Genomic DNA, 124,692 nt, shown 5'->3' with positions numbered 1-124,692 from the left:
AAAGACACCATATGATAATGTTAAGTACACCGTGAAAACTGTACAGAGCAGTTTTCTTTGAAGAAAAAAAACATGAATTTTGTCCTAAACAAACACCAGTGTAGGATGTCAAACAAAATACAAACACTGCAAAACACACTAAAATGAAATGTAAAGTAGGCTGTTAGAAACACTATACAGCAGGTTTCTTTGAATTAAGTGATCATGAATTTTGTCCAATATTAACGCCATAGTATGCCAAACAAAACAACACACTGCAAGATGAAATAATATAAAGTAGGCTGTGAAAAACTCTGTACGGTAGTTTTTGGAAAAAGTGATAATGAGTTTTGTCCAGAGTAAATACCATGGTATAGTATTTCAAACAAATAAATGTACACTGCAAAAGATTAACGTACAGTGCAAAAAACACTGCAATACAAATGCACAGTGCAAGATTAAATAAGGTAAAGTAGGCTGTGAAAAACACTGTAGAGCAGTTTTCTTTGGAAAAAAGTGATAATGAACTTTGTTCAAAATAAACGCCATAGTATACTATTTCAAACAAAATGCATATTGCCAAAGATTAATGTACAGTGCAAAAAACAGTGCAAGATAAATGCACACTGCAAAATTAAATGTAAAGTCGGCTGTTAACACTACAGAGCACTTTTCTTTGAAACAAAAAAAATCATGAATTTTGTCCAACACCATAGTATGTCGAAATGCCATTTTTCCGACATGCCATATGATGAAATGTATAGTAGACCGTGAAAAAGTTATGATGTCGGGTTGGCTCAGGAAATGACCGTCTGTCTTTGAATGCAACACAATTTGCTTTTTTACAGCTGTTCCAAGCAACTACAAACCAAGATGGCAACTACACAGGAAACAATACAGTGACTACTAGTGGCTGGAAACTATAACAAGAAACACCAAATAATTCCTACTTGCAGTAGGTGACACTTAACTGCTATAAAACAAACCAATTTACTATAACCACAAGGTTTGAGTGAATACTACAAATAAAGAATACTCTGAACGATGCTCTGTACAAGAGCGGAAACTACGACCAAACTAACCAACTCAAATTCTCTGTGATGCACAGGACGATTCAGTGGAGGGAGCCAGCGTGCAGGGCCAGGTGGTGGTGGGGGGGTAACAGACAACAGGTGAATGGGTGAGACGCCCAAGGGTGTGCGTCTTTACATGTGTGATTTTATGAGAAATGTGCTTTCACATCATGGAGGCTTTTTTAATGCCTTATTTTTCTTTTAATGGAAAGCTCTTTGATTTTATATCTGTGAAAAGTGCTATATAAATAAACTTTACTTACGACAGCCTGGAGAGATTTCCCTTCTTACCAAAGTGGAGACCAGAATCAGGTGTAGAGGACTCTACTAGGAGCAGGTGGAACCAAAACTAGAAGAGACAACAGTGAAGATTAGTACAAAATGTTGGTTCAGACAAACTTGCTTAATGACAACTTGGGCTCCTACCTGATGTGTCACGATCTGGCGCTTGAGTTGAGAGGCGCCTGGTTTTACCGAGGCAGGGTGTGCTTGATTAGACCATCTCCACCTGCTCCTAGTTCTGGCTGAGGATTGCTAATGAGGCACACCTGTCGTCGCTTCTGCACTGCTGAGCCACCCTGAGAGAGAGGCATTATGTAGGCCTTGCAGCAGCTAGCCTGACAAAACCACTATAGAGCAGGTTTCTTTGAAAAAAAATATTGATCATGAATTTTGGACAAAATAAACACCATAGTGTATTATACCGAACAAAAATACAAACACACTGCAAGATGAACTAACGTAAAGTAGGCAGTGAAAAACACTATAGAGCAGTTTTCTTTGTAAAGAAAAATGATTATGAACTTTGTACAAAATAAACACCATAGTATGGTTCGAACAAAAATACAAACAGTGCAAGACAAATGCGCACACTGCAACACATTTGCACACTGGAAAATACAAACACTGCAAGAGGAACTAACAAAGTAGGCAGTGAAAAACAATATAGAGCACTTTTCTTTGGGAAAAAAAAGGATCATGAATTTTGTCCAAAATAACCATAGTATGTTGAACAAAAGTACAAATGCACACTACAAGATGCAGATGCACACTGCAAAACACAAACCACAAAATGAAATAATGTAAAGTAGGCTGTGATAAACACTATAGAGTAAAAAAAAAAAAAGATCATGAATTTTGTCCAAAATAAATGCCATAGTATAATATGTCGAACAAAAATACAGACGCACGCTGCAAAATGAAATGTAAAGTAGGCTGTTAAACACTACAGAGCAGTTTTCTTTGAAACAAAAAAAAAGTCCAAAATTAACACGTTAGTATGTCAAAATAATGCCATTTTACCAACATGTCATGAAGACACACCATATGATAATGTAAAGTACACCGTGAAAAACACTATAGAGCAGATTTCTTTGGTTAAAAAAAAAAAAAAAGATCATGAATTTTGTCCAAAATAAATGCCATAGAACAGATACAAGCGCACACTGCAAGATACAAGCGCACACTGCAAGATACAAGCGCACACTGCAAGATACAAGCGCACACTGCAAGATACAAGCGCACACTGCAAGATACAAGCGCACACTGCAAGATACAAGCGCACACTGCAAGATACAAGCGCACACTGCAAGATACAAGCGCACACTGCAAGATACAAGCGCACACTGCAAGATACAAGCGCACACTGCAAGATACAAGCGCACACTGCAAGATACAAGCGCACACTGCAAGATACAAGCGCACACTGCAAGATACAAGCGCACACTGCAAGATACAAGCGCACACTGCAAGATACAAGCGCACACTGCAAAATGAAATGTACAGAAGGCTGTGAAAAACACTATAAAGTAGTTTTCTTTGGTGAAAAAAGGGATCATGAATGTTGTCCAAAATAAATGGCATTGTACAGTATGTCAAACAAAAATACACATGCACACTGCAAGATACAAACCCACACTGCAAGACGAAATAATGTAAATTACACTGAGAAACACCATAGAGCAGTTTTCTTTGAAAGAAAGGATCATGAATTTTGTCATAAATGAACACCATAGTATGTCAACGATACAAATGCACACTGCAAGATGAAATGCTGTGAAGTAGGCTGTTAAACACTAGCAGTTTTCTTTGAAAAAAAAATCAAGTCTTGAATTTTGTCAAATACACTATAGTTTGTTGAACAAAAATACAAACACTGCAAAATACAAACACACACTGCAAGACAAACTCAGTGCAAGATAAAAGTACACTGAAAGATAAACGCGCACTGTAAAATGAAATGTAAAGTAGGCTGTTGAAAACAGCAGTTTCCTTTGAAACAAAAAAAAATCAAATATTGTTCAAAATTAACACCATAGTATGTTGAAATAATGCCATTTTTCCCAGCATGCCATAAAGACACTGTATGATAATGTAAAGTACACCGTGAAAAACTGTACAGAGCAATTTTCTTTGAAAAAACATGAATTTTGTCCTAAACAAACACCAGTGTAGTTTGTCAAATACAAACACTGCAAGATAAAACAAACATGCTGCAAAACACACTAAAATGAAATAATGTAAAGTAGGCTGTTAGAAACACTATACAGCAGGTTTCTTTGAAATAAGTGATCATGAATTTTGTCCAATATTAACGCCATAGTATAGTATGCCGAACAAAAATACAAACACACTGCAAGATGAAATAATATAAAGTAGGCTGTGAAAAACTCTGTACGGTAGTTTTTTGGAGAAAGTGATGAGTTTTGTCCAGAGTAAATACCATGGTATATCATGGTATATCGTATTTCAAACAAATTAATGTACACTGCAAAAGATTAATGTACAGTGCAAAAAACACACTGCAATACAAATGCACAGTGCAAGATTAAATAAGGTAAAGTACGCTGTGAAAAACACTGTAGAGCAGTTTTCTTTGGAAAAAAGTGATAATGAACTTTGTTCAAAATAAACGCCATAGTATTTCGAACAAATAAATGTATACTGCCAGAGATTAATGTACAGTGCAAAAAACACACTGTAAAATTAAATGTAAAGTCGGCTGTTGACACTATAGAGCACTTTTTTTGAAACAAAAAAATCATGAATTTTGTCCAACATTAACACCATAGTATGTCAAAATGCCATTTTTCTGACATCCCATATGATGAAATAAGGTATTATAGACCGTGAAAAAGTTACGATGTCGGGTTGGCTCAGGAAATAACAGACAGTCTTTGAATGCAACACAATTTGCTTTTATACAGCGGTTCCAAGAAACTACAAACCAAGATGGCAACTACACAGGAAACTGAAGACAATGGGCTCCAAACACTCACAGCAACAACAAAGAAATAACACCAAATTCCTACTCACAGTAGGAGACACTAAGGCGCTATAAAACGGAACCAATTTACTATAACCACAAGGTTCGAGGGAATAGTACGATAAAGAATACTCTGAACGATGCTCTGTACAAGAGCGGAAACGATGGCCAACTAACTCAAAATCTCTCAGTGATGCTCAGGACAGTTCACAGTGGTGGAAGCCGGAGTGCAGGGCCAGGGGGGGGGGGTAACAGACACAACAGGTGAATGGAGGAGACGCCCAAGGGTGTGTGTGTTTTCTTGTGATTTTATGTGGGTGACTTTGAGAAACGTCATTGTACATCATGGAGGCTTATTATAATATCTTATTTTTCTTTGAATGTAAAGCACTGTGATTTGTATATCTGTGAAAAGTGCTATATAAATAAACTACTTACGGCGGCCTGGAGAGATTTCCCTTCTCGCTGAAGCAGAGACCAGAATCAGGTGTAGAGGACTCTACTAGGAGCAGGTGGAACCAAAACTAGAAGAGACGAGAACAGTGAAGATTAGTACAGAATGTTGGTTCAGACAAACTTGCTTAATGAAAACTCAGGCTCCTACCTGATGTGTCACGATCTGGCGCTTGAGATGTGAGGCGTCTGGTTATACTGAGGCAGGGTGTGCTTGATTAGATGATCTCCACCTGCTCCTAGTTCCAGCTGAGGATTGCTGATAAGGCACACCTGTTGTCGTTTCTGCACTGCTGAGCCACCCAGGGGGGGAGGCACCATCTAGGCCTTGCAGCAGCTAGCCTGACAAAAACATTATAGAGCAGGTTTCTTTGAAAAAACAATGATCAGGAATTTTGGACAAAATAAACACCATAGTGTATTATATCGAACAAAAAATACAAACACACTGCAAGATGAACTAACGTAAAGTAGGCTGTTAAAAACACTACAGAGCAGTTTTCTTTGAAACAAAAAAGTCCAAAAATAACACCTTACTATGTCGAAATAATGCCATTTTTTCCAACATGCCATGATAATGTGAAGTACACCGTGAAAGACACTATAGAGCAGATTTCTTTGGTTAAAAAAAAAAAACATGAATTTTGTCCAAAATGAACGCCATAGTATGTCGAACAAAAATACAAATGCACACTGCAAGATACAAACACACCGCAAAATACAGATGTACACTACAAGATGAATGTACAGTAGGCTGTGAAAAACACTATAGAGCAGTTTTCTTTGAAACAAAAAATTTTGTCCAAAATAAACACCTTAGTACAGTATAGAATCAACCAATCATACTCAAATACTGTAAAACAGTCAAGATGCGACAAAATAAAGCAAAATGACCAGGAAACTCACCAAATCCTCAATCTGAGGCAAAATGACAAAAATAAAGCAATAGCACTGAAAAATACTGTAAAAAAAAAAGTCAAGATGACAAAATGAAGCAATCAGCATAGAAAGACAAAAAAAAAAAACCCACTAGGAAACTCAAAATCTTCAATCTGAGACAACAAAAATAATCAACCAATCATACTCACAAATGTAAAAAAGTCAAGATGTGACACAAAATGAAGCAAACTGACCAGGAAACTCAAAATCCTCAGAAAACAAAAGTCAACCAATCATACTCAAAATAACGTGAAACAGTCAATATGTAACAAAATGAAGCAACAATCAGCATAAAAAGATGCAAAAATCACCAGGAAACTAAATCCTCAATCTGAGACAACAAAATGACAAAAGACAACCAATCATACTCACAAATAATGTAAAACAGTCAAGAGGTGTCTAACCCAGGTTTAAATTGAGACTTTTTCTGGCCCAAAATGGCCATGGATGTAGAACACAAAATCAAGACCTGTGGTCGTTGTGCCCGAAGGAAGGCGTTGCCCAATAAATCTGCTCCACTGGTTAACATCATCCCTTCGTGTCCTCTCGAACTGCTGTGTATCGATTTCCTGAGCCTCAAGCCTGACTCAAGGAACACCAGAGACATACTTGTTCTAGCAGATCACTTTACCAAGTTTGCCATGGCCATTCCAAACCCAAACCAAAAAGCAAGAACTGTGGTAAAGTGTTTATCGGACAATTTTGTCATTTACTACGGCATCCCTGAGAGAATCCATACTGACCAGGGTCCGGATTTTGAGTCAAGGCTAATTAAAGAGCTGTGTGAGGTGCAGGTATTCAAAAGAGCCGTACGACACCATACCACCCAAGAGGCAATCCAGTGGAACAATTTAATCACACTGTTTAGCATGTGTGGAACACTGGAGGAAAAACAAATCAAAATGGAAAGACTATGTGAAGCCATTAGTTCATGCATATAACTGCACCAAGAACGAGGTTACCGGTTATGCCCCGTATGAACTAATGTTTGGACGATCGCCTCGTCTTCCTGTTGACCTTGCTTTTGGTCTCCCACTGCAGGAAAACAAGCACAGAATCTATTCACAGTATGTGCAAGATTTAAAGTCACACCTTGAAGAGAGCTTCAAGATTGCTTAAAAGAACACTCAAATGTGCTGAACGAATTAAAAGACGCTTCGACCAGCGAATCATATCATCAGCATTGGAAGTGGGAGACAAAGTGCTTGTGAGGAATGTACACCTCAGAGGAAAACAAACTCTCGGATAAATGTGACAGATGTCTTTGTTGTGATCAGCAGAGCTGGAGATCTCCCAGTTTACAAAGTAAAGCCTGAGTGCAAAGATGGACCTGTACGCACTCTCCATAGAGACCTCCTCCTTCCATCCGGCTTTCTTCCGGCCAGTGAGAATAGTGATGTGCCCTGTGGATAGTCTCCTGTAACTCGACCACGCACTCGTCTTAATCCTGATCACGATGTCCACACCGACTCACCTGCTGCTGAAGAGTCTGAGGACATGGTGTGTGTCTCTCCCCCCCCCCCCCAAGTCTTGACTTACCTGCCATTTGCTTCACTGTGGAGAAAACACGTCCAGTTCCGGCTGTCTGTAAGAAGTGAACCTGACAAAATCCATTCTCCAACTCCCTGTTCCATCAGTTCTGCCCCTCTTGACAAACTTGAGCCGGAGACTAGCAACAATGAGTCAGAGTCAAGTGTGGAGGAAAATGAAGAGGTTCAAGGAAATGAATCAAACAACTTACCTGTAAACTCACATGAGCCCGTAAACATACCTACCGTAGTTTCGATGGATGAAGACTTACCTGAAGATCCAGTTCAGTCTGAGCCTGACTTGGTTAACTCAGTCACCACTGCCAGGGATGTAGTTAACAGTGGTGTTACTCAGACGCTCAACTCGTTAGAGAGCACCACCTAAACGACTAGATTACAACACCCCTGGTAACCCGCTTATATCTGTAGTTCAGACATTGCTCCAAAATGTGTCCGATATCCTAAGTGTTTCCACCTCTCCCGAATCTATTGTGCCGTCTATTCATGTTTAAGTTTAGAATGCAACGGGACGTGCCTGGTTTAAGGTGGGGAGGATGTAAACCAGGTTTAAAATAGGACTACATTAAAATATACAAAGATCCTATTAAAATAAAATGTATATATAAATAAATATGTAGACGTCGTCCTAGTCATGTGACCAGGAAACTCACCAAGTCCTCAATCTGAGACAACAAAATGACTTCAACCAAAAAAAAAAAAAATGATGTCATGTAAAACAGCCAAGATGTGACACAAAATTAAGCAATAATGAGCACTGAAAGCTGCAAAATCACCAGAAAACTCACTAAACCCTCAATCTTGGACAACAAAATGACAAAACTCAAGCAATAATACGGAAATAATATAAAACAGTCAAGATGTGACAAAATGAAGCAAAAATCAGCATAAAAAGATGCAAAATCGCCAGGAAACTCACTAAATCCTCAATCTGAGACAAATGACAAAACCCAACCAATCATACTCACAAATAATGCAACACTCAAGATGTGATAAACAATGAAGCAAAATGACCAGGAAACTCAAGAAATCCTCACAGACAACAAAATGACAAAACAAATGATCAACCAATCATACTCACAAATAATGTAAAAGTCAAGATGTGACAAAAAAAATGAATCAACAATCAGCATTAAAAAAAATGCAAAATCACCAGGAAACTCACTAAATTCTTAATCTGTGGCAAGTTCTGCATGTGTTTCGACACAGCTTTGCTCAAACTTGTAAAAAGCCTGTTTGGCCATGAGGCTCACAAACGGACAACTCAGTCTTGTTTCTTTGTTTTTTGCTGCTTTTGGTTTAAAGGTGGAATGAAAGTTGACAGGTTGATAACCTTCAATATGAATTGGGGAAAAAAAGACACATTAGTATTTTAAAACATCATGTGTTCTTTATATCAAAGAAATTTAATTTACACATTTACTAAATAAATTTAAATTGACTTTCAACTTAATCTTGAGTGTGAACCAAATTCATTACATTAAATCTCAATTTCTTCATACAAAACAAACATTTCAAGTTCTCTTAATTAGTCCTACCAGTTGCGTCCTCACGGTCCAAACAGCAGCCGTGTCTTACTTCATATGACGACCAGGATCAAAGGAAGACTGACTGATCACCAAACATTTTAAGGCCTGCTGGAGGAGACGGTGCCCAGGTAAATTGTGTCCCTGTGGAAGCACTGGTTGTCGTTTTTTAGTTCCACTCCTGTGCTGATGTTGCCCCTTCAGGCCTGGAGTGTGTTTTACATCCACCAGTTGGTGTGTTTGGGGACGCTCTCCCTTTTGACTTCACAGTCTCAGACACCAAAATGAGAAAAATCAACCAATCATACTCACAAATAATGTAAAACAGTTAAGATGTGACACAAAATGAAGAAAAAATCAGCATAACAAGAAGCAAAATGTTATGGTCCCACTCCAGCTCCTGTCCATACCTCTGTTTCTCTCTGTCTGCCTTCACTCTGTTGGCTGATTGCTGTTATAGGCGTCAGCTGCAGCAATCAGCTCAACTCCACTCACCTGCTCCCCTCCTCTGCCATCTAAGCTCTGCTCTTCCCCTCAGTCTCTGCTGGATCATTGTTTGACAGACCCACATGCTGTCCCAGACTCCGTCCCCTACAAACCCAATCCTCTCTGGACTACATCAGTTTTTTGGACCTTTCTGCTTCCCCCCTTTTTGTGGATTTCCCCCTTGTACTCAGTAGTTTTGGATGGACCTCAGCCTGGTTTCTCTTTCATTATTAGTTCCCCTGAGTGTGAGTACTTCCCCGTAGCTCGTTTGTGTTCAACTGTTTGGTTTTTGCTCTGCCTCCTCTGTCTAGTTCTTAGTTTTTATTTTGGTGATAAAACCCCATTTCCTTTAACTCTTGTTTGCCTGTCTATTGTGTCTGCACTTGGATTCAACCACCCCCCACCGTAACACAAAATCACCAGGAAACTCTCAAAATCGTCAATCTGAGACAACAAAATGAAAAATCAACCAATCACACTGTGGTGCTCTTGTGCTGCTCATCCGTCATGTCGCTGAATTTACACTATAATAATAATAATAGTATCGTTGCCGCCTGTTCATTCAACATTACACACGCAGTATTGATTTAATGACTGTTTTCTTTCATTTCACGTGTCTGTATTTAAAATAACTCATATTAAAACATGACTCCAGTGAAACAACTTTGAAAGAAGTCAAAAATCATACTGCTTTACTGCTATATCCTGCATGCTATATTAAATTACCAAAATGAGACAGTAAATGACCACAAAGAGACACAACATTACCACACAGACATAAAATCAACAAAAACGAGACACTGAACAAACACAGAGACACAAAATGACAAGAAAGAGAAGCAAAATTAAAGCTGCAAGCAGCGATGGACGGGTCCTCGCATCCACGCTGGTCGGTGAATACACGCACGTCCACCAGGTGGCGCTGTAACTGAGAGTGTATGTTGGCCTCTGAATTGCATCTGGACCAGAGTCTGATCATACATGTAAAATTTTAGCCAGACTGGAGCATGTTCAGAGCAGTTATAGAGCATTTCCTGTCTATCCACCAGGTGGCGCTGCGACTGAGAGTGTATTTCAAACAGTGGATGTGATTAGGGTTGGACTCTGATCAGTCATGTAAAGTTTAAGGCTGAATGGAACATGTACAGGCTACTTATAAAGCATTTCCTGTCCATCCAACAGGTGGCGCCACAACTGAAAGGGTATGTTGGCCTATGGAATTGATCAGGATTGCAGTGTGATTACACATGTAAAGTTTGAGGCAGATTGGAGTATTCAGAAGACAGTTACACAGCAGCTGTTGGTTCATGGTGAAGCATCAAAACTCTGATGGTCGCCATGGCCACACCATTTGGCTTCTGGTTAAACTTTTGATAACTTTTCATCATCAAGTCCTGCTGTGTGGACTGACAAAATTTCAGGTCTCCTGGAATTATCCCCAAGGAGGTATTCACTCTCAAAAATGAGAAAAATCATCAAAAAATCTCACAATTAATCCAAGATGGCGTACTTCCTGTTGGGTTTAGGGCATGGCTCCAAGAGGCTTTTTTTGTGTGTCCTGATATGCTCTATAGGCCTCCCAAATTTTATGGATGTAGTTGAAACGTGCTGGAGGGGCTGTTTGTTTAAAAGTCTGCAGGGGGCGCTATAGCATGTGCAGTGCTGAGATACATACGGTGTCGTTCCTTGGGTCGATGGTTATGTGTGTGGTAATTTTAGTGAGCATTGGAGTATTCCTAACAGCACTTTGTTTTGCATGGCGATATTTGGTTGCTACGGCAACAGCGTTAGTGTCTACAGATACTGACCGTACCCCTAGTCTGTGGCCTACGGATACGGCACTTTCCCTTCTCATAAATATTAATGAGCTGTACATAACTATTCATGAGCCGGCTGATGAACGCGCTTCGTGATTGGCTGGTAATCCGACGGACATGAATATTAATGAGCCGGCTACGCTGATGAAGGCGCTTCCTGATTCGAGGTGAATCTGCGTGCGGAGCCTGTCATGTCAGTCATCTTTGTGTATTAACAGTGCATTAAAGTCCATTCATTCCATATCAAGTTCCAATAAAGTTACAAGAAATATTTTACAATCGGTGTGCTGGGGTCATCGTTGTGTAGCGATATTGCCTTATTAAACGTTAATTTAATAAGTCTGCACTCGTTGATAGTTTATTAATCGGGGCACCACCCAGTCTATTTACTGGGAAATTATTAATCAATCTTAATAAAAATATTATTAATGGATTGAATATTTTGATTAGTTAATCAGTCTAATATCTGAATGTCGAGAATCCTCGAAAAACATTGACCCCAGTCAACACATATAAACGCAAAAGAGACTGTAATTGTGGTTTAAATGAAAGATATTTATTGACTAAAACTAATAACAAAACAGTGATTAATACAATAATAAGTATAATGGATGTGTGTGTGTGTGTGTGTGTGTGTGTGTGTGTGTGTGTGTGTGTGTGTGTGTGTGTGATGATAGATGGGTGTGTGTGTGTTAATTATTCAGATTTGCATTTCTAACTAGGATTATGGACTGAGTAATCAGACCGCTGAAGGTATGACGAGATGATTAATAATTTGGAAAATGAACGACTGATAGGTGACTAAACGAAGTTATTAAAAGAAAGATTTCAGGAGCTATTTAAGGAAGATTTCAAGCTATTTTGAGACGTCAACCCAATAATTCAGATCACACCAATGCGTTTGCTGGCTTGCTTTGTTGGAGAACGGGTCACTCACGAGGTCCGGCTGGGACTGCGTTGCCTTGAACGGACCTGACTATACGGGTCGGCTGATGCTCCGGCCGTGAAGTCTGTCGCTATGGCAACGTCTTGGCGTCCTGCCGTCTGGTAGCTGTTGATGCTTTTGAGCGCCTCTGGTTCGGTTTGGGCCAGCTGGGTGGATCTCAGCAGATGGTGGGAAGAACGCAGGAGCCGTTCTTCCTTCTCGGGGGTTGACTTGACCGAAAAAATAGCTTGATAGCAAAACAAAACCGCAGGCTCTTGGTCTGTCTTGGTCAGCAGTTTTGGCTGGCGAACAGATGAATAGAGAGCCGCTAAAAAAACGGGATCGAATTAGTTCTTGATTAAAAAAATAATTGTCGTCAAACAAAAATGGACTTGATTTGTTTAAATAGTGAGCGAAGATATCTATTCTTTGATTTAAAAGAAAAATGATTAAGAGTCGTGGTTAGCAAAGGCCAGCTCTGCTACCAGGATAATCTTAGAATAAAGAGGACAAAAGATAGTGAAAGGCGCCAAAGAAAACAAAAGAGTCGCTCGGACGGAGTTTCGGTAAGCTAGTTAGGAAGAAGAGCCAAAGGCGTGAGAGCTAAAGAGGTGTAAAGAGGGTAAGAGAGGGGTAAGAGAGCGAGCCACGTAAAATGGCTGGTTTTAAGGACTTTCTCTGAGAAGGGGCGTGGAAGTGTCGGCTGAGCGCCGCGTCCTTTGAATCTGGAGGAACCTCCCACCTTTGGGATCACAGGGGAGAGATGAAACCGGATCAAATAATGATTAAAAATATTAAAACGCGCAAAAAGAACGATCTGTTTACTCCTCCATGGTCCTTACAATATATTTTAAACAATCAAAGATAAAATAAGCTGATTATACAAGCTAGTCTAAGAATATGTGAGTTCTAGTTTCTATTTTATATGTTCGTGTGCATTCTAGTGGTTATTATATGTATCACAGGAAAGACATGGTAACATACGTTCATACAAAGCAGAATAAAACAGTTTTCACTTCTTTGAAACCTGAATAAAGCGAAGTTTTATAACTAATACACTGTAAATCTCGATAATGTCATGGCATTCCGACGTCAATAGGGGGCAGTGTTGAACTGTGGAAGAAATGGGTCCGGCAGACAATAAACTTTTCAGAATTAATATCTCAGGACAGAAACATGCTAGAGACGTCGGAGTTGGACTAACATGTATAACAACTTATCATTTCAACTTTAATATCTTCAAAATCACAAAATAAATTTCAGAAGCAGGATTTTAGAAAGAGTGTCCTTCTGAGCAACAAACAGGCTGAGTGTCTTTTTGCAGAGGTGAGAAGCAGGTCATTAGAATATTTATGACCCTGCTTATCTGATGGCAGACCGGGAGAGCAGCAGAGGTCCAGCTGCGAGGACACTTAGTTCATCAAAGCAGTTCTGTCGGTGTGGACCACAAACATTTGAATGGTAATCAAATTTAAAGGTGTTGACAGTACTCTGAAAAAAAGGGTCTGTATGTGAAGTTAGAAATACATGAAAGCATACATGTCCCAATTCAATACAGGAATAGTGGCAGCTTGCAAAAAGGAGTCTCTTAAGCAATGTCAGAGGTCACCATAAGCATGAATTTAGGGTGTCCTGGGGGATAGTAGAGATGTCTCTGAAATGATGCAGGTCTCTCTCTGGTCATAAAAAAGCACTTTGGGCTGTTTACTTAGGTCTTTGGGAGAGAGAGTTTCGTTGTTATCTAAGTAGGAAATCTGCTGTGGAATGTTGAATCACTTAAAAACTGGATGTCTTACTACAGTTGTCTGTGGAAAAGTCCAACATCATTATCTGACTTTTTCACGGACAGCGATTTGGGGGTTGAAATCAGCACTACTATTAAAAATAGCAAAACTTTTTATTCACGTGACCCTGTTCTAATAAAGCACAAACAGCAAACAAAACAAATGGCGGAACTAACAGCCAGCAAACTACAAGTATTTTTTTACCTTCAAAAGTAGCGACAGACTATCACATATTAACAACCTAAACAAAACCCTGACGTATTTTCTACGTCTGTCAACACAGACACTGTCACAGTCACTTTAATGTTAGCGGACTCTGTTGAATGGCTAAGTTACATAACCACAAACAAATCTCACAATATCACAGTAAATCGAGTTTGTGGGTTTTTTTAATTCATGCCGAATTAAAGAGCTGCTCCTCACCATTCACGAGTGTTTGTTTCATATTCGACATCCTTAATTTTATCTTGTAAATTAGCGTCCGAAATTAAATGGGAACATTTGCAATGGAGTTCGTCAGCCGCTTCCACCACTGAACGCGGTAAACTAATTAATAGGAACTGGACTTCAAACAATTTAGACACGGCGTCTAAATGTGTAAAAACTACATTGTCTAAAGTGTGAGAGGAGACGGTGTATTTTTGGTTAAATTATACAATGTTCGCCGTCAAAGTCATTCATATAAACTGCCTGTAATGTGCAGCAATAACCGGCGCCAGCTCTTCAGTGACCTTAACGGGTCCATACCTCTAGTACAGATGCTACAGGTACGGGTCCGTACCTCTAGCATCAACCTTGCATGGAATGTCACACCCTTCACAGTGTGGGATTGTCAAGAGGTGAAGACTCGACTGACAAATTTCCAGCATGATATCACCAAGTTTGGGGCCATTGTACCTGAAAATATAAGGCCTTAAATTTAATATTACCAACAGGTGGCGCTATGACCTTTGCAGAATTTATGAGTGTGGATGTGTTCAGACTGGACCTGGTGTCCATCATGTGAAGTTTGGGCCAGATAGGATCTTGTTCAGCTGAGATATTAATCATTAAATGTTCATGGCGAAACATCGCAAAGAGACACAAAATTACCACACAGACACAAAATCTACACAAAGAGACACAAAATGACCACAAAGGCACAGAATGACAACAAAACAACAACACAACTAACCACAAATTCACACTAAATGTCCACAAAGAGACAGAAAATGGTCAAAGTGAGATACAAAATGACCACAGAGACACAAAATTACTGCAGAGATACAAAAAATACTCTGTGGTTGTTTTGTGTCTCTTTGTGGTTGCTTTGCATCTCTTTGTGGTCTTCGTGTCAAACTGTGTGTCCTGTTTTAATAGCTCAGGTTTTTCTACCAGACCAGTCCATGTTTTATTTCCAGTCTAACTCCTGGTTCCATATTTTTTCCTCCACGCTGTAAACAAAACGTTTGTTTCAGAAAATACGCTGAAGTCCTGAAATGTGCTCTAATGACGATCCAAATCTGACTGGAATTTTTTTGTTGCTTTGTTTCCTAGTTTCAGATAAATTCACTGCCAACATGCTGTGACCTCTGACCTCTTCATCATCCAACTAACAAGTCCGGACTCTCTGGGATTCAATCTGGAAAAAATCATGTTATTGATCCACCAGTTCACAGACAGATCCAACTTTTTTTTGCCAGTGCTTTGCATACTCTGTTATGACCTGGCTAATAGAACAGATTGTAGTTTGATTTTGATGTTCTTGCAAAGTTTACAATAGTTTCCTTGCAATAAAGCTAGCCATAAAAGCATCCAGTGTAAGGTGATGTTGGTTAAATTATAACCAACTGGAGCCTGATTTGCATCCAGAATCATGATGTCTCCGTGTGAACCAGGTGCTGCTGATCTGATCTGAACTGACCTGTGGAGCTGCAGTTCCTCCGATCAGCCACTGGGTGTCTCTGTAGCTCCACTCAGGTAGAAAGCTGTGAGCTTACAGCAGCAGCAGCAGCATCAGTGTCTGATGAAGATACGACAGCAGATCAATCCTGTCTAACATCTTACTTCTGTTTCCTCTCACCTGAATCTTCCAACAAACCCCTCGACCTACGTTTCTCCATCTGATGAGCAGAGTCCGTTCAAAAAGTTCACATTTATGTCAAAAATATTCATTCAAAGGAGAAGAAAGCAACATGAAAGTCAAATGAACTGCACCTGTGTGGAGTGTGTGCAGGTGGTTTGATCCCATCAGGTGTGTCGGAGTAGAAAGTACCACCTGCTCAGGTCAGAGGGGGGAACACAGATACAAAAGCTTAAAATTAAACCTTAATTTATTCAGTGATGACTTCACAGTTTGTCACGAGTGCATCTACATTAGTATAATATTTAATGTAGATGAGTTTTACTGCTCCAATCACAGAATGACAGCTGTGAAGACTGTAAGACAGTGGTGAGGTGTGCTGTAGGAGTAACAGAGGAGTTCAAGGTGGAGGTGGGAGTACATCAGGGATCAGCTCTGAGCCCCTTCTTGTTTGCTATGGTGATGGACAGGATGACAGACGAGGTTAGACAGGAGTCTCCATGGACTATGATGTTTGCAGATGACATTGTGATCTGTAGTGAGAGCAGGGAACAGGTGGAGGAGAAGCTAGAGGCGTGTAGGTTTGCCCTGGAAAGGAGAGGAATGAAGGTTAGCCGCAGCAAGACGGAGTATCTGTGTGTGGATGAGAGGGACCCAAGTGGAAGAGTGAGGCTACAGGGAGAAGAGATCAAGAAGGTGGAGGATTAGGACGAACCCTCTAACCCTACGTCAACAGTCCAGAGCAATGGAGTGTGGAAAAGAGGTGAAGAAGCGTGTACAGGCAGGCTGGAACGGCTGGAGAAAAGTGTCAGGTGTGATGTGTGATAGAAGAGTTTCAGCTAAGGGTTTACAAAACTGTGATGAGACCAGCCATGTTGTTTGGTCTGGAGACAGTGTCCCTGAGGAAAAGACAGGAGGAAGAGCTGGAGGTAGCAGAACTGAAGATGCTGAGGTTAGGGTTAGGGTTAGATCCTGATCCTGGATCCAGGAATGAGTACATCAGAGCGACAGCACATGTTAGAGGCTTTGGAGATAAAGTCAGAGAGGCCAGACTGAGATGGTTCAGACATGTCCAGAGGAGAGAGAGTGAATATATTGGTAGAAGGATGCTGAGTTTAGGCAGTCTGTGACCCTCTAGGCCAAAGAGGAGGTTTATGGATGTGGTTAAAGAGGACATGAAGGTAGTTGGTGTGAGAGAAGAGGATGCAGAAGACAGGGTTAGATGGAGGCAATTGATTCGCTGTGGTGACCCTTGAAGGGAATAGCCGAAAGGAAAAGAAGACTACATATAAAATACATTAGCACAAAATCAATACTATATGGAAAGTAGCACAAGCTATGGTGAACAGGGCTAACCATAAATACATAGAGAAGACTAGGTACGCCAGCGCACTGTAGCAGCCGGCTAAGCGACGTGCCTATGTGGCGGCCATCTTGGAGGGAGCAAAGTTCCCATTCAAAGCAATGCATGTACATTGAAAACAAATCATAATTTGCGCATTTCTCAACTGATTTTTGTGTGGTTTACTTTATCATTGTCAATGTCAAAACACATATTGATAGAGAATATTTGATCTACACCGAAACAAGGCAACAACACCGAAAAAGGCTTCCTACAAATGTAGCCTGCAATTTTAGTTCTCATTCTTTAGGTCCAGAGGCCAGGGAATCTTTTTAGTTCAGCCATTACATATATAAATGTAAACACTTTGATATGTAGAAAACGTTTTGAGATCAAAAGATTAAATTGCAAATGTAATCTATTTATTTATTAATATTAATTTATTATTATTTATTTACATATCTCTCTCGGCTGTTATATACATATAACAGGGAACTAGACTAGAACAGGATAGAGTTTATTTACATTTACAATAAACACAATTACAATAAACAACAGAATTATTAATATTCAATATTATTTATTTATTTATCTCTCTCTCTAGGCTGTTTTACAGCAAACCCCTCTGTCCTCAGAGCTGCTTCCCACTTCTTCCTCAACTCATAGTCTTTGGGAAACCTACATGGAGTAAAGTAGACAGAGAAGTATGTACCCACACATGCACAGGGAGAACATGCAAACTCCATGCAGAAAGATCCCAGGCCCAGGCCGGGATTTGAACCAGGGATCTTCTTGCTGCAAGGCGAAAGTGCTAACCAGTACTACACTGTGCAGCCCCCGTCTGCTCATGCAAAACGAAAAATGATTAATGAATATTTAATCGTGACATAATCAAAATTAATCCACAGCAACCCTGTGATCATTGGTGAACATGATATCAATTGTTTGACAGCACTAGCATGAATGCGTAACATATGAAATGTACAACATATGTTACCGGTTGTGTTTTTTATGTCAGTTTAATTTTTCAAGCTCTTTTAAATAATTTTATTGACATTTATTTTACGTCTTTTAACGTATCAGAATTTTGATGTATCAGAATATTTCTAAAAACAAACACGACAAAAAAACCAGACGTCTGTCTCTGTTTTGATCAACAACAACAACAACGATACAACAACAATAACCCTAACCCCAGCCAACTGATGTTAGTGTTTGGATCGGCTGCGTTGACAAACAAAAAGAAATACGAACCAATTAGCATTTAACGGTCAAATGAATCGGAAGCAAACTTCTGAAATGTTCCAGTAAAATCAAAAAAAGAAAAAGGGCATTTTGGAATAAAAAAAATCCATGAAATACAAATGAATGCCTCAAAAAATATAGTTTATTTCACAGATTTGGATTTGACGTATACATTTGACTAACCAATTCTAACTGCTAACCGGTTGTACCAAGAAGCTCTTATACTGTTGTTGGTTTTGCACTGAATCTGGTCCGTACAAACAGTGTATTTTTGGCAGAACAGCATGATTTTTCCATCAGCACAGCAGGTTCTCAGTTAAAGGACGGTATGAATGAGGAAAATCTGACAATTCGTCCTGTTTTCACAGGTGCATAATTGGTGTAATTATGGAGATAGTAAGAGGCACATCAGAGGGTTCATACTAGTGTTCAAAACATGCAAACATTACTGCATTCTGTCCAATCGAGTCATCACAACTAACACGAGTTTGTGCCTGACACGCAGGGTCTATTTATACACAATAAATTGATGTGTGTGGAACACAAACATCAGTTGGGATGCTCATCAGAGATTATGTACAGGTTGGTTACGTGATCTCTGTTACTGACCCTCCCTGTCCGCTGGGTCATTAATATCTTCAGCACTGAGAAAGCTTCGGTGTTGGTCTTTGTGTCCACCTCCAGTATAAAGTCGTATCTGTCCATCAGAGAGTTCAGCTCCTCCTCCTGTCCTGTTGGCAGCGATGCAGACTTTAGGCGTAGTGCCACCCGCTGGGACAAACCTGCCACTGCTGCTGGGATTACTGGAGGATAATTCTGTTCAGGAAGGACGACTGTGACGTAAGGAAACAGCTTCTCTACCGTGGAAACAAAGTACTCCTGAAGAAAGAGAGGAGAAGAAGACAGTGTAGAGCAGGGTTAGTAGGGTGTCAACCAGTGGCGGCTTGTTAATGGGGCGCTGGGCGTCACCCCCATCAAGATTTTGTGATAAAGGTATTCTCCCGCCTGTGTTATGCTAAACACAGCTGGATAGCTGGATGTGAAGTTAGCAATGCTCTGTATTGCTTTCCCTGCTTGCTTTTTCAAAGTGTTGGCACTGAAGTTCTGTGGACAACAACGGGGGTCAGAGACCTGAAACATCTCTCTGAAAAATGCAAACGGCATGAAGGTAGCCGTAGCCACCTTGACAACAGCATGAAGCTACAGTTTTTTGGCCGTGTTAGCATTGCTGAACAACTAGATGAGGGCTACAGAGTTGGCATTAGAAGGCACAATGAAGAGGTGACAAAAAATCGTCACATACTGTCCAGGATAATAGACTGTGTGAAATTTTGTGGGGCCTCTGAGTTGGCTTTACGTGGCCATGATGAGAGTGAGAGCTCTGTTAACCCTGGGATATTTCGTGGGTTGGTGGATTTTGTTGCCTCTCTGGATGGAGCTTTGAAAGAGCACCTTGAAACTGCCACTGTTTTTAAGGGTACTTCAAAAACGAGCTCCTGGACTGTATGTTGTCTGTTGCAAGGGAGTAAATAATTAAAGAAGCCCAAAAGAGTGTTTTTGTGTCAATCCAGGCAGATGAGACAACAGATATTTCAACACAGTCACAACTTGTGCGTGTACTACGCTACATTGATGACAAACAGTGTGCAGGAAAGATTTTTTGAATTCATTCCTCTGCAGTCAGCTACGTCTGAGTCCATTGCTGCTGCATTAACAGAGCGTCTTGCTGCCATCAGTCCTGAGGATCAGAAAAGGAAGCTAATCTGCCAGGCGTATGATGGAGTCACTGCAGGTGTTCAGAGGAAAATCAAAGATGTGTACCCAAATGCCCACTATATCCAACTCAACCTGATCATGCAGCAGGCCACCGCTCACATTTCCAAGGTGAGAATTTTTTTTCTGACCTGAGTGGATTTGCCAGCTTTTTTTCCAGATCAGCCAAGCGTACAGCTGTTCTTGATCAAATGGTGGCCCACAGACTGCCAACATCCAGCAATGTCAGATGGAACTTTCACAGCCGAGCCATCAACACTGTGTTTGAGCACAGAGAGGATCTCATTCAGGGTTTGGAGAACATATGAGACTCTGGTGACTTTGATGCCAGTACCATCAGAGAGGCAGGAGCCGTGGCCATGCTGCTGGAACATCAGGACTTTTAAGTTCTTTCTGGAACTTTTTCGCCACATCATGCCACATGTGGACCTCCTCTATGCCAAGCTCCAGAAGAAGAACATAGATGCAGTCCACATAAAAGTGAGCATCCAGCAGTTTGAACAGGACATGGAAAACATCAGGTAATAAGTATTCCTGTCAGTAATATGATCATCACATTTTTCAACATGATCTCTTTTCCCCTTTTTGGTTATTATTATGACTTCTCAGAAGTGGCAGTCCGACAGCAAAGAGGCGTCGGGCACTCAGTTCAGAGGAGAGAGAGAAGAAGAGGTGAGTTTATGTTGTAGAAATCTCATAGTCTATTGGAGGTTGTAATGTTTGTTAGAGGAGAAATGTGTTGGCATTTAAATATGTCATTGTCATGTTGCAGAGATCATCTAATCACAATCTGTTTAAAATCACATCACAATTGCAGTAGTCAATAATAGCAAGATATTTTTCCAAAAGCATGCAGCAACAGAGGGTAACAGTGTCAACAAAAGTATATTAATTTTATATACATATTCTCTCTCTCTATATATATATATATATCTTCTCTCTGTAGATCTGCAACACCATTCTGAGACACACCAAGGAGCGCTTCTCCTTCACCGTCCATCTCGTCTGTGCAACCTTGTTGCAGGGGGACAGGTTTGAAGAACATCACGGGTCATTTCCTGAAGAGGCACTGAAACGCACTTTGAAGGCCTACCCGATGCTGAATGGAAGCAAGCTGAAGACAGAACTCGGTCTGATCTACAGCAAAGTAGAGTTCAGAGCCTGCTGTGGTGCACTGGACCTATTCCAGCTGTTCATGGAGAACAATCTTGAAGTTGTCTTTTCAGAAACTGTCAATCTTTTAAGGATCCTGATCACCACACCCATGACCACAGCTGAAGCAGAGATTACAGTTTTCACTCTTTTCAACCTTGAAAAGAGTGAAAACTTTTCTCAGAAACACCATGACCCAGGAAAGGCTGAATGCCTTGGCCATGCTCTCCATGGAAAAGAGACTTGTTTGTGAAATGACAGATTTCAATCAGAAAGTCATTGATAAATTTGTTGGCCTGAAGGAGAGAAAAGCAAAATGTACGTTCAAGTAATTGTTTTGTTGCGTTGTAATGCCCGTCTGCTGCTGCGCCCCCCCAAAATATTTTATCACCAGCCGCCACTGGTGTCAACATGCGGCCCGTGGGCCTAAAGCGGCCCTCCAGAGGGTCCGATCCGGCCCTCAAAGTGACGTTAACAGAGATGTCTTTGATATTAACCGCAGCAGTGGGTTAGTTTGGTAAAACTAAACAAGTACAACTAAACAACGGCTAAATCTGAGATTGTTCCGTTTGTCTACTTTTTAATTCTTGCTTTTGTCGGGGTGACTAACCCTTTTTTGTCTCGCAATTGCCATTTATCCATTTGTTTGTCGCTTTTGTCAAATTATTTTGTGCCCCTTTTTTTGGGAATATTTTGTTGTGTTTTTGTCATTTTTCTCTCTAATTGTTGTTGTTGTTTTTTGTCGTTTGTTTCTCCTTTTTGTTTACTTGTCTCGTTTCTGTTGTTTGTCTATTTTGTTGTCGTCTTGTTTCTCGCTTTAGTTTTTTGTCTCAATTGTGTCATTTGTGTCATTTTTGTCTGTTTTTTGTCGTTTATCCATTTTTTTGTCCTTTAACTTTTTTTGTCACTGTTTTGTGTCGTTCATCTTTTTGTCTGATTTGTCGTTTGTCATTCTGTGTTTCCTTTTTGTCTCACTTGTGTTTTTGTCTTTGTCATTTCATGTTTTGCTTTGTTCATTGTCATTTTTTGTCTTGTTTGCATCCATCATTAGGGTTGAGACAAATGAGACAAATTTTGTCTCATAGGGTTAGGGCTTCACTTTTTCTTGTCATTTTGTGATTTTTTTTTCTCGTTTTTGTCTCGTCTGACTTCAGTCATACATCATACAGTGCATTACTGCGTCTGTCAGCTCCAGATAGCTGAGGTAAAATGGTCTGAAGATGCTTGAACCTTTGAACAAATGCATTTCTCAAGCGACTCGTTCAGAGACTATCCCAGTGGAGAGTTAATGGTTAGTAGTCTAACCTTGGTGTCGTCGTCGCCACTCTGTAAACCGTCCATGCTGATCCACACTGGCCTGTAGAGATCTTCTGAGCTGTAAGACGACTGCAGCTGCTGGAGAGAAGCTTCCAGAAGCTGATGGCTTTGGATCTGCAGGTAAATACCCCAGCGGGCCTCAGCGTTCTGCCCCAGCAGCTCGAGGACGTCCTGTAATGGACGTCAGGCCAGGCCTCATTAATGTACAAGTTTAAAGTCAACAAACACGAGAGAAACATTTGATCTGAACTGAGTATTTGGATCTAACAGATGTAGTTTCAACATAAAGCATTACTGTGCTGGAACTGGAAGTTCCACTTTTTTGTTTCACATTTCCATAACGGCCAGTGTATTTTTAGATGAAGAACCTTCATTAGAGTCCCTGGTTACTCAAAGGCTCCTGCTTAAGCACATATTCAGATTAACAGATACCACAATCTATGATATCTGTTGTTCCAGGTGGCCTCTGTCATCAACACCTTACTGCTCATGTAAACTACATACCTGCAGTGTGAGCAACTCTGAGCTCCTTCCAAAACTTTCCACCACTACAGGAACTCCAGGTCTGCTGCTGTCAGAAGATAAATGAACGACCAACATCCCACCATCTCCACCTGGACCCACACAGATGTTAGAGACAGGAAATGATTAAAGAGCTGGAAGGTTCAGATACCTTCCAACCAAAAGATGAACCAAAAGATGTGCTATTATTTTCTTCATCGGTAGTCGCTCCTGGTGTGGACTGCGTGACATTTGATTTATATCAATGATGACTTTTATTCAGAGTCTGTCAATTTCTGTGGTTTGCTAAACATAGTTTGTATTTTAAAGCCACACTGTGTCATCGTGATATCAAGTAAATGACATTACTTTGTCACCATCTTCTGGTAACAAGTAATGTCATTTACTTGGTCACCTTCACCATCAACATTTGGTATATGAGACTTGAATTATTGTGTGAGAAGTTGTGCTGTTTTTACACGTTGTTTACTTGTTTCACCAGAGAGCTGAGGCAGCAGAGAGGCCCGATCAGTGACTGTAAACCAGCGCACTTCCAGGCTGCTGCTGCGATGTTTCTCTGTGCCGGCTTCTCTCAGGAAGTTGTTGTCCGAGTTGCGAGTCGGATGAAGGAAATCCATCAGGTCTCCTCCAGGATAGAACCTCCTCGGATCGCTTTGCCTTGCTGTAAACAGGGTTAGGGTTAGTGAATAAAAACGATGATCTCAAAAATGATAACCCTAAATCTGTTTTCTTTACATTCCACCGATAAATCAGTTTTACTGCAGATGATTTTAACTATGGTTGTACCCTTCTGCTCTTTCATTCTACATTAGTGAAAGTACTGCTTTTGTTATATAATTACTTCATCTACTATTAGTAAATACAAAAGGTATATATTTATATTATTGCTGATATTCTTCATCCAAACTTCAGCTACGCATAAAAAATGCAGACGACAGGCTGCTGTCTAACCTCCAGTCTAACTTCCAGCATGACGTTTTAAACTCCTCTTCCACTACAGTTTCTTTCGACAAAAGGTTCCAAGTCAGCAAATGCCCTCTTCAAAGTACTAAATCAAATTATACAGGAACCACCATTAGCGATCGGAAGCAGCCGGACTGCGTTTCCTGCAGTCTTCACACATTGGAGTTCCTTCTAAAATGAACTCCAATGATCCAATGATCTAGCTAAAGCATGGGATGGTTTGGTTTGACACACCACTGACGACACACCCTACAGCAGTCCACAAATAAACGGCACACCCTACACACACACACAGCAAATTACTGTTGGTTCCAGCACAACAATGAGAAAACAGCAAAGCAAAGGGTATAACGGTGGATGTCAATGAAACTGGCATTTATCTACTGCTTCTTTTCTGGTAAACAGATTTACTGTCAATTCAACAGCACAATTAGAGCTAAACTTTGTGGTTTAGAGCTAACAGTTAGCTAGAGCTAACCCTAACGTTTCAATCCACACAGGAATCGCTGTATTCAGGCATCCAGAGCTGCTGATGGGTTTTTCGGAGTTTTTCTACTGTTTTTCTGTTTGTGGAGGCAGATGTGGACTGGCTCTTTCCTTACTTGCAGCTTCTTTAAACTCCGACAGCGTCGGCTCGTATATGTCGTAGTAAACTCTGGCAGGGTTGGAGTTGTCGCGGACAAACAGCAGGTCGCTGATGTTGGGATGGATTGAACCTTGCCACAAGGTGAGACTGAACCTAGAAACAAAATCCCAACATCATCAAAACAGTCAAATACATACAGGCACGCACGCACACACTATGTTTTTCTATCATTGTGGGGACATACCATTGACTCCCATTCATATCTAACCCCTAACCCAACACCAAAACAATGGCTAACCCTAAAGAAACGTTTTTGCACTTTTACTTTTTTCAGTAACAACAACATGGCCAAGAAAACACTGTTTAAACTTGTGGGGACCAAAATGAGGTCCCCACAAGTGACATTGTTTTCGGTTTTACTACAGTTGTGGGGACATTTGGTCCCCACAAGTAAAGCCAGCACCTGACCACACACAGACACACAAATATACATCAAAGTCCTGCCGTGAGAACTATCTGAACAAAAAACTTGGAAAGATTAACCAGCAAACTAACAGCAGACTAACAGCTGATTTTCATTCATTTCCATCACACATCACAGGTGTCTGTTACCGTGGCGACTGGCTGAGCAGCCAGCTCAGATGCTGCCAGCCGGCACGAACCAACAGAGCATGAACCGGAAACGTCACCTAAAGAGAAAAACACATCCTGAAGTTTCATTGAATATCGCAGACTATTGTCACATATTGAGGTCAAACTTATTGCTAATAAGTTTGACCTCTGTCCGTCCTACCTATCTTAGCAGTCAGATCAAATAAATTATGCACAGCGAAACATCTTCTGAGGAGGAAAGGTTACTTTACCGCTTGTGGAGGCCTTAAAAATATGTAGATTTAAACATCAACAGCACGTAGAAAAACACTGATTTGTGTCTGCTTTGCCGCTAACCTTCTGGGGACAGTCCTTAACCAAACCGTACATGTCTTCCACCATGGCTCTGGTGTAGGAGGAGGTGAACAGTGGAGGAGCGTAGGACACCTGTCAGAAACAAACTCACAGGTAAAATCACAACCAAAAGAGAGGTGGGTTGAGCTGCTCTCCTGCATTTAACGCAAAATCGTACTCGAGTAAGAGTAACGTTAGTAGAAGTAAAAAGCAGTCATTCAAAAAAGTATTTGGTGAAAAGACTACTCAAGTACTGAGCGACTGTTTGATTGTAATGTCCGATTTGATCTGAGTGTGGATCTGTGATGTGTTTCTGATGTGATAAGACAGACAAAAGACCAGATCAAGAAACACAAATTTCCAAATCTCAGCTTTTGAAACAAATAGTAATTTGTTTATCATCTTAACATTTGTGTGCTTGAACAGTGAAAACTACTTCCAGATCTACTGTATTTCACTTCCTTCCAAATGGCACAATAGATAGAAAATAACATTACAACTGGGGGCTGGACCCCAAAATCCGAATATTCGGACCCCTGTCTGAGTTTGTGCCGCTACAACGCCACAGTTCGTATGAAGTCATGTGACCGCAAGGCGACGTCTGGTGAAATGGAGTCACATGATTACTGTTGCTGGTGAAACACATCGTGTGGTAGATCCACTGGGGGCATCTCTCTGTCAAAATAAAGCAGCTCTAATGTGGTAAATAAAAAAATTACGAGTCGAGTGTAGCCCAGCGTAACGGAGTAAGAGTTGTGTTTCTTCTTCACAAATCAGTGAAATCACAATAAAGAGTATGGCAGAGAAGCAGAAAACGTTCATCTAACAGAAGTACATTTTTTTCCAAAAGTAACTCAAGTAATGTCATTTTATTAGTAGTAGTAATATAACTCGTTACTACCCACCTCTGCTGTTGACTATTCACTGTAAAATGCTTGTTGCCTCGATGAAAAACTGCGTTGTGCTCACTAGTTAGGCTAAACATATAGCCTAATGTACACATATATAGTTAAGGTTGGGCTAGCGGTTACATAAAGTTTAGTCTCTTCAGTCGTTGTGTGTAGCCATCAGGAGTGAAAATGTGCGCTCTTGTACCCTACGTGCAAGAGCCCCGCTTTTTCCGCTTTACCTCTCCCATTTTGTTGTGTTCAGAGAGATTGTGCAGTTGTCATTTGTGTGTTTTAATGTCATATAAATCTCACATTGAAAAGGACTACAGTCAGATGTGAAAAAGAAGCAAAGCGATGACGCAGAGACACAAAACAACCACAAGGAGACTCAAAATAATCACAAAGAGATTCAAACGACCAGAAAGAGACACAGAATGACTTCAGAGATGCTAAAGGACTAAAAACGTGCAAAGCACTTTCTGGTCCTCATATGGTCTTTTGATTTCTGTAGGATTCCCAGTTTGTGAGACGGATGTTTTTGCACGTTTTTAGTCATTTAGCATCTCTGAAGTCATTTTGTGTCTCCTTCTGGTCATTTGCATCTCTTTGTGGCTAATGCGTGTGGGCTAATTTTCATCCGTTGTCCCACACACAAACACACAAGAAATAAAGGGATACAGACGTATAAAAAACGATAGCCAAACAATACAGTAATACTGACTGGGTTAAGCCTGTCCTAAAGTGCTAGTGCTACTAACCCTAGCAGTCAATCGTGCTAGTCTCTGCCTGTCAATCGGCCACGTCTTGGATCTTTCTCTGATAGCTGGAGATACAGGACTGCCTCCAGGCTGAACCAATTGGACAGGTACAGGTAACCCTGTACCTGTCCAGGGTTAGGATTTTCAAAGTTTTAATTCTGTCTCCCCTGGTTGCTGTCCTTGTACTGGTATAACCAGTATACCAGTATACCCTACTTGCTTTGATATAGATCTCAACACAAGGCAGCAGCAGGCTTTTCTGTCTGACCCACAATCCTCTGCACGCACACACACAGACACGTCACGTGTTGTGCTGCGTGAGACAGAGGACAGACTGCTGCGACGGTCGTTAATATGCCCCAGGAGTAATTATGACGTATGTAATGGTACGTACGTTGGAAGAGCTGCAGTACGAAATGAAAGTAAAAAAGGAATCTGGAACGCAACTGCGACACGAGTTGCGTTCCAGATTCCTTTATTAACTTTCCCTCTAACCCTTGAAAACGCAGGATGCCGGCCGAGTGAAACTCTACGGCTCCCACCAGGCACAAAGATACTGTAGATAGACCCGAGCAGTGAAACCCTGGCACTGGTTTAGGGTTAGCCTAACCCTACCCTACCCTACCCTGTCTGTGATTATACATAACACAGGACTTCCGGAGATCCTGTCTCTTCATACTAAGCTGTTTATATCTCTTCATGCTCTCCGCCAGCTTCTGTTGTGTTTGGGTGTCATCGTTGGATCGCGCACACAGAAAAGCAAAACCAGCTCAAAAGTCCTGCAAAGACCCCAATTCAATCACAACTCTCTACTGGTGTAGGGTTATGGTTAAGGATGGTGTTTATGATGAGCTATCTGTCTGAGATCTGAGATTCATACCATCCATCCTGGAGACAAAGTCGCATCTGGAAACTTCTCCTGAACCAACTGAAGGAATCTGAAAATTGAGGAAAGAACAAAAGCAAAAGAGGAACAGCAATTTTTAACCCTCCACCTCATTCAGCCAAACAGGCCTGTTTAAACTCCTGCTGCAGGCTTTCCTACCTGGTTCCATTGACTGTAGGCATGAAGCCCGGTGTGTTGGGGCCGATCAGGATGTCTGCGTTCAGCCAAACAGGCCTGTTTAATCCTTGGCTGCTGTTCTTCCGACTGAGCAGGTCCAGAGACAAACCCACTGATTCCAGAGCCTTAAAGTCCAACTTCATGGCTGCAGAGAGAAAAAAACATTTAACCCTAACTGGGTTAACCAGGCCTAATCTGTCATCTACACCAACCCAATCTGCACCTTTTCTGGAGGCCAGCACGGCGTCCAACCACTCGTCTAGAGTGTTGTCGCTGTGGACAGCGGGAGGATGAGCCATGATGGGGACCGGCTCCTCGCTGGACGTCCCATAACCCCTCAGAGTGACATCAGCCTCCAGGATCATGACATCACCTGGGAGATGAGAGAGAGGAGGTTTGTCACATTACATAATAATGATGATGATGATATCAGACATTTTCCATGGTTTTCTCGATGATAAACAACAACAACAACAACAACAGACATCAGTTCTTCCATCAGTAGCTATGGCAAAGTTGGTTTTGTTTCTGGCAGAACAAAATCAGCTTTTAGGATTCCATGTTTTCTTTTCTGTCTGTTTCAGTCCCATGATCCACACTGGAGTTAGTACTGATCCAGAACCATTGTTTCTGATGTCTCTTCATGCTCTCCACCAGCTACTGATCACAGCAGCCCATTCCTATGGCACTAGTTCTAACTATTCTGCTTTGTTTTTGGGGCTTGTGGTTCTCCGTTTAGCGTTTGATGATTTTCCACAGGTTTTCAGTTGGATTTAGATCTGGTGACTGAGCAGCCAAGGCATGCTTCCAATGTTCTGGTTAGACTGGTTACACTGATCTGGTTCATTGGTCCTGTTCCACCCAGACTGAAATTACCCCAGATGGTCACTGTGTCAGATTCAACTGCCGTATCAGTTGAGTCATCTGCATTTAAAGTCCTGTTCATTGTAGTCTTCAGGCCTAGACCTGCACACACAGAGATACGCCACGTGTATCACACACACACTACCACTGAAGGTAGCAGGCATTAAAATGAACAAGAAATTGAAGAAAACAATGGAAGGGTGGTGTAATCATTTTTTTCCACAACTAACCTGTTGTGGGTTAACAACTACACTGTGTGCATGTACTCAGTGATAAACAGAGACCAGAGGTAAATCTTTCGACCTCTGGTCCCTAGTGTGTGTGTTTTTACTTGCGAGGGCTTCGTTCATCTCCTCCTTGCTGTTGGCTCTGTGGTACCAGGAAGCAAAAAGGCCGTCCGGTTTGCTGATTTCGCCTGCCTGCACCAGGAAGTCCAGCATGTCTCCTCCAGGTGGGAATGAGGGAAGAGGAGCTGGAGAACCTGATTGGATGGCGGGACAAAGACAGCTCATATAATATGAGCTAATATTATTAAAACATGTGACTTAACATTGTTTATAAACATTATTGATAAACTTGTATTTATAATCATTCTGTAATCTGGCGCAGGTAATAAAATATATTGACCTATCAATATAAATCAATATACAGATCAATACCAGAATAAATGGTAAATAGGATTCCATATTTTATGCTGGTCATAGGTAGTTAGTCTAACCCTAAGCAATACAAATCAAAGCAATTGGTCAGAAGAATAAACTTCTGTAATCTACTGCTTTGTTTCCCCCGAGTTTCTGGAGCTCTTTCACATCTCCTAGCATCTTGGCATTGGATCCGTCTTGTTCTTTTATTCAAACGAGTTAGTCCAATTGGCATTATTGCACTAGTCCATGTTGCTGTGACTTTTTTTGTTTGTTTGTTTTTGGAGAAATGTCCCCATTTTTTGTGTGTTACAAGTTCAATTGTGTATACGCCAGTCCCTCTTGTTGTTTCTCTGCTTTCTAGTGACGAATGCCGGCTAATGCTGCTAGAGCCTCAGCCTTTTCTCTTTCTTGGTGACGTGTGACCAATACAGTGCCGTGAAAAAGTATTTGCCCCCTTCTCGAATCTTTACTTTGTCTAATCCTTACCAAGGGTTACATTTAAGTGAGGGAAATATCTATGGCATTGTTCTGGAAAATTAAAATATTAGACAAAGATCACCGACATAAACACAGAATGCAGTTTTTAAATGATGATTTCATATTTGAAGGGAAAAAAAGCTATCCAAAAGAATGGGGATTACTGTGCAATTACTGTGCGGAAAAAGCAACTGCCCCCCTTGTTAAAGTAACTTTGGCTAATCACATTTTTTGTAAAGCGAGTTCAATTTGACCAAAAACACACCCAAACCTGATGACCTCCCGACCCGTTCAATCAAGAAATTGCTTAAATAGAGCCCGTCTGGCAAAAGGAAGTCAGCCAAAAGATCTGAAAAAGCCGTAACAAAATGACAAAGATAACCAACATTATTAGAGATTATTAGAGACCATTATTGACATCTGTCAGTCTGGAAAGGGTTCCAAAGCCATTTCTAAAGCTTCAGGACTCCAGAGAACCACAGTGAGAGACATGAGACATGAGAGATAACATGGAACAGTGGTCAGCCACTCACTCCTGAGAGAGTGTGTGGCCGGTATACCAAAAGCGAGCACAGCGATAACTCATCCAGGAGGTCACAAAGGAACCTAGGAGAACATCTAAAGAACTGCAGGCTGAGGGTCACTGTTCATGAGACACGCCACATTAGACCGTGACTGGACAAATATGGATCTATGGCAGAGTTCCAAGGCCAAAACCACTGCTAAACAAACAAACGGAAACAAACGGTAGATCTACCACATATTTTCAAGAGTTGGAGCCAGTTGAAGTAAATGTAGTGACATCACTGTGGTGACATCACTGAATATCTGGGTCTTTCTTCGCTCTTGTAATTTGCAGACGGTCCCTGGAGTTCACCCACAGCCACCAGTGATATTTCTGTAGCAGCTACTTCTGATTACGACGGGAAAGAGGCACTGTCGTTTATATAAATAAATACTTTAAATACGTAATGAATTACAATACTACAAACCCTAACCCTCCAGTCTGTGAAATAAATAAATCACCTTACCGTAACTCTTCTCACCTGACAGAGGGTTTAAAGATCCTTTGATGTCTTCCAGGTTATCTGCAGCTGTCATTTCTTTTCCCTCTCTACTATTTTTCTTACTTATTTTTCTTTTCTTTTTCTTCGTAGTGGGGGACGGAGGCAGGCTGTAGGGTTAGGGTTCTAGCTTGCTCCGTCCCCCATCCAGCGGGGTTAACACCGGCTAGCCGTCCGTCCCCTGTGTTTGCTGCTGCTGCGGCTAGCTGGACGTTAGCTCCAGGTTAGCTCGGCGGCTAGGAGAAGGAAGCAGCTTCACATACACTCATGAGAACGTGGTTTCTGGAGCTAGCCACGGTCTCGTGCAGACACAGTTTGAACACAGCCGCCCGCACTTGCCCTGCTGCAGAAGGTTGCCATAGACAATTTCTGATAATCCACTCAGGAGGACTACATCTCCAGATTATGAGCCGCAGCCAGCGACTCGTCCGTCTGCTAGTTTTCCCGAATTCATCCTCTGTCCAGCTCGGTCAGAAGACCCTAACCCCGGTCTCCCCATGGATATGGGTCTCCCCCCTAATGCCGGTGTTAGATCAACTGGTGATAGCAGGGTTTCTGAGACAGACGTTTCGTAGGCGTGGCTTTTCAGGACCCCTTACCTACCTACTGACCAGGAAATAAACAATGGGACAACTTCGATTTCTGCTGTTCTATACATTTCGGTCTTGACAAAATAACTGGAAATAAGAGGCGTTCTCATTTTAAAATTCATGCGCTCTCAGGCTACATGAAGGAAAAATACGTCACACCCCGGTTGGAACATAGACTGTGGAACCAGTGGAGCTGCGATCTCTGTTTACTGTTAAAACCTGCAGCAGACAGGAGACCAGCACACGGTGTGCACGTTATTTAACAAGAAGTTCACCAAGCCGGGTGATAACATAATGCCAAAGTGTTGCAGTATAATATTAATATATTGATGCAGTATTGGCAGGTTTCGATCACGTTGTAGCTACACTGTCTTATTTAAATAACAGTAACGTGAAAATTTTACTTAAACAGCCCAGCAGTATTGGAATTGAAATGCAGCAATTTAGCAAAATTCACAGGACATTCACGTTCAAACCAGCAGCAGCAGCAGAACTTTGTTGTGTCATACTACTCTAAACTGACACCGATTCCTTTCAGTATGTCATATGCACTGGGATGTTAGCGCAGGTGACTCAACAGGAGATCTATAAACTCGATGCAGTGGCCCGGGTTCAACTCCAGCTCACGGCTTTCTGGTGCAGGTTTTCTCCCTACTTTTCCGTCAAATAAAGCTAATAAAAAGGGGAAGAAACATTTATTCACAGCTATAAGTACATATAAGTGTAAAGGTGTTCAGTGAAGAGGCAGTTTTAGTCTGAGAGGGAATCTGCAGATGGAACTTAGCAATTCAGCAAGATGATCTTATTTGGTCTGTTCTTATTCATTCATTCATATTTTATTGCTTCACGTCTTCTTGAGTTGTGAGATCTTTTTTGAAACAGCAGCTAGCTATATAGTTCAAGGGTGTGCTCGTTAGAGCTCGTTGTAGAATAAATATCCTCGTCTCTATTATTGTTCTAGGTCTTTAGAAATAAAAAAAAAACTTTAATTTTGTGTTCTGTAAAGTCAGTCCATTTAATTTACAATGCACTGATTCCATAGAACACAATGTTAATTAACTTGCAATGCCCCAGTAAAATAAATAAATCCTGAATATCGGGGGGGAAACAGATGAAGCATATGGACGTTCTGAAGGGTGGAATGTGAAATCTCTGGTTAGAATGTGGTCAGATGGTTTATATGATGTCATTGTTTTACTTAAAATCTGTTTAAAAGTAGAACAACTCAGGTCAAACTGGTTTATCGCAGTAAGCTTTGAAAACGGTATTAGAACTTCTCTTGCTATTTTTGTCTGACTGAGGCCACAGACTGTCACCAGTTAATCTGATGTAGAACAGGCATCGGTACAGTCACCTATGCTATGTGTTGCCGTTGTAACCATGGTAACAGCTGCCTCGCTCACTGAATGTCACCAGTTGATCGGATCACCAGTTAATCTTAAACACCGGCTAATGCTGCTGGAGCCTCATATGCCATGCTCATGCCTCAGAGTGGGGCACGAAAAAGAGGAACTAATTAGCTGAACTATGGTTTTAACGTCGGCTTGTTTTTCGCGGCGCACAACAATACTAAAATACAATTTTCAATACTAAAATACAATTTTCAATACTAAAATACAATTTGCAATACTAAAATACAAGTTTCTACATTGTAGATTAATACTGAAGACGTGTAAACTATAAAAGAACACATATGGAATTATGTTGTAAACATAAAAGTGTTGTTCTTCGGTATTAATCTGCAATGTACAAACTTGTATTTTAGTATTGAAAATTGCATACTAGTTGTTTACTAGTTTTAATTGTATAATAGTAAACGTTGCCGAGATAAATATCTGTGGATATCAGGCCTGTTTTTATAGGACCACGTGTGGGCATTGGTATGTGACAATCCCTCATAAACAGGGACAGATGGGTTTACAGTTTTATTATTTTTATGCATACAAATAACTGTTATTTTTTTGCATACAAAATCGCCAAGTGCAAGAAGTCGCATACATTAACTAAGGATCTCATACTCGGTTAACAACTACATGCTTGTTGACGCCATGTCAAGAGCAGTAGTGGGGAGTATGAGATCCTAATAACTAATGACATCCTAGCTAATAACTATACTACTAGTTATAGTAGTACAGTAGCTCCCCACTGGGCAGCTTTATGACAAACGTTTGGTTTTGTTTGACTGTCCAACACAATGTTCCAGAATTCCTCATGCAGGGTTAGCTTGTTAAAGGTTGTCAAGTCAAAGGAGGTTCAACCACAACTTGAAAGTGCATTTTCTTCCCATCTGCACTGTGAATGTTTAATGGCTACTTTACACAACACTGTAATAATTACTTTTATTACCTATGTGCCGAATGTGATGCGCTATCAGATTAAAATTGATTTGTGTTATCTCATGAGCTTTGACCACTGCAATTAACCATGTGATAATGTGCAGATTACAGGAGCATGTGCTAAATATAGGCAGATACTGAAAGGTGTATTCAGTACGACTCTCCATACTGAATAAACCTTTTGGTATCTGCTGACAGTTTTCAGTATCTGCTGACAGAGGGATAGAGTTACAAGTTTCACATGATTCACATGGTAGACTGGCTGGATATTCTGCTGCAAATGGGTTTTGTTAGGGTTAATCGCCGTTAAATTATAATGTTCTGTCTGCTGGACAAACGGACTGATTCACCTCACTTTGGGCTTTACAGTTCTCGAAAAAGTGTGAAATTAATTTATTTGGGAAAGATAAATGTGCTGCTTGAAATCCTGCCTAGAATGAGAGGAACCTTAGGTGATATAAACCCCTTAAACCAAGGGCTATTTTGACTTTTACCTGACAAATTCAGTTCCAGCTCCACAACTGCAAGGTCAAAATAAATTACCTTGATTTCAATGGATCTGAGAGACTCAGTAAGTCTAGCCATCTAATAGGCACAATCAATCAATAGGCTGAGTAATCTCTGAAAAAAACCAGTACAAACCCTTTGGGTTTTTACTTCCACCTGCTCAAAATTACAGAGTAAACAGACTAATAAAGTCTAGAGTTAGACTTTATGAGTCTATACAGATTTCTGTTGCATCAAATCTAACATGCCAGTGATGCTTTGATTTTCTGCCAGTTGCAGTCTTGAAAAGACAGCGGCAATCTGCACACGGTTGCATTTCACTGACACATCCTGATCCACCAGGATCAGGATGTGGTTAGGGTTAGCCTTCTTTTGCTTTATTTGATTGAAGCAACAGAGTAATCTGTTTGATTAGGGCTAAATTCAGTCAGCAACAGCTCCAGCGTATCACGTGATTCACTGTTTGCTTCGTATTTTGTACATGGATTACATAGAATGTCCTCCAATTCTGGAATGACCCTTAATTTACAAGACGTCTTCGTGTCTCCATCAGCTACAAATAAACCAGCGTCCCCCATAACAAGAAGTCAGTAAACACTGATGATATTGAAAAGACGACAGATTAACCCTAACCCTGACGGTATCTTTAAGTACTAGTGCAAAGTAGTACACCCTAACCCTGCACAATGTAGTATTAAATGCATTTACATCTATGTAATGTAACACTAATATTTATATAAAACCCTAATATTTATATAAAACATGATGGAAGTCTTCCCCAGTGAACTGGTCGTCCTATCGTGTAAAGTACCTTTCCTTGTGGTGAGCACCACGCTGACGGTGATTATAACAATAAGAATGATAATTCCAACAGCCACGGCAATCAGGATCAGCTGCAGTTTGGTTAGACAGCCCAGACAGAGGTCTTCTTCTTCTTTGTCTCTGCTGTTCCTTTCCTCTCTGCGAGTGTCCTTGTCTTTTGCCATCTTCTTCTATCTTGTCTTTCTGCTGGATTCAGAACTCACACAGCAGCTGGGAGACAAATGTGTCTCTGTTATATGACTCTTATCTAAAGAGCAGAGACCACTGATAAGACGCACGTGCTCTCCTCAGTCTCATTTTTTTCAATGGGGAATGCTTCAGTTGCCGCTCCTTGACCGCTCCAGAAGAAGAATAAAGCACCGGTTGGAGTCCAGAGTGTCTTCAGTGTGCTTTTGCAAATGTAAAAAACAAACAAAAAAAAACTGCCATGATTTCTCTTTACTGTTTTCCATACTTTTTCCTGTTTGTCACAAACATGACTGTGAAATTCTCTAAAAACTCTGAAAACTCTCAGCCATGGTCAGGCATCTGGAGCTGCTGGGTTAGGGTTGAGGCTGGGCCCTTGCTCAAGGACTAGACGGTGGCAGTATGAACTCAATTTAGTATTTTGGGTGAAATAAATCAACAAAACCATAAACCATTAGTGGACAGGACACAGCCCAGGGTTAGGGCATACTATCCCCTAACCCTGGGCTGTGTCCTGTCCACTCAGACAAGGGTTAGGGTTGCAGTTTAACATTTTTAAACTGCAAGTGATACCACAGAAAATAGTATTATCTGTGGAACAAAACTTTAAGATGAGCAATTTCAAGCCAGTATTTTGACAGCTTGCGCTGTTTTGACGACTAAAGTTCCTAAAACTGCAGCTTCCTTGTACGCGGCGTCACGTTGCCATGGCAACACCAGTAGTACGACACCGTGGCAATGCAGCGGCTCTGAACTAAAATGTCCACCTCCTCAGAAGACAAAACCAAGAAGAGGACTCTGGTTCTGAGGCAGTAAGTTGACATATTTTCACAGACGCTTATCTTATGAACAACAGACATGCTAACGGCTAAGCTAACTCGTCGCTCCGCCGTCCTCCAGCTCCTCCAGGGCGGTAAACGTCTGTGTGTCCGATCGCCATGGAGGCTACCAGAGCTCCAGACTCACCGGCAGCAGGAAGAGCCTCAGTCTGGGAGGAGGCAGCAAAGTCCTGGACAAGAGCCACGTCCAGACTCCCAGACCTGCTGTCCGGGTAAGAACAAGTCCAGTTTTTAACTCTGTCTTGATCCAGCAATAGGTGGGTGGGATTTAACCCTATACTTATACTTTTTATTGGATTAATAAAGTGATTGTATTTTTTTGTAACTCAGGCCACGAACAACACAGTAGTAGTAGTAAAGTCCTCAATTAGACACAGTACTTCAGCAAAAGTATGCAAACTGTAACAACAATCAAGAAATGTACTCATTATCTATATTATGGGTAGAATAGAATAGAATAGCCACTTTATTGTCAACCAGAACATGCACTAGTTGGTGCATATCAGACTGAAATTTCGTTGCAAAAGCTCGTCATCGGATTGATAAAGAAAACAAAAACGAAAAGAAAAATTCTGAATAAAAACAATTTTACTATAAACATGTAAAAACTATATAATGTGTATATATAAATATATACCGACACACATAAATATCTAAATACACACGCGCGCGCACACACACACACACATACACACACACACACACACACACACACACACACACACACACACACACACACACACACATACACACACATCTGCACTTTATTTTGCAGAGTGGGCTCAGAACCCACTAACTAACCCTAACCCAACTGACAGATGGAGATGGTGTTTCTCACTGACTGTGGTCTGTTGGTGAGGAAGTCTGAGGGTATTGCTTATGTATTCATGTTTGAGCAGCATTTCACTGTTTTATTTGTTCAACATGGAGCTCATTTTAACCATTTTGTATGTAGGTACTGATTATTTATTTATTAATGTACTGTTTATTTTCACAGTTATCACTTTTGTGAATAGTGAGAAAAGCAACTCAAATCTTCATACAAAAATGATTAAAATATTTAAAAGGAAAAACAACAAATTACCAAACCATAGATGAAGAAAAATAACAAGTTTGGCCATTTTAAATGAAAAATCTCATTTTAATGGGAGACTATCAAAACATTAGATAAATAAAAATCATATCAGATCATATCATATCAATCATCATCAGAGGTACTTCAGCAACTGGACATTTTAGTTAAGTTACTGATTGATTTTCAAAACTCGTGATTGTTAAAAATCACATGGAGTCAACAGGTACTCCAAACTAAATCATCACTCAACAAGAATATTTTTAAAAAAAAATATAAGAGAACTGTGCGATGAGGGGAAGGTGAACATCTATAGAGGATAACATCTATAGGGATAGAAGAACTGTTTGCTAACCAGCTCAGCTTCAGCAGCTTCTCCAAGGGGAAGAAGATCCTTCTCTAAGGATCCATAAAGAATCACAAAAGAAGAGGCATAAAACAATGGTCATAGTGGTCTAACATGTATTTCCAAAGCTGTATACATATATTTTAAGTATATAATAATTACATATGTAAAAACTAAAGGGGTCAGATGACTCTCCTGGAGCCAAAATTACAGTATTTCCCTCTGAAATATAGTGGAGTACCAGCAGAGGATTTTAAATGCATACTTAGTTGCAGACGGGGCTTGTGTGAAGATCTAGTAGCAGTCATATTTTTGCAAAGTGATCAGTTGTTCTTGTGTCTGCAGGTGTTTGATAAAGACGACAATGACGTCACTCCTCAGCCGCTGCATCAGGCTGATCCAGGAACAGCTCAGGCCAAAGGAAGCAGGTTCTTTCTAAATGAAATCTCTGGAGGATCAGGATCAGACCAGACCACAGCCACGGGGAGCTTTACCATGCCGTTCTCCAAGTACTATCTATCAGTCTATCTATCTGTCTGTCTATCTATCCATCTATAGTCTGTCTATCCATCTATCCATCTGTCTATCCATCTATCCATCTGTCTATCCATCTATCCATCTGTCTATCCATCTATCTATCTGTCTGTCTGTCTGTCTATCTACAGGTCAGTATTTGAAAGCAGCAGAATATCCAGCCAGTCTACCATAGAGTCGGTGAATGAGGAGACAGAGGACACATTTTCTAAAAGTGACCAGCCAATCAGCATCCCAGGTTCAGGATCTTTACACTAACATACAATTTGCTCTGTGTACTGCCTAAATTCTGCAAAATACTTCTGCAGCAGTTGCAACAATTTAATCAAGGTTTATTTTTTGATATCATGCTTTGGGTTCCCTGCCAGATGTGAAGCTGAAAAAGAGCACGGTGAAAGAACCGGTAACAGAAGATGTGTTGAAAGAGATCATAGACATCTTCCTCACTGAGACAGACACCATCTCACTGCTGGACATACCCAGCACCTTTGTCTCAGTGGATTCTGACGAGGCAGACACTGTCATGTGAGTCAAGTCCTCTACATCTCCTCCATATTATGACCATCCTCCTCATGTTCAACTACGACAATGCCATCTTTAAAATGGCCATTGAGTGTGCCTCGAACAGGCATCACTCGGCCATCTGTCTTTCTACCAGTGCATCTTTCCCCTCCCTCCATTGTGACGACCCTTACTAACTGGTGGGTTGGTCCTTCCTTTACACTGGCTGTTACTCATCTACCAGACCCCATCAGGAAAGACACCTCAGTACCTCTCCAACACTCCTCCCACAACAACTGCCGCCTGAGGTCCAGTGATTTCACAACACTCTCATGGCTGATCACAACACGTCAAACGTGCGGCCTGCTAGCCATAACTCCATAGGGTCCGATACGGCCCTCAAAGTGTAAAAATTACAGAGAAGACATAGCTATAAATTTAAAACAATTTCTAGACCATAACGAGTTGTTTTGATCATAAAGTAAAATGCTAGATTGTTCTGTTGTTGTTTTTTGTCTGACTTGTCGTTTGTCTCAGTTTTTGTCGTTTTATGTTTCCTTTTTGTCTTTTTTTTGCCATTTTGTGGGTTTTTTTGTCTTGCTTGTGTTCTTAGTCTACAATTTTGTTATTTTGTTTCTTGCTTTTGTCATTTTGGTCTTGTTTGTGTCATTTTTGGCCCCTTTTTTGTTATTTGTCCATTTTTTGTGACTTTGTAACTTTTTTGTCAAATTTTTTGTCTCTTTGTTTCGTGTCGTTTTGTCTTTTTGTGTCTTGTCTTTGTCATTTTGCATCTGATTTTTGTCTTATTTTTGTTGGGGTTTTTTGCCTGACTTTTGTCATTTTGATCATAAAGTTAAATACTATCATTCAGTTCCAGATATCACAGGTAACTTATAACAAAAGTAACTTTGTGTTACTTCTGTAAGTTGTAGTGTGGAAATGACAAACTGAGGCCGAATGTTGCTGAAATGGAATGTATTTTTCTCCATGAATTTCAGGTTACCTGAACTCCGATGAGTCAGTTTGACAGCCCTGGTCTGTCCCCAAAAGTTTGCACTGTCTTAGCCCTTAACCCCTTAACCCTTTTGCCTGTGCGTGCTGCAGCAATCGATTGGAATTCCCTCCAAAAATCTCTGAAACTGTCGTCTCTCACAAAGCCTCCTTTGAGTGGGAAAATGTTCTGATCTTGGGACACACATCCTGTCCAGTCTGTCAATTAGTAAACGAAAGCTGTGTAATGTTGCTTCTGTTGTCATCTTCTCCTTGTTTCTGCAGAGAGAGAAACAACCAGTATGCTGAACTTTGCAGGAACACGATGGGTAACGACGATAAATACGTGAATCGATCTGTGCAGACGCTGGATGGAGCAGCTAAACACAAACACGTCCAGAGCGACAACCTGGTCATGGTGGACGCAGGTTAGTTTCAGCTGATCCGTGTAAATATGTTGAAGCTGTTGCGGCAGGTTTACCGTCAGGAAGCTGCAAGAATTCATTTCAGGCGGCTTGATTCAAACATCAGTAGATATTGGTACGTACAACTTACTATCACTTGTTTACATTGTTCATTACTTTAACTATTTATCCATATCCATACTCTCACAATTTCATCTGTTCCATCCATTACTGTATTACTGTATTACTGTAGCCAGCTAACCCTAACCCATTAACCATTTTTAGGTTTATGGATAGTGGATGGCTACACTTTGACTGATTACAGCAGTTTTACCCATTTGCAGGTCTTTCACAGTTATTATTGTTGGTAGTTCTTTTTGGTAGCTGCTTAATGAATACTTTTGGTCGTCAGTTTTAACTGTTTATCTATTACTTGCTGTTATTTTATCATTTCAGCATTTTTAAGCCATTTATTCCAATTATTTTTCAAAATGCTTCTGGTTTTGTGGAACTTTGGCTCTAAAAATTTTGATTAATCCAGCAGTTAGCTATTGTGTTTGTAGATGCATCCATTTATCCATTATTTGTGCAAACTATGCAGTTTAAACCCATTTATCTGTTTCTTTTACATAATATTTTGTTCACTGTTCAACTGGAATTAGGGTTAGGGTTAGCTATTTTAACGTTTTATAGACTGCTAGCATTTTAAACAATCTGTTGACTGCTTTTATAATTTCTAACATTTATTTTCATTAGTACACTAGTACACATTAGTATTCTCATTATTCAGTGCAGTTTCACTTGATTATCTATTACTTCCAATTATTTTTTGTCATTTATCTTGCATTAGAATGTTGCTCATTACTGTTTTTCACTTTAATTCCAACCACTTATCTAGCACTTGGCTACTACATTTTCCAACAATATAAGTAATTTTAGCCACTTTTGGACCACATTTAACTGGCTATTTTAACCTGACTATTCTAACCCTAACCCTTTAGCAAGTTTAACCAATCGTTATTGTTTGGCCGTATCCACTTTAACCAGTAGATTCTTTCAGTGACGTATTTCAGCTGCTAATTTGCATTTCTTGACAAAAGTTATGTTAAATACGTGTTAAATACCTGGACATATCAGATTCTCAAACTGTAATTAATCCAGCAGATAGCTGAAGAAAGTCGGATTAATTGTGCACCACCTGTCCATTGGTGCACAATGAGTAACTTTTCACATTTTCTACTAAAAATCTTTTCATGTCTTCATGTCCACAGGTTTGACTGTCACCACCTGGGACATGTACAACACTCTGTGTGACCCTGAGCAGGAAAAAACTGTCAGGAGCCCTCAGCCAGACAAGACCGACTTGCCAGAAGCTGTTGTGGACTCCAGCAGAACAGCAGAAAGAAGCGTGTCAGTGGGCAGCACAGTCAGTTCAGGTAACAGTGAAGAACACAAATGGCACTTTTCCACCAGAACCTACTCGGCTCGGTTCGACTCTACTGGGTTTGTGAAGTTTTCCATCAGGACGTAGCTCCTGGTACCAGCTACTATTTTAGTTCCTACTGGGCTGGAGTTCCCAGTGAGCTGAGTGGAGTCGATAATGTGACGTCTACAGAGTGCAGGCCACTCATTGGACAGCGAGGGATGACACACCAGACCTGTGCCGTGGTACCACGGGCGGATGAAGAGACTTTTTTGTATTTGGTGGTAGACCGAAGAATACAGAGGGAGTTGGACGGAAGATGTTTATCAGGAGGTCTCCGAGTGAATGGCCGCCCACGGATACAGCAGGACAATGAAGCAGGGATGGGAGAAGCTGAAGAAGCTCAAAAATGACCATCAGTCCATCAAGGACCACAACTGCTGCAGTGGGCCAAACCGGAGGTGTTGGAAGTAGTTTTGCCAAATGGATGCCATTTACGGCACCGACCGACGAGCAACGGGAGGGAGAGCGGCCTTGACTCCACCATGTTGGAGGATGTTTTCTGATGAGGATATTTTATGACTCCACACACGATGAGGTGGTGCTCAACTGGAGTCGAGTAGAGCCGAGTGGGTGCTAGTGGTGCTTAAGCTTAAAGCTCGACAAGCAACAACAACAACAACAACCCAACAGGGTTTGGGTTAGCAACACTGCTGAACGTAACAAGCCATAGCTTCAAATATGGTGCCTCATGTAGTTACTACTTTGCACCAGGAGATGGCGGACATCTGGAACTTCAATCTGAGAATCATTTGTGGGCGTGTTTTCATTCAAAGTTTTGGAGTTTGTAGAGTTTGAAAACCGTCCCCCGGTCGAGCAGACGAGTGTTGTAGTTAGAGCGTAACAGACCGCAAGACGGCACAGTTTAGCGAGAGAAAACTCATCGTGCTGAGAGCTCTGTTCACCCTTGACAAAATACTCAGAGTACTCAGGCTTACTCAGATTCTGAAGAGGGATATTCACCCTCTGATGAAGATGTTCAGTCATCCAGTGAGACAAAAAGTGAAAGCAAAGCATCGGCTCCACCGGCTCCGGGGTGGCAGGAGGGGACATGGTGGGGGTAGCAGGGGGGCAGTTTTCAAACACCGCTAATGGTGTTTTGACCACCCCTGGAAATAGCGGGGACGCAAAAAACCCCGTGGAAATAGCAGCAGACGCGGGAGAAATTGTACTGATAATAGCAGTGGAGGCCGCAGTGGCATTCAGGGCCCCGTCGTAAATGACGATGATGATGATGGGTGGGTTTGCTTGAGAGATGAGGAAGAGTTTCACAAGTGGATCAGACATTTTGATGAGCCTATTGGGTATCGTGGAGACAGGGGTCTGACAAATTCTCAGCCAAGCAATGCCATCTTGATCGTTGAACATCAATAAAGTTATGTAATCCATATGTTCGCTGCCTGGTGATGTCATAATATGCAAATTAGATGAGTGAATTTACTCCCATCACAAACTTTGGGTCGGTCATACTGATGATTTTTCTCGTGTACAGTTTGCCTTCAATCATTTTCAAGTTATCTAAAAGATATCAAAGCTGATATCACTTAACTCATCATTAAATATTTAACTTTTCAGAATGTAACTGATGACAATTCTTGTTGTTTTTCATACAGTAAAAGATGTGGACACATCCACAAACACAGCAAACACCGACTCAGAGTTGCAGCTCATCGTGCAGTCAGAGAGATTCCAGCACAGCTTACTGGTGATGGAGAGGAGCATCCTGTTAAACATCTTCCAACCTCAGCTGGCTGCTTACAGACAGCTGCCTGTACTAGAAGGTAAGCTCAGCTCATGTCTGCACTGCCTGAGCTGAGCTGAGCTGCACTACATGTTCCTACCAGCAACATTTACTGTCTCCAAACCTTTGGCCAAGGCGAATAATATGATCAGAGTATTCTAGTAGTACATAGTAGTAGTAGTACTTCATTCATACTAGTACTACTAGTAATGATGTTTTCAGACCCAGACAGTCCGGTGAAGCCTGAGACTGTGGAGCAGAGAGAGGAGGATACAGGAAGCTCTCAGTCGTTGTCGCCATCCCTGCAGAGTCTCTGGGTTTTCAGCTGTAGGCTCAGCAGAGGACGCAGCGTCAGCAGCATGGCCTGGAATGAGAAGAACCCGGTAACAGAACAGAGAACAGCGACTCTGTCCTACAAAGGCAGGAAACAGCAACACATACTGGAAAGCGGCTGGTTGGGTTAGATTAGCTAGGGTTGAAAATATGAAAGCCAAACTGTGCAACACAAGTTAGAATATTACAGTTTTTATTAATCACTCACAATCTTTTCACAAAACCTAAAATATTCTGACAAACTGTGAAAACATACAAACACTATGTTTCCTGCTCATTTAAACTAAACAACTAACCCTAGACTAGACCCTAATTAGCCTTTTAGTAAAGTGTTATTAAAGGGTGACTTGACCGATGAAATCACACAAATTTCAGAGTCGGCAGTTATTGCTGGTCCGCTTATCTAGGCTAGTTAGCTTTTAGCAGCTCTAGCTTTACTTCATTTTCTCCATTACTTTGGATTTAGCTGCTGCATTATTTGTGCTCGCAGATGTTAGAGCATCAGGACTGTTTAATAGAGGAAACAGGATAAAGTAGTTAGGGTTAGCTGATGCTATCTCAGAAGTTAGCCGTTGCTAGCATTGTCGCCGCTCTTTAGGTCAATTCACACTTTAGGTTTTACTTGCTTTTGCGTTGCTTTGCCTGCATGCTTTACACCTGGTGAAATGTGAAAACAAAGTCTGATCAATGCTGAGCCTCATCTTTCAATAACTGGGTCAGGTTCCCTAACCCAAGCTAGGCTATCTCCTACCACCATCACAGATTCTTGCATACTATTACAAATTCATTATTGGAAACAAATGCTAACAGACTAGCAGGAGCTGCTCTCGCTGACACTTTTACGACACTGTTGGCACAACACTGTTGACACTGTTGGGTTCTACTCCTGTCTTGTTTTTAATGCAAACTTACATAACCAAATCCCTGCCATTTCACTAAGACACATCTGCATGTGCTGTCCTTTCTGTATGTACTAGGACCTCCTGGCTGTGGGATATGGTCAGTTTAACTCCGGGGACCAGGAACCAGGTTTGGTGTGCTGCTGGTCTATCAAAAACCCCACGGTATGACTCTGTTCTGACCCTGATTCACTTTCCCTAACCTTCAGAAATCATTTCCAGAGCAGCAACACTGTATGCTGAGGAGCAGCAAGAGCATACAGTGTTGTTGAGCATACAGTGTTCCAAGAGGTCTGAAGTATAGAGCCAATATATATCACTTTTCAAGTATTTCACTGAATCTTTCTTCTTCGCTACTTCTTCTGACCCTAACCCAACCCCAACAGTCAGTGATTCACCTAAATTGGCACAGGTGCAGGAGTTGGTGGTAGGAGTCACAATTAATGAAATGGAGATGGTCTGAGTGCAGTGAATGCTGCTGCTCACTCACTCATTCACTCACTCACTCATAAAGACTCCAGTATCTGGAAGGTCCAGTCACTGGTGAGTTGGTACTCCAAGACTGTATAATTGCACCATGAAGACAGGTCAGTGACAGACACAAGTCAAGGGATAAATACAAGAACACTGAATAATGTTTGAACTTAATTTTTGCACACTTTGGTTAGACCTGTTTGGAATCAGGTGAGTCACTTCAAAAAGGGTCAATACTGATGCAGTCTCTTATATTTTTCTTTAATTGACATGACTTTGCAGAAAAGTTTGTCACTTTGAAAGAATAAACTTAAATTGACCCTTATTCAGTGCTGAAAAACAATAAAAGGGGAATACTTCCAATGTACTATAGGTAATACTAACCCTGTCACTGTAGATGGTGTGTGATTTCCAGCTGTTATACGTTTCCTCCTGCAGTGGCCCGAACGTTTCATCCGCTGTGACAGCGCCGTGACCTGTCTGGATTTCTCAGTCAACAGCCCGGGTCAGCTGGCGGTGGGGATGCATGACGGCACCATCGCCATCTACAACGTCCACAGTCGAGACAAGTCGAGAGTCATCAGCAGCCAGTGAGGACTGTGTGAAAGTCATCAAACGCGGCAAATAAACTTAGTGCCACTCATACTGTGGCCACTCATGCTGTGGCACTAAGTTTATTTGCCCTAACCCCCTGCATCTCTCTGTGCAGCGAATGTCCCAAAAAACACTTGGGTCCGGTGTGCCAGCTCAGATGGACCCTGCAGGAGCTGAGCTTATCAGGGGAGGACAAGGCTGAAGCTCTCTTCTCTGTAGGTGCAGATGGAAGAATCTGCAAGTGGTTTGTCTCCAGCAGTGGCCTCGACTGCACAGGTACTGAATTCAGCATCACACTGTGGTTGTAGGCGTGTCAGTTTAACGACACACACACACACACACACACACACACACACACACACACACACACACACACACACACACACACACACACACACAATACCAGTGTCAGTCACACAATACCAGACCAATAAAGTCGGGACACACCTTCTCATTCAGGAAGAGTTTCTGAAGCCAACTTTTTTTATATTTTCTACATTTTAGATTAATACTGAAGATTAACACTGGTTAGTCTTAACCCTAACCCAATTACATAACCAGTAATTGGGTTATATACCCCACAAAGCAGGTTAGGGTTGATATAGGCTTGATATAGGGACCCTTGAATCCATTGAATGAGAATCAGTTAATCCAGGTCCGTGCATTGAACGTATCGATCCAGCGTATCAATCAGTTCTCTCCATCTAATACGACCTTTTTCTGTCTGAATTGTGGCTGTTGATGGTTCCGTGTGTCTCCGTGATGTCAGTCCGTCTATCGTTATTAAATAGGGTGTCTTTCCTCAGGATGTGCCCAAAAAAATGTTGCTTGCTGTTTCCTAATATTGTTCATTTTTAGAACGTCTTCAGTGGTTATTCTGTCCGTATCAAATAAACGTAGCGTCTGTAAAACCACATCTCTGCTGCAGTGATTCTGTTTGACGTTTTATTATTTATGATCCCAGATTCACATCCGTACATCGGAGTAGCAAATATATTTATATCCAGCTGAGAGTCCTCACACGGATGCTTATTGCTATTATTTGTCAGTATATTTTTCATTTTCGTAAACGCTGTTCTTGTCGTCGCTACTCCACGTCTGATGTCTGTTTCACTACTCCCATCTGATGTCTTCAGAAAATCTTTGGACTGCTCTGTATGGGCATTTTCCTCACACACAGGCCATCCAAAAGTCTAGGATTATTTAGTCTCAAATCATCAGGGGGCCTTCTGATCAGTCATCTCTGATTTGCCGTAAACTTTTTTTATCATAAAGTCTGCATATTCAGCATGGTACCTGTGAAATTTCAGAGTGATATGTGAAATATTTTCAAAGAAAACATATTTTTCAAATTGTCCATATGAAATTGTCCATATAAACATATGCTCATGTTTCAAAAAGGATTTTCTTACTTATATTTAGAAAACCATTTAAAAACTCCAGAAGTCTGTTCTACTTGGATTCAGCCGTCTACCGGCATTGCTGTTTTTGTGGAACAGCTTGTCATGCCTACTCAATCAGCTCAATAGAAGTTCAACAAAATTAACTTCATTTTAAGAAGTAATGTTAAAATAAAATGACCACACGTGTTTCAGAAAACGTCACTGGTTGAATTGTGCTTTATCGGTTTTTCTTCATGCATTCAAAAGCAAGAATTTTTTATGATGACTTAAACTTAGGGTTAACTCTAACTAATTGGAGTTAACCCTGAGTCTGACTGACCCTAAGTCTGATTGTCCAGTCTAGTTTTGCAGATTCTGAATCAATGATATACTCTGAGTGTCAATTGCAGTGACAATTGCATTATTTTATCTTTTATAGTTCCTGAAACGTTGCTGTTCAAACATAGCTTCAATGTGTGACCGAGGTTTGTCGACAGGCAGTTTTTCCAAAATACAGGATGTAAAACGCTTATGTCAAGATCAAAATTCACAAATATTTTTTATTTATATATTTTTTTATGCTAATAAATGATCACACAATTCAGAAAGGTTGGAGTTTCTGCTCCAACCTTTCTGAATTGTGTGATCATTTATAGCATGGTTCTAACCTTAACCCATTTGGATGGCATCTTTTGCTGTAGACCTGATGATGCTGAAGAAGGTTACAACAATGAAGAGGCCTGGAGGGAACAAGACCAATCAGACCAAAGAGAACATTCTGTCTGTACTGACTCCTGGTCTGTGTTTTGACTTCCATCCAGCAGTAAGTTGTTTTTAGCAGTTTGTTCCATCATTATTAGTTCCCACTGAGCACACAGACCATATTCTATGAAAATTGAAATCCCTGTCTTTGTCACCGTCGTATTGCTTCCCTCTGCAGGACCCCGGTATCTGCCTGGCCGGTACATGGGAGGGTCTCATCCACAAGTGTTCCTGTTCCAACACTCAGGAGTTTCTAGAGACTTACCAGAAACACTTTGTAGGTTTTTCACCATTTAAGCCACCGGCTCCTTCTGGTAAAGCCTGATAAATGCTCCGATCGAAGCTCCAAGTGTGAGCTTGTAAAATCTATTATTGCATGTCCTACTGACCCTTTCAGCTGTTTCCCGATGGTCTCGCATGTGTAACTGGAGTTTTTGAGGGTTTAGGTCTGCCATGTTTTTCTTGCCAGCACTCAATAACACACGAGCCATGTACTTTTACTTCATTTAGTAAGGGTGCCCAAGTCATTAATGTGTAATCATCATTGTGATGAGCAGTCTGGCTGTATGTCTGTGTAAGGTTTTTAGAATATGGTTTTTAAGCATCCGGAAGAACATGCCACGGTTTTTCTGTGGATTCAGTCTGTCTCAATGTTTCTGCCTCTTCGCGGTTATCTCACACTGATTCCATAATACTGCCATCAGGGCTCTGGTTCTCTGTTTTTGGACTGAATAATGTAATGTATAATGTAACTGTAATAGTTTTTGACTCGGTTTTGTAATGGCTTTAGTTTGGACTGCTGGTTGTGGACTTGTGTTAAATGTGGTTTTGTAATGTTTTGGGCTTGATTTTGGACCGTTTTTGAACTTAGTTTTGTAATGATTTGGACTGGGTTTCGGAGTGATTTTGAATCTTTTTTCAGTGGCACCTGCAGAAATTTTTCATAGGGGTGGCCAGGTGGGGCAACTTAAAATCTTGGGGTGGCACACCAAAACTAAAAAGTCATAATTTCAGGAATTTTATTTTACTAGTACTATTACTGCTGTCTTTTTTATCACACTGTAGGATGTAGGCGAGCAGAAAACTATCAGAAAGACTTGAGGAAGCGCCAATCGATCAACTTGTTGTCTTTATTATGTTATATTTAATGTTACTAATGACCTAATGTGCATAGACTAATAACAGTACAGTTAACATTTTGAGTTAAAATCCTCCCTTCCTTCCTCCTCCATCTCCTCATCACTGTGCCTCTGCTGCTCGACCGTCGGCTCTCTCTCTCTTCCTGTACTAATTTTCTTCTTGAAGTTAGAAGATGTTTCTGTTGACTTTCTCTTCATGGTTTGTAAATTGAAACTAGAAAAGCACTCACAGCGCAGTACTCCACCAAGGCTGCTGAGTTGATGTATTATTTCCAACGGATGAAATCTTTTTAATACAAAATGACCTTGTGCTGAGCACAGGCATGTGTTTTGCATGTGCATGTTATGTATGGACACACTTATGAAGGTGTGTTTATCAGTTCATCATTTTTGGCAAGCCTTTGTTTTGCTAGTGTTAACAGTTCCCTCCATGCTTTTATTTTGAAGACGTATTTTTAATGTTGCAGGCTTTTATTTTGTCACCATTCCAGCAGCACAGGAAGTGCTGTCTACTTGACATGTCGAAGACGCTGCTGAAAAGTCCGAAAATTCACGTAAAGATGACAGAAAACGGTTCCACTCTGTTGCTGTCTAGTAAAGGATGTGTTTAAACTTATAAGTACCTAGCGGGGACAAGAAATGAGGGAAGGACAGAAAGGTGAATCTGTGTTCACATAAGGCTGATGGGTGAACTGAACTGTCTGGCTGCCGTTTGCGACATCGCCTCGGCAGGAATTGATGGGACTCAGAAACACCCCACAGTTTAATCATTTGTTCCTTGTATGATTTCCAACTGATAAATCATGGTCAATTTGTAGTAGGATCGCAATCATGTGATCTTCGGCGGGAGGCAGACACAGTGTTGACGTCATGTTATAGACGCTGTGCAGGCTGCTGTATCTGGCAATGGGAAATATTTAACAAAGCCGTGGATCCACATTATAAGCTGCATCAATGCCAAAATTAAATCACTTGGTCCTTGTGTCATTTCTGACCTTCCTGGAAAATTTCATCCAAATCTGTTGCTCCGTTTTTATCCCCCGCCGGCCGTAGGCACAGAGGGGGATATTGGCGTGGGCACGTCCGTCCGTCCGTCCGTACGTACGTACGTCCACATTTCGTTTCCAGAGCATATTTCAGAAACTACTTGAGGGATTTCATCCATATTGCATCCAGACCATCTGTATATAGTATAGATGTGCCTTTTGAGGTGCATGACCTTGACCTGATTTTCAAGGTCATTGCGAAGCACTTCAAATATTTTTTGATTCTGTTTCTGGAGCATATGTCAGAAACTACCTGAAGGATTTCATGCATATTGCACCCACACCACCTGTGCATAATGTAGATCTGCCTTTTTGGGTGTATGACCTTGACCTGATTTTCAAGGTCATGGTGAGGCACTTCAAATATTTTTTGGTTTCTGGAGCATATCTGACAAACCAGTTGAAGGTTTTCCTTCATATTGCACACACTAAGCCTGTTAGTAATGTAGATGTGCTTTTTCGGGTGCATGACCTTTACCTTATTTTCAAGGTCATTGTGAGGCACTTCAAATATTTTTTGATTCTGTTTCTGGAGCATATGTCAGAAACTACCTGAAGGATTTCATGCATATTGCACCAACGCCACCTGTGCATAATGTAGATCTGCCTTTTTGGGTGTATGACCTTGACCTGATTGTTTTTATTGTAGTGAAGATGTATCATTTTGTAGGTGTATCGTCCAGTATATATTATTATTTCTTGTACTTAGAGGCACTATATATAAGGCGGGGGGTGTTTTAAGCGGAGTGTGTTTATTGAGTAATGTTGCACACGGACAGACAGATTCACAGACTAATGTATCATCACATAATAATAATAGCAGCAGCTAACGTTAGCTAACTATGCCTATGTACTGTAAGGTAACTCAGATAAGTTAAAAAGCACAGCAGTGCTGCTCTAACAGGTTGCTGTAGCAGCACCTTTTGGCACTTAAAAAGCACATATCTTGACGAATATTACTTCTCCCCCATATTTTTACAAAAGTACTTATGACTTACTCATAGTCCTCTGTTCAGATTGGTGCTGCTGAGCCATGCGGATCAATGGCGATGCTGTCAGAGTTTGCAACCTACTCAGAACCAATGGAATGAATGAGTGTCCTTGCCCTGGTGTGAGCTTAACTGGTAATCCATATTTGTGACTGGCCAGTGGGGTGGCCAGCAGATTTGTAGGGGTGGGCGCGGCCACCCCAGGCCACCGCCTGCTTTTTGTGGACTCATTTTGAACTTGGTTTTGTATTGTTTTGGACTGGTTTTGAACTTCAATTTATTTTTTTAATGACTTTACGTAGTTGTGGACTGATTTTGGACTAGTTTGAACTTGATTCTGTAGTGGCTTTAGACATAGATTTGGACAGATTTTGGACCTGTGCTGTAAACTCGGTTTTGGACGTGGTCGTGGACTCGTCTTGAACTTGGAATAGTTCAAGACGAGTTAGTTGGAATAACTCAATCTTTACATTGTTCTGCTGAGGGTCTGAGTGTTTCTGAGAAAACATTTTCTCTTTATTGGATGCTTGTAAAGAAACACAAACCAATGTTCACAATGTATATTGAATTTCTTGCTTGATGCTGAAACTGAATTCTTTGGCTAATTAGTTGAACTGATCTGTGTTCTGCTGCAATGTGTTGACTAATGAGACAGAGATCAGCTCAGTAATGTCGACATGTTGCTTCTTCTCAGAGTCCTGTGAACTGCATCACATGGAGTCCTCTCAGTCCTGATGTGTTCCTGAGCTGCTCCTCTGACTGGACCATCCAGCTGTGGAAGCAGAACCATCAGAAGCCCGTGTTGGGCTTCACCTCCACCCAGGGGGCTGTTTACGATGTCAGATGGTCCCCAAAGTGGGCCACGGTTTTTGGAGCTGTTAATGAACAACAGCTGGAGATCTGGGACCTCAAGACGAGCATGTAAGTCGGGCTGAGAGGGAGAATCTGTTTTGTTCTCTGTTTCCTCGCGCTCAGTTTCAGCAGTGCAGCAGAAACTGAGTGCTTTCTTGCGAAATTCTCCAATTTCACAAGTCATACACAAAATCTAGAACACAAAATACCCTCCACCCCCGTACATATACAAACTGAAAGAGTACCTGACTCAAAATGAGTAGGTAATATTCAAAGTAATGGAAAAATAAAGTATAAATAGAACAGAAAATGAGAGGCAGTGTAAGTAATCCTGGCTTGTACAGGCGACTGGAGGTTAGAAGGGTTGGGTTAGTAAGGTAAGTGACACCTGCTGGCAGAGTCTCAGTGTAGGGCAAGTAGGGCTGCCAGATCTTCAGAAAGGTGTAGTACGTATACTACAGTCATGTATTCCAGAGGGATACAGCTGTTTATTTCCATTGACCATCTAGCTGTGGGGAGATGGGAGTCCAGCTTCCATGTCATACACTTCCTGGCTAACTAGGAACCTAACCATAACCCTGGCTAGCTCTCAAAGTTCTCTCTCTTCTTAAAATGCACTTTAATGGTTGTAAAGTTGCCTAGTAGGCAAATTTGTGGATCCAATGGGAAGGCAAATCCTGCGAGTTTTGTCAAGAATATCACTAAATTGGCAGCAAAAAAGTACAAAGTTTCGTACATGACCAGGTACAATGCAAAAACGAGCCCTCCTCTGTACCACATCTAAAACGTGTCTGCTGTCTGGTAGAGGATGTGTTTATTTCAGCCTAAGCTAACCTTAGCCTGACTGTGTAGGTGGTAGGTTTTGTTTTTGGTTGGTGAATAAAGTTATAATGGACCAGTCAGTTTGTCTCTCTGATGTGTCCTGTCCACCTCTGTCCTTCAGTCTGGACCCGGTCATTGTTCAACCTGCTACCCCTGGAGTGACAATGATGTCCCTGCTGTTTGTCCAGCAGACGGATTGTGTTGTGGTCGGAGACACCGGCGGACAAGTGACCGTCTACCAGCTCAAGAACCTCAGTGTGGGAGAAAGCAGCAGCCAGGTGAGACGTGACAGTTGATAGGTTAGGCAAATGCTAATGAAATGTGTCCATACAGAAAGCTGTATTGTGTATCCCTCACTTCAGTGAGAGGGATATCGATAGATTGGATTCTTGAATGTTGAGGTAGGAGAGGTCACTATGAAGAGGGGGTTGATTGATTAGGCTCTCTGTCTGGTCAGTGGGGCTCTGTTAACTCTGTTAACCTCTGCTAACCATATGTTGAGTTTTCACAAACAACCACAAACCTACACAAGTGAGCTCAGCCAATAGGAACCCCTGTGCGAGGTTCCTATTGGCTGAGAATTCTCCATCAGGCTGTCCACGGTGCCTTTTCAGATGCTGTCTTCTTTGCAATAAAACTATTGAAGTTTTTCTATTATTCTAAAACTATACAAGATGGTGTCAGTGGACGTGTCTTCTTCACCTATGGCACATCATGGATGTCTGAGAAACTACAGATCATTAATATCATGCTGGTGTTTGTGTTAATGTCTATTAGAAGACACACAAATACAGCGTCTCAAAATATCTCCTGGGTGTTTCCTTTCAGGTGGATGTTCTGGAAGACCTCCTACGTTCTGCAGCTTCCAGATAACCTCAAGAAACAGACGGATGTATCCGCAATCCAGTAGGGTCTCCACCTTCAGTAGACTTTAAATTTTACACATATGCTTTAAACTAAAGCATGGCCTTTTGCTGCTTCAGACAATTATAGTTGAGTTTAACAGTGAAATATCAGCTTCTGGATCTGCATGTTGTTTCCATTGGAAGAAATCAATGCCGGGAGTATTAAAGGAGAGATTTATGTATGGATAATAAAGTGTAAATTTAACCACAATCTCAAAATTCCTTAGCCTTTTATTCGTCATTTCAAAAACAATCTCTGTGGCAACAACCATCTTAGCAAACTGACTGTCACCAGTCAATGTCACATCACTTTCACCAGCGATGAACACCTATAAACAACGTTCATAGAGTTTAGTGTAACAATAACAGCACAATTTCAAATCTCAGCATCATTTGCATGGCATGATTAGCATGTATGTCACAAGAAACAAAAACAATAAAGCAGATACCATATACGTGTTCCCAGAACAGAGAAGAACACAGCTAAACACAAACAGAAGAAACTCCCTTTATGAATGACTTTAATCAAACAACTTGTTGGATGCCAAAATGATTGCTGGCAAACAAAAATGTCCCCAAAATGTTTAATTAGAAATATTGTGATATAAAGTGTCTGTGCCTTGTTTAATGAGTTTAGTTACAGTCATGTATTGATTGTTAAAAGACAACCGTTCTTTCTTTGTTACGGTTGTTTTCAAAATGAACATATACTATAGTTATACTGAGTTACATTACCTCCCCTAAAACATTAGTATGCTAATGTTCTAATAATAAAGTGTATTTGCTGTTAGGAGTCACATGGCTCCATATGAAGTCCATATACTTTATGTTGATATATTCAAACCTATAATGAAAAGGACTGAATTACAGTACACACCACTGCAGCACATCCCAGTCAGACTGAGCTCAGTTACTGAGACTGAGATGTGGGGTCAAGTCAGTACATTAAAAAAGTCAACCTCTCAAACACCATGTTGAGTGTGTAAGGAGTCATTGTCCTGATGACACGCGGTAACTACCATTGCACAATACAGTCACCCTGCTGCCATCACTTCTCCAGGTAAACGATGTGCAGTGTGCAAGTCCTTGGAACAAGTTACTAAGTGACCCTTTGCCATGTGTCAGAGTACAGTCCCAACACTTTTTTTTAAAAATTTTATATCCCTTATTAATATCCCCCCAGATGGGCATATCCCCTCACCTGGGGGTCAGAGTGCAGGGTCAGCCATGGTACAGTGCCCCAGGAGCAATTAGGGGTTAGGTGTCTTGCTCAGGGACACCTCGACATGAGCACGACGGGCCGGGGGATCGAACCGCAGCCCTCCGGTTGCAAGACGGCCACTCTACCCACTGAGCTATGCCGCCCCCTGTATTTTCAAAGTTTTCACTCGTGGACAGTGGTTAGAATGGGCAGTCTGAATGGTCCAGTCAGAACTCTGTGGCAGGTTACAACAGTAGCTCTTTTGTGGATCTAAACCAGACTTTATAACCATGGTGGCATGCACCAAGGCCACATGCACCATTGAAGGGGATTGTGTGTCCCTGTGATAGGAGCCATGTTGTAGGCTCTGGTAAGTTCTCCTAAAGCAAATCGGCCCTCAGGGAGGGGCCAGACAAAGACTGATTCAAAGAACCCCTATGAGACGGAGCTCCAACACCTGAAATAGGGAGGTCAGGGCCTCCTCCTGGAGCTTGCAAGCATCTGGTGGGAAAGTCTTACAGCCTAAAATGCAACTCGGAGCCACACCTGATTCCAGTGGGTGGTCAGCTCACACCCACTGGGATCAGGCGTGATGCAAGCTGGGTGGCGTTAGCATTAGTCATTGGCAGGCTCCCGGGCACCGACTTTATTTGCATGGAACGTAACCTTGGCCTTTATAACAATATTCAACAACACTTACAGAAACGATTGCAGAAAGTTGGTATAAGCACACTGAGAAAGTATTAGGGTGGCGTGTTCTGTGAGCTTGATCCTGCAGTACACTTGTACCTGTATAATCTGCCTGTCATTTACTGGAGACGTGCAGATGAATTACGGTTTGTCATATTGTTGGTTGAGGTCACTGATCACTGATCACACTGCTCATTATGTGATCAGTGACCAGTGATCCCTTTAAGTGTTTCCAAAACTTTGAATTGACTCGACAAAACTGCTGTTTCTGTTAAACTTTGATAAATACTTCAAAGGTTTACCAGGGTTGGTCAAATATTTAAGGCCTGGTCAGTCTCAGAGCAAATCCACGTTTTGACCTCATCGTTGTCTGAGTCGACTTCATGCAAAAGCTGGAGTTCAGTGAATGCTGAAGAGACTGAGGCTGAAGGGGCTGCAGGAAGAGGCATAAAGTCAGAAATGAGTAAAAGAGAGAGAACAGGGTTGCACTCTGCTGACCAACATGTACAAAAACATGGACACCCACCTCTTAATCTGTGTGGCCGAGGAGGACGAGCTTCGTACCAGCTTTTTAGAAGATGAAGATGAGGAGAGGGACAGGGGGACTTTAGAGGACTTGGGCGGAGGAAGGATGGAGCAGTGTGAGGCCTTGGACAAGTTTAGCCTGAATGAGGAAAGTAACCAACAGATGATAGCATCAGTATTTCTGATACGAGTTGCTTTTCAAGAATTGCTGAGTGTCATAGTAATGAACTGTATACACTTGATATAACATCATTAAGCTCTAAGCTCTAAGCATTAGTCCTTAGCCCAGTTTTAAGAGCTTTGGGGCCAATCATGAGACTTCTGAAGTCAGAATCAAATTCTGTTCAAACCTACACTTGATTTTTTTTGTTTGGATCTGATCAGATGCAAAGTATGATCATTGTCTTGCTTTATCCCATAGCAATTGTTTAACACAATTACTGGTCTGAGGTCAGTAATTTACTGCTGACCAACACATACAATCTCCCCCTGTAGCTGCTACAGTATTAAACAGTAAGAGGCTCCACCTGATGGCACAGCAACGTACCGCAGTTAATCTACAATACCTGAATGTGTCTTATCTAGGAAAATAGTACCTGATATTGGAACACACTAAACTACTGTGATCAAGAGGGAAAAAAAAAACTTGATCAAGACATTTCAAATACAGATGAAAGACAGTGGATTTTTCAACATTGAAAGCATTTCTCACCCCCCCACCACCACGATCTAACATTTATACCTGGAGGAGGATGAGACTGATCTTGGTGGCCGGTTTCCCTTCATCGCTCTCAGTTTGTCTCCCTGAGTTAGACTGGTTTCCTTGCAGTTGTTCTACACAAACACACAAAGAGACAGCGTGTTATCAGAATACAAGGACATTTTAGAGAGTATGAATATGAATTGCTATTGTCTGTTTAAACTCTACAATCCTAAATATTGTTACAGGCAATTATGGTCATAAGAACGGCAGAGTCCCACCCCTCACCTCATCCAGGCTGTATGACTTGTGGAGGGTGGTGTTGATGGACAGGTCGTCCATGCTGGACAGCAGGCAGGACATCGACTCCTGTTTGCCTCCGTCCACAGAGTCGGAGTCGTGAAGCTGTTGTTGTTGTTGATGCTGCTGCTGCTGAAGCTGCTGCCGCCGACTGAGTCTCTGCTGGACCAGCTTCTGTTTGGAGCGATGGACGTCTCCCTGCACCCACAAACTATGCTGTTTCCTGCACAAACACAAAGACAAGTACTCACAGTGACAAAGTTTAGCAGATATAATGCTCACTATGTTTGCCTGTGTAGCATGTTTGCATAACAATAGTCTAAAGAGCAGAAGAACCAACCCTAACCCTACAGCTGAGGCCAATGCGAATGAAATCAGATTGGCGTGTATTTGTTCGTAAAGCAAATTATTAGACACACTGCAAGATCACATGGAATAAAAAGTCGTCTTCTTTCCCTGTAACAATAACCCTGTAATTGCCTGTAACAATATTTTGGCACTAAAAAACAAACAGTTATACATTGATTGTTAAAGACGAATGCTGGAGTTGTCCCATATTTCAGTTGTCTATAAATCCCAAAAAGACGGCAAAAGCTGACATTTGTCCTCAGATTTTAGCTTCAAGCTCAAAAATACTTTAAAAAGTCAGGTATTTTTTAAACTTTGGTTCAGTGTATTTCACAACAAACGTTCCTCAAACATGAGGATTAGTGCATCGTTGCGGTGATTAATCCTCCAGTGAGAGTGTGCTGTCTGCACTCTCTCCTGCTGCACACACTCTCTGTAGTGTGTGTGTTCACGGTGATTAAGAAACATGTCAGTCGGTGGATCACTGGTGTACTTTAAATACCTTGTAGTACAGAGGAATGAAGCACAGGAGAATCAGTCATGTATGTGAACTAACGTAAAGCTTTAGACTAGCAACGATTTTTAAAAAAATCAACAACAACAGCAGCTCATGTTTGTGAACAAGATTCAATCTCTGAGAAGCAATAACAGCACGTCATTGCCATCCTCAGAGCCGTGCTGCTGACTGCATTAAATGTCTTGAAAAAGTTTTCATACTTAGCTGGATTAGGCATAGACTGTGTACAAAAGATGCATATAATGACTCGTACGTTTGTGGAGTCCCATTTTGAAGCTTCAAGTTTGGATTTTTTAAAACACTACACATGCTCTGTTTTATCATCCAGTTTCTACTAAATGAGATAATAATTTTACTAAATGGACATCATGCTGTATTATTCAACCCTTGAAAGTAGTTACTGAGTCCATAAACTCCTCAGAGTAATATTTACTGAGGTAATAAATCCATTGTGAATTCTGGTTATTTTAGGTTAGAATTAGATTAGATTAGATTAGATTAGATTAGATTAGATTAGATTACAATTAGATTTCTTTGCAGCCAGAGAAGTCGCCTCCTGCTGGATGTAACTTTTAGGCACCCCGAGACAACGCCCAACTTTTATATACAGTCTTTAGGTGAAAATGACTCGTTCAGAACCTCCTAAAAACATCTTAGTCATTTCACTGAGAGAAGAACAAGAAAGTGGGCTGTTTTTCAAACTCACTCTTCTAAGAAGTTCTGCTGGGGACCGATGACAGATCCAGGTCGGCAGATTCTGATCCAAGCTATGGCCTCTGCTGCAGTGAAGCGAAAGTGTTTCATCAGGTAGCAGCCAATCAGAGTGCCTGTACGACCCAGGCCAGCTAGAAACAGAGAGAGAAAGTCAGGACCCACATTTACGACAAGAAGAAGCATGTTTTTTGGTCTGCATCATCATCATCATCATGGCCATGCGTTGGGACATGGGTGTTGTACAGTCTTTGTGTCTGGATGGCGTGTGGAGTGGACCGATTGGACACTCCCTATGAGTATCAGGTGAGACTGAGCTCCAGATCTCACCTGACACTCATAAGGAGGGATTAGCCTGGAGCTCTAGACCTCCTCCCAGCCCTGGTTCTTCACACCACCTGACCCACTGGATTGGTTCCGCCACCACAACTCCTCCTCTTAGAAGACCCCATCAATCACCACACATGAGTACAGCTACAACCAAAACCCTCGGTCTTGGCGGCTGGTTTGATGTAATCCTTTCGCCTCGGTGCCTCTTTGTGATTTGTGTGTACAGGGTGTCCTTGACTTACGTCGGAGTTCCGTTCCTGTGATGAAAGTCAATTTACACCGAAAGTCGGAACTCTGGTGAAAATGTAAACAAAGCCATTCTGTGCATCGTGATATCGATCGATTTTCTTATTTCAATCCAATCTCTATCAGACCATTTCCCTGGACCTTCGCAGGGAAACGAAGGTCCAGCAGTGTTTGACGATCATACATGAGCAGCGACTTCATTTGTTGAGTGCCAAGGATTAATAATAATAAAATCATACGCAAAACTGGCAGTGAGAGACGGGCTGCCACACGCACTGGCGCCATCTTGTCTGAGCAACTACAGTAACGAAAACAATCATTAGCTCACATTGAAACTGTAGTATCTGATCTGACATTTATTACTTAAGTTAGCAGAATGGAATCTGTTTTGTCTGTTGTAGTATCTGACCAATAACTTGTGGGAAAACATACATTTCCTTTTTCCCTATGTAAGCAGGTGGTCTCTGACCTGAGATGTGTTTTTCTTTGGGAATGTTTACTTAAAGTGGCTTCTGTGCCTGGGAGATCGTAAAGTGATGTGGGGCCTGTCATTGAAGGGAAGCCATATGTTATGTTAGGTTTCCATACATGGACCGATATCAGTGAGTGCCTTCTGTTATCCTAGAAGAGAAACTCTGTGTTATGTTGATTTAGGGGTGCATCCTGTTTCTCACCAAAGTCGTCAGATGCTGAGATCATATCCTTCACCAAGAAAGGTATAAAATGACTACTAGCCCATCATTCTGGGAGATGTTCGTATTGGCTGTGAAACTCCACAGGCAAACCATGGGGCCTGTTCAGATGCTGTCTTTTTATAATAAAATTATATTAAAAGCAACAGTGTCACCGGATGTGTTATTCAGCCTTGGCACATCTAAGAGAAACCACGACAAAACACAACTCGGTAGGAAAATACCGGCGAAAGTGTAAACTGTGAGCCTGACTTACACTTGGAAGCCACAGTAAAGCACAATCCAATATGACGGCAAATGTAAAGGCCGTCCTGTAGTGCCGCGTGACGACATATTCATCCGCTCCATTCACCAACTAGTTCCACTGAACCAGAGGACTGGTCCGCAATTGGTTCTGATGTAATGGTGAAATGACCTAAGTCCTAAATAAATGACCTAAGTCGAGGACATCACAAACTAAAGACCTCCTGTATTCTGGTATGGTTTGTCGGTTCCGTAGCCACCGAGGGGTGATTACGGGCATTTAGAGCTTCTGTTGGCACCTGGTAATTCCTTGAGGAGCCTCCAGTCTTAGTGCAGACTGTGACACCTGTTAGCAGACCGCCAACTTCACGAGAAGCTATTTGCAACTTCAGTCTTTGTGTATTGTGTGTTTAGAGGCACGCACCAGTTTTGTTTAGTTAGTTCTGTGAGCCATTTGTATTATTCAGGAGTTTAGTTGCTTTAGTTGCTGTTGACCTTAATATTGGTTCTTTGATTTGACAACACCTACCAGTCTTGTTTTCTCTGTTTGATCACTGTTCTGTTTAAATTTGTTACTGAGCGCCAAATTGCTTTACCTGAACCAATAACATCTGTGGATTTCTGTTGCATCCAGCTGACCCTAGATGTTGGATCAAACCAATCAAGCCTCACCTTTACAGTGCACCGCCACAGCTCCTTCTGTACTCTCGCACACATGGAGGAAGCGCCTGACAATGAGGTCAGAGGGCGTCGTCCCGTCCAGGAAGAAGAGATCATGGTGATCGAATCCTGCATCTTCAAACCGTCTGCCTTCGTACAACTTCCGGTTCAGACGGACCACAGCTCTCACTTCGTTTTGACGGAAGTACGCAAAGTAGGCCTCAGGTGCATGCAGAGGATAACCTGCAGGCAGAATCAACCAGAGTGGGTTCTAAATAAGTTTAATTAATTCAATTGCATTTTATTTATATAGCGCCAATTGCAATTCAAATTGTCTCAGAACGCTTGACAGAACCGCTATGAACCTCCAGAGCAGCCCTAAGGCCACAGAGGCAAGAAAAACCTCCCTTTTAACGTTAAGAAACTAAGCATAGTGTCTTTTTTGTCAATAACCGATATGCCGATATCGTTCAACTCTCAATTTGCGATTCCGATAGCAGCCGATACCGATATCTGTGGACTGTTTAACTAATCTTAGGTAACATCACATATCTCCTGTGGTGGAATTAACACATCATGCCTCATTTTATTGTGATGCTCCGCTGGATGCAACAAGGCTTTCCGATGCATTATTTTATAGGTTTTCATGACAGGCAAAAAAAACAATGCTATTTACCGATTCTACATTTTTATGCCAATCAAAGTACATACTTCCTCCTTTTTTCTCATCCTGTGATTTAGATATTACAGATAATAGGGTTAGGCTAGGGGACATTTTAGTATGACTAAGTTGATGCTGAAGTTACGACACAGCACACTGATAATCCACTAGTTGTTTCTCAGGGTTAAGGTCAGATTATCATCTCTAGATGGTTGATTTTGAGAAACTTTTTTTTTTCAACTGGAGCCTTTACAAAACCCACCAAACATTTGGGAAAGGATTTTTAACTCGGTGGTTTTGGTTTGCAGTTTGACTCACCGTTCTCCACTTTACTGCGAGGGTGAGGGCTGCTGAAGGCCAGAATTTTCCCAGGAATTATCCAGTTCATGTCTCCATTTTCTACTCGCTATAAACACAGACAGAAAAGAAGCAGATGCAGTAATGTGTACCAAGTTTTTAGAAACATACAGAACTCAAAGATAGAATGTTAACCCAACAAAAGCAAGCAAATACTTTAGTCGTGACATTGTGATTATGTACTTCTTTTATGTTTTCTATGTTTATTTTTAGTCATGAATGGATGATACAGTACATTTTTTTATACTTCAGAAGCTTAAGGTGGTTGTTGCAATAATGTTTGGGATCACTGTGTTATTGAAGAACCCATAAACTGAATAATACAAGGCCCCTTAAGACTGGGAGTCATATTTTAGTCAGTGTTTTGGTAAAGACTTGCGCTCAACATTGTCCAAAACTGCCGTCTCTCTTTTAACTTTTGCAGCCCTACATGGAGATTCCCACTGCAAAGTTTCAAGGTTGCTGCTGTGCAGAATGTGCTGCCAACATCCATCATTCTGTTTTCATCTCAAACTTTTGTGTAGGTTGGCCTTCTTCTTGAATATCGTCTGCAGATGCTGATTTAATGCGATGCCCAGCAGTTTTCAAAGATAATCCTTGTGTCAAGTCAGAGGTGTTTGGTGTTGGTTCTTCAGTAAGCGGTTGTGTAAACAGCATGGCATAGATCTTCCTGTACCTGCTAACCTCTGCTGCAGCTTGTTTCAGCTCATCTTCAGTAGCTACTGATGCTTTTGTAACTTTTGTTCGGTCATTACCTGTTTTGTTCGGTCAGTTCGGTCATGTAGCATGAGACACAGACCAAAACTGACAAAATGTGAAGATAACAGGCTCTTTTATAATGCTTTTCATGTAGTTAACCTTTATTAGATCATGTGTAACATCACCTATTACATTAAAGTTGTAGTCTGAGGTCTGTCTTCTTAATATGGTCGAAATGATTGTTAAGTCTCCATCACATCCTCAGAGATGCTCCTGCACTGTTCCAAAATTAACCTATTCAACACGTCAGTGATCCTGCACAGATGTGTTCTCCGTTTTGTTGTGTAATGTCCAAAGTCTGCAGCGTGTTACCTCATAATGTTCATAATCCTCAGCGCTGAAACTTTCAAAGTCCAGGAAACCATGCTGTAATGCCTGCAGGAAAGAGGACAGAGGAGGACGGCTTTTTTAAATTAAAGTCACTGCAGCTGACTCCCTCCACCGTCTGTGTGCGCGCAGGTTAAAGGAAGCGCCTTCTTAATCTACTTAAGTAATCTTCTGTGGTTGGGTTTAGCCGTGCTTCGCTCTTTACCTTGCGTATCCCTTGTAAGCAGTCGAGAACGGTGAGGTTAAAGCAGCACTCCCCCACGGCAGCATCCCTGCAGAGCATAGATATGTATAATAACACAAATATGTTAGATTTAACATCAAAATCTTGGCAACAGACACGCTCCATATCATTAAAACATCAGTCATTACTGGAATATTCATCATTATTAATATTATCATTCATCATATTACAGATGTACCCAAAAAATATTACACTTCAATGCGCAGATCACGATCAAATATGACAACCTTTTCAGTTGTACTAATCCTGCTTTGTGTCTCGTGCATTTAACCTGCAGTTGTGTTGAGAAAAAAAACAACTAAATCCATCACTAAGATCTCATAAAGGTGGAAAGTTTCTCCAAACATGACACTCACTAGTGGCTGACTGACAAGAATGGCAGGTTATTTGTATAAACTTATAACATCATATCATAAAATGACAGTTTCCACAAGATCAGATATGCCTGTTTGTGCATTTGTACATTCAAGGTTCATACAAAGACCCTGTTGGTGATTTACACAGTAAATACAGTAAACTGGTGCCAAAGACAAAGTTGACCTTTTGGGAAATGTTTTTACTCACTTTCCTTCAGAGAGTTATGAGGAGACCATACAAGCCAGCAATAGGTTAGCCTAGCTTAGCTTAGCCTAGCTTAGCCTCAATGATTTTGGGCACCAAAATCTAAATGCTCATTAAACTAAGAAGTTATATCTAAAATAGTTTAATGTATGCAAAAATGAAAAAAAAAATCCACACAAATTCAATTCTGTATTACTTATATATAAGACATAAAGCAACAGCCATTGTTCTATTGTACTTTCAAGTAAAAAAAAAAAGAAGATTTGCATTACTCATGAATCTAACAAGTTTAAATGTTGAGGTTAAGATCCTACAGTGCTATTTAGGATGAGAAATTACCAGAGTAACTTCAATAATAAGAAATAAAACCCTATAAGATTAAAGTGCAACATTACCAAAGCTGAGACCTGACAGTATTATTAGATCTAAAGGTTTGACCCTACAAAAGTAAATATGAAACTAGATTGAAGACAGTCTTTGTTCTGTCACTGAACAGAGACAGACAGTCTTCGTGCTAAGCTAAGTTAGCTTAAAGTAGCCTTTAAGGTCCCATTTTGTGCCTACTTCCACATAGGAGTAGTACTGGTCTTATTTAACTGAATTACATCTGGCAAAAAGGTTGAAAAAATAAATACAACCATACACACTGATGGTCGTGCAGTGTTTGGTGGGAAGCATTTTATGTTTGCACTGCTGCAGCATTCTACATTTTATATTTTTTTTCCAGCTTGTGGTGATAAATTCTGCTAAAAGTGTGTTTCTTTCTTTGTGTTTGTACCTGAACGGTAGGTAGACTGCGTTGTTTCCTGAGATCAGAGTCCTGTAGGCTTCTTCTGGACTCCTTTTCAAATAAATTATCTAAAGCACAAAGGATAAACTGTATGAGCAACGATGGGCAGACAGACAGACGGACAGACAGACAGATGGATGAAGTGACGGAGGAATGAAAAGATATTTACAGCATAGGCACCGATGAGAACGGCAGCGTTGGCTCTCTTCTTCTGGTCATAGCTGGTGTAGTGGACCAGCTTTTTTCTAGACATGGTGAAGGACTAGAGACAAGAAAAGGTAAGATCCACGATCAGTATTTATTGTAGACACTCACATCACAGAGCTTTATGTCAGCCTAAGAAAGACTGTTTAGTTTTGCTGTCAGAGTGTTACCTTGAGCTTCTTGTTGAGTTTGCAGCAGTATCTGTACAGCATGGCCAGGTTGAGGGGCCCAAAGTCGGCATAGAAACTGTAAAACACAGTAAAACACATCATAAACAAGACGGTCTTGGACAAATGATCAGACCACTCTTGTTTTCTTTAATTTCTTCTTCATTTCAGTGCCTGGTACCACTAAAGGTATATTGCCTTAAGAAAACAATGAACAGGACTTTAGATGCAGCTGATTCCATCATACTTTATGCTCTATCTGACCTGCTTCAGCTTCACTGTATTCCAGAGTATATAAGAGGACATGTCAAAGATCTAGAGGGGTTTCCTGCTGACATTCAAGCTGTAGAACAACTCAGAAGCTGTCAGCTCCCACATAACGCTTAAAACTAAAGAATTATGTGAAGCCACAAAGACAGCCATCATGAGTGAGAGACAGGTAGAGAAAAAACTGAAGATCAAATCAAATCAAATCAAATCAACTTTATTTATATGGCATTTTTCATACAAAACAGTAACACAAAGTGCCTCACAGAGGATAAAAACAAGAATACCACAATATAAAACACTATGAAAAACCCGAAACCTCCCACCCCCCACAAATATACACACAGATACACAATCACATATACATTCACACACATACATAGACATACGAGCAGACATACAGACCCACACACACAAACATACCAACATACACACACCCACATACACCATCTGTTGGTAAGACATGGCTGGGCACCGAAATCCGAAGTGAGGAAGAAACCACCTTTGGGGGCCACACACACCGAGAGGAGTCATGGACCATGACTGCAGGGGAGCCGACACAAGGACCACCCCAGCCCAGGCAGACAGGAGGCTCCACACGAAGGTGTGAAGCTCTCCAACCACCCGGGCCAGGGCCATCCACGGGCCAGCACCCCCATCAGTTCTCAAGATCTCCAAGACAGCTGTTCATTACACCAATAAAAAACAAACCCAGCATGGTTCTACCAAACTGCTAGCTGGTCAGGAAACGTCTTTCTAATACCAGATGACTGTCACTCGTCCGTTCCTGTCAGGAATCGTCCTCGGACCTCCAGAACCTTAAAAATGAGTGGACACTGTGGAGAAATGGGACTTGTTGAGCAAGTACAGTTGTAAAGCGAATCGTTGAAGCTGGTCTTGTTATGGGCGTAGCCCCCTTCTGGCTATATGTTCCCCTGCCGGTGTGTCGATGGTCTGTGGGGCTCTCTGCAGCTGCTAATCAGTGGATTGGTTGCAGCTGCGGGAGCTCCACAACTGTAGCACAATTCCATCTGCTGCTATATAAACCGGCTTCACACGGCAGGGAACGATGCCTGACTGGCATTGTAGCTGATTTTCTGAGAATAAAACCTGTTGACTGTGACCTGCCTGCCGCCTGCTCTGTATGCACACACCTTGGGTTCAAAATCAACAAGGTTCGAAACCATCCCATACTGTGACAGGTCTGAAGTCTCACAGGCCAGGAAGAAGCCCTTCATCAAGGAAAGGCAGAGGAAAACCCGGTTACTCTTTGCTGGGATCACAAGGATTGTATTGTTAATGGGAGCCCTAATGGGAGCCACCAAATGTTATTGCGTACAGAGTTTAAAATGACACTTACAGCTAAGCCTAACCCTAACCCTGTGTACAGTTTGCACATGGAAAGCTGCAACAATGATACACGTGTGTGTGTGTGTGTGTGTGTGTGTGTGTGTGTGTGTGTGTGTGTGTGTGTGTGTGTGTGTGTGTGTGTGTGTGTGTGTGTGTGTGTGTGTGTGTGTGTGTGTGTGTGTGTGTGTGTGCGTGTGTGTGTCTAGTATAACAACATAAATATATTAGTATAATGGGGCAGAAGCTTCTCTGGGTGTCTCTGGAACAATCTGCTTTAAGTACAAAACTGCTTGAGTCATTGAACTCTGATGTTTCCTGGATCTTAAAAGCAACAGAACCTTCTTGTTCCATGTTACAGGTCAGTGGAGCGCCCTTCACTTCCTGGTGTGTTCTGATAATCTGATAAAATCATTAAGACGCCTCTGACACGTTGAGATGACGGTGCACTTAAACGTAGCCTGGATTTCTTTCTGTCTGAGCTCAAACTGTTCCACAAACCCTCCAGATGTACATGAAGGCCAGAATGTCTAGACAGAACATTTCCAGGTGAACGTGAAGCCTGATCTGGTGGGAAAATCTTCCTGATCTCATTTAACCAGCAGCTCAGTGGATGCCGGTCCTGCACAGTGTTGATCCAAGCTCAAAACTTTGAGTCTCATCCGTTTTGTAAGAGTTGAGAATTTGATTTAACGTCATGCAGAAAATAACTACCGTAATGTTTTTGTCTTTCAGTCATTATAACTGCATTTGTTACTGCAAAACACATTCATATCTATTCTCGCCTTCCATTTACTAACTAACAATTACTTATATTACAGATTTATGGATTTAACTTCAGGGTTTAACTGAAGGTCTGGTTTCAGACCAGGGTTTTGGTCTTCTTATGAACCATTTTGTAGGGTCTCCTAGACCAGAGACAAGCGGTGACTAGAAATCCACTGTCAGAGCTCTATTACACTCAGTGGAACTCTTGTACTTGCATACTTGTATTTTCAGTTCTAAAATCAGCTATTAAATTTAAGCAACTTATTTTCTGTGCTTCTATCTAATTGAACCACATACAGTACGTTCATGTTCATATATTCATACTATTCTTGTGGTTCTCCCACCAATATATCTCACCTCTTTGTTTGTTTCTTCAGCCACAGCTGAAGCCTGTTGGGCTTTTAAATACACTGAATCATCACAATAATCAGGAGCTTTTTTTTCTCAAATACAAACACATCATTGTTGTTCTAGTTGATGCTAATGACTAAAGTCAAACACAGCCTACGTCATTGGTCAGAGGTAAAGACGGTGCACTGAAGTCTGAATTGGTCTTCCTGTGTTTGTCCTAAATCCCTGATCATGACGAGGACACCGTCACTGATCTCATCTTGTCCTATATCTCACCGCGGGATCAGAACCACTGGTTATATAGACTTTACCTACAGACACGTGAAGCATTCAGCATCTAGTAGAGTTTGATTTCTCAGTCCAACAGAAATGTTCCTCTTAAAACACCTACATTACTGTACTAGTAAATAAGGAAGGAAGAAATGACGAAAGAATGTAGGAAATTGGCCTGTTTGGTGACCAGTGAAGAAGTTTATCAGTGACTGGGACAAATCTGTGAAGACGATCCTCCAAAACACCATTCAACTAGGTGGCGGCATAGCTCAGTAGGTAGAGTAACCGGAGGGTTGCCGGTTCAATCCTTGGCCCATCGTGCTCATGTCATAGAATTTAAAATCCTTCTTCTGACATATAAAGCTCTTAATAACCAATCTCCATCATATCTTAAAGATCTGATAGTACCTTATTATCCTAGTAGAACTCTTCGCTCTCAAGCTGCAGGCTTACTTGTTGTTCCTAGAATTTCTAAAAGTAGAATGGGAGGCAGAGCCTTCAGTTATCAGGCGCCTCTCCTGTGGAACCTGCTCCCAGTTTGGGTTCTGGAGGCAGACACCCTCTCTATTTTTAAGACCAGGCTTAAAACGTTCCTTTTTGACAAATCTTATAGTTGGGGCTGACTGGGTGACCCACAGGGGTTCGGCTTGTGTCTTCATTTGCACAGCTGACTCCTTCTTGGACGTCCCTTCGTTCTGCCTCTAGTCATGCTGCTATAGGCCTATAGGCTGCTGGGGGACTTTTCTTGACGCACTGAGCCCTTCTCTATCTACCTTTACATTTAATATGTATACCGTTATTGCAGTACATTCACTCCGTTTCCCCCTGTGTTATTTCTCCGAGTGTCCCTGGTCCCAGAGCTGGATGCTTCAGATCTGCGGTTGATGTTCCACCAGCTGGTCCAGTCTCCACCATGTCCACTGTGGGATGCTGCTGCTGACCTTCCTCCAGCCCTCTGCTTCCAGCTCCCTTTTTCCACCAGTCAACTCTGCATTGCCTTCACTATACTGTTATGCTAACTTACATACTGTTTGAATTTTACTGCTAGCTATATATGGAGTATGTTTAATGTCAGAGCCGTACATCATAAGAGTAAATTATGAGTCAGTTTTCAATGTTAGCTTATACTTTGTCTGTGTCACATATCCTGTCATGCATGTATCCAAATGTGTGTTGTGTTTTCCTTGCTTTCCCACCCCTCCCTCTTCTCCCATCCCTCCCCCTTGCCCTCTTCTGTCCTTCTCAACCCGCCCGGCCAGCAGGCAGATGGGTCCCCCCTATATAGAGCCGGGTTCTGCTCGAGGTTTCTTCCCTGTTAAAGGGTGTTTTTCCTTGCCACTGTCGCCTTTGGGCTTGCTCTGGGGGTCAGGCATTTGGGTTCTGTAAAGCGTCTTGAGACGAGTTGACTGTAATTGACGCTATATAAATAAAATTGAATTGAATTGAATTGAATTGAATGTCTAATTGCTCCTGATGGGGTTGTGGTTAGCGCCTTGCATGGCAGCTTCCGCCATCAGTGTGTGAATGTGTGTGTGAATGGGTGAATGTGATGTATCATGTAAAGTGCTTTGGGTACCTTGCAGGTATAGTAAAGCGCTGTATAAATACAGATCATTTACCATAACTATAAAATCTGATTATCCCTCCGTGGCAGAAATTCGTACCATCCTGGTAGAAGTTCGATCAATTCTTTTTGAGAAAGTCTTTGTTACTGACCAGGAGTCAGATCCATAGAGTGAGACGGATTCCACTGACGCCTTAAATGCTCTCATTTTGGTGAACTTTTAATCGGAGATATCCTTATTTTTTGACAGAGAGTGCAATCCTGTCTAAGCTTTGCACTCTCCGTCAACCTCTGGACACAAATTTTGGGCTTCATGTCAACAGAATGTCTGGACTCCAGAGGTTCCCATAGAAATGAATGGACTTCTGCTTGATTCACATACAGACACAGAGCGATGTGGAAATCAGCCTGCTATTAACAACACACAACCCAACACAACAGCAACACACAACCCAGCACAGCAGCAACACACAACCCAGCACAGCAGCAACACACAACCCAACACAGCAGCAACACACAACCCAACACAGCAGCAACACACAACCCAACACAGCAGCAAGACACAACCAAGCACAGCAGCAACACACAACCCAGCACAGCAGCAACACACAACCCAACACAGCAGCAACACACAACCCAGCACAGCAGCAACACACAACCCAACAGAGGCTGGAATCATTCAGTGAACAAACTGAGTCTGATACTTACCTCTCATATAAGAACTCCTCATCTGTGCTGAAATAATGTGTGCTGGCTGTGTTCTTGGGTTTGACTCGTACTGTGGCGAAGTACAGTCGGTCTGTGGTGTAAAACACATACACACGCAAACACACACACACACATGGTCAGGCAGACAACATTGAATTATTGAAAGTGTTCGTGTCCGGGACACAGAATAACACACTAAGACCACAGAATGGAAACGACTACAAAACCTTAGATGTTCATAAAGAAAAGGTACCACTTTATATGATGAGAGTAACGACCCGTGCTGTTTTATGAATACCTGGATTTGTCCTGATACACTGCATCACCAGTTTCATTTTGTGAAAAAAGCCTTTGTGGTTTGAGTTAAATTTGCTCTCTTTAACTCTGTAAAATACACCATCAGGTTTATTTTTTCATATTTATATATATAATTTTTGCTCTTTTTTGATCTTTTTTTTAACTTTGGTATATATATACCGGGCTTTGCAAAAGTTCTTGAGAAATGCAAGCAAAATGAACACAAAGATTTTTTGGTGCAATAAGATAATTTTTTATTTTCTAAATATTTCAATATATGTGTTAATGATAATATTAATCAGAAATGTGGCCATCCAAAAGTTTTATCTTATTGCCCCAAAAAATCTTTGTGTTCATTTTCGTGAATGTCTCAACAAGTGTAACAGAATTTTTGCAAAGCCCGGTATGTAGATATATATATATATATATATATATATATATATATATATATATATGTATATATATATATATATACATATATATATATATATATATACATATATATATATATATATATATATATATATGTATATATATATATATATACATGTATTTTATATTTGGGTCTTCCAGGGTTAATAAATTAGGTTGACACCATAGGGCTGCATTTCTAACAACAGACATAGATATATCCTCTAAATAATTAGTAATAATTTATAAAGTGTTACTTAATGTGGCAAGTGCGCTTCTTGATTTGTAATTAATTATTTCAATAAGTGAGTAAGCTGTGGGCCAGCAAACTACAACTTGAACCCACTTTTTTGCCTCTTTATGTGAATATTAAATCAATATTATACTGAGTCCAATGTTATTTTTTTTGCTGGCAGTGTGCTCTGAATGTACTGAACACTAAAGTCACACTAAATCTAAAAGTGTGTTTGTTCAGATTTAAATAATATATGACTCATAGATGGAGATTTATGTTACAAAAAAATAGTTTTCGGGGCAAATAGTCAGCCAAACTTTGTTTTAGAGAATAAACCAATCATCTATTTCACTATTATTGCTTTGAGAAACCAAAATGAGTTCTAAAAAGTTGCATTTTCCTCCTGAGTTGTCAACATTTTACTCCTGTCATGTCCCCATTTACATTTGTACTTATATAAATATTAATATATATACAAATGTGAATCTAAAAATCTTATGTATTCCAATAGAAGAGCTAATATATTTACACATGACAGTATCTTTGCCTTTCAGCGCTGGTGTAAAGTTTAAACGGTTTGTTTTCCTGGAATTCTTTAGTTCTTGAAGACATTTCACATCATATTTAAAAGTTTTCCTCAGTTCTAACTGTCTGCTGGGGAGTCACATGTATTTATAAATCCAAACACTCACATGGATCAGGGTGTGAATGGTTGTGAAACTACCTGGTTAGGGATGACTTAAGATGCTATAACTATGGTACTTAAAGTACGTAGGATTAACATGACCTGGATGACTGAGAATCTGCACAGAATGTTTAACAAATCATTACTGCTGTTGATTACAAAATACCAATAAAATCCATGTGTATCTCACCTTTAATGAATTCTGACGCACCGGACTGCTCATATTCTTCTGCCATTTGACTCACTAAGAAGAGATTCCTGTGGTAAAATCCGTCTCAGATTAAATTAGAATTTCAGTTCCAGTCTGATTCAAACAGAAAATGTTTTCTTTTTCTGGGTTATCTGCCATTTGGCGCACAAAGAGACATAAGTTTACTCTAAAACACCATGACAGCAGATCCAGCAGAGAGTCCTCAATGTTCTTGTTATTATGTCGTTGTTGTTTTAAAATAAGAAGACAAAAAGTCCAACTTCTCATAAGGTCCAGAAAAGTCTTCAGCTGGCGAAATGTTGCAGCTCCGGTTCCATGTTCCCAACTGCTGAGGTGATCCAGCTGAGTAAAAGTCTCAAAAGTCAAAAAAAAGCCAAATCAATCATCTCTGACCTCTCTGGGACTAAGAGGTAAACACTTTCCTGCCAATCATTCAGTCCCATCGAGTCCAAGTTAAAACGCTTCCCGGAATATTCCAGCAAAAGCAGCCGGAGACGCACCAAACCGTCCAGAGTCAGAGGGAGCGCTAATCTCCAAGCTGCTCTGCGCATGCTCAGTCAGGGCGCGCGCGCGCGCGCGCGCACACACACACACACACACGCACACACACACACACACACACACTGCTGAGCATGTTACCAAAGCTTCGTAGAGGTGGATTGACAGATGAAACAGTGCTTGTTGTATGTACTCCTGTAATCCTTCTTCCCAGTAATGTGCATTTATATAATAGCTGCTTTTAATGCTGATAAAAACTATCTTTTATGCCAATTTATATGATTGGAGCCCAGTGTTACAACATCACAAAGAGGCACTCAGATATTTTATTGCATTTATTTGAATCTCCGTGATTTTAGTGCCATCAGTGGATGTTACAGTAACTTGTAGCGGTGAAGTAACTGGTCGTCTGGCCTCGTCAACGTGCCGCAGTTCCCTCCTGTCACCCAAAGGTGTGGAGCCAAACACCCGGGTGCCAAATGTCTGAGCTCTCTGAGTGCCCAGCTGAGCTGTGAATCATGGGGCCAACTAAATCTGGACTTACACAATCACAGAGTTTCAGATGGTGATTAGATACTAAGTCTTTGCCCAGTTATTAAACTAATGTTGGCTTCATGAAGGACGCAACATGGTTCTGTGAGGTTTTCCCCATTTATAATTTATAGGAGGACCAAGTCGCCATATAGACATACAAATTATATATTGATTGAAATCAAATATCATTTAATACACTTTGCTGTGGAACAGGTTACTGAGATAGAAATATGTAGTAAAAAGTTGACAGAGAATAAGAAAGCAGGCCTCCAGACCAGCAAATTTCAGATGTTTTGATCAGTTTGTGTCTTCTCTTTTATCTTGTTAATCCAATCTGTTCCTATTTCGGTTCATTCATTCCAGGTTTTCTCCAAATGGAACCATTTGTTGGTTTTGCTCCTGTGTTTGTACGTAAATAAATACTCACAGATGTTCCACCCTTTAGAATAAGTTCTTATATAGAGTGACACAAAAAAATTGAACTTTTTAACAATCCAGTAAAACCAAGAGTGATGGAAGAAAAATATTTCATTCATAGTAATTGAAACCTTAAAACATGCCATTTAAGAAGCAATGATGGAATTAAATTTTTTTAAAAATGACTTCCTGTTGATGGCGTCCTCCTGTACGAATGTATTCTTGAAATCTACCTGGGTCTATCTCAAGAGTAAAGTTTACACGACTCGACCAAGAACTCTGGATGAGTTAAAACAGAGAATTCAGGATGAATTTCACAGTATCCAGCTGAGATGCTGCAGCGATCAATAAGGAATCTCAACAGCATATGGGTGAGGAACAGTTGTTTTATTGGGGGAGATTGGGGAGATTGTAGTCCGGTTCTGACCCAGTGTCGTTCCTCAGATTCAGGGTTGGCTTTGTCTGCTGTTTCACTTGGGGTGATTGCTGTTCTGGTGGCCAAACTTGGGGCAATGTTTGACAAGAGTTTCATGTTTCGCAACCATGCTCAGGTTGAGTTAGTTCCTCTGACCTGATGGATTTGGGCCATTATCGGGCCATTATCGGGCCAGTCCATTTTGGCTGCCTGGACATACAATACTAATTGAATAGTCTTCAGTGTTTCCAGGCATGGTGGATGATGGTTCTGTACATGCTTTCTGGGAGGACAGTGTCAGTCTGACTGCTGGTCAGTAAATCCACCAATTTGGTTGCCAGTGAAATATCACAACAACTGTTGTGATTTTTTTTTTTTAAATCATTCAGGGTCTCCAGACAATGGGTCCTACTTACAGTTTTTTCATTGGTTGACAGTTTGTGCCTTTTACAAAACGTTTCCACAACAAGAGCAGATGGATTAACCTAACCCTTAACCTTAACCTGTCTAACCACCGATGTTTTTGGTATTTGTTGTGTTGGGTCTAACAAGGTTGCAAACCCAACAACAAGGTTAGGCTTAGATTTGTAGAACTCGCCAGTACAATTATATTAAATACTGTTACACCTCTGCATAACTTGTCAACTTTTGTTCAGTTATCAATAACAGGATCATATGAGTCTTACATTTATCTGATGGATCTAACCTGGTCAATGCAACAATCCATTCTAGATGTCACTTGACTTTTTGTGATATGAGTTTAATAATCAATCAATCAATCAGAATTTATTTATAGAGCACTTAACAACACTCAAAGGGACCAAAGTGCACTGCATAAACCAAATGCATAAAGCTCTGTCTGCATAAACCACTGAAGTCCAGTGGACCCTGCAGAGCAAAAGTATGGAAACACAGAAAAGTGTCTCTTAGATTGATAAAGGCCAACAGATATCTCCCATTAGTTTTTATGGAATTTTCTTTTGGTTGGAGAATTGGGCATTGTAAGATAAAGCCTCAGCATGTGAAATGGTTTCATCAAGACAAGTTTCCCTCTCCCACTGTTTCTGCAAAGACACAGCATCTTCATCTTAGTCCAGATGATTGTTTTTTCTTTAAAGAAACAAACAAACCCTAAACCTAATTCGGATGCCTCCGGGGAGACTTCTTTTGGAGGTTTACCGAACACATCCGCTGGCTGGGAGACCCCGGGGTAGAACCAGAACCCTCTGGAGGGATAATATATCTCATCTGGCCTGGAAACACACGGGATCTCCCAGGAAGAGCTGGAAAGTGTTGCTGGGAGGAGGAACATCTGGAATGACCTGCTTCATCTGCTGACTCCAAGACCCAATGGATGGATGGGTGGATGGATGGGTGGATATCTTACTAAATGTTAGAGGCTATTCAGTATACAGTACTTTATGACCAAATACTGTGGCCTTCCCGTCTGTCTCACATGACCTTTATGTTTTGAGCTAATTAGTACATATTAGCATTTCAACAAGCCTAACTAGGTTAGAGAACAAAGTAAACATGAAACCTGTATGTAATTGCCGTGAGCGTGTTGGGATAGAACTGAAGTCACATCATGTCAGCAGAATGAAACAAACAGGAAAAAGTATTTATTCCAAATTGGTAGTGTTGGTTTGTCAAGTCTCAAGAGACGGTTAAAGGCCTTCCAGAGACATATAGCATTAATTAAAACAGTGTTTTCCCATTTAGTTAATTTTATTTGGCTCTTTAAAAACTATTCCCATTATGGTCCAACTTTTTTCAAGAACTTGTGAGGTGAGGCGGTCTCTGCGTTGCTCAGAAAAGAAGTCAGTCTCATCAGTGCTAATGGAAATAGTTTGGATGCTTAAAATGACCATTTCCGTCTAACTGGAGCATCATGTGTGAAGTGTTTCTGTCAGCAGATGTAGAAATCATTTAGTGTAAAATCTCCTACATCTCTGTAATGTTCACCTCTTACTTTGTCTAACCTCTACCTCAGACAGCCACAGTCACACACAGATCTTTGTCTATGGGATGTCGTCCTATTCCTGGTCTTAGCTTCATCTGCTCTAGTTAGCCTATTAGACATCAGATTAGCAGCAGGATGGGAGGGAAGGAGCAGGTCACGGCCGAGGACACCTGCAGCCTTTACATGAACTGGAATACAACTTAAATCCGAACACTAGATGGTCATGATGATGGATTTTCATTCAAACCCTTCAACGCTGCAACACAAACTGGTTTACTGATAATAAAAGCATGTCTGGACATTGTATCGTAAAAATCATGTTTCAAAAGTTATTTTAATCACTAGTATATCAGATTTAACATTTAATCATTTTTAAATGCAAAATGGAGTTGCGGTTGTAACACTATTGATGGTTCTGTCCCAACATTTAAAGACACAGAATGATGATTTGAAGTTTGGTCTTCCAATGACAGACTGCCCCCTTGTGTTCAGTTCGATTATACCTGCTGCTATATCTGCTCGGTTATGTTTGCCAGTGAGTCAGGATCAGCTGTATGTAAGAGTTTTATTTGTTTAGCTGAAAGATTATTTCAGAATTTATCAATTTACAGTCTGGTGCCAATTTAGAGACTTTCATCACCAAGTATGGAGTCTCTGCAGAGGTTTACAGGTGGATGACCAGAGGAAAACATGGAGCAAAACTAAGTGATTAAAGGAGGAAATAAGCCAACAACAGTCTAAACATGCAATAGTGCTGAACTTTATTCCACCAAAATTCAACTAGTTGCTTCACTTACCACCATTGTTTGTAATTACGAGTTACCGCTATAGAGGGACTTGGACTGGATTATCAGTCATGCAAAATGGACAAATGCTCCAAGAAATGTTTGAGTCTTTGGTGCCCTTAACCCACATTAATTTGGACAGTAAGCTTTGGCCTACTGCATTAATACCATCTTGTGTTTGTGTCTTGTAGAATGAATTTATTATTTTGTCAATTTTCTTTAAAGGATTTTTCTTTAAAGGATTTTTTTTTTCCTAGGGGGCAATCATAAAGAATGTGTGGAATAAATAAATGAGCATACCTCTGATTCTGCTCCATTTGTTTTTGACATTCTGGCTGTTTTAGAATTTTGATGCTAAATTATTGCAGTTTTTGCTTGTTTTTGTGTTACTTTTACATCTCTGTGACTCAAACTCAAAAATGTAAGAAACAGCAACCTAAAGTCATCTGAAACTTGGTAAATGTCCAATCCTGAAAGATTCCAAGCCAAAACATCGGAAACAACTGGTTTCACCTTAAGCATTATGTTTTATGGGCTTAGGGTTGGGTGACAACAAATCAACATTCAAATCAACAGAATCATGTACTGGGTTAGGGTTAGTAACAGTTTAAAGGCAAATCTGACCTCTGAGGACATCCATCGGTTCTGTTATACTTTGGGGTCATATTTAGCCGATGTGTTTCAGGTCCACTCACTGGTCTCCATGAGGTTAATGATCATGGCAACTCAATAAAAAGTTGCAGCAAGTGATCACCTCTATTTATCCCATGATGAAACATCTCTATCCTGATGGAGTGAGCACTCCAATGAGTGACAATGACAATCCATAGGACACAAAGAGTCACTAAAGGGGTGTACTGATATATTGAATTCTGAGAGGTTCAGCAGATGAGGAGGAAGAGCTGAAGATGGAAACCTTGCAAATAGTCTAAAGATGAAAAGACAGGACATGTAGAAAGAGACTGAATGATGAGTGCATGTGGTCAGAATCTCTGCTGAATGTGTTCTGATGATGTAACACATCATGAAGTGTCACTGAACTTTCCAATCTGTCCTCTCCGGCCACGCTGCCAAAACCTCCACTTATTTCTGATCCCATTCAGAGAAAACATGACGTAAAACAAGATTCAGCCTAAATGGGGCGTTAAGACCATCTACCTGCAACACAAGAGGAAGTCCATTGTGTTTAAATGATGGTTTTATCACCGTGACATCACTGATCAAAGAAACTCCTCCATCATTTCAGAGCTGGACTGACTCCCAGTTCTCTCATTTCAAGAAGCATCGCAGCTCTCAAAGGCTGCTTTCACCCTCAGACAGATGAATAGATCAGTCCTCAAAGCCATTTCTGCTGAAACGTCCTCTTATAGGAAATAATTTTCTTTCACGGGATCTGGCAAAACTCCTTCTAGAGTGGAAGGACGGCGACGCACACAGTAACCGAGCAGCAGGAAGACAAGAGGAACAAGTGTGGAAGCAATCTAGTGATCATTACACAGTGTTACTGGGAAGTCACGCTGACAAGTCACAGCTAAATGTCAAATCAAGAAGAGGCCAAATTCCCTTGGTGGAATGAACATTTATGAAGACCTGAGTGACTCTGACCTGGGATGGAATCGTCTCATCAGTCTAATGATTAAATCATCTCCATCTCAGGTCAATGGTTAGCCTAGCCGCGCTAGACAACCCATGGCAACGAATTTAATTCTCTGCCAGGGTGGGTCTAGTTACCCTCCATAAGGCTCGAGGCTGGATGCTCCTAAAACTGGCCGGACCAATCACCATGAAGTGTAGAGTCAGAAGGCGGGCGTAACTAAGTGACGACAGAGGCGCGACGATTCTGACAGAAACAACCGGCGCACAATAAACAGTTACCTTTGGACTCGGCTTTGGCCACAGCCCTTAAAGATTTGAAGCTAAAATTCAACTTGAAAGATAAACAAAGGACGGCACTGAAGTGTTTCATTGAGAAGAAAGACGTATTTGGACTTATGCCGACGGGATATGGCAAATCCTTAATATACCAGTTGGCTCCGCTGGTTGGGAAGCTAATGGGACTTAGCCACAATCCGCCGGTGCTCTCGGAACTACGTCAGCCTATTCGTTGCGTTGATTGGTTGTATACCTACCCAATTGGTGCAGAGGGATTTGATAGACAACCTTTTAGCCCGCCTCCCTCCCTGTCGAGCTTCCCTAGACCCTTGTGCCGTCAGAAACATGGGTGTAGCATGGCTAGGCTAGTCAATGGTGGCATTAATAGAGACTGAGTGTTATTTGCCAAGTTGGGATTCTAATTTCTGAAATATGGAGCCAATATGAGGATTATTGCACAGTATAAAGAGCAACAAAGACCAGCAACTATTTCTTTAAATACCAAAATATCTCAGACATGTGTCTCTGCTGCAGTCATTTTGAGATAAATAAGGGTCCAGTAAAAAAAAGAGGATTGTTGGACTAACTTAAATTAGTTGCTTCAGTTGAATTAAGTTTATTCAAATTAAGTTAGCAAATTAAAATAATGCCACAGGTTTAAGTGAGAATGAAGGAAAAATGACTCCTGGCTCCTACTGAGGTATTTCCTTGTGGCCGTTAACTGACATCATCCTAAATTATCTTCAGACACTGTAGGAGGAAGACATGCTAGGATTCTCTGCTCTGGTCAAGGTTAGGTATTCTCAATTCTGACACGACTAAGCAGGTGAGTTGTCTTCATATTGTTCTGTAATCTACACAAATGGTAAATGGTTGTATTTATATAGCACTTTTATCCAAAGCACTTTACATGATACATCACATTCACACACTGATGGCAGAAGCTGCCATGCAAGGCACTAACTACAACCCACCAGGAGCAATTAGGGGTTAGGTGTCTTGCTCAGGGACACCTCCACATGAGTTCAACAGGCGGAGGATCAAACCGGCAACCTTCCAGTTACAAGACGGCCACTCTACCCACTGCGCCATGCCGCCCCTGAGAAAGCGTGTCCAAACTTTTGACTGGTAGTGTAAATCTGACCTTCTCCCAACTATAATGTAAACCCAAAGATCAGAGAGAATCCTCAGAATTGAGGTTGCCTGCATGAACTGCTGCTCAAGTCTCAAGTCAATATATATATGTATGTATATACACATAAGATTTTTTTTGTTTTTTTTTCCTTTGAGAAATAGTAATTTGTTCTTTCAAGCAAATTAGTGGCTTTTTGGTGTTTTTAGTGTTAGTTTTTACAGTTTTTGATGTTATAATATTCTGCCATTTTTAAATTCATTCATTCATTCATTTGTACAGTGTGCTTGTTTTTGTCTATAAAAGCCTTAAAAGCTGCTGCTAATTCCTGACATAATAAAAACCTCCTCCTCCTCTCCATGAAGCAAACCGCTGAATGACGTGGAGGCAAAGTGACAGAACCAAACGGCAACTTCAGCTTCAGGAGCTTCAGGAGGAGGTTCGGTCTGAAGGGCAAAGTTAGGGAGGAGGAGGAGGAGAGGGAGAGCATCTGTCTGCATGGTGACGTCACCCCGCTACCGGCCGCTGTCTGTGCGTAAAACTGCACCGCCCGCTCGTCCGCACCGTCCGGGAGGATGAATCCAAACACTTTGATTTAACAAAAAAATCCGTCTCGAATATTAAAAGCAATTAACCGACCGCGCTAAGGAGGAGGAGGAGACACTGCGCCTTCATCCACACGGGATTTTTCTCCATTAATTATTTGCTTTTTATTTTTATATATCAGTATTTCATTTCATTTCTGATGAAAGAAATGAGCGGAGAGAAGGAGGAGGAGGACGGAGGAGAAAATGCGACAAGGAGAAGCAGCTCCGCTTCACTGCAGAGATGGAAGCTCTTCATATTTAATCATTCCTGGGATTGAAGCAGCTTTTGGTACAAGCTGCCTTTGATTTCATATGTGCGTAAAATCTTGAGCCTTTCAGGCGGCATCAAGGGGCTGATTCGTGAAAAATGTGCGGATATTTCTCTGTTTATTTACACACAGGTCGCAGCTTTTGTGTTGAAATGCATATTTAGTGTTTTATTGTTTGGCAGAACGCGGTGCTTCAGGCCTCGATCTGATAGGCCAATGTTGGAGGGGCCTATTTGGTGGAATAAGCGTTTAATGTCGGGGAAATGACTCCTATGCTAGATTCCAACGTACTGTTTGTGCATATGCGTGTACATATCCAATCTATTGCCACCCTATTGTGATCATTGTGTCGTTTTTTTCAATGTGATGTTCTAGCAGGGACGATTTTGTGTGTTTAGAGCCTACAGAGTGCGATTTAATTCACCTATATAATCAATATATTTTAATGATATCAACGTGAATAGCTAATATTGTTTCATATGTAGGTTATTCTAAAGGGGAATAACACCATTTGGCACCAAGGATTCCTGCATTAAACGCCCCTTTTCACCCACATTTCGGCGCGTAAAAACCTCTCCATCAGCGTTCTAAAGTGATTCTCGTCCATCTGTTTACACTCCCATCAAATCTGGTCTTAGCCTCGTTTAGAGCTGCTCTCTGTAATGGCTGCCTGCCTGCTGGATGTGTCCTTGACAAGTCGTGAAACAGAAAGATGGAATATGATGAGAGCTGACCGGTTTTTCTGTCCTTCAGGCTGCTAGTAGGAGCTGTCAGGTGTCCAGAGTGGGGAACTTGCTTTAAATGATGCAGCAGCAGAAAGATACTAATCAGCAGGTAAATGTGTGACCTTTAAATGGTGTTAGGAAGGTTGAGACTTTTAGTGTTGAATTTGTGTGGTAAATGTGACATGAGAGGTAGCAAAGCTGCTGCTGCTGCTTGTTTCTTGTAGAATCACTTGAAGCCTAAAAGGAAGCCTAAAACAGAGTCGAGACGGTTTAACCTCGACTCTGTCCAGCTCAAGGTTACCGCCGCCTCTCAGCTTCTCTCTCAGTGTTCACAGTGGACCTTGATTTAAAATCAGTCAATTAAGGCACGCGGTGAATGCCAAGAGAGGAGCCTCACTGCTCCAGAGTTTCAGAAAGTGTCTGAACGTTTTGTAAATTCACTTCTGTTTCTGGAGATTTTTGGATGTTCTCTGCATTTGTGACCATCAGTAAGAAGTGAAGGAGCTCACAGAAAGCACCAGTGTATGTGTGAATAACAATAATAATCGTAAAAACTGTACATTTTTCTGTAAATATTGTCTTTTTACATGATTAAAATCCAGTTTGTAATACGAGTGTGGATGTTTTTGAATATAAAAACACTTTGGTCCAGTAAGTTCAGCTATTGACTAAATCAATCTATAGTATGTTTTATAAGCTGATGGTGGACTAGATTTTATTCTGCTTTATACTGCTTTATACTGTATTCTGCTTTATTTATAGCTTTTTTTTTAAAATACAGATTTAAAAATATATTTGTAAAATGTTTTATATTTGTTATATTTACATTTCAGGTATTTCCTATTGTTATTTTTTTAGCTATTATATGTTTTTCCATACTGCATTTTTTTCTATTTATTATATGTATTTTTATGTTTTTGTATTTGTTATATTGAAATTTTAGATGTGTACTTTGTATTTATTATTACTATATTTTTTAGCTATTACATTTTAAAAAAAAATTTCACAGTGCATTTTTGTATTTATTAAATATATATTTAAATTTTTGGGACTATATAAATATTGCTACTACCCCACTCTCAGTCCACAGTACTTATTATTAGTACTGTGAATAGATTTTTTTGTGCCAGAAATGTCTCATGTTCTGTGTTCGACCTGAAAAGGATCAATAAAATATCTATCAAATATCTAAAATGTCTAATAAAATATCTATCAGTCTCTCTATTTCAGTGCCACATACTGTGCAGGTTCAGACTTTAAATTCAATATATAATTAGCCAAAAAATAACTATTGTTTTGAGTTTTTAAGGTTAAATCTTTTATCAACTGATCATTAAGCCCTTAAACCTAAAAATAAAACTCAGTAACAGTTCAGCAGCTGCAGCCAGAATGAACATCCTGTCCTCTGGTCTCCATCAGCAGGCTGGAAAGAGGTTTTAAAAACCGCAGCAGAAATTCATAGTTTTTATTTCTGCCTAAATCAATTCTGTGAATTAGTGAATGAATGACAAACAGTCGGCTTAGTAAAAAAAAAAAAAAGGTTTGTTTTACAAAATGCTGCTCAGCTCGATGACAGCAAAGTTCCAGAGGACTAAAGGGGAAAAGTAGAACATTTTTTGCATCAGAGACTCTGAAACTCTCTGATGCATCTCAGCTTGAGTCAATAACTGCAGGACTTTCTGTATCATAGTCGACATTTCTGCTGTTTTCAGGCCTAAAACCAACATGGCCGCCGATAACCAAACACCACACAGCATTTTAGAGAAAGATTCTTCTAAATATTATATATATATACCACTGATTTCTAAAGATATAGTAGTAAACCTGCTGACTATTTTATACTAAATAAGTCAGAAAGCCTTGGAGTCTGGCCAGTCCTTTCTTCAGGAGGAAATGACATCATGTGGAGCAGGTCATGTGATCTGGAATTAACACACTTCCTGGAGAGGAGTTTTTGTAAAAGGGAACTTAGTGGAAAGGGATTTAATTTGATATTTTCCATCTAAAATTTGATATATTGTCAAAAAGAAATATCACTCATGATTATCTCAACTTAATAAAAAGAACATAATCCAAACTCTTTGTGAATCAGCTCATTAACCACGCCTGACGTGTACGTCAGCGGGGCTACTGCATTCGCTTTGGTATTTGGCTGGCTGGCTGGGTAAGTATATGTATGTGTGTGGCTATGTCCGGTCAGATATCTCTGCAAGTGCTGAAGTCAGGATAATCAAACTTGGCACTGAAGATCAGTCTAAGGTCCCCTGCTCAGTTGTGGAGTTACAGGTCAGCAGATCAAGTAGGAAGGGCGATACGTACGATGATCAAAATTGATACATATTGCATCATTTGTATAAGGAGGGATATACATAGGATGATCAAAATTGATACAGAGTATCATGCATGCATGGACGTGGTTCTGCCATCTACTGAGGGCTTGTCTAGTTTTAATGCACTTCTTTGCTCTTCTATGTACACAGTGCATCTAAAAATTTCTAAAAACTAAAATATACAAGGTCAGTATTGTGTGTCGCGGCCTTAATTCATGGTGAATAATCACAGATGTTTCCTGTGTGTTGGTTTTATCTGAACTCTGTCTGAGGGCAACATATGGGCTGAACACTGAAACATAACGTGACCTGAAGTTTGGATGTTTATTGGCTGTTTTAGATGAGAAAAAAACAGGTTTCTGCAACTGGTGGCAGCAGAATGAAACACATAAGCATGAGTGGGTTTCTCACATGCAGCAGAAACACTAAGAGCAGGTTCTAAACCGGCTGGTTTTACACCTCAGTTTGTTTACATCTAAACAGCAGAGCAGCCTCGTTATTAAAGGTCTAATCTGAGTCTGTTAATCCTTAGTAATGATCGCTCCACATTCAGTCTTGCTGCTGCTTCAGTCGAGTTCAGGATTTCATAAAATAATCCTGTTTATTGACGCTCACCCACTAAGCTCCATCCACGAACACACAGATTATATAATCTGACTTTGTTTTTCGCTCTATTGATCCAGTGACACGTTCAGATTTATTTAGAGCCGAGGCACAGTTTTAATCCCCCATTTATTTTTGAATTATGTAAGAAAATCACAAAGCAACTGCAGCAGGAGTCTGTGATTTATAAACATAATATCTCATTCCTCTCTCTTTTCACAGAAATAACTGGAAAAAACAAGTTTCCAGGGTGATTACCTTGTCGTAAATTTTTAGATATCTGACATTTGGTTTGAGAAAAAACAGAACAAACAAACAACAAACAAAACAAGAGTCCACAATAAAAAAGCAGCATTAACATCAGAGTTTGATCCTTCTTGTGCACACATGGAAACTTTTAGGCTTGGAAATAAGAGATTTCTTCTTTAAAAATGTAAATATCTACAGTAGGTTTCATGAGAATAGAGTGGAAGCAGTAACTTGATGGTAAACCAGAGCATTTACCACCTGGTCGACCTTCTATGGACCTATGAACACATGGAGGCGCTATAGAGCCACAGATTTAAGGTAAAGGTAATCAGTTATTACTGATCATATGATGTGTGATGAATATTGTTTAGGACATATCTAAATGAGCTCCAGGCTGTTTGTTGGAGCTCCTGCTTGTGATAAACACACAGCAGAATGAAGTCAGCTCCACAAATGAGCAATCTTTAGCGCCTTATCTTGAAATTCAGTCTTTACATCCGTCAAAGTGGGTGAAAACTCTCATTTTTTTCTCGCCACTTGTCCCTTGAACAGCACTTTAAATGCAGCTGATTCCAGAATACTTTGATTAAAAAAATGCAGTGCAATGGAAAGAGAAAGTCTGCCAAATTAAATGTTTATCTTGTGCCTGTTTTTAAAATTTCTGGAGCTGAAATCACCTTTTGATTTGTTATTTTCCATAGAAATATTATCAGTGTGTCTGGAAAGGCTGCAGCTCAGTGGTGAGAAAGTCTCAGCAGAAGTTTATTTAACCACTAGTTCTTGATTGTTGTGTTTGAAACATGCAGTTTTGATGCTGCAACTTCTGAGCAGTTGAGTTTTAACATCACAGATCTGATGCAGCAGATGGATGTAGTCATAGTAGGGAGAAAAACAACATCAGGTAAACTAGTGCTAACCTCCTAAGCTTTGGTTGAGCTGCATTTAAGATTTCTTCTAGCTGTTTGGGATAAGTATAATAATATTATTAAATATAACAATAGGATCACATCTAACATCTGATTATGATATTTCTTATATTTTCTTACTTTAAATAATAAGGATGAAGCAGTGTATGGATGATGGAAGGACAACACCGTTTAGATTAAAACACAAAATTTAGAGTTATTTTTTGAGGTTTTGTTCAAAGTCAGTGACAGCGGTCACTAGACCCTGAGCTACAGAGCAGAAGTTCTGACACCACATGAAGCAGCTCAGATCCTCATTCTGGCTGTTTTAAAGTCAAAGCTTAAATCTAAAGATGACTGGACTTCAGCCATCAGGAGCTCTCAGCTTTGGAATTTTATCTGTCAAAGCACTTTGTCAGTCTCTGTTTTTTATGTTCTACGATCAGCCATTAGTGAAGAACACTGATCATGATGAGGACATGATGGCTCCTGGTGGGATGGATTTATCAGGCAGCAGGTGGACATTTGGCCCTCAAAGTTGATGCTAGAAGCAGCAAAAATGACCAAGATTAAAGATTTAAGCGACTTTGACAATGCGACTGGGTGAGAGGTTCTTAGCCTAGCTTAGCTAGACTGTATTCCCGTTATAAGGGATATACGGGAATACGGTCTAGCCCTCCTCCATTGACACATTTTGACAGGTTTTCAAGCTCCGAGCAGATCAGACCGAACCAATCAGAGCACCAGAGGCGGGAGTTAACGATGCGTCATCTTCAGGGCTGAGTTGGCGACCGCAACAGAGCGAGGTTTCTCTCGTGCGCTTTCCTCTGTTTTGCACGGGCTGAATTTGTCCTTAAAACCTCAACAAGAAGCAGCTCTTAAAGCTTTTCTTTTTAAAAAGGATGTATTTTTAATTCCGGCAGGCTGTACGATAGAATGCGTAATGCTGCCCTCCACTGTTGAAAGGGAGAGCTTAGATTTTCCTCAGGACCCCTGTACGGCGAAGGAAGCTGTTAAAACTACAAAACATCATGGCGGAAAGGCAGTTGTTAGGTCGCTTAGTGATTGCGTCACACATGCGTTACGCTGATTGGCTCTCTCCAATTCAAGCTGTGATCGGTAGTCCTGCCTCTGGGCTAGATTTGGTTCAATGGAGCAGTTCCAGACTGACTTTGTGTGTATTTGTAATACACAATATAAAGGCTGTCTGGTCACCAGGCAAAGAGGTTCTCCTGTGGGTTTTCCTGGTCTGGGTGGTCAGGATCTATCAGAACCGGTCCAAGGAAGGAACAGTAGAGAACCAGAGACAGGATCATGGACGGTCAAGGATCACTGATGTATGTGGGGAGGAAGGCTGGTCCATGTGGTCCGATGCCCAAAATGATCCAAATCCTGTAAAAGAAAAAAAATGGTCCAAAATCTAAAATTTGTCCAATTTGTTCAAAATTTGTCCAAAATGAGGTGAAATCTGTCCCAAATGACTAAAATTTGTCCAAATAACAGCCAAAAATGGTCCACAATGACCCCAAATCATGTGCAAATAGTAGAAAGAAGGTGAAAAAATAATGTTCTCAAGTGCACTATTCTGCTTCTTGCTGCCCACATCAGTGCAAATACACAAAATTAAACTCAAAATGGGTCCATACTGACATAAATCATGCCAACAATTACCCAAAAATAGTCCAAAACTAGACTAAACCTTTCTACAATTCCTAAAATGTGTCTAAGTTATGTCCAAAATGAGAGAAACCTGTCCAACATGACTTAGGTTTACCCAAAATTGATCCAAAATGACAGAAAAGTCTAAAATGACTTAAATATTTCCAAAATAAAGTCATATTTTTGTTTTTAATAACTATAATGTTCCAAAAATTACTCGAAATTTGTCTAAAATTACATAAATCTTGTCAAAAATATTTTTCTAAATGTCCTAAATGACTAAAAATGATCCAAATTTCCTAAAATGTGTCAAAATAAGGTGAAATCCATCAAAAATGACTTACGTTTATCCAAAATCAGCCCAATATAGCTAAAACTTGTCCAAAATGCATGAACAATTGTCCAAAATGACTCCATTCACATGGATGTCTGGATGCTTACCTGGAGAACACATAGAACCAGGATGCATTGTGGGAAGAAAGCAGTGTGATGTTTTGAGAAATGTTCTGCTAGGAATCCTCAGGTCCTCCATCCATGTATATGTTATTTTGACACGTTCCTCCTACCTAAGCATCACTGAAGACCAAGTAGACCCTTATGGTTGAGGAATGGTTTGAGGAGCACAACAACCAGTTTGAGGTGTTGGCTTGACCTCCAAACTCCCCAGATCTCAATCCAACAGAGCATCTATGGGATGTTCTGGACAGAGGAGTCTGATCCATGGAGGCCAAACCTCACAACTTTCAGGATTTGAAGGATCTGCTGCTGACATCTTGGTACCAGATACCACAGCACACCTTCAGGGTCTACAAGAGTCCAGATACCACAGCACACCTTCAGGGTCTGGTGGACTCAGGGTTTGACAGCAAAGGGGGACCAACACAATATTTGGCTGGTGATCATAACGTTCTGCCTGATTGGTGTATAAATGAGTAATGTTACAATATTTTTTTTTAAATGTAAACCGGTTTAAGTGCAATTCATCATTCAAACACCAGAGGACACTGTTGGTATTTTATGAAACCTCCTGAAAACAGCCTGTAAATGCCCCTTAAAAAATGGTAAAATTTATATAGCGCTTTACATGATACGTCACATTCACCCATTCACACACACAGATGGTGGAAGCTGCCATGCAAGGCGCTAACCACGACCCACCAGGAGCAATTAGGGGTTTGGTGTCTTGCTCAGGGACACCTCTACATGAGCTCGACGGGCTGAGAATCAAACCGGCAACCTTTCCGTTACAAGACGGCCACTCTACCCACTGATCCATGCCGCCCCTTTAGAACCCACAGTTAATGCAACACTTTATTACCAAAACAAACTACAGCATCTGCATTATGTCACATTTAGTCGGTCATTAAATGGCTCTTCCTTTGTTATTTTTATGACCCCACTAATAACATTTAAAAGTCCTAAACAATAAAACAAGAACAAGAGCATCTATTCATAGTTTGTTAAAGGGAAAATATTCACTAAAATGTTGATATAACATTAAGGTTTTGTGCTGTCATGCAGATCTTATTGTGTTTTGTGAGATGCATGAGGTGGACAGTGATGTCTGGAACAAACAGCATCACAGGTAGAGTTTAGTACAGTCAAAAACTTCCAGTCTTTAAATGTGCAGCAGCTCACAGAACAATGCAGACGATAGAACATGAAGCAGGCGTGTTCTATTTTCATTTGTTCCTTGTTTCTACTACATTGTGCTTTTTAGACTGTTATAAGGTTTTGGATCAGAGCAACACAGTCTGTTTAGTATGTTTATTGTTTCTCACTGTTAACTTCCCAAACATTACATGAAAAGTATCTAATACGTGAAGAATCTCAGAGGATTGAGGTTCTCTCTCGGCTCCTACACGTTTATTTTTGGGTATTTTCTGCGTCTGACCCACTGAGGTGCAGAGAAACAGACGATGTGATGGAAACTTTCCACCTGAATTTCCCCCCTCTGCTGAAAACACGATCTACATCTACGTCACCTTCTCCAAAGGTGCCTGGTGACGTCACGTGTGTGGCATTTAAGTGTCATAGGAATATATAGTGAAGCTGTAGTTACAGGAACTAACTAAAAACAAGACACCGGAGGGGGGAAGGCAGTAAAAAAAAGAATAATCAGTTTAAACTGTAATTCTAGATTTATGAAAGGATATATATCCACTTAAATATGATTTATTGTCTATAAAAGAAAAAAATCTGTGAAAGATATTGGTCAGAAAAAAGACAAAACATGAGAATAAAAACAGTGACTTATAGAAAAACAGTTACAGATTAATACGATGCATAATGAAAAATAAAATAAAGGAGGATAAAATAAGACTAGAATAGAACTGCACATGATATTTAAATATATTGATACTGGCTCCCTCACATAGTATTGTTAAATATTTTTCATATGTTGTGCTTTCTGAGACTGTGAAATATAATTATTCATGAATTCATATTTTTACATTATATTTATACTGTTTCTTTTACATCTTCTAACCTTTTCAGGATAAATAAAGCATATTTTGATTTAATTTAATTAGTTTTTTGCTGTAACTTCACTAGATCAAGAAATTTTACAGTTTAAGACAACGAGAAAAATTAGTAAAATTACACTTTAAAAAACAATTCATTATTTGAAAGTCCTCAACAAGAGCCACACCTGGTTACACGAGAAGGGTATTGGGTTACACTCCCAGCCGACCCTGCCGGCCAGTGATTTATATTTCCCACCGCCCCTGAAGGCAGCATCAGACGGGAGGTGGAGGATGAAGGTTGGAGAGAGGAGAGGAAAGACAGCCAGACCAGCTAACGCAGACACTCAGCCTGTTTACCGCTAAACAGACGCTGCTTTAGCGGCATTGACGCTACTGAATAAACCCAGTTTGGCCGTTTTCTGTCGGCTAAAGATGTGACTTTCGTCGACTGTGTTTCAAACGGCAGGATGTGTGCCGGTAGCTAGCTCGGTTACCGTGAAGACATAAAGGGCATCTGTGTGTCTTTGAGCTAATCTTCGGATGACAGTTTGGTGTTGGTGAACGGCTAAACCTCCCTTGTTCGGTCGAACCGTTCCGATTCCAGTTAACGGCAACAGAGGAGAGAATAAACCCACCGAAGTGTGAAAATGAAATTCACGGAGCATCTCTCGGCTCACATCACCCCGGAGTGGAGGAAACAGTACATCCAGTATGAGGTAAGTTAGCTCCACATTAACCTTCTAACCACCAGCTAGCTCCAGGCTAACCGGACCGCCGGTGTGAAGGCGGTTATTTCATGTCAGAGGTGTCGGTAGGACATGGCTGACTGTCTCCTACCGTCCTGTCCTCCTATCGACAGGACCAGGGGAGCTGCTTCGGTGTACATGAATGCTAACCAGCCGCTGCTAGCTAGCCAACAGGACTAGCCGGGCTGTGTTTTGTTGCTCTGCAGGTTCCAGAGTCTGTTCTCTGCTCGGAATGTTCAGGAGACAAAAGGACATCTGGCTGAGTCATCATTTATTGAGCTGTTAATCTTGGTGTCCATTAACCCCCATGTGTCCTCAGATAGCTGCTGGACCATCAGGCTGCACGGAAAGGTGCTGATATCTGCAGCCTTTGGTCCGTTAATGCAGTCACAGCTGTTTATCTTTGTCTTCATTGGACTCTAATTGTAAACAGATTCAAAAATAATAATTCCACCTCGGCCTTTTTCATTTTCCTGCCCTGACATTCAGTTCAGGGGTTCCTCTTCACGGTTGGGATTGCAGTGCTACTGTGTATTTTTATACTGCAGAAACCTGAGAGAATAGCAGAACAGCAGTTCTTATATAAGTCTTACAAAACCTATATCTACCTAACCAGGAGTGTAATATATAAAATATATGGTATAGTACATTTATAGTATATTATAGTGCAGGGGTATAGTACATATTTAACGTAATACAGCACAGTAAAGTACACTGTAAAGCTGTAATGCAGCTGCTTTGTGTTTTGGACAAATTCCACTGAGTTATCTTCAATCAACAGAAGATAATTCTACTATGAACTGATTACTGTGAACTGATTACTATGAACTGTAATCAGTTGCAGTAGTTGAAGTAGCATACCAATAGTTGAACTCGTTTGGCTCATCAAGTAAACACTGGACATTATTTTAAACTACTGTAGAGGTTATAGAGAGGCAGCCAGATGTCTGTGAGCTGTAGCAGATCTACCTGACCAGTTGGAATAACAAGTGCAGACATTTAACTCTGCACAGCTCATTTTTCTCCAACAGTTCCAAGCACTGGAGGTTCAGAACACAACGATTAGGTTTATAAGCTTACAGTCTGCTTCCGCTAGCTTATATCTGACTGCAGAGCTTGGAACTATAACGCTGTTTAGATGTTCATTTGCTGAAGGAAACTTTCTCTGGACTCAATGCAAAACATATTTCAACATTTGCTCGTGACACAGGGAAAATGCAAAAACAATAATTTTTATTGCCGATTATTTTCTCAGTGAACTGATTGATTGTGTTGTCTATAAAATGTCAAAATGGTGAAAAATGTTTGTTCCAAAGCCTGAGACGATGTCCTCAACCATCTGCTTTTGTCCATAACTCAAAGACGTTCTGTTTACTGATACAGAGGAGGAAATAATCCAGAAAATGTGCTAATTTAAGAAGATGAAATTAGATCATTTTGACTTTGTCTCTTGAAAAAGTTACTCAAGCTGATGAATCAACTGTCAAAACAAATGGTAAATAATTTATTAGTTGAGTTTGTCATAATAATAGTTTCTGGTTATTTTGCAGGATCAATATAAATGGCTAATATCATTTGTCTGCAGGTCACATATACATAAAGTCAGATAATTAAGCAAACTAAATAAAACTGGCAGTAAAGTCACATTTCTTTCAAACAGCAGCACTCTATTCATAAACGAGACATGAACGTCATGTGATGGCACGCAGCGTGGGAACATCTCAGAACACAGAAGGATTCCAGCATTAGCACTATCTAAGGACAATAACATGAAACGTTGTGCAAAAAAATGTATGATGCATGTTAAAAGAGCATTTCCTATTTCAGTGACAGAAGGATCGCACAGATGTTGACTAAATTGTCAAAAGTCGTATTTCCCGTCCAATTTTCCCGTCCAGCTTTTGATTGGACAAGAGAGAGTCAGCAGAGCTTCTGAAAGTTTCTGATGTCCACATTTGAAATACATACAGTTCACAAAAATGATGGTTGATTTTTTGTGAATGTTCTTAAGATAATATTAGAAATTTTACTGATATATATATGGAATCACTTTAGATATTTTGAGTCATTTTTTGAAAATATTCTCAAGAATTTTCTTGTCAAATTTGGAGTTTTTTTAAAAAAAATGAAACTTTTAAGGAATTATTGGAATTTTCTTCCTGAAGGTTTTGTAAATTTTTAGAAATTTGGGGGATTTTTTTGCTAAATTTTTGGATTTTTTTCAGACGGTAAACAGTATTTTTTGGTGCCTGTAACTGAGGACAACAGGACGGTTAGTTAAGTTTGATTCCAGCTACTTAGCTGGGAGGATCTCGTGCAAATGTTTTGGCAAATTGGCCAAATTTAGGACCGCACAAAATGCATGCATCTGTTTTTACTTACAGACGATATTTAGTCGAGTGCACAGGTTGGTTTGCAGAACAATCGGACACATTAGCCAAATAGCATTTTAAAGTTTTTCTCTTAAGTCTGTGCAAAGATTTAACTTTAGAAATAGTTTTCTGATGATTGACTGAGTGATTGTTTGAGCTCTGGAGATCCATTTAGATTCATTAATATGACGTCATCCAGTTTAAAGTGTGAAGCTTCTCTACGGTTTTGGACGATCAAGCATGGATCATTTTAATGAAGAAACTCTGCTTTTAGATGTGTGTTGTCACGTCTCTGTGGGATTATACCACGGTGTCCAACATGAGGCCCGTGGTCCAAAAGTGGTCCTCCAGAGGGTCCAATCCGGTCCTCAAAGTGTAAAAATTCCAGAGAAGACATTAACTGCAGATTTTAAATTAGTAAAACTATAAATTTAAAATCATTTCTAGACCATGAAAAGTTGTTTGATCATAAAGTGAAATGTTAGATTGTTCATTGTTCTTTTGTCATTTTATGTCTAATTTTTTGAATATTTTGTTGTTTTTTTGTCTGGCTTTTGTCGTTTTATGTTTGTTTTTGTCTTGCTTGTGTTTTTTGTCTTCTTTTTGTCATGTTGTTTGTTGCGTTATTCGACTGTTTTTGTAGTTTTGTGTTTGTTTTTTGTCTCACTTGTGTTGTTAGTCTACTTTTTTGTTGTTTTGTTTCCCGCTTTTTTTTGTTTTGGCCTTGTGTCATTTTTTTGGCCACTTTTTTGTTGTTTGTCCATTTTTTTTCATCGCTTTGTGGCTTTTTTGTCTAATTTTTTGTCTCTTCCTTGTTTTGTTTTGCATCGTTTGTCTCGTGTTTTGTCGTTTTGCGTCTGATGTAATATTTTCTCTTGTTTTTGTTGTTTTTTTTAATCTGGCTTTTGTCATATTGATCATAAAGTAAAATACTTTTTCATTCAGCTCCAGGTGACTAAATGTTGTGTTCCTTTGTAGACACTCTGTGATCTGGAAGTTGTGATGTGGAAATGATAAACTGAGGATGAATGCTGATGAAACTGAACTTCTTTATCTTTAGAAATTTCAGGTTGTTCATGATGTTTAGTAAAAAGATAATTCCTTAAATGTGAACTCTTTTGCACTACACCAAAGGAAGCATTAGGAGTTGTCGTTATTACCTCGGCCAAGGAGGTTATGTGACACCCGGCGTCCGTCCGTCCGTCCGTCTGTCTGTTAGCAAGATAACTCAAAAACGCCTGGGCAGATTCAGATGAAATTTTGAGGGGATGTAGACTATGGTTAGAGGAAGAGCTGATTTAATTTTGGTGGCAATCCGGAAAGGATCCTGGATTCTGGATCACTTTGAATTTTTTCGTATGTTTTAGTATGTGGTCCAAAATATGACAAAAACATCATAGGTTAGTATGTCGTTCAACACATTGGAGCAAGGTGTCCAGATAGCTCAACTGGTTAAGAAGGTGATTCATAAACAGAACTGTGTCAGAGACGCAGGTTCAATTCCAGCTCATGATCCTTTACTGCATGGGTTTCCTGTTTTCCTCTCTCCCTGTTTATTAATTAAGAATGGAATAACATTTTTCATGAAGATATATGTCTTATGTTTCCATGAAAATACAATACAATACTTCAATTTCTAAATCGTACATAAATGTATGTGAATACAATTTTCCATGGGAATGTCAATATCCTTGGCGGAGGTCTGCGCTCTCTGAGTCATAGTTTGATATTTTGTCCAAAACGTAACTGAAACGTCATAGTTTAGTATGTCGTCCAAAATTTCAGTAAAATGTCATATTTTCGTATGTTGTCCAAAATGTGACAAAAACTTCATAGTTTTTTAGTATGTTACCCAAATGTCACCAAAAACGTCATAGTTTAGTATGTCATCCAAAATGTTCTAAATCGTACATAAACGTATGTGAATACAATGTTCCATGGGAATGTCAATATCCTTGGCGGAGGTCTGCACTCTCTGAGTCATAGTTTGATATTTTGTCCAAAACGTAACTGAAACGTCATAGTTTAGTATGTCGTCCAAAATTTCAGTAAAATGTCATATTTTCGTATGTTGTCCAAAATGTGACAAAAACTTCATAGTTTTTTAGTATGTTACCCAAATGTCACCAAAAACGTCATAGTTTAGTATGTCATCCAAAATGTTCTAAATCGTACATAAACGTATGTGAATACAATGTTCCATGGGAATGTCAATGTCCTTGGCGGAGGTCTGCACTCTCTGAGTCATAGTTTGATATTTTGTCCAAAACGTAACTGAAACGTCATAGTTTAGTATGTCGTCCAAAATTTCAGTAAAATGTCATATTTTCGTATGTTGTCCAAAATGTGACAAAAACTTCATAGTTTTTTAGTATGTTACCCAAATGTCACCAAAAACGTCATAGTTTAGTATGTCATCCAAAATGTTCTAAATCGTACATAAACGTATGTGAATACAATGTTCCATGGGAATGTCAATGTCCTTGGCGGAGGTCTGCGCTCTCTGAGTGCTTTTCTAGTTTATAGGTTGTTATCCTGTGGTTTTACTGGTCCGGTCCACTGGAGATCAGACTGGACTGGATGTGGAACCTGGACTAAGATGACCTTCAACATGAGCAGGAATTAAAACGTGACTGATCATCACATCTGTTTGTGCTTTAGATTTCACAATAACTGTGGAGTTCCTCCTGAGCTGCACGGTTTTATAGATCATGCACTTTTGAATTTAAGTTTTAAGTGGGAACACAACAAGTATTTACTTTATCCCTGCGCCGATGCATTTATTTGAGCGTTTTGTTAGTCTGCATGAACACGAGGACTCATCATGTCCCGCCATGATGTTCTGCTAATTGACAGTTCATCATGATAATGTATCAAGAAGCAAAGCAATGTGATGAATAAAGCAGCAGAAAACAGACTGCAGGCTAGAAAATAGGGCTGCACAACTGGATATTTAGTGTTATCTGTGCTATATATTGTTATACTAGAAAAGCACTCAGAGAGCACAGACCTTCGCCAAGGATATTGACATTCCCACAGAGAGGAAAACAGGAAACCCATGCAGTAAAGGATCATGAGCTGGAATTGAACCTGCGTCTCTGACACAGTTCTGTTTATGAATCACCTTCTGAACCAGTTGAGCTATCTGGACACCTTGCTCCAATCTGTTGGACGACATACTAACCTATGATGTTTTTGTCATATTTTGGACCACATACTAAAACATACAAAAAAATTCAAAGTGATCCAGAATCCAGGATCCTTTCCGGATTGCCACCAAAATTAAATCAGCTCTTCCTCTTACCATAGTCTACATCCCCTCAAAATTTCATCTGAATCTGCCCAGGCGTTTTTGAGTTATCTTGCTAACAGACAGACAGACGGACGGACGGACGCCGGGTGTCACATAACCTCCTTGGTGGAGGTAATAAAGAAAAGCAGTTGCTGGAGGATTTCAATCTTGCATTTTTTCAGGCAGAGAACACGGTATTTTGAATGTTTTTGGATTTTAAGCTTGTTTTTTTGTTTATTTAAAAAACTGATGGTATCTTTTATCATCAGCTGCAGCCCAGATATACGCTCAGAATAATTGTGTTTTCGTTGATTACACGACTGAGGAAGTGGTTCGGGTGATGTTCTTCTCAGTGTTGCTGATGCCTACTGAATCTTCAGGAGTCGGTTTCTTTCTGCTCCTGCAGGGTTTGAACACAGACCAGATGGAGTTTGTTGTTCCAGCTGTAGATGTGGCTCTGAGCCCAGTTAGCTTTAGTCCTGTGAAGATGTTTGACCCGGGTTAGCGAGGTTTACGGATCCACGCTGACTGGGGCTGTTCCTTGCTCGTCGTGTTTTCTCGTTGCAGCTGTGTTTGGGTCGGACGCCCTCCATGATGGTTCGATACACAGAAGCCTGAGCTGTGACCTTTTGTTTCCATGCTGGGACTTTACTGCTCCGTATTGACATTCCAACATTGTGTAACAACGTTTCTCCCAGTTTTATCTGCAGAAATGTGTGATATTGTGACTCAGTACACACTAAAGGACAGAGTCAGACCCTGCTGACTCGCTGTTTAATGTGTGATGGAAGGAGCTTTATTTGACCTGCTGGATTCTTAACGTGATGACCAGACAGGAGCTGTAAGGGCAGAAATGGATGGTCATTGGTGTGACTCAACAGACTCATTGACTGTCTGAACGCCCTGTTGGATGACTACAGGACTGCTCAGAGTCTGGGATGCTTTATTTAAATCAGACCAACAAAGCACGAAGAAAAAGCAGAAGTTGTGTGCCCAAAAATATCTTACAGTTTTCCAGAACCTCAAGTGACATTTTTCATTGCATGCAAAAGCTTTTCATATTTAAGAACCCGTAACAAACATGTTAAATTAGTAGTTGCTTAATCATTGCATGCTGAGGATAAAGATCCACATGCATCAGATGCACACCAGGGTTTTTTAAATAAAGATTTTTTTAGGTGGTGGAGATGAAATTGGTGAATTGAGATGCAACAATTCTACAATTCTACAGTTTCATTTAGCAGACGCTTTTGTCCAAAGCGACGTACAACACAAACAAGAATTCAGACATCAGGAAAAACCTGCAGTAAGTGCAAAAAGTGCTTCAAGTGCGATTGGTCAAAGGTGTTGCCATCAAGTTGCAGAAGAAGTGCCAACTGCCACCCCCCCAACCCTTTTTTTTTTCAACTTTGCCAGCGCTAAATAAGTGCTGGGTTTTGGACCACCTGACTTATTCTACCCCTAAGGTGGAGTCAGATTAAGTGCCTAGGTGTTCTCTGAACAATTGAGTCTTCAATTGTCTCTTAAAAGTATAAAGGGACTCAGCAGAACGCACAGAGTTTGGTAGATTGTTCCACCATTTGGGAACAACAGAGGAGAAGAGTCTGGCTAGAGATATGGAGCCATGCTGGGCTGGAAGCACCAGGCGTCTCTAACATGCAGAGCAAAGTGGGCGTGAAGGGGAGTAGACCTGGATCAGGGAATCCAGGTAGGCTGGGGCTGTTCTTGTAAATGTTTTGTAAGCCAGGAGGAGAGTTTTGAATTTGATTCTGGCTGCAACTGGAAGCCAGTGAAGGGAGATGAACAGGGGAGTGACATGAGCTCTTTTGGGCTGGTTGAAGGTCATCTGTAGAGGTTTGACTGTACATGCAGGGAGACCTGCCAGAAGAGAGTGGCAGTAGTCAATGTGTGACATCACAAGAGCCTGAACCAGAAATTGTGTAGACAGATTTTTTATGTGTTTAATGTGCTCTTATCACTAAGCACTTGATCCTTTTATCAAAGGTGTAGTCTAAACATCATATCGCCCACAAAAATACTGATTGACCACTTTACCTTCGGTAGACTGATGTCTTTTGGAGCTTATATCATTTAATTTTAGCTTCATGGACGTTCCCTTCACAGATGAACAGCAGTAGAATAACTCCACTCTGCAGTGAGCAGCAGCACCTCTTTGTGACGTCCCTTCCTTATGCTACTGGCCTGGGGTGGTTTTCCTTCTCGTACAAATAAGGCCCTATGTTTTTTTTTTTCAGTCAGCACAAAGCTACAGTCGAGTAGGACGTCTGTTTGCAGCAGCAGGGTGGAAGCTCCGAGCCACAGCATGCCGAGTTCATGGGAAGTTAGTTTGCTGATGGTGGCTGGTTTCAGGTGGAGTGAGGGACAGAGACGCTGACAGCAAAATAAGGGAAATTCAACAATCATCTCTTTTTCAGCCCTAGTCAGCGGACGTCGAGAGAAGAGCTTTAAAATGCTCACTTCATTAAAGGCTTTTCCTTTTTTCTTACTAACCAGTGTGGGATTATTTTAGTAAAAATAAGAACGGTAGTTAATGTGAAATTCCCTTCAAGGATTAATATCTTAATCAGCATCACTGTACTGAGCTGATCTATATTTTACCATTTTTTGTACTTGATACAACAGAAAGATATTACATTTTTGGCAGTAAATGAGGGTAAATGGTTAGAATACATGATGGCTGTGGCTTTACTTCCTGCTGTGTGGTCAGTGCTGGGAAATGCAGATGTTTGGTAAAGAAGTGTGTGAATTATTGTGCATTTCATCCACTCATGCTGTGGGTCTGTGGTTACATATGTGGTGTAAGCTTGCTCTGTTGTGTCTTAAAGGTGAAGTCTGTCTTTATGGAGACACAGTGCTGATATTTGGCTGGTTAGGATATTTCTGTATGCACAACCAGTCAAAGGTTTGGACACGCCCTCTCATTCAGTTGTTTTAATTTAATTATTTTCTCCATTGTAGATTAACACTGAAGACATCAAAACTATAAAAGAATACATATGGAATTATGTTGTAAACTAAAAAGTGTCAATTTTCAATGTAGAAAATAATAGAAATAGACAAAAACATTGAATGTGAAGGTGTGTCCAGACTTTGACTGGTAGTGTGGTTATCATTTTCCATCTTTACTGCCCCTCTTGCTCCTACTACATTTGTGTTTTTGTCCCCATTTGCAGTCAGGGAACAAACAAACCATGGATTTTTTGTTTTTGAGTGCACATATACAGTCATGGAAAAAATTATGAGACCACTCCTGTCATCAGAAACAATGGTTCTGAATCAGTACTAACTCCTGGTGGATCATGGGCCTAAAACAGACAGAAAAGAAAACATGGAATCATAAAAGCTGTTTCTGGCAGAACAATGCCATAGCTGCTGATGATTGGTTATTATCAAGAAAACCATGGACAATGTCTGATATCAGCTCTGAAATAAACTCTTATCAGCTGTTTTTGTTATTGTTATTATATTTGTCCAAATAAATGGACCTTTCGTGGTACCTGCCATTGAAATGAACAAGAAATTGGAAAAAAAAAAAAAAGTGTGGTCTAATATTTTTTCCATGACTGTATGGCCAGCTAGTGAACTGCGAGGAGATCTTTACTGACTTGGAGAAGAAGTGACTTCATCTAGTTTCCGTAGGGCTGATGTTGACTTTAAAATCGGACAGCAGAAGCACATGTTTCTATCTGTGCTACGGTGTTTAAGCGTTGGTCTGCCACTCAGACGGTTGCATTTCCTCTTGAGTAGACGTCAGGAAAACGTAGGGCCTCCTGTAGATGTTTTTTAAGGCAGTGACTTTGCACTTTTTCCAGAACGTAGCGGCGAGTTCCAGATTAGGCCGTAGCACCGTGTTGTACAGCATAGACTTTCTGCAGAAATGAGGACATGTTAATGTGTTTAAATGATGGAGCATCTCATTGTTCAGTCTTGGTGAATGCACCGTTGCAGTGCGAACAGTCTGCGCTTTCACAGATTTTGGGCTGCATGTGGCTGAACCCCGCAGACTTTTCCAGATGACGAAGCTAATGTCACACAAATTCTCTGGACTGTTGCAGAAATGTTGAAAGCAATGTAATTTCTGTCAATCTGCAGCAAAGTAAAAACATCTGTATGTCCTGATCAGAAGACCTGACACCGTTGTCTTATCTAAGCACCAGTCGATATTACGGCAGCAAACAGAGACTTGATGAGACTGGACCGTTATCAGCCAACAACAGCAGCTAAATGACATCCAGAAGCTTTGCTGCTTTGACCTGATTATGGTTCTGGCTCTAGAATCACTTACAGATAAACATTTTTATCAGTAAATATGCTGCTTTTAGTGGACAGCACGAAAAGTTAGGAGACAAACCAAATAATAACAAAGCCAGTCAGTGTATATAAATGCATGTGCTTAGTAACAGTCGACTTAGTATTCATTATTAATGCTGCATTTCATTAACAGTTAATACTGAGTCGTTGTTAGGACTGAGTTAATTACTTTTCTTGTTAGTGTAAGAAAAACACATTAAGAAAAGGAAGGAGGGAAGGCAACAGTAAAATCTCACACAATCATGAAAAACGATCATAAATAGTCTGTTTAAAAGCAGGACTGACCTGGAAGGTGTACGACAGGTTAAATCTTACATCATCCAGCCAAAAGAACAAAAGTCCAGGTTAATGCAGCTCTGCTGTGAGATCAGCTGAACTTTGAACGACTGACAACAGAGAAGGTCGGGTCAAATATTGTCAAAAAACATCTATACAAGACACACATGTGTATTTGATCTGCTGTACAGTCTAAAAAATGGGAAAAGGCAAACTTTAAGAGAGCTGTTAGATCAGAGAGTCAAACTCATCTTACTCCAGGTTCCTCATTCAGTCCAGTCTGATCTTCAGTAAAACCAGTAAAATCACAGCATAGTAACCTGTAAATAACCACAACTCCTAATGGTTCCTTTGTTTTAGTGCAAAAATGTTCACATTTAAGGAATTATCTTTTTACTAAACATCATGAACAACCTGACATTTCTGAAGAAAAATAAATTCAGTTTCCTCAGCATTCATCCTCAGTTTATCATTTCCACATCACAACTTCCAGATCACAGAGTGTCTACAAAGGAACACAACATTTAGTCACCTGGACCTGAACCATGGAGGATTTTACTGCATGATCAATACGACAAAAGTCAAACAAAAAACAACAAAAACAAAATAAACAATGACAAATGTAAAAAACAAAGCGACAAAATAATAGAGTAACAATACAAGCGAGAAAAAAATCAAAGAAAACAACAAAAACATGAGACAAATGACGAAAGTCAGACAAAAAAAGACAAAACGACAAAAGGAAGACAAAATATTACAAAAACATTCGACAAAGTTACAAAGCAAAATGGATGCAAACGACAAAAAAATCACAACAAAGGAAAAAACAATAAAAATATACACAATAAAACACACGCAAGACAAAAAGGAAACAAAATGACACACAAAACAATGACTAATACCAAAAAGGAAACAGAAAATAACTAAAACATGAGACGAAAGTCAGACAAAATATTACAAAAATGACACACAAAACAAAAGAGTTATAGTTTTACTAATTTACAATCTGCAGTTAATGTCTTCTCTGGAATTTTTGCACTTTGAGGGCCGGATTGGACCCTCTGGAGGACCACTTTTGGACCACGGGCCTCATGTTGGACACCCCTGTGTTAGTGATAAAGAAAAAATATATGTGTTATCTCATGCAACATCTAAAGAAAATGTAGTTCTGTTGGAAAGTAAACTCAGTCTAACAGTAAACTCAGTCTAACAGTAAACTCAGTCTAACAGTAAACTCAGTATAAATATAAACTCAGTCTAACTATAAACTCAGTCTAACAGTAAACTCAGTATAAATATAAACTCAGTCTAACAGTAAACTCAGTATAAATATAAACTCAGTCTAACAGTAAACTCAGTCTAACTGTAAACTCAGTCTAACTATAAACTCAGTCTAACAGTAAACTCAGTATAAATATAAACTCAGTCTAACAGTAAACTCAGTCTAACAGTAAACTCAGTCTAACTGTAAACTCAGTCTAACTATAAACTCAGTCTAACTATAAACTCAGTCTAACTGTAAACTCAGTCTAACAGTAAACTCAGTCTAACTGTAAACTCAGTCTAACAGTAAACTCAGTATAAATATAAACTCAGTCTAACAGTAAACTCAGTATAAATATAAACTCAGTCTAACAGTAAACTCAGTATAAATATAAACTCAGTCTAACAGTAAACTCAGTCTAACAGTAAACTCAGGCTAACAGTAAACTCAGTATAAATATAAACTCAGTCTAATAGTAAACTCAGTCTAACAGTAAACTCAGTCTGTTCCTTGAACCAACAGTTGGATGAACTCTGGCCTTTCAACACATGATGGATAACTTACTAACAGTGAACTAAGGTCGTCTAAAATGCGTGATCTTGGCTCCTGCCATTCACACCTGACAGAGGCTTTTTGTTTTGCCCGGTTAATATGAAACCATACCTTCACAGGTGACTGATGAACGTCTGACAGCTGGTCAATGCGACACGGTCTCATGATATTTGCTTACTTGGTGACAGTGGAGCTGCATTCAGTGGATTGTTGGAGAGTCGAGGACAGAAAGCAAATCCATCGCTTGTGTCTCCAAGTTTGGACACGTAAAACCTTCAGTTCTTGGCTGTGTTTGGAGGACTTCTCAGCATGGGGTAGGACTTATCAGCCTGTTAGGACATATTTAGTCTTGAATTGACTTCAGACGAGGCGGCCTGGCTTTTGTCTCTCTGAGCGCTCCAGACCAGTTGTCGGCCCTTGGTAACGCTTCTTTCAGCGGAATATAGTCATGGAAGACAGCTGCTGATTGTGCTGGTCTCTTGATCTGATTAGGTGGGAAGCAAAGGATAATGGATAGAAGAAGAGAAGGGACTGGAAAGAGAGGAGGGACAAAAGCAGATGGAAATAAAGATGGAACGATGTGAACAAAAGATAAAGGTCATTACAGACAGAGGGTTGTGACTTCTACATAATTAGACTGAAGAACGTGTCCATAGAAGGAAGCTGAGAATGATGTAGGGATTAAAAGAGAGAAGAACAGAGAATCTGACATTTCTAAAGGCTTCATAATCCTCATTCAAACTCTAATTAAACCTTTTTGTCTAAGACCAGAGGGAAACCTGTAGAGAGCAAGAAAAAGCTTAACATGAGAATACTGAGAAGGAGAAGAAACGAGTGGAAAAGAAAACTGATGGCATTACCTAGCACCTGACTGGTATTAGAACAGGAGAGTCAAACTCATTCTAGTTCAGGTTCCACATTCAGTGCAGTTTGATCCCAAGAGAGCAGTAAAATCACAGCATAATAACCTGTAAATAAACACATTTAATCACAGCTATCTGGAACTAAACAATATAGTATTTGACTTTATGATCAAAACGACAAAGTCAGACAAAAAGACCCCCCCCCAACACACACACACACACACACACACACACACACACACACACACACACACACACACACACAAAAAACAGTATAACTGTGTATAACTGTTAGTATATAAGTATTGCTTACCATTCCCAGACCACTAGACAGGTCATATCAGTTATTTCATAGTGGGATATGCTACACAAACCAACAAAAATGACAAAAAAAATTACAGAAAAATACACAAATGATACAAACGAGACAAAAAATGACTAAAGCAAGAAAAAACAACAAAATAATAGACTAACAACAGAAGTGAAACAAAAAGGAAACCCAAAACAACAAAAACGAGACAAAATATTACAAAACGAGACACAAAACAATACTTTTGTTGTTTGATATGCTGTGAACCAGTTGTTAAAGAAAATGGGCAATAAGTCGTTGGTTTTAACAGATGTTTGTGTGCCGCCGGACTCATTATTCTGATAAATCCATATGTTAGACAGACTTCATGTATGAAAGTTCACAGACGCAACAACAACAAGTACAGATGAGTAAAAAACTAAAGGAAACCCAACATGGAGTCTCAGTCAGGTGTTTGGTCGCCATGTTCACATTGATGCTCCAGTTCTGTAGAACTGCTGATGATTGAACACCACGTGTCCAAAGGATGTTCCCTCATTTGGTGTTTGATGTGTTGAATGCTGTCTTACATATTTTTTTATATTCTCCCCTCATTGTTCAGTAAGACTGAGACTTGGTGACTCCATAGCATGTGATTTAAATCATTTTTATCACCCCATTCAGTGACCTATAGCGCTCTGTTCATGGAGGTGTTGTCAGATCATTCCCATTAGAAGTGTTTCATCATAGGGGAAAGATTATTTAGCTGCCAAATCCCGTTTGACTCACAAAATTCTGAGTCTCCACTCTATGGGAAAATCAAAATTTGTGTTGTTTCCAGTGCAGAAATGAATGCAAAGTTAATTAATCCTGAATTTTTAGGACATATTTGATAGTAACTGAACAGATCCTTTTTCCTTTTCACATAGTTTTTGTGGCATGAAATAATCAAATTAAAAGCACAAGCCAACATGAAGTAAAATCACTCCTTGACTTTCTGAAAAACATCACAACTGGTGTCTGGTTTGCAGAAAAGCTGCTGCAGTTTTTCATCAGAGCCCTGAGGCATCCTCTGCATTTGACCCATTTGACTTTTAGGCTCAGTGTGAAGCCTCAGAGCCGAGCTATTCCTAATAGTTGGCATCCATGTGTTGGACTGGGAACAAGGACAGAACCCTGAAGGTTCCTCACACAGGCTCTGGGAGAACATGCACACAGAAACAGGAACATGCTAACCACTGATCCGCTACAAAGGAAACCATAAATAAAGCATAGCTGGAAGGAGACAGATAAAGGTTAAATATTTGATGTGTCTGTGATAAGCATAGAACTAATTTTACATTCCACTGCTCTGAACTTTTGCAGACTCAGAGCTGCTGCAGAAGTGTTAATGGCACAGTTTTTTTTATTGTTCTACCAAACAGATTTTATTCCATCTGACTGCACTTTGCCTCCACTGAAGCATGATTTTTTTTTTTTTTTTAGATTTTCATCCAAATATTATTTATATTTACCACATACAGAGCAGCAACAATTTTCCAGTCCACAGAAAAATAAACAGCAGCTGCAATAATTCAAGTAAAATGCTAAATGTGACTGAGCTCCAGCTTCACAAATATCAGACTTTTCTGCCTCATGTTAGTTCAGAATCTTTTAGACTGTTGACTGGACCAAACAAGTAATTGTGTCGCTGAAAATAATCATTAGTTTTAACTCAAGTGTAGCGAGATTATCTGTTTTGTAGGGCGTTTAAGCTCCGATAGCACCTCAGGTAAAGGTCAGAACAGTTTAGTGCTTTATCAGAAAGATGTAAAATTGAAAACAACACCAGAAACTGTGGAAAAATCAATAATATCACTAACCATACTAAATTAATTTAAAGTCCATCTTCCGTCATTGACTTAACCCTTAAAAACGCATCTCTTTTAATCAGAATGGATTATTTTTTCCACTGAAATGTGCAGATCTATAAAGTGTCGACTCACCCCTCCACTACTGGCTCTAACTTGAACACAGATCTTCTAAAACACTGTAAAACTACTCTAGAAAAATGCTGAACAATGATGTTGACTGCTTATTTTGCTCACAAAATACCCTTTCATCTAGGGCTGGTCCAAATAGCAGTTTCTGAGCAGGGCTTGTAATTCCAGGATATTATTCAATATTATTCATTTATTTGTTTATAGAATGGAACTATCTGTAAAACAAATGTAAACAAGAGACGTAGTACAATGAAACGGTGACATGGGCTTATAAGAATGGATTTCAGTAGCCTACCTACACTCTCTTCGTGTTATGTGCCAGGAAGATGAGCATATCTACATATTCGGGCAACAGTGAACTCCTGGTTTTGTTAACAATGTACCCAGCCTTCAAGAAAATGTGCTCCGACGGGGTGGAAGTGGCCAGAACACTCAGGCAGTATTTGGCTGCTAATGCCAGTTTAGGATAGTGGTCCGTTTAGGATGGGGAGGGGGGACAATATTCAGATATTCGGGTCCAGCCCTGCTATTATCAAGATAAAAAACTTGATTTTCACTGGATGTGGCCTTTAAGATACTTCAATATTAAATAATGACACTACATTTAATGATGGCTCCACAGTTGAAAACCCCACAGACATGGGTCTTCTGACAGGCGTTCCTGACGAATATCCGAATATTCGGCTCGTTGGCCGGAGGGGGTCGTGAAGCGCATTTTCAAGAACTTTGATCTTGCTTCTTTCTTGTCATGGTCTTCATCATCGGAGTGTGGATATCCCCATCTTCATCTTTGGTCTTCTGTTTACTACCATGGGCAAAGTGAAGCGTGAAGTAAGGGTTGGTAGGTCCATGTGATAGAGTTGGAGGTGGTGGATCTGAGTATTTGGATCTCACAATTAATATTTGGATACCACCACAATGATGAATATTCAGATATTCACCCTACTGATGACACGACTACCAAGTTGATCATGGATCTTTGGCCTCAGGTGTTCTGGTACCAGGTACACTTGTGAGCCACCTTCTGCTCCAACATGGTCTTCTTTATGACCTACAACAAGCTCAGAAGTCCAATAACAAAGCACCGCTTGGGTTTAGATTAGGCCGTTTCTCCCAGTCAGCCCCCTCCAAGTTTCCCAATCATTGCCGACGTGTGTGTTAAAGTCTCAGAAGAACTATGGAGTCTGCAGGTGGTCCCCCTTCCAGGAACCACTCAGAGACTCCAAGAAGGCCGAATACTCTCAACTTCAAAAGCATAAACAGTCAGTTTATCCTCAGAGAGGCGACCCTCTGGTTCTCCAATTAGAACTCCAACAAAGTCATGGACTCGTGAGTATCCTCACAGCCGCCCAGTGCCCCTAACCCTGGGCAACTCTCGAAAAGAAGAGAGTCCAACCCTTCCCCAGGATTCTGGTTCCAGATGCCTTGCTGTGCGTGGAGGTGAGCCAAACTATAACTTGACAGTATCGCTCCACCTCCACCAGCTCAGGTTCCTTCCTGCCAGTCAGGTGTCGTTCCATGTCCCCAGAACTAACCTACACCCGACCCTGATTTCCAGCCCTGCAGATGGTGGGCCTACTGGGCAGAGGTTATCAGCCAATAATACCTAAAATAAGGGTTAACAACCAATAATACCTAAAATCATGTGCTTGGACGGTTGATTAAAACCAGTCTTTATTTTGGGTCCTATTTTTCTCGTGCATGTAAACGGATGAATCCCTCCAGAGTTCAGAGAGCTCGTCAGTTGGATGTTAACGCTAAGTAAAGCCGCTGCTTTAGCCTTTAGTTTGCGTCATTTGTGCGTCACAGTGAGCGACATCCCAGTCCTGCAACAAACACATCTGCAAAACCTCCTCGCTTGTTGGTTTTTTTGGGGGTGCTGCTCTTTGCTGTCTGCTACAACACTGATGGAGGCTTAAAAACGCTGCTTCCTTCACATCTCCCCTCTCGTACCGTCTTCACAGAGCAAAAGGGGAGGGAAACACCGGTAACAAGAAAAACAAATATTGAGGAACAACCCAGAGATCTGAGGTTTCTACAGCACACAAATGCGAGTGTAATCCAGTTATGAGTCATATAATCCTTGTGACAGTTTGGTGTCAAGATATGAAGCATTTGTCTCCATGTGGGCGGGGGTTAGGAGAAAGAGGAGAGGGGAAGGAATGCATGAAAAGGATTAGGCAAAAGAAATGGGGCAAGAGAGAGTAAAATGTGAATTAATGCACAAAAATATGCACCGCAAAGAGACCTCACACCGATCTGTGGTCAGCTGCTGTGGTGCAATAATGCGCCTGTGGCAATGGCGGCAAGCTGTGCACGGAGGTAGAGGTGTATGTGTGGGAGAGAGGAGATAAAAAGCCTTTGACTCTAAAAGCAGAGAGAGAGAGAGTGAAGGGGAAAAGGACAGAAGTAATCTGTGAGGATAAGCAAAGCTGCCCTCCTTCCTGTTGAGGTGCATTTATTTTGTTTTGGAAACTTGTGCCCAGCACCACTCACATCCCATCGTTACCCTAACCCATCGTTACCCTAACCCATCGTTACCCTAACCCATTGTTACCCTAACCCATTGTTACCCTACCCATTGTTACCCTAACCCATTGTTACCCTAACCCATTGTTACCCTACCCATTGTTACCCTAACCCATCGTTACCCTAACCCATCGTTACCCTGACCCATCGTTACCCTGACCCATCGTTACCCTGACCCATCGTTACCCTAACCCATCGTTACCCTGACCCATCGTTACCCTGACCCATCGTTACCCTACCCATCGTTACCCTACCCATCGTTACCCTACCCATTGTTACCCTACCCATTGTTACCCTAACCCATCATTACCCTACCCATTGTTACCCTAACCCATCATTACCCTACCCATCCGTACCCTAACCCATCGTTACCCTAACCCATCGTTACCCTAACCCATCGTTACTCTAACCATCGTTACCCTAATCCATCCATACTCTAAACCAAGGGTCCCCAAACTACGGCCCGCCTCCACATTTGGCCCGGGCCCCTGAACAACAACAGAGACGCATTATGATTTTTTTTTTCAGTCTGGCCATGCGATCAAGACTAATACACGCATAGAACATGACATTCTACTGGAACCTACAAAAGGTTCAGTGTTTCCTCTAGGACTTTTTTCTGTAGGGGCAACCCATCCGTACCCTAACCCATCCTTACCCTAATCCATCCATACCTGCTTGTCCTGCGGGCCTCTGGAGGAATGTGGGAAAGCTTTTTTTTTTTTGCCGTTATCATCTAAATGTGCTGCTGATGAAAGTGAAGTGTCAGAACAAAACACTCTGTCACCAGCAGTTATGGTCGTGTTCAAGGAGAGCGTGTTCAGTCTGCCGGTGTGTTGTTTATGCGCTAAGAGGCTCGATGTAACGTGTAGCTAAATGCAGCCAGTCAGGTTTGATAACTCGTAGAGCAGCGGTGTCCATATGCAGCCAGTGGGCCAAAAGCGGTCCTCCAGAGGTTACAGAGACTTTATCCTCCAAACACACACTGGTAAATCTGTGTTAAGGTGCTGCAATAAGAACCCATGATGAAGAGATTTGAGCCACTTTCACCTCCTCCACCTCTGTGACCACTTTGATTACGTGTTTTATAACAACTTTGCTTTAAAGAGAAGCGTGACAAAAATGTGCTGAGTCACAGTTGTCCACTAAATCCTGGAGCTTTAGTCAGCACTTTGCTCTGGGTTTTACCACATTCCTGTTAAGCTCTGAGAGTTGTTTAAACCGCGTTACTTAGTCCAAAATCTACCCCTAAGGTTTCCTACAATGGTGAAATAAATCTACTATCCCTAGTAAGTATCTAGTTGTTTCAGAGCTTTGTTGTGATCGTGGACAGGAATTATTTTCTCTGAATTAACAAAACTGTTAGCTAGAGTGTTTAATAGTTTCACTTAACTGCATGAACAAACTCCGAACCTTACTACTAAGAATGAAATAAATCTACTTGTTCAGGACAAACTGTCCTTTGGAAATATTAAATTGTGGCTGACGATTGTTATGAATGCGATTTAACTTGTAGTTATTTTCTCTAAATTAAACTCCAGACCTGTATTTTTGATCTACATTGAATTAAAATTAATTTAGACAGGAAGGTAGATATAGAAATTATCTTTTCGGTAGGCTCGCTGTCATCTAGGCCTGGTTAATAAAACTACAGCCATATCTACTGGGGACAGAGACTTCATTAAGAGTGAACAGAAAATTATTAGCTAGAATGAGATCTTCAATGTTCACTTGAATGCAATAAACACAAACGTCGCATAAAGTTCAGCTATTAACGAATGTAGTAAATACATTTATTGCGGTCTCCAGTTTTTGTCCTTATCTATTTTTATTTGTGTAAATGTATTTGTTGTGTTTGTAAATTAATAAATGATGTGGTTAAAGTCCTAGTAAGGTGGCTAAATTCAAAATGAATATTTTTTTCCTTGAGTCTTTTCAAAATCTAGGTCATTGAAAATGATCAATAATTATTCATATTGATTGAAATAGAGCTTTATGTCATTTCATTTGTTTGTTGTGTCTCCCAGCCCTGCTTTATAGTTTTACATCAGTCCTTTCTGTAATCGGAACTGAAATGGACAGACCTGAGGACAGTCGGTTCACATCGACACGGAACAACTGATAACTGATAATCACAGAAACTAAAGTTTATTTCCGTTCATTTTGATGGCTTGAAACCTTTTTCTTGCTCTACTAATTATTATTATTATTCTGTCATAGCTCTATGAAAAAACTGTCAGTATGAAGGAAGACATTGAGTTTGGAGCTTGTACTATACATATTTTATTATCGTACTGTGGTTGTAACCCTGTAAAACCCACTGCTGCAAAAATACAGCATCAGCTTATTTTTTGTATTATAATTTTCTATCTATTCGTGATAAATTATATCTGTATATACAGATATAATTATATATATATATATATATATATACACACACACACACATATACAGATATATATATATATATATATATATATATATATATATATATATATATAATTTGTGTTTATATAAACCCAAATGTTGAAAAAAATGAACAAAAAAAGAAAAGTAAAAATAATACATATATTATTTTTTATTTGATTTTTAGTAAAAAAAAATTCTATATTTGAGTTTGTATATATATATATATATATATATATATATATATATATATATATATATATATATATATATATATATAATGTATATACATGTATATCATGTTCTACATTTTTGTCTGCTAACTTTCTCTGACTAAATTAAAGCAGCACTAGACTGTTCTTCTGGAAAACAGTCACTTCTCACATTCACAGTCCACTATTTGCTTTTCCAAACATCCAAAACATCCACAGATCACAGTAATCAAACAGCCCAGCAGGTTATTTTATGTTGTTGTATATTATTTTGAAGTTAGTGGTAGTCGGTAACAATTAATAAATTTGCTGGTCTGGAATGTTCATTATTAACTTCACACGCAGACATTATCATTATAATGTCTGTGTGTAAATTTAAAGCATGAAATACAGTGTTAATCAGTTTGGTTGTAACAGCCTATTCATGCTATTCCCTGTCTGTGTGTTTCCCACACTGCATGCTGGGAAACAAGCAGGGAACATGCGTCCCTTGTGGAAATGTGGTATTAGCTAGAAAAAACAGACTTGACTTGGGGTTTAGTTCCTGCTCAGCTCGTGTTTATTCACATGTAAAAGAAGCTGTTTTTGTTTTTTTGACTGTAGCACCACGCAGTACCGTATATATGCTCATTTCCCAGCTTCTCTGTTGTTTTAGTAAAACACTAGGATAATCCTTTGCTCTTCTGAAATGTAGACAGATTCAACCTTTGGCTCCGATGTGCCCTGAGTGTAAATGTAGAATGGCAGGCGTAGTGAATGATGGGAGTCATTTTACCGCCTTGCTATTGATTGTTGTTCATCTTTGCTGCTGTTGTTTACGTCGCTGTAGTGGTGATGCCGTGGCTGTGGGCATCCTGTGTGGGCTGTAGAATGACCTTGACTCGCTCTGAAGCTCTGCTGCTCTTTGACTGGCTGGCAGGCTGGCACACAGAGAGCCCTCTGTGGTCATTGTGCCCTGCTGGCATCCTGAAACACTGACTGAACGCTCTACTATCTAACCCTTGAGAGGAGAAAGAGACGACTGTCCCGCTGTCCCACTGGAGCTACTGGGATTGAATGACTGCCGTCTCCTCAGACTGTCCACAGCAGGGACAAGCTGCAGATTTACTGAGCAGGGCATGAAGGAGACTGCAATAACTGGACGGCTGTTTTATGGGACAGAAGGGAAAAATGACGCAGATGCATCAGTGTGATGACACATTATTGTCAAAATAGATTGGGTAAATCAGAAAATGCTGTCAGGATGTGAGAACAACTCGCTTCCAGATTAGAATTTATTGTTTTTGAGGAATTCTCTGTCCAAATACCAGAGCATAAAACTACATTTAAATCTTTTCTGTGAGGCTGAAAGCAAAGTTATTTGATGAGAGGCTTCACATGTACAGTACGATGCCTCTCAGTAGCGATGAACCTGTACGTTTGTGTGTTGAGTATGTAATAAGACTAAGTGACTTGGATAATGGGTTCTATAACAGCAAGAGTCATTTTATGTGGTAGTACCAGTATACAGGAAGTCCTCGACTTACGTCGGAGTTCCATTCCTACAGTGGGATGTAAGTTGATTTATGCCGTAAGTCAGAGCTGTGGCGAAAATGTAAACAAAACCATTATGTGTTTGAATACCAACGACTTTCAGGCATGTATGAATCATTTTAATAGATGATAACAGAATATTGTAACGGACTGATGTTGTTGATGTTGAGGTTTTAACGTTTATTGTAGAGTTCCAGCTAGTTGATGAGCAGAGCGGATGAATACGTCGTCACGTGGCGCTATCAGACTGCTATCATTCTCCAGTTGTACTCCACCTTGGATTAGTCTACATTCGCTAACTTTTTACCTTCATTATGGCTCCCAGCATAAGTCAGTCTCTTCTGATGCTGGAAGAAAAGGAAAGCGTCTCCATGGAAGTGAAATTAGATAGAATAAAACGCTGGGAACAGAAACACCGGCCAACATGGATCAAGTTGTAAAAACAGGTCAACATGTTGTAGTGACCCTCTGTGATGAATGAGTGAGACTTTATCTGGTTCTCTGCTGGTTTATTGAACCTTCACACAGGATACTGTGGGCCGTAGCCAGAAGAACTAGAAAACACCCATAACTTAGCTCCAGAAGAACTAGAAAAACCCCATAACTTAGCTCCAGAAGAACTAGAAAAACCCCATAACTTAGCTCCAGAAGATCTAGAAAAAACCCATAACTTAGCTCCAAAATAACTAGAAAAACCCATAACTTAGCTCCAGAAGATCTAGAAAAAACCCATAACTTAGCTCCAAAATAACTAGAAAAACCCCATAACTTAGCTCCAGAATAACTAGAAAAACCCCATAACTTAGCTCCAGAAGATCTAGAAAAACCCCATAACTTAGCTCCAGAATAACTAGAAAAACCCCATAACTTAGCTCCAGAATAACTAGAAAAACCCCATAACTTAGCTCCAGAATAACTAGAAAAACCCCATAACTTAGCTCCAAAATAACTAGAAAAACCCCATAACTTAGCTCCAAAATAACTAGAAAAACCCCATAACTTAGCTCCATAAGAACTAGAAAAACCCCATAACTTAGCTCCAAAATAACTAGAAAAACCCCATAACTTAGCTCCAGAATAACTAGAAAAACCCCATAACTTAGCTCCAAAATAACTAGAAAAACCCCATAACTTAGCTCCAGAATAACGAGAAAACCCCATAACTTAGCTCCAGAATAACTAGAAAAACCCCATAACTTAGCTCCAGAATAACTAGAAAAACCCCATAACTTAGCTCCAGAATAACTAGAAAAACCCATAACTTAGCTCCAGAATAACTAGAAAAACCCCATAACTTAGCTCCAGAAGAACTAGAAAAACCCCATAACTTAGCTCCAAAATAACTAGAAAAACCCCATAACTTAGCTCCAGAATAACTAGAAAAACCCCATAACTTAGCTCCAAAATAACTAGAAAAACCCCATAACTTAGCTCCAAAATAACTAGAAAAACCCCATAACTTAGCTCCAGAAGAACTAGAAAAACCCCATAACTTAGCTCCAGAAGAACTAGAAAAACCCCATAACTTAGCTCCAAAATAACTAGAAAAAACCCATAACTTAGCTCCAGAATAACTAGAAAAACCCATAACTTAGCTCCAGAATAACTAGAAAAACCCCATAACTTAGCTCCAAAATAACTAGAAAAACCCCATAACTTAGCTCCAGAATAACTAGAAAAACCCCATAACTTAGCTCCAGAATAACTAGAAAACCCATAACTTAGCTCCAGAATAACTAGAAAAACCCCATAACTTAGCTCCAGAATAACTAGAAAAACCCGTAACTTAGCTCCAGAATAACTAGAAAAAACCCATAACTTAGCTCCAGAATAACTAGAAAAACCCCATAACTTAGCTCCAGAATAACTAGAAAAACCCCATAACTTAGCTCCAGAAGAACTAGAAAAAACCCGTAACTTAGCTCCAGAATAACTAGAAAAACCCATAACTTAGCTCCAGAATTAGCCGCCGTTCCCAGCTCTCTCTACTGCTGACTCTCAGCCAATCAGAGGTGAGCTAACTAAACATGACACGTTCACTGACATCAGGTAAATCTGGAACTGAACAATAAACACTGAAACCTCAACATCAACAACAATATCAGTCTGTTACAATATTCTGTTATCTTCTAGTAAAATCATTTATACATGCATTAAAGTCGTTGGTATTCATGACTTTATGAAGAAATGATGGATATCGTGATGCACGGAACAGATTTGTTTGCGTTTTCACCAGAGTTCAGACTTCCAGCGAGAATCTGCGTATGTCGATCCGTTCTAGCAGAACTCTGATGGAAGTGGAGGACCTCTTTAGTGGTTTTTGTACCGTTTGGCTGCAACAAACCAATCAGTACTGGTCGGTGTCATCAGTCCTGAAATTCTATATAGGTGCGTCTCTAGATATATTTGAGCTGTTTGTGTGATTGAAGTTCAACACTGTAATATTCTGTGTATAATAACTGTTGAGACTGACTGAATTTTTAAGTAACTGTCTGATCACAATTAATGTGACTGATTGTTGGGTGAGAGTCATTTTCATTAGCACTGCTAGTTTTACAACAGCAGTTTGATTTGTCTTTCTGGAAGGTCTTTGGTTCTCACTAAGTTGCTGCCATATCAAACACTTAATTTGGCTGTAAAAGTTGATTGTTATGACAACACATTTATGCAATCAGATTTACAGTATTGTTATATAATACGCCTAATACTGGTGGAAGGTACGACAACACTCACCTTTATAACCCTGACATCTACACATCTGATTGATCAACAATTACCTGACTATACACCACGCTTAACATTAATGAATAAATAAAATAACACTTCACCTTTTCAATTCTGCACAGACCTTTCATGGTATTAAATATTTAGTGTAAATGTTTTTAATATTTAATGTTTTTTGTCTCATTGTGTCTGCAGGCTTTCAAAGAGATGCTGTATGCTGCTCAGGACCAGGCCCCATCCATCGAAGGTAACACACACACACACACACACACACACACACACACACACACACACACACACACACACACACACACACACACACACACACACACACGTTGTTTGGCGTCTGAGCTCCGACTACATGGAGTGTAAAGTGGTTCTTACCCTGAACAACTAGCAGGGATCTGATGCCTGGAGATGCTTTGATAGTTTGTGGCTTCACTTGTAGATTCCTTGATTCAGACTATTAAAAACAGTATTTATAAAATGAAGTTTTGCTTTGTTTTGTCAAAAGCAGCAGGATGTTTGCTCTTCACTGTGTTAATATGAACAATGTTTATCCATCAGCATCTCCCTTGTGAAGCCCAGAGTGCATCCAGTCAGGTTTAAAAGTCTTTTTTATCTGAATGTTTCTTAAACTGTAGACTTCCACAGCAGCAGCACTCATGCTTTGTAAACATTTTGCAATGAAAACCAGTGGACCTGGCAGAGACAGCGCCACTTCTCTTTGACATCGAGGCTGGCACGTGCATTTCTTTACCTCCTATTATTTTGTGCAGGGCTACCTCATCCTGCAATATTACTTAAATATGTGTCTTTGCAAAAATGCACGAACAAGAGCCACAAAATGACCAAAATTTAAGGCCTCAAAGAGTCTTCAAATGTCTTAAAACCAGTTATCACAGGCTTGTTTTTTTCATGGTGTAATGACAGACCTCTTTGTGTCGCTGCACCACACACACTTACAGTAATACCAAACAGTGTGACTGGCACGGTACGCCTTTTTCTGGTATCACTTCTTTCATCTTATTTTGATAGAACAAACTGTCACCGCTTAAAGGGGCGCTCTGACGCCACGCAAGGTAAACGTCAGACCCAATCATGTCACAGATCACTTGCTCTGTTTTTGACTCCACTTGTTCATCTGCCAGCTGCCCATCGATCTGATGCCTGAATTGGACTGCATGTCATTAGTTTTCATGAGTGGGTCATCAGCCCACTGACCCACTCAGCAGTCACACTGCAGTATTCCAGTTCAGGGAATGGCAGATACTGTCTGTCCTCTGAAGCACAAGATGTTTTTAACCTCAGGTTCAAACCTATTTCAGGCTCTAGTCTGTGTAAACTTTTCCATGACAGCAGAGAGAATCAGTCTGTCAGCAAAACGTCAGGTTTGTTTGTGCCGTAAGTGCAGTCCTGTACCTGAGGAGGACGACACTCATACAGCCATCTTCTAACCCTAACCCTAATTAAGTTGTGTGAAGTGTAGGAGGTCCTCGGTTTACGGTGTCCTCGATCTACAGCGTTTCGTCATTACATCAGAACTGGTTACATGGAACTAGTTGATGAGTGGAATGGATGAATACGTCGTCACACGGTGCTATCAGACGGCTTTGTTTCCATTCACTGGTTCTGCTCCACCTTGGATTGTGCTGCATTCACTAACTTTTTACCTTCATTATGGCTCCCATCGTAAGTCAGACTCTTCTGATGCTTTAAGAAAAGGAAAGCCGTCTCCATGGAAGTGAGATTAGACAGAATGAAACGCTGGGAACAGAAACACCGACCAGCATGGATCAAGTTGTAGAAACAGGTCAACATATTGTAGTGACCCTCTGTGATTGAGTGAGACTTTATCTGGTTCTCTGCTGGTTTATTGAACCTTCACACAGGATACTGTGGACCACAGCCAACGCCAGAATAACTAGAAAAACCCATAACTTAGCTCCAGAATAACTAGAAAAACCCCATAACTTAGCTCCAGAAGAACTAGAAAAACCCCATAACTTAGCTCCACAAGAACTAGAAAAACCCCATAACTTAGCTCCACAAGAACTAGAAAAACCCCATAACTTAGCTCCAGAAGAACTAGAAAAACCCCATAACTTAGCCCTAGAATAACTAGAAAAACCCCATAACTTAGCTCCAGAATAACTAGAAAAACCCCATAACTTAGCTCCAGAAGAACTAGAAAAACCCCATAACTTAGCTCCACAAGAACTAGAAAAACCCCATAACTTAGCTCCAGAAGAACTAGAAAAACCCCATAACTTAGCCCTAGAATAACTAAAAAAACCCCATAACTTAGCTCCAGAATAACTAGAAAAACCCATAACTTAGCTCCAGAAGAACTAGAAAAACCCCATAACTTAGCCCTAGAATAACTAGAAAAACCCCATAACTTAGCTCCAGAATAACTAGAAAAACCCCATAACTTAGCTCCAGAATAACTAGAAAAACCCATAACTTAGCTCCAGAATAACTAGAAAAACCCCATAACTTAGCTCCAGAATAACTAGAAAAACCCCATAACTTAGCTCCAGAATAACTAGAAAAACCCCATAACTTAGCTCCAGAATAACTAGAAAAACCCCATAACTTAGCTCCAGAATTAGCCGCCGTTCCCAGCTCTCTCTACTGCTGACTCTCAGCCAATCAGAGGTGAGCTAACTAAACATGACACGTTCACTGACATCAGGTAAATCTGGAACTGAACAATAAACACTGAAACCTCAACATCAACAATATTAATCTTTTGCAATATTCTGTTATCTTCTAGTAAAATCATTTATACATGCATGAAAGTCGTTGGTATTCATGACTTTATGAAGAACTGATGGATATCGTGATGCACGGAACGGATTTGTTTACATTTTCACCAGAATTTAGACTTCCAGCGAGAATCGGCGTATGTAGACCCGTTCTGACAGAACTCTGACGTAAATCGACAGCCCCTTGTATTTTGGCCAAATTGTACAAGTTTCATATGTTCTCAGACAGGGGAATTTGCAAAGTTATTTCCCTCAAATAAAGGGTTTTCTTGAGAAGCCTTTTAGTTTTGCATTTTAATTTTTTTTTAGCAGGAAGCCATTTTAAGAGTTTGATATCTCCAGAAAAATCACTTCCACAGCCTTGAGATTTGGTAAGGACAGAAAATAGTTCCCAGTAGATACAAATTAAAGTTTTTTTTCTGTAAAAGCTGAAAAAAATGTCAACTTTTCAAATGAGGGCAGAATTGGGACCCCAGAAATGTCCTTTGTAAATGTGGATGTATGCATATTTCTTACTAAAAATACAGCCTTTGGCAGACATTTCACCTGTTTGTGAGGCAGCCAACATCAGTACAATTTCATTTGATTGATTTCTTTGTGATTGAAACACATCAGGACAAGTGAAACAGGAGATCTATGCACTACTAAAAGCAACAATGATGGCTCACCCTGACTTTTGGGTTTTAGCACAATAATACCATTTAAGTTATTTTAAAACACTAATGGCCTGGTTTTAAGATCTGTTGTCTCATTTTGTCTTCATCATACAATGGGGAGGAGCCATTTAAGGGGCCAGAAAGGCTCTTTGTCCAACCATAAATCACACATTATTTGTCCTGTCGCTGTTTATTGATTGAGGTTTGAGTAATCTGGGATGATAGTTATGGATTCTGAGACACTTACAGCATCACTTATGTTTTCTGATCAGTCAAAATTGCATAAGTAGGACATCATTCTACTCTCTGTCCGTGCAGCAACACTCACTACGGTACAGTCGACACTTTCAATCAGTGAGGAATGGTGGGCAGTGATCTGTCTTACGGTACAGCCACTGTGTCATGGAGGTGACTTTATTGTTTACGTAAACAGCTTTAAACACATTATTAAACTCTGTTCTTAGTGTCCTGATGACGTTAAATGACACACATTACAGATGCGACTTCACAGTAAATTACAGGCAATAATTGTTTAAACCTGTGTTTTGTTAACGAACAGCTTGGATCTTGTTAAAGTAGAATCCTGTCAACGGTTCCATGGAGGTCGCATTAGAGCACGTTAGGGAAGCAAGATAAATCTGTGTCAGTTCATGCAGTTTTTAGCCATGCTAGCAGCTGTGTGTTTCTGTCAGCCAGTACAAACATCATGTGAACAACTACTGGAAGGACTGCCTGAAGTACAGACATTTGCTGTTTCCAGAGGATGAATTGTCTTGACTCCGGTGATCCCCTCACTTTTCATGCCACGATGAGAGTGACGTTTGTGGCTCTCAGTGAGATATCTCAGCATGATCCAGATTTTCTTGACCCCTTAACGATGAATTGTGTCATTGGACCCGAATTTTTCCTATTTTGGCAACATCAGTGTGACATTTTTCATTTGTTTAATACTTTGGTGTACGACTAAGGAAAACATCTAAAAAACTGTTTTGATTAAGTGGATTGAAGAAATTGAGGAAATTAGAAAAAGTGACAACAAATGTTATACACAGTTAATACACAGGGATATCGATCACCATCACGGTTGTGGCTTCAACAATATAAAATGATTAACTGTGATGTCGACGTTTAAAATGGTCCACTCATTGAAAACAGACGCTTTTGTAAATCTAACATTATAATGCCTTTTTTCAGTGTTTTCATAGGATTTTTTGACCCGTGTGAGCTGCTAGTTTACAGTATCTGAGTGGAGACTAGAGGCTTCTCCAGCTAGCATCATCCATAGCATACATGTGAGGCATTTAGGAAGCATCAGTAAATCGTAGTGTCCGTCCATGAGCAAAGGGTGCAATTTTATTTATGTCTCCAGGATATACTCTGAATTTAAGTGAAGATGTAGAAGCTAAAAGTTTGTACATTAGTATGAATGTAGCACAAGATGGAAGTGAAGACAGTGCTCTAGTTAATTTAATATAAATCATGATGTTCAAATTGATGAAAATAGTCATCTTGGCTTTAATCATACAGCTCTACTGTGCAGAATACTTCATATAATAAACTGCATGTACACACTAAATCTAAGCAGGTTTTGAGTATTGTGTGTTCACGCTGGAACACCAGCTCGTTTAAAACGGGTAATTAACTAGATGTCTTATATCCTATCTGCAGGAAAAAATGTTGCTTTGTAGAGTTTGGAATTGAAACACAGCTTTAGTCTTCTAGGACACTGAAAGTTCTAGTCTGATTGATAATCTGTTGATATGGTTTGTGCTCTGGTGGCGTTTGCTGTTGGCATTGCTCATTGACTGACTAACCGGCAGCCTGACTCCATCTCTTTATATGGTGCTGTTATATTCAGAGGAGTAGTCAGTGTGATTCACAGGGATTCTCATCTTCCTCCTAACGATTAAATCCACCTGACTGACATCTTCTTTCATTTCCCCCTCTATTTCGGTTTATTTTAAGATTTTTGCTGTGACTTGTCTCCAGCTCAGAGGTACAGCTGACTATATATTACCGTCTGGAAAATGACTAATGATGTATACAGTAGTCTGTAATTGTCCCGAAAGCACCTGCTCACCGGAAGAAGTGACGCTATTTTAAGAAATGATTGACCTCTTCTACTTGATCACAAAGTTAGACTGTGAAGCGGCTCTTATTACTTACTCTTTATTCAGTCCAAATTAATATCAAGCAATGGAGAAAATCAAGATCTACTATGACCTTTAAAGGAAGAATCTGAATTTTAGGCACATAGGAAGACTTTAGAGATGTTAAGCATTATACTTTCATGTTGCTTATTACATCAGTCCCACTTAGGGCTGAGTACCGAACTTCGGTTCTTTAATGGCACCGACCAAAATGTTTCGGTAGTAATGAGTATCGAAATAAGCCTCGTCTTTCGGTTCCATGTTCCGGTACTTATCACGCGATTATGATAAAGCAAACCTGTGATTGGCTGTAACATTACACGTGATTGCAGCAAGCCGGAAAAAAACATGCTGCCCATTCACAGACAGGTTTCACATTGGGTACATTGACTTTACTGCAGTTGTGTAGCGTGTCGTCGAAGCAAGAGTACCTGGCTGCAGCAGGAGGTCCCTCTCCGTCGAAGTGGGAAAAGATGCCTCTGAGGTCTAAAACGTGGCTCTACTTTTGTAAAATGGACGCCAATAGTGCGCGGTGCAGTATATGCCAAAGCCGGTGGTAAACTCCATCTAAGGCTAAATACCGGCACGAGACCGATAGTCGACAAGTACCTGAATGGAAAGTTGAAAATAACTTTGAAGAGAGAGTTCAAGAGGGCGTGAAACCGTTACGGGTGGGGTCCGTGCAGTCCGCCCGGGGGATTCAACTCGGCGGGCCAGGGGCGGCCGCTCGGTGCAGGAGGGTCCCCTCGCGGGACCTCTACCCGGGTACGGGCCGTCCCCCGCCGGGCGCATTTCCTCCGCGGCGGTGCGCCGCAACCGGCTCCGGGTCGGCCAGGAAGGGTCCGGGGGTGAAGGTGGCTCAGTATGTACTGAACTGGACATTGCTTGCAAATGTTCTTTTGCACTGGAAAATTAAACTCAAGATGTGAAAAGTAATGTGTAATGCAATTTTCATTCTGTTAGAGTATATATTGTAAAACTGGTATTGAAAAAAGTATCGTTTAGGAACCGGTATCGAAGTGAAGGTATCGGAATTGGTACCGGTATCGAAACTTTTAGATTGATACCCAGCCCTAGTCCCACTAACCATCTGTCACTCCACTTATCTTCCACCTCCCTAAAGATCCATCAGTCTTTTTTCCTTTTGCTCATTTTCTTTCCGTTACACTCAGTCTCTCTTTGTCTTTGACTCTCGTTCTCCATGTGACTGCTGCTGTTGAGTTGAGTTTTGAGCTGACAGTGGACATTTAAAAAAACTGAGGTGATGATCATTGTTCTGACATGATTTTAGAGACTCTTCAGTCAGCAAAGGGTGGGAATTGTTGGTTTTGATGTCAGATTGTTGATTTTGGTGTCACATTATTGATTTTGGTTACACAAAGACATTTTCTGAAACTTTCTGGCCTGCAGCTTGGAAAGACGATGCTGAATCTGTAACTGTTAAAGTATTAGAACATTAAAATTAATCCGAGTGTCCCTGTAGATTATTTTCTCTGCAGCTATGCTAACATCTCATCTTACACTACATGGATATGGTATAATATAGTAGAATCTTAGGTAGTACATGAGGTCCTCAGTTTACGGCGTCCTCGACCTACAGCGTGTCATCGTTACATCAGAACTGGTTACATGGAACTAGTTGATAAGTGGAGCGGATGAATACGTCGTCACATGGCGCTATCAGACGGCTTTGTTTCCATTCTCTGGTTGTACTCCACCTTGGATTGTGCTATATTCACTAACTTTTTGTCCTTCATTATGGCTCCCAGCATAAGTCAGTCTCTTCTGATACTTGGAAGAAAAGGAAAGCCGTCTCCATGTGTCTGTCTCCACTGCAACGTAAAATCTGCATTCGTCCAACTAGTTAAACTCGTGCTACAAAATGAATCGCGAGTCGCAACAAACTTGACTTCTTTACTGTGGATTTTGATACTCATTACAAACGGAGTGAAAACTGCAACAAAAACAGAATAAAACAACATAAATGGGTGTAAATAAATTGTTTTAACTGAACCAGTCAGTCCAGAAATTGAGTTAATTACTACATTGTCTCTGTGGTGTTTTCAAAGTAGAAAGCTGTACCTGTGTAAAACTAAACATCGCAGTAGCAGACAGGAAGTGACAGCTGTCAGCAGACAACTTCAAAATAACGGCTTTTCCAAAAAAAAAAAACGTACATAGATAATTCTGCCTTAAGGGCAGCACGCCATGGAAGTGAAATTAGATTTATTAAAACGCTGGGAACATAACCACCGTTGAGCATCGACATTATTAGATCAGGTTGTAAAACAGTTCAACATATTCTGTTATCTTCTAGTAAAATGATTCATACATGCATGAAAGTCGTTGGTATTCATGACTTTATGAACTTACATCAATCTGTAGGAACAGAACTCCGAGATAAGTTGATGACCTCCTGTATGTTGTTTTTTCCTTCCATACGTCACTAAATTCAGTTCATTTAATTATTTGAACAATCACTGATTCAAGACTATAAGTCAACCCCTACTCAACTCGAATGCCGTGTTAGGATGTTTGACTTTGACACTGTCAGAGATAGTTCTCTATAATTTTATTCTCTCAACAGTAGTAAGTGAATGACAGAAAAATTACAAACATGCAGCACAGAATTCATAAACAAGCTGAGGAATGAGGTGTTGGTGTTGTCAGCTGTCCAGACAATGTGTGCTCAGTCCTGTCTTTAAGCTGCTCTGGGCTTGTTTATGGGTTGCACCAGCATGGCTGTAAAAGTGTCACAATTAAATTCACCTAAATTACAGATGCAGCTTTCATTTTGGTGAGCGACACAGATAGTTTTATTTCAGCAATGCATCGAATTTCCATCTCTGAAATTGATGTTTTCCACTTCAGCTTAATAGAGTCAGCTTTGAATGTGTTTGCAGCGTCTTGGTTATAGATCGTATAGAAAGATGAAGGCAGTGAGGTGTGGTGTCACTGTTTAGTTTAAAGCTCAGAACTGCTGCTCATGGTCAATGCTATTTAATTTTGAGCCAGATCCTAAAGGGCACTCATTGAAATACTTATGAAATACTTTACAAGGGCTAATGCTAGCTAACTTAGCTACTTATGCCACTTATGCTTTTAATGCACCACACACACTCACCTTGGGGGTAGGTCTGGGTTGGCTGACGCCCCCCCAGCCTCCCCACTTTTAATGCACCACATGACACTCAGGGTTACACTACCACGATGCTGGGATAATGTTTCCCGTTAGGGATCGGGAGACATATTAATAGGAGAGTAATGGGTGAGTTTCACAATTATGGCCTCTCTGGTGGGATCTGGCCCCCCATACGGCTATGGGGCGGCGGGGTGCACCATCATCCGTGTCGCTGTGGCTGGGGGTCCCCGGGGCCGGGGGGCCGTGGCCTGTGGGGGTTCTCCTGCGTGTCCGACTGATCCCGGCTGGTACGGTGGCTCTTGCTGGGCTGCGGGATCTGGATTGGCTGTCCCGGTGGGTGCTGTGGATGTGGCGCGGGCTGGTTGTGTGTGGTGGCTCTGTCCTGGTGGGGGGGTTGGTTCATGTCGCGGGATGTGGGGCCTTGGGTGTGCTGTGCTCGCCCGGGGGCTGGTGCGGGTGGGTATGCGGGGTGCCCCCCCGTTGGCGTTGCCGGGCCCCACCACTCTGTCCATTTTTGCCCTCTGGACTCACATTGGGTCCCGGCTCCGGTTCCCTCTGGCCGGTCTCCTGTGGCGGCCTGCCCGGTGATGGGCTGGTTGCCGTCCCTTCGGTGGGACGCTCTGCCCCTGTGTCTGGCTTCCTGGCTGCTTGGGGCCGTCGGCCCCCCCCTGGGGTGGGGGGTGGGTGGGGGCTGGGGCGGGCGGGGTTGGGGCGGGCGGGGTTGGGGTTTGGGTGGCGGGTGGATCCTCTTGCCCCGGGCTGCCTGGGTCGGTCTGGAGTGCTGGGGGTGTCGGCGGCTGCACCCTCTTGTCTTCGGGGTCCGTGTGGTACGCG

The 124,692-nt window shown here is 40.7% G+C and overlaps 4 protein-coding genes and 1 long non-coding RNA gene across 12 annotated transcripts in view; 3 read left to right on the top strand and 2 right to left on the bottom strand.

Annotated features, from left to right (window-relative positions):
- Nucleotides 1-17,694: 17,694 nt before the first annotated feature.
- On the bottom strand, nucleotides 17,695-32,187 carry fam151a (family with sequence similarity 151 member A). 6 transcript variants are annotated; one of them, XM_051953536.1, is made up of 13 exons: nucleotides 31,429-32,187; nucleotides 30,663-30,746; nucleotides 29,608-29,757; nucleotides 28,636-28,785; nucleotides 28,395-28,557; nucleotides 28,230-28,287; nucleotides 25,705-25,794; nucleotides 25,369-25,445; nucleotides 24,773-24,909; nucleotides 23,686-23,868; nucleotides 23,190-23,299; nucleotides 22,674-22,856; nucleotides 17,695-19,322 (listed from the first exon to the last, which is right to left on the bottom strand). In XM_051953536.1, the coding sequence occupies exons 1-13, from the start codon at nucleotides 31,496-31,498 to the stop codon at nucleotides 18,993-18,995; spliced, it is 1,785 nt and encodes a 594-aa protein (XP_051809496.1). In that variant the 5' UTR covers nucleotides 31,499-32,187; the 3' UTR covers nucleotides 17,695-18,992. The 6 variants fall into 6 exon arrangements, with proteins under 6 accessions (XP_051809496.1, XP_051809495.1, XP_022059987.2 ...); XM_051953535.1 differs by having other exon boundaries at nucleotides 23,677-23,868; nucleotides 31,429-32,181; XM_022204295.2 differs by having other exon boundaries at nucleotides 23,677-23,868; nucleotides 31,444-32,180.
- LOC127535456 (uncharacterized) lies at nucleotides 19,329-21,926 on the top strand. Its single transcript, XR_007944319.1, has 2 exons — nucleotides 19,329-20,888; nucleotides 21,163-21,926. It is a non-coding gene; the product is annotated as an uncharacterized LOC127535456 (long non-coding RNA).
- Nucleotides 32,188-36,599: 4,412 nt separating the features above from the next.
- On the top strand, nucleotides 36,600-54,220 carry dnai4 (dynein axonemal intermediate chain 4). 3 transcript variants are annotated; one of them, XM_022204291.2, is made up of 17 exons: nucleotides 36,600-36,714; nucleotides 36,803-36,953; nucleotides 38,505-38,668; nucleotides 38,825-38,931; nucleotides 39,062-39,218; nucleotides 40,470-40,612; nucleotides 41,860-42,024; nucleotides 43,685-43,852; nucleotides 44,035-44,195; nucleotides 45,123-45,209; nucleotides 45,957-46,108; nucleotides 46,228-46,388; nucleotides 48,196-48,317; nucleotides 48,435-48,533; nucleotides 52,125-52,351; nucleotides 53,293-53,382; nucleotides 53,933-54,220. In XM_022204291.2, exons 1-16 carry the CDS (start codon nucleotides 36,662-36,664, stop codon nucleotides 53,333-53,335), a joined length of 2,160 nt encoding a protein of 719 aa, XP_022059983.1. In that variant the 5' UTR covers nucleotides 36,600-36,661; the 3' UTR covers nucleotides 53,336-53,382; nucleotides 53,933-54,220. The 3 variants fall into 3 exon arrangements, with proteins under 3 accessions (XP_022059983.1, XP_022059982.1, XP_022059984.1); XM_022204290.2 differs by having other exon boundaries at nucleotides 53,226-53,382; XM_022204292.2 differs by lacking the exons at nucleotides 53,293-53,382; nucleotides 53,933-54,220 and having other exon boundaries at nucleotides 48,435-48,570; nucleotides 52,125-52,291.
- Nucleotides 54,221-54,222: 2 nt separating this feature from the next.
- On the bottom strand, nucleotides 54,223-72,888 carry LOC110958023 (dual specificity protein phosphatase CDC14AB-like). The gene is made up of 14 exons (XM_051953539.1): nucleotides 72,339-72,888; nucleotides 70,521-70,611; nucleotides 65,246-65,321; nucleotides 65,041-65,133; nucleotides 64,860-64,939; nucleotides 63,482-63,548; nucleotides 63,262-63,324; nucleotides 62,152-62,239; nucleotides 61,185-61,415; nucleotides 58,997-59,135; nucleotides 57,414-57,648; nucleotides 57,168-57,259; nucleotides 56,427-56,564; nucleotides 54,223-56,333 (listed from the first exon to the last, which is right to left on the bottom strand). The coding sequence occupies exons 1-14, from the start codon at nucleotides 72,382-72,384 to the stop codon at nucleotides 56,300-56,302; spliced, it is 1,473 nt and encodes a 490-aa protein (XP_051809499.1). The 5' UTR covers nucleotides 72,385-72,888; the 3' UTR covers nucleotides 54,223-56,299.
- Nucleotides 72,889-90,022: 17,134 nt separating this feature from the next.
- The window catches only part of LOC110958020 (xenotropic and polytropic retrovirus receptor 1 homolog), a 72,055-nt gene continuing 37,385 nt past the window's right edge, over nucleotides 90,023-124,692 (top strand). The window contains exons 1-2 of the mRNA XM_051952911.1: nucleotides 90,023-90,483; nucleotides 115,335-115,386. Coding sequence (XP_051808871.1) covers nucleotides 90,415-90,483; nucleotides 115,335-115,386 — 121 coding nt within the window. The 5' untranslated portion in view covers nucleotides 90,023-90,414. The remainder of the gene's footprint in view (nucleotides 90,484-115,334; nucleotides 115,387-124,692) is intronic.

Source organism: Acanthochromis polyacanthus, chromosome 9 (genome assembly GCF_021347895.1).
Source record: "Acanthochromis polyacanthus isolate Apoly-LR-REF ecotype Palm Island chromosome 9, KAUST_Apoly_ChrSc, whole genome shotgun sequence".
In the NCBI taxonomy this organism is placed as follows: Eukaryota; Metazoa; Chordata; class Actinopteri; family Pomacentridae; genus Acanthochromis; species Acanthochromis polyacanthus.
This window is presented reverse-complemented; position numbering and strand designations above follow the sequence as displayed.

Bases quoted from the DNA above. Each gene is read 5' to 3' on its own strand.
- fam151a (XM_051953535.1), bottom strand. From the start codon at position 31,498: ATGACAGCTGCAGATAACCTGGAAGACATCAAAGGATCTTTAAACCCT. The intron at 30,747-31,428 runs GTAAGGTGATTT...CGGCTTTTTCAG, and splicing joins GTCAGGTGAGAAGAGTTACG to ATCTTTTGGCTGACTTCCTT. The intron at 25,446-25,704 runs GTTAGCGGCAAA...TTTTCTCTTTAG, and splicing joins TTAAGGACTGTCCCCAGAAG to GTGACGTTTCCGGTTCATGC.
- dnai4 (XM_022204290.2), top strand. From the start codon at position 36,662: ATGTCCACCTCCTCAGAAGACAAAACCAAGAAGAGGACTCTGGTTCTG. The intron at 38,932-39,061 runs GTTCAGGATCTT...GTTCCCTGCCAG, and splicing joins CCAGCCAATCAGCATCCCAG to ATGTGAAGCTGAAAAAGAGC. The intron at 42,025-43,684 runs GTAACAGTGAAG...TTTTTCATACAG, and splicing joins GGGCAGCACAGTCAGTTCAG to TAAAAGATGTGGACACATCC.
- LOC110958023 (XM_051953539.1), bottom strand. From the start codon at position 72,384: ATGGCAGAAGAATATGAGCAGTCCGGTGCGTCAGAATTCATTAAAG. The intron at 57,260-57,413 runs GTGAGGGGTGGG...GTGTTTGTGTAG, and splicing joins AGTCATACAGCCTGGATGAG to AACAACTGCAAGGAAACCAG. The intron at 56,334-56,426 runs GTGGGTGTCCAT...CTCTTCCTGCAG, and splicing joins TCGGCCACACAGATTAAGAG to CCCCTTCAGCCTCAGTCTCT.